This window comes from Elgaria multicarinata, chromosome 18 (genome assembly GCF_023053635.1).
Source record: "Elgaria multicarinata webbii isolate HBS135686 ecotype San Diego chromosome 18, rElgMul1.1.pri, whole genome shotgun sequence".
Lineage (NCBI taxonomy): Eukaryota > Metazoa > Chordata > Lepidosauria > Squamata > Anguidae > Elgaria > Elgaria multicarinata.
In genome coordinates this window covers 2,374,358-2,490,674 of record NC_086188.1, presented here as the reverse complement: position 1 = coordinate 2,490,674, position 116,317 = coordinate 2,374,358, and the positions used below count along the sequence as shown (strand labels likewise).

Here is a 116,317-nt window from a genome sequence, read left to right as displayed (position 1 = left end):
AGAATATCTGAAGTGGGAAAGGGAAGCTGGATTAGATGAATCAAGTAGGGTCTCTGCTCCTTATTCTTACAGTGAGTTGAATTCATGGCTGATGATGGGTCTATTGGCAGCTATTTACAGTAATAGCCAAAGACATCACCTCCATAGATGCAGACTGGCATAGCTTAAGTGCATTTGCTACTGAGACCCTCCGACACGGCTTTAACTCACCCGTTCCTCTGTGGTGAAGATAGATGGAACATGGATAATGAGGGGAATAAACAGAGCCGTTCACTTCTAGGTCAGGGGTTCAAGCTCAGCTCTGGGTGGTGGTGACAAGAAGTCACTACAGTTGATGGCTGACACCATCGAAGGATTGGGGTGAGGTGGGGGGGGAGCGTCCATCAGCGAGGCCTTGTGGGCAAGGGGTTCCTCATTGTACATCTTGTGGCCACTAATTGGCTCTCTCCTTGGCAGCTTTTGGTGAGAGGCCAATGAGGACCCGGGAGAACGAGCGTTGACTGCAATGCTCCCCAGTCACAGAGAGAGGAGGATAGCTTTATGGTTAGCTGCCATTTGAGAAATCCCCCCTACCCTGCTCTGTTGAGTTAGAGCTGTCAGAATGGGGACCACCAATCGAATAATTAAAACAATGAACCCCAGAGAGGCTCACTTGGCACCCATATTGTGGTGTTTTCGGCATCAGGTGAAGACCTTTTTTAATTTCCCCAGGCTTTTTAGCACTTCGGTTTTAAAAATTGTGTTTGTTGTTGTTTATTCGTTCAGTCGTTTCCGACTCTTCGTGACTTCATGGACCAGCCCACGCCAGAGCTTTCTGTCGGCTGTCGCCACCCCCAGCTCCCCCAAGGTCAAGTCTGTCTCCTCCAGAATATCATCCCTCCATCTTGCCCTTGGTCGGCCCCTCTTCCTTTTGCCTTCCACTTTCCCTAGCATCAGCCTCTTCTCCATGGTGTCCTGTCTTCTCATTATGTGGCCAAAGTACTTCAGTTTTGCCTTTAATACCATTCCCTCAAGTGAGCAGTCTGGCTTGATTTCCTGGAGTATGGACTGGTTTGATCTTCTTGCAGTCCACGGCACTCTCAGGATTTTCCTCCAACACCACAGTTCAAAAGCATCTATCTTCCTTTACTCAGCTTTCCTTATGGTCCAGCTCTCGCAGCCATAGGTTACTACGGGGAATACCATTGCTTTAACTATGCGGACCTTTGTTGCCAGTGTGGTGTCTCTGCTCTTAACTATTTTATCAAGATTTGCCATTGCTCTCCTCCCAAGAAGTAAACGTCTTCTGATTTCCTGGCTGCAGTCAGCGTCTGCAGTCATCTTCGCGCCCAGAAATACAAAGTCTGTCACTGCCTCCACGTTTTCTCCCTCTATTTGCCAGTTATCAATCAAGCTAGTTGCCATAATCTTGGTTAGTGGGGTTTTAGATCTTTGGTCTGCTGCTGGCTTTTATCTTGGTTACGACTTTTTAAAACTATGTTTTAAACTTTGGGTTTTATAGTATGTTTTATTATGCTATTGTATTTTATGATTTTAAGCTTTGTTTTGCAAACTGCACAGAGCTTTGGCTAATGGGTGATATAGAAACTTAATAAATAAATAAAACCCCAGGCAGTGACACTGCAAATCTTTTGGTGGCAGCAGTAGTGGGGTGGGTGGAAGTGTCTGGCAGGCCACCAGAGAGAGTTTGGCAGGTCACCTGCAGACCAGGAGCCATACTGTGTGCACCCAGAGAGGTCTCATAATAGAGCAAAGGAAAAGGGACACCTTCTCCTTTCCTTCTCTCCAGCAAAGAACCCTCCGCTATCACTCCTACCTGGTCGTTTTAGCACTCTATTGCACAGCAGGCGAAGTCTTTGGAGAGGTGCAAGAGAAAACGTGTCCTTTGAGCCCCACTGAAAAACAGAGGTGTTGGGATTGGGGAGGCAAGAGTGGCACTGGACTCAAGAGATGATGCTGGCCGGAGGTCAGGGAACCAGCCCTGCTTCCTCTGGCAATGGCCAGACCTCTCGCCGCCCCCACTGAGGCTCGCTGGCAACCAGTGTTTTTTTGTTATATTCCTACAAGGGAGTCTTGGAAGGGAGGTTAGGAGGGAAGCCTCACACCTCACAAGCCATAAAAGGCAAGGAGCGAAGGAAGGCCTTTGGGATGGGATCTGGACAGAGGCAGTTTCTCCCTGTTTAGCCGAAAATGTCAAGCAGCCTGGGCTGCGTAGAAGCCGATTTTTGGATCTTTAATCAAAATCACTCCTCATTTAGGGGAGATTCATAAGGGCTTATTAATACTAGGGCCTTGATCCAAAGGGGGGATGGACACTCTTTAAACTAACATTTACAAATGCTCAGCATTTAAACAGAAGTTTGAATAAGTGTGGTGTCTGTTAGGAATCTTATTCCCAAAGCTCTCTGTTTACCTGCTGAATGTTTCTGATGCCGCAGCCGTTCACTTAACAATAACATATTTCTGCAAAGTATCTCCAGCCGAAATCTCTCTCTCCCTCCTCCACTGCTTTACCCTAGATGCCTCCCCCCCCCCTGCCCCCATGCACACTGGGAACCAGCCCAAGGTCCCAAAATTAGGCTGTGCGCCACACAGTGTCTAAGGAAGGAGTGTTTGGGTAAAAGGGGTTTGTGATTGGGGAAATCATCTTTAAAAGCAAAGCAAAACAAAACCCCACTGGAAGGGGAGGACACTGACTCTCTTTCTTTCTTTCCAAAGAGCCACAGAAGAAGGTCTACTCTCCAATGAGCAGAGGTACAACAATCTTGACCATAAATGACTGCAAAAGGAAGGCTGTGAATCATCCTTGCCAGGCTGGCCTCAAAAGGCAAATCACTGGAAATTGCCAGAAAAGATTCTTGCAACCTGTTCCTGGGAACGAGAAAAGAACTAGAGGAGGGGGTGGTGGAAAACGTGTTAGAATGTAATACGTCCTTCCAGCGAAGAGGTTTGCGGTTACAAAACTGGGATTCGTTGGACTTTTGGATGTGGTTACTTCTGCTCAGGTGGGGAAAATCTGTGTAGTGCATTTCCTTTTAAAATATTTATGTATCCTGTTCTGATATTGAGATGGATGATGTGACTCTCGTAGGGGCTTGTCCAGCCTTGATTTTTGTAATGTTTATAGTAGCACTGCTCGTAAGCCCGTGATAAGAGGTGTCCAGGCTATTGCGTTTTTGGTGTACACGCCCCCCCCCTCTCCCCACAATACCAATTATAAAAAGGAAAGCTGGTGTGGAAGGTACTGAACTGACTGGCATTTGGGGAACCGATTTTGTTGGGGATTTGTTGTTGTTGTCTGCACAGGACTTAGCCTAAGCGATTCAGGCACTGTGCAGCTGATCATGGAAGCCGCCACGTGGCACCACTCGGGGGTTTCTCTCAACAGCGAAAGCATGACAAAAAGGAAAGACTCTCCTCACCCCAGAAAGACTTCCAAGATGAAATGTGATGACTATTTTTTGTCATCAGAAAAGCAGACGGAGCACGAAGCTGCAGAGAGAAGCAAGTCTCTGGATGGAGGCTGTGGTGTTCACGTCTCCACAAGGAACTTACAAATGAGAGGAGGAACAGGTGAGAAAGGCACAGCAGGGCCTTTGGTGAGGTCAAACTCCGAACAGGGCCTGGGAAGCCAAATAACTTTGCAGGTGTTCCAAAGGCAGCGCTCGGAAGAAGCGGAAGGCAGGAAGGTGAGTGCTCTTTTGTACAGACTGGAGGAAACCAAACTCAGCATCACGACCCGAGAGGGAGAATTCCACCCATTTGACTTTCCAGAATCTGAGAGGAAAAGGGAAATGACCGAGCAGAGTTGGCCAGTGGTTCAAATAAATAACTTCAGCCGTCAGGAAAGTTTCGAAAGGGAGGCTGCAGGTGGGAGTGCAGATATGATCAACACTTTCCAGGGGACGCTGAAGAGACAGATGATGCGTTCGGACTCTGAGAGCAGCGTGGAGAACAGGCAAATAAACAAGCTGATGTTGAACTCCCCCGGCGATGAAAACAAGGCTAGCATCCTGAGCTGGCTGGATGCTTCCGAGGAGACGAGAAATGGAGAGATGGAGAGCCCCCCAGTGCAAAGCCGTCGAGAAGAGGGAGAACAACTGGTTACACTTCCCAACAGTCCAAGTGGAGACTTCAGGCAGCTTGCTGACTGTGCCTCTTGGCCTGCCAGGCCTCCAAACGGTTGTCACGTCGCTCAGGCCGGTGGAGAGGAAACAACGGAGGCAGCTGATAAGGCGGCTGAGGGCCTTGAGATAAAGGTGTCTACTGCTTTGAATCTTGCTTTGGCTTCTGGAGAGGCTGAAAAGAGCGACAGCCAATCCCCCGAGAGCGGGGAAGACCTTGGTGTCTGTGATGAGCCGGGATTTGATTCAAACGGCCAGGCAGGTTGCTTGCAAAGCCCTTGCACGGAAGCGCAAACAGCAGAGAGCACCAAGCCCACAGCAGTCATGGTGGTGACACTGCTCTCTCCTCTGCATGATCCCAAAGGTGGTAGCCCAAATGAAACTACTGGACAGGCAGCTCCGGGAGAAGCGGAACAGACGCTGCGAGAGCAAAGAAAGAGGGCAAAAAAGCAAGAGGAAGAAAAGGCACTTAAAGTGGCAGATGTAAAGAAGACGTTTGAAAAACGTAAGCCTGCGTCGGAGACGGCTGCTCCACCTGCTAGAAAAGGTGAGACAGGAATGCTGTGACTGGTTGAAGATTGGCTGAGTTTGTAGTGGTTACTGAGAATGTTTAAAGTTCTTAGCAGCTGCCTTGATCCCAGAACACATGAACACTGAGCAGGTAAGACAGTATCTTGTCTTTAGATCAGCTAATTTCAAAATGCTGGATGCCAGCTATTGAGTTACACAGAGCAGTATCAAAGGGGTGGGGGTGGGGGGAAGGATGCTGTTGTGTTAAACTTTCTGTGCAAAGATGACCATGAAAAAATGTTTTAAAATAATCACTGTAGGTTAAGTATTAAGTAAATGAGAAAATAAATATGCCAGTTCCAGTATAGCCTCAGTACTAGTGGATATTACTAGTACTAATGCCTACAGGTCTAGTTACGCTGTGGAACTTTCAATTGTGTTGAAATGTATGTGTGAAACTTTGCTCCCCTGCTCCCCACAATCCCAGCCCACCCCATCAGCCCATCATAACTGCTGTGTCTATGGACCCAGATGAATACTTCAGTCAATTTTATTTTATTCCTTTTGGCATGTAACCGGGACTCTCTGAGCCTCATGTATGCACAAAATATTTGTCCTACTTTCCTGCTGTCTTGTGTTGCTTGCAGAATGATGAATCTAGCAAGCTAGGCATTTTTACTTGCCTCAGGTGAGTGACTAATTCCATAGCTGCATCAGATTCTTGGTGTGACTTTCGCATTGTAATTCTGGAAAGAGGTGGGTTAATTGTCTGCTTTCAACCTGGATTTTTCTTTTTAAAGTGATTGGCAAGTTTTTGTTATTGCAGCAGTCTCCAGAAGTGTAAACTCATATTCAACATCACATAATGAAGACAGGGAGATATATTTATAGATGGGATGCTACAGATGATTTTGTTTGCAGATGTGTTGCATAAAACATGCTGTTGTGATCATCCACACCCTCCCATCATGACGACTGGTATTTTACTAGAATATGATATAAATATTATGACTAATGGTCATTAATCATAAATGGATCTAAGGTCTGCGAGGATTTTGAAGAACTAGATCCAAACGCTTCAGTGGTTTTTCTTCATTTTCTAATTCTATAGCTCCTCTTCCTGGCCAAAAGCTGAATGTAACAGGAGGTCGAGCAAAATATATTTCTTTCTTGTTATCTATTTCCTGTAACATAAGGAGAGAAGTTCTGGATCGAACAAAGATCTATCTAGTCCAGCACCCACAGACAGGACATGTACGCAACAGCACCCTCCCACCCTTTATCCGGATTAACTGGGGCGCATAGGATTACTGCCTCTGATGTTGGAAGTAGCATAGGGTCATCAGGACTAGTAGCCATGGATAGCCTTATCCTATACAAATTTGTCTAAATCCCTTTTTAGAGCCATTCAAGTTGGTGGCTACCACTAGATTTTGTGGTGGTGAATTCCATAGTTTAACTATGCCATGTGTGAAAAAGTACTTTAAACTATCCTGAATCTCCCACCATTCAGCTTCATGGGATGATCCCGGGTTCTGGTATAATGGGAGAGGAAGAAAAATCTCACTGTCCACTTTCTCCATACCATGCATAATTTGAAACACCTCTATCATGCCCCCTTATTCATCTTTTTTTTAAAAGCTTAACAGCCCCAAACATTGTAACCTGTCCTCAGAAGAAGTTGCTCCAGCCCCTTGCTTATTTTGGCAGCCCTTTTCTTTAACTTTCCCAGCCAGAACAGTACACAGTAGTATTCCAAATGTGGTTGCAACAACGTATATCAAAAGTTGGTGAAGTCTATGTCAGAGTTGGATCCCTTTTAGGCACAAGTTGTGTTCATTCCTGTCATCCTTGGGTCACACAAGCAGTGTGGGATAAATGTGGCAGTCACATAAAATCACAATTAAATTGCCCATTCTGGGGTTAGACAAAAATGGCTCTTTGCTAGAATAAGATGTCAGCATTTGGCCTCCTGCTAAGAATTCAGAAGTGCATTGTGGCAAGGGACCACGATGGTGTTATCCAAAACACACCTGTTTTCACCTGGCTGCAAAATCTAGGGCCTGTTTTTTGAGATTCAGTGTTATTTGTAATAAATACAATGCTCCATCCCTTTCAATACTGTGTGTGTCCAAATGGCTCCCTGCTAAATGAGCAGACTTTTACTTACAATTATAAAACTGCATCTCTAGCACTGGACTCCCCCCACCCCGTATTAGAATGTATAGGATTGTGCTCTAAACTGCTGATCTCACCAAAACAACTGAAAACCGGTCCCCATCCTACTATTTAGAACATATTTAGTAGTGAGAAAAATCAAGGCAAATCTTCCACTCTCCTGCCAACTGATTCGTTTAAGTGAAATTCATCCTTGATGTTGGTGTGTTGATATTTTGTTGGATTGCTGGGCAGCAAACCCTTGCAAGAGTAATACGTACCTGCCTTTGACTCAAGTACAAAAGGATTAAAACTATACCAAAAGGAAATCTCACCCAGAACGGATCCGACTCTCATATCCTACTTGTGGGATTCCTGTTGGCCACCGTGCGAATAGCTTGCTGAGGCCATGGGTCTGATCCAGCTTCCTCTTCATATGTCCCTTGTGCATGTTGAAGGGTCTATGCCCAAACTCCAACATCCCTAGTTTTTTTAAAAGGATCTTTGGTAGTAGGGCTGGCTTGGAGCATTGTCCCAGATTTTGGAGAGCTGATGCTAGTCAGTTATACCTGGCTGGGAATGATGGGTGTTGTAGTCCAAAACATCTGGAGGTCACCAGGTTGGAGAAGGCTGTAGTAGACCATACTGGGCTGCTCTGACTTTGTATAAAATAACTCCATATATGCCATAGGTTTACATTACCTCCCTTTTCGAAACCAGGCCGCTGATAAAACACTCTTATTCAAATCAAGGGACTATGGGATAGCCACAAATAGTCGCTCTCTTGTCAGACTGCAAATAGCAATGAGAAACCTGGAGGAAATAATGATGTGAAGGAGCCAGTGATATGATGCAACCTATAGCAGTTCAATATGCATGTGGATGGCAGTTGCTTACTGTACCCTAAAGTGCCATCAGTACAGAAACAAGGTGGTCCGAGCCCAACGTCTTCAAAGGATCACTTTCTCTTCTACAAAGATGGCCATATAATAAAAACACCGTCTCACAACTTGCTTTGAGTCCCTCTGCCTTCGGAGGTGAGGGGCTGCCTGACCTGCCAGAGCTGTTTTTGTGGTTGTGCTCCCACAGCGGAATGTCGTCCTCAACGTTTTTGTTTGATTTATTATTAGGGTTACACTAAGTGCAACAAAGTTGTTGTTGTTGTTGCAGTGCAGCTAAGACTAACAAGTTACGCAAATTGGGTGGTTTCCTGAATGCCGTGCGTGGTGACGAATTAAGGGCTTTCTTTAATTATTTGGTGATATTTAGGCTCAGCAAGATGGTAGTCCACAACAATTGGGATGCACTTTTCTTTCAAAGATTTAGCCTTTGCTTCATAAAAAACGGTATGCCTGGATATTACTGATATTGCTGCATTGATGCTTTACTCCTCTCTTTATAAAAATATGTATTACCCTATTTCTTCGGTTCTAAGATGCACTTTCCCCCCCATATAAACATCTCTAAAAATGGGGCGCGTCTTAGAATCGCGGGTGTGTCTTAGGGTGTTTTTTTTTTCTGTTGGTGGTACTGAAGTTAGTGTGCGTCTTACAATCGATGGCGTCTTACAATCAAAGAAATACAGTATGCACACACATTGCTTTATACTACTTATTTAGTAGTATAAAGAGGCAGCTGGACAACCATCTGTCAGGGATGCTTTAGGGTGGGTTCCTGCATTGAGCAGGGGGTTGGACTAGATGGCCTTGCAGGCCCCTTCCAGCTCTGCTATTCTATGATTCTAAGAACGAAGAATGGAAATGGAAGGGAGAGAGAAAGGCCCCGTTCAGAAGACACCTTAAAACATGGCTTTAACCATGGTAAATAAAGAAAAAGGCCCTATGAGAGCCCTATGTAGAGTAGATCCAGTGACCTAGGGAGGTTGTGGGCTCTCCCACACTAGAGGCCTTCAAGAGGCAGCTGGACAAGCATCTGTCAGGGATGCTTTAGGGTGGATTCCTGCATTGAGCAGGGGGTTGGACTGGATGGCCTTGTAGGCCCCTTCTAACTCTGCTATTCTATGATTCCATAGAGGTCCACCTGGCACCACCACTGCCCTCTTTTCAGTGCCAGGTTAGGACTGTCCTCTGCTCCCAGGCATTTATGGCAGCTGTTGAACAGGTCTGGTACTTTACTGAAGTTTTTGTTTGTTTGTTTTGAGCGGTTTAAATTGTTTTTACATTTTGCATATGTCAATAGTTACGATGCATTTTATCTTGTGAATGGTTGTGACTCGCCACTTCAGCTACTGGGCGGTACAGAAATGGAATAAATAAAAATAAATAGAATACTGAAGTGAACGTGGGAATAAACGACTCGGGTGGCTGCGCGTGTCAAGGGGGAACAGGTGGCGCCCGCGCGCTCCCTCAGAATTGCCTCACGCAGGTGCAGCGAGAGAGAGAGAGAGAGAGAAGAAAAGGCTCCTGAGGGAAACGGGCGCGCCCCGCCCCGCCGCCGCCTGCAAGCCTATCGCCTCGCGCGCCGCTGTGGGGCCCCTCCCATTTCCCTTCCCTTCGGAGAGCGGGTTGGCTACCTTCAGTCCCGCGCTGGGATGCGATTGGCTGTTTACTCCCCCCTCCGCTTCCCATCACTCCTCTTTCAATCACTCTGTCTCGAGGGGGGGAGAGGGGATGGGGTGGGGCGACGAGGACGAAACAACAAGAGAGCATTGGGCGCGGTCCCCCCGGGTGGGCGGGGCTTGGGCCTTCCCGGCTCCGCCCCCCGCCCCCTGGCGGCCGGTCGGCGCGCGTGTCAGCCAGTCAGTCAGAGTCGGGCGGTGACGGTGGCAGGAGGAGCGGCGGCTCCGCGGGGCTGAGGGGAAAGCAGAGGCGCGCGGGGCGGCGGCGGCGGGTGAGCTGAGGTAACGTGCTGATGACTTCCGTGTGAGCGCGCCTGGGAGAGGGGGCCGCGCGGCCGAGGCTGGGGTGGGGGGGGAAGGGGGCGCCTAAGGGTTTGGCCATGTAGGGTGCTGGCTGTGTGGCTTTTCCATATTCCCTTTTCACCCTCCTATTTATTTATTTATTTATTTTTACGCGTTTCCGTTCCGTTAGCATCGTGCTGAGCTTTCATCCCACCTTCCTGCTCAAAGGGGAGCAGGGAGGATTATACACGCGCTTGCAAAATAATAATAATAATAATAATAATAATAATAATAATAATAATAAAAAAAAATATCCCAAAGTATGTTATTTTTGAAATGCAAGCAGATGCATTAACCCCCCCAAAACACACCCACCCACACCCCTCCCCCCACACAACCCCCCCCCCCCCCCCAGACGACTGAGGTAATTAATATCCAGGATGCCAGCCTCGCTCCCCTTCGGATGGCATTTTAGGAACACCCTCTCGTCACTTTCTCTCTCTGTAATGCAGGTGAGAGGTGAGAGGGTGAGGTGGGCAGGCCAGGTTTTAAAATCTGGGTGGGGGAAATGGGTGCCCTGTAAGTGGTCATTTTCAATTCTGCATTTCGTCTCTGCAGGGGGAAAAAAAAAGCTCTCAAAGCAGGCCGTGCAAAAGCATTATGGAATAATAGCTGAGAAGAGGAAGGTGTATTTTTTTAAGGGTGTGTGTGTGTGTGTGTGTGTGTGTAGAATTGGGGTGGAGGGGAGATGTGGGGGGTGTAGGATGAGCGGTTTAATACAAGTTGGTCAAGAGGGCATGTGAAGTTTGGGGGAAATTGGGAAGGGTAGGATGGGGTGACCATGGGGCAGTGGGAGAGGGGTGCAAAGGGGACGGCCTGTGATGAATTGAGTTGGGGGGCTGATGATGATAGAGGAAATGGATGTGGCAAACCATATATGTTACCTCCAGGGGGTTCAGAAATGGATAGCTGGTTGTGGGGAGCATGCCAGCTTGTGGGGAGGAATTGGCATGGTGTGGGGTGCTGTCGTCCCCGATAATAGATAAAAGAGGGGGAATTATGTGCTTTGTCGGGAGGGCTATTTGTCAGCAGGGTGGAGTCTGGAATGGGATGTTGATGAGAGAGGAGGGATGTGGGTGCGCTGCTCATTGGGTGCAGGTAATGGAGGAAGGCTGGGTGTGGCGAGAGCCATGTACAGTGTATGACAGGCTGGCTCTCGGGTTGAGTGCAGGTGCTTGGGTGAAAATTGGAGGGAGGGGAAGGAGGGCGGCAGCGGTACATGTGGGGCTGCAGGAGTGGGTCATGTGTCTCGCAGTGATGTGAGAGAGAGATGGCAGATGTTGCATACGGGAAAATGAATGCTCAAGGGAAATTGGCTGTCTGGTTGGGGAAGCCGTGTATGTGTGTGTGAGAGATTTTTATAGCTTTTTAATTAGCGAAGAGCTGGACACAGGGAAATGACGGCGGCAGAAGGGAAGTGAAAACAGATTTTAGGAAAAGGAGCACTGGAAGTGACTCGATGGGGCTTGTTTCCTGTTGGTCTCAGAGCCCTGCTAAAAAGGAGACGGGTCACATATGGCTGAGTGGTTCTGAAGAGGTTTGCGATAGGGGAGGACTTTTTTTCCTTTTCTTTTTTTTAAAGATCTCTTTCAAACGTTTAATTGAACAGAACAGCAGAACCTTTTCCCCATGGGCGGGGGACGAGGGAGGAGCATGTTGTTACAGCGCCCTCAGTGATGTGCAACACATCCTGTTGCGGAGGTGGACTGGGCAGCTGACTGTTCCTCACAAAAGAGGAAGGAAAGAAGGGATCTTTTGGAGGGAGGACGCAGGGCTGCGAGATGCGGACTGGGGCCCTTCCTCTTCCCTCCCTTCACCCTCCCCGCTGGAAGCAACCTGGCCTCTTTCCTCTGCCTGTTACTTAGATGCTTCTTGCGTGTCACAGGTGGTTTAGGGGTCATCCACTGCACATTTCACATCTAAGGAATAATACGGGCAGTTCTGCGTGGGATCGAATACAGTCCTTTTGTTCTTCAGATTGTGTACAGGGAGGGAGCCATTAGTCAGTTCCATACAGAGTGTGTGTGTGTGTCATCCAAGCATAATGCCTCTCTTGGGGATGATGTGCATATGGGGGGCGGGCGGAGCAGAAGGATGACTAAGGCTAGATTTACTAGGATGTAATCCCTGTGGATTTCAGTGGGACTTACTTCTGAGTAATCATGCATATGGTCATGTTGGAAAGCCTCAGTGTGTTACGTTTGGGCATATCCTTCCCTTGTGAGATTCATTGATTTCATTACTCACATTTATATACTGCTTTCGACAGAGGTGTCACAGCGATGCCTCAGTCTTTCTTCCTTTTCCTCCCCTCTCTTCTTCCTGTTTCCCATCTGCCAGCATTTCGTTTGAAAGGTCCTCGGAGTAGGAGAACCTGCCTTGCTTTTCTGTATAAAATGGTGCAAAATAAATAATAACGAATGCTAACAAGCTTCTCTTACAAATCTTAAGACAATAAATGCCAAAGTAGTACATTGTTGTGGCAAAGCTGGAGAAAATGATAACAAAATTAGCTACAAGCTGGCTAGAAATAAAAATAAAACTGACTAATGTAGTTTAGCTGCTTATCATAATTAGTTATTTTTCAAACATGGCGGCAAGGCTGCTGTGCATATATAAACAATGCTAAAGGCAACACGAGTTCGCTTTGTGTGCATATTTTTATTTATTTATTACATTTTTATTCCGCCCAATAGCCAAAGATCCTTGGGTGGTTCCCTTATGTCTCTAATTGGCCCAGAAATACTGTGGTAGCCTTATGATGATGTGTTTTTGAAGATCCCTTCCACGTGAAGAGTGTTCTTCGTGGAAGGGCACCTGTGGACTGCATAGTCTTGGTTCCCCTAACCATTTATGTGGCAGCTGTGCGATGTCCAAGCTTTATGGGCCATTGCATGCCCCACTAATGGTGGCACGAGAAACCCCATGAAACATCGTACCTTATTTTCCTTATCTGCTTTCCCAACTTTTGGCTGCCCATTAAGGCATTATCATTCTGCTCTGTGTGTATTTATGAAAAATACATTGGTCAGGTGAGATTTTGCAGACAGAGTGCAAACAAAAGGGTTAGAGGTGAAATTTGGGGCTGTTGGAAACTGACCAAGTAAAGGCCACTGGTAATAAGCATGTCAGTGTTCTAGATGTTACTTGACTTGAAAGAAAAAACAGTAAATAAATTATATGGACATAGATGGCATGAGTTTCTTTTCATTTGTGATGTAAAACACAGGTTGCTATAATTTGTTGAAGTTAATTTGCAACTCTTGATGCTCTTGTGTACTAAAGGTGGTGTTTACAGTAGTAAAAGATTAGGGCAGTCCTTTGACAATAAGGGTCAAGACCTTCCCCCCTCTCTCATACACAAATGGCTTGTTTGTTTTCCTGCCATCCTAACGTTTTAACAGCAGTCCGCAGACTTGCAGTCAGATAGCTATAATCAGCATTCGTTTTTCTTTGTATGTACCGCATTGGGGGTTGTTCTGTCTTCTGATGAACTGCATTTTCAAACATCATTGGATTTTTCAAGTTGAATCTTCATGCTTATTGCATCTGTCAGGTCTGGGATGTGCTCCAAGCACGAGGCGGAGAGCGGATGTAGCTCTGATGAATAGCAAAGGCCTGGAAAGCTAATATTGTATCTTAGTGATGCCGTCTGGAAGAGAAGGAGGGGACAAATGATGCTTGATAATTGCATATTTATTGCATGCATCTCAAAATTGAACGTATTAATAATCACTTCATTAAATGGCTCATTTGAGCATCGCATGTCAATATCCCCCACTACAGTTGTTTGAGGTTTTGTTATAAGATATGCTTTAAATTATCTTGTGTGTCTGTTGGCTTAAAAATAAACCCATTTAACCTTTGATTTGTTTGGGACGCCCAACTCTGTACTGCTTCTTAAAGAGGCCGCATATATATATATATATATATATATATATATATACGTACCAGATGCTGAACCTATGGCAGCCTTGTTTTTGGACTTCTACTCCCATCAACCCCAGCCAACATAACCAGTGGTCACGAATCTTGGTAATTGTAGTCCAGAATATCTGGAGGGCACCAGTTTGAGGAAGAATAGCGTAGGGAGTTGCACCCAGAATTCCCATTCCATTCTAGAATGCTCAGTTGTAAGGCCCATGTGTCCACCGGAAATGTAAACCAACAGAAAACCATATTACATGTCATGATTCCCCCCAAAGAATCCTAGGAATTCTAGATTTTATGAAGGCGCAAGAAATCTTTGTTAGAAAACCTAGGTCTCCTTCACGAAACTACAGTTCACTGGGTGAACAGAACAGGAATAGCTTTGAAACCCATCCCGTTTGATCTTATTTACATGTGTCGTCATCAGATGGTAGGGTTATCTTATTACTATTTTCTTGGGGAAGATTGAGTTGGGTTGAGATCTCTTGGTGCAGTTAAATTTCCTTCTCAAAACAAGCCTATTTGAGTATACAATATACAGCAGATCCAAAGCAAATGCTAGGTCATATGCAGTAGAGATGAAGAGGAATATATTTTTGTGTGCTGGATAAACAGACGATAAGCAGGAAGAGACACTCCTGTATTTGAAGCTTGCCTCAGAAAGAGCTAATCTTGAGTTCAGCAAGATCAATAGCTTGCTGAACCAAGGGGCAACCAAGGAGGACAAATGAGAATTTCATCATTCTTCGCAGATTTTAAAAGCAGTCACATGAAAGAGGGAGAAAAAAAATGTCCAAATTAAGATTTGAAATGGTGTTAACTTTGCCATATGAGTGTTTCATGAATGAAAACGTGAGTATTCAATTTGAGAATCGCTGGGCACTGTCTTAATCTCTTGTAATGTAATTAGCTTTCCCTTTCCCTCATTGCCTCAACCCCCCACCCCATAATTCCATTTAAAAAGCAATGGCAATGAAATTAAAATAATGCTACCAGAAGCCTTAAACCGATTAAAATGGGAGTATAATCAGGTGTGTAAAAGAGGGAATTATGAGCCCTCAGATGGAATCTTCTGCTGCTTGAGAAGCATTAGATGCTTAGCGTGCATGGTTGTGCTAAAAACAACAACAGCCAAACACCACCACGCTGTTCAGATATCACTACTGAGCACCAAGACTTCCAGAGTAATATTTTGGAAGAAACTGATGCGTGTTCTTTTAAACAGTGCCACAGTGTCAAGCTGAGCTGCAGGCAGTGCCCTGGGATGAGCATTTCTTAACTAGGCTGTAAAAAGCATTAAGTGATCCATTCCCCCATCCACCAAAGCTCACATTCATGTATTGGCACCCTTAGTTGTTATGTAGCATCTTGAATCTTGCAGGAAATTGGAAATGGGCCTTGCACGAGTTCCTGTTCCTGACATTGATAAACTCAACAGATTGTAGTGAATGTAATTAATACTACTAGAGATTAGCAGGAGATAAGTGGTTCAGAGCACAGAGAACGAGAGAGGGAGAGTGTTTTCCGTCCCAAGGGTGTCAAGATGGACTGTCAGTTTATTCACTAGCCTTGGACATAGAAGCATTTTGAACTGAAGAATTGGTTGTGGTGTTCACAGTAGCATGATTAGCTTAATGTTCTGCTGTTCACTTGATAGAAAGAAATACTTTTAATAATAGTAATGGCAATAATCATGATAATAAAGATGTAGTGATGGCCGCCAATTTGGATGGCTTTAAAAGGGAGTTGGATAAATTCTTTGAGGAGAAGGCTATCAATGGCTACTAGCCCTGATGGTTATGTGCTACCTCTAGTATTCGAGGCAGTTAGCCTATGTGCACCAGTTGCTGGGGAACATGGGTGGGAGGATGTTATTGAACTTGTGTCTTGCTTGTTGGTCCCTGGTTGGCCACTGTGTGAACAAGGTGCTGGGCTAGATGGACACTTGGTCCGATCCAGCAGGGCTCTTCTGATGTTCTTAAGAAAAACAAATAATTCATGCTGCAATGGCTTTAATTGAAAAAGGTCAACAGCATTGGCCTTTTTCAGTCAAAGCCGTTCCAGCATGAATTATAAATTGTGAATTTATAGCTTTTGATGGCATTTATAGCCATTATGTTTCATCGGAGTTTTTTAGTTTTCATTTACAAATAGCTCTCAAAATATCTATATTTTGCATTTATATTTAGGCTAATGGAAGTAGAATACTGTATACAATATTTGGCTGCAGCGTTATTTGAGAGGGGTAGGAATATTTCATTTTTAAACAATTCTATCCCAGCTTCAAAGCAACTTATGAACAGTTAAAATCATATAAAAACACCAGCAATAATTAAAGAAATGAATGATCCAGATATTAAGGTTTCAAATTAAATTATTTAAGGGAACAGCACCATTATAGGCTAAAAAACAGCTACTAAAATTCAGTTGATATTAAAATTTTTGGTGAACAAGCTAGGCTTTGGTGCCCCATTGAAGAAGGAGCCAAATAAATTTGTTTGGGGAGGGAATTCTACAGCTGGGACACTATGATAGAAGAGATCTTCTCTCCGGTAGCCACCAACATGACCTCTGTTGATGGAGGCATTTGTAAAGTGACTAGGATTATGATCTTAATTGACTGGCAGATTTGTATGGGAGAAGGTGGTCCTTCAGATACCCTGCTTCTAGTAACGTTTGTGCACGGCAGAATTTTGTTGTGCTCAAAAGGAAGGGACAACTTAGCCCATCTCTAAAATATTGACCATATATGTACTTAACACAAAATGTACTTAACACATATATGTACTTAACACATATATGTACACCACAAAATGGTGTTTTTTATTTTTCGGCTTTTTTGGCTATATACAATGAATGTACTATGGATAACCTACCATAATTTTGCTGCCTCTTGTGGCTGATGGCATTATAAATCACAATGCTTAGAGGTGGACATGTGGACTGGAGTGATCTGGTAGGCATTGTTGACTTGGACTTCCAAAAAGCTTTTGACAGAATCCTTCACCAAAGACTCCTGAGTAGAATTAGCAGTCAAGGAATAAGAGAAGGTGAATTCCTGCATTGAGCAGGGGGTTGGACTCGATAGCCTTATAGGCCCCTTCCAACTCTATTATTCTGTGATACAGTGTCCTCTTACAGATCAGTAATTGATTAAAGAACTGAAAGCAGAGAGTAGGAGTCAATGGTAAATCCTCCCAGTTAGAGGGGTGTAAAATGTGGGGAGTGGCAAGGATCCATAGGACCAATACTTTTCAACTTGTACATAAATGATCTGGAATTAGGAGAGGGCAGTGAGTTTTCCAAGTTTGCTGATGACCCCAAATTATTTGGGGTGGTTAAAAGGACCTCTTCAGTCTAGGATAATGGGCATAAAAATGACAAATGCAGTTTAATGTAAACAAAAGTGGTGTGTTGAGACAAAACCCCCAATTTCACATATAAGCTGATTGGTTCTGAGGTAATGGTGACTGAAAAAATGTGATCTTGTCATTGTGGTAGACAGTTCGCTGAAAATCTTGACCCACTGTGTGGCTGCTGTAAAAAATGGTAAATTCAATGTTAGGGATAATTAGGAGAGGGATCAAAAATAAAAGTGCCAATATCATACCCCTCTTTTACAAATCTATGGTCAGATCACACCTGGAATGCTGTGTACAGTTGTGGTCACCACACCTAAAAAAGGATATCGTAGAACTGGGAAAAGTGCAGAAAAAGGCAACTAAAATGATCAAGAAGGTGGAGCAACTCCCCTATGAGGAAAGGTTACAATGTCTATGGCTGTTTAGCTTAGGAGAAAGAATAAGGAGAGATTTGAGAGCCAGTATGTTGCTGGCAAACTCAACTGGGAAGGTGCTATTGCACTGATTGTGAGTTTCCCGCAGGAAGCTGGTTGGACGTTGTGTGAACGGAATATCTGACTAGATGGACCTTTGGTCAGATCTAGCGTGGCTCTTGTGTTTTTAGATGATAATTCAGTTGGGAAGGAAGGAAAAGGGGAAGATATTTGTCTTTGCAGTTTGGACTGGTAAGAAGTACGTGTTTATGGTGAAGAGATTATGACTTCACAACTGTATGTTTATTTCTCCAGGGTCAAAGTGCTTGTTGCAGATTTTATCTTTGTTGAAGAAAGTTGGGCCATACAATTAATTGCTCATGTGTTTTCTTTAACCAGTCAGGTATGCTTAATATTAGCAACACTGATCATTTTTCAAACAAAGCACTATTAACAGTTTGAGAGTTACTTATCCAAATGTGTACTTCCAGTATTACTAGTAAACTAAATGATGCATTAAGAAATGTACGTGACCATTTAAGATGACTTACTTGTACTGTTAACAATCTGCCAGGATTCTGAGCCCAACTCTATTCCTTTTATTGAGTTTAGGTTGGCAGAAGGATCTTCTGGGGATTTTTCTGTAATATTTTACCTTGGGAATTTAGGCTCAGTTCCTTTTGTTTGCCATAGTTCCTGATCTCAGGAGACTCCTGTCATTTCATGCCACAGCACCATGGTAGAGTAATTTAGTGTGACGTTTGTATCTAGCTGTGGCTCAGTTCAGATGTCATGCTAAACCAAGGTTTGCACTAACCACAGTTGTCAGTCAAACCAGGATTTTTAATCAGGAAACCAGCTTCTTGTCTGCTTTTGTCTTCCATCAGCTTAAGAGACTGTTCTTGATGTCTGCATTGAGTCCGTTTTGCTGCTGACTTTTGCTGGAGACGCTCATGGAGAGACATCTGACTCCTTCTTCTTGCCCAGTCACTTCATAGACCTGTTCAGACAACATGCTAAGTCACGGTGGTTAAGTGTTTTTGAGCTAAACATTATGGCTTAGCATATTGTGTGAACTATTCCTAACCATGGTATTCACATAACCACAGTTTAAACATGCTTACTAACTATTTACTGCAAAAGGGTTACTTACTGCTTACAAACTCCCCCCACCCTTTGTGTATAATATACCCAGAATTAAGGATAATGCTTTTATGCATCTGATGAAGTCTATGGATGCTTCTGCCATAATAAATTTATTATCTTTAAGATGCCACAAGGCTATTTGTTTTTGCTGTAACACATACTAACACAGCTACCCCTCTTGAAATAGATCACTTTTGTTCTGTGTTTCTTTTACGAAAAAATGTCCTGAAATTTGAGGGGCCCTGAATTAAAAAGCGATGCTACCTGCTTTCCCACCCATGTTTGTGAAATTACTGTCATCATATATCAGCTCTTTTTCTACTTGTAGAACTAATTCAGCTTTGCTTTCTGAAATGTGTAGAGGAGCCTTCATAATCAAAGCAAAAGTATCTCAAATGAGTGAGGTCCCTCTCCCTTGGCTTCACATCTTGTAAATGTACTTATTCTTACACTAATCAATGCTCAAGTTGCATGGGCAACAGGCACTTTAGGTTAACTATAGAGCTCTTCAGTAGCTCAGAGTAGTGACTCTGGGATGAAAAGGGATAAAGCTTGAAGATAAAGAACATCTGTACAAGAGAGGAAGTTTGGTTGATCTTTAAAGCATTTGTTAAAACAGATGTTGGAGAGGCTGTAATTGGTACCACAAGTGAGGGATTTGAAGTAAAATTAACAGATTGAAATATCTAGATGTCAGTTTTTGTTTCTCCATTACTTGTTGAATATTATGGCAGCAGGGCGGAAAGTGATGCTTCTGTTCGAAACTGTGTGCCAGTTTGCAGTGGCAAGACTGGAGACTTGTATATTGTGAGAGAGTTGTCTAAACTCATTTACTAACTTTGTGCAATTATCTTGCGCCATTGCCATCTATGGGGAGGGTGTAGCTCTGTGGCAAGGCACCCTGCTTTGCATATAGACTATATTATAGAGGGTCCCAGGTTAAATCCTTGGCATCTTTGGAGGTGATAGCAAAGACCCTCTCCCTCATATATTCCATTGCAAGTCGTCAGTAAGTCACCCTTCATAGCTTCTGAATTTTAAGGATTGTTGCTGTTTCTTTTGAGTTGAGTCTTCAGTAGACTGAAGATTGTAGAGCTGAATTTTCTCTGAAACATAATAAGCACATGTTAAGAAATGTTATGCCATTTCAACTCAACCTCTAGTTGCTCTTCATTACTTTGTTTTTGAATAAACTCAGTTTTCAGGGCTGGAAAAATCCAGGCAACTGTAAGCAGCCCTCATGCTAGTGTTTAAAAATGTTTATTTGTATCCCAACGTGTGTGAATTTTTCCATGCTTATAATGTTGGCATCAAATTCTGCATATAGTTCTCCACCTGGCCTCGGGCTTAATTCCCTATCATATTGACTAGATCACATTCAGTAGCAATAGAAACTGATGTTGATGGGTGCTGAGCCCAGAGGTTGATACATGCTCATTTTAGTACACATATCTTGGCACATGAAGAGCCAATATTTCATATTTGTTTTCTGGGGAGCATATGTTTACTGCAATATGTTGCAGGTGGGGAATGGCTGTTTATCCTGCTCCACTGCTATGGTTACTGATGATTAATGTGGAAATGATGAAACGTTAAAGCTTTGGCTTAATAAGCTGGTCTCATATCAAACTAGATCTGCTAGAGTAAGAAACCTTTTCCCCATACCTGCTGTCTTCTGAAATGTTTCTAATGCTTCTCATCAGGCGAACATATGAGAGCTTAATGCACTGCAGAATGATATAAAATAATAGTATGACATGGTAGTTAAAAATGAATTTAGAAGAGGCTTGCTAATGGCACTGAAAGAGCAAAATCAAGCCAGTAAGAGATCTTTCTGCTTTATTAACCTTGTTACACTGATAAGAAAACTAGGTCACTAGAAATGAAATGCAGAAAAAGGCATTTTATCTGCATACCTGTCTCTTGCTTTGAATTCTGGGATTGATTTTTGTTTTGTTTTATCTTGGCAGGATTGCTGGGGTTGGGTTGTATGTGAGGAGGGAGAACTGGATCCTGACCTTTCTTGTGTGAGAGATCCTGTCACAGAAGACAGGGGACCAGAGTTACAACCCTGAGTCTTTCTGCTTAATGTATTGGGGGTGACGGCTGCTGTTTAGGAAGCAACAAGCCATTAAGCACTTAACTTTTTCTCCAGCAACCTCTGCTGCTAAAACTAAAAGCTGCCTGGGCTTTTAAATATAAAACATAAGGGCTGTCCTCTTTGCCTTATTTTTAGGAAGGAGTCGGTGTTTTGATTCCTCTGAATAGGCACCATAGTTTCACCTTTATTGGAAAAAAAAGTAACTTCCATTGTCGCGTTACCCATCCATCAGAAAAGCGCCACTTGCAAACACCGAAAGTGTGAAGCATGGCATATGCCTGAGCAATGTGCAATTCATCTGTAGGGCTCTCATCTCCGCTTTCCATATTGTTTGCATAATCCTAAAATGGTTTGTGTTTACTCTGATTGTAAAGCTTGCAGTTTTCTGTTTTTCAATGTCAGCAGACGAAAGCAAGCACACAAAAAATCCTGCATTATTGTTTCACATTTGTGTCCAACTTGGGACCAAGGTTTTTTGCAGAAATGTGGTAGCTATTTTCAGTTCATGCTTTTAAGCTACCCATTTAACAATACGTTTCAGAAGATGGGACTTATTTTTTGTTCATTGTTGTCTTCTTTATGGTTTAGGCAAACAAGACAATTGTTTTAAACCAGTTACCCTGTCTTCTCTAGGTAGTCATTTTAAAGCAATCGAATCTTCAAGAATTCATATCAGGCTGTAAGTGGGACATGTGGTTGACTAAAAACGAACAACTCAGCCCAAACTCAAGGTTGTGGGAGCCTACCAAGAAAATGAAATTCCATTGGGAATCTCTTTTGGAAAATCTGGTCCTCCAACATGATTTAGCAAATTGGAAATGCTTCAAGGTTTAGCCTTTGGGCTATAAGACAGCTTCTGTTGGCCAGTTTGCATACCTATATATTGGGGTTCAGTATTTTTGCATGACACTTTTTAGCATAAGCCAGTAGCAATCTTAATGGCATCATGTGAATACACTTCATGTTGAGCCTATTTCTCATGATATGACGTCTTTGAGATTGATTATGGGAGATAAAACACCAGTTTTGCTGCTAGCTGATGTAGGCGAGGTCTTCTGCGTGTAATATATTTATGCAAGTAGCTGTTGACAGTGAAACTTTCTGTTCTTAAGCTTGCAGACCTGCTCTACACATAAAAGGAACTAAATTTTGAAGGGGTGTGTGTGATCCTTCTCAATCTCTAAATTCTCATAGCAAGGCAAATCCTTGTTAGTTCTCAAATGTCTGCATGCAATAATATTCAGCAAACAGTTAAATGCTTGTTCTAAAACAGAAAGCTCTCTGAATGTTGAGGTGTGCGTGAAGGATTTTTTTTGTTGAGATCACTCTTGCTGGGTGCATTAACAATGAAATGGTTTGCTGTTGGAACTTTAAATTGCAGGAAGTAGGAAGGTTTTGTTTTACCAGCCAGAAAGGTCTGGATTTTGTTCTGTTGCATAACTCTTGTGTAATTCCAAGATGCTCACTTCCTCTTTGACAATTGCATAATTTGAGAGACTTGGTGAGATGGAGTGTGGCTTTAACCCAGTGGATAAAGGCAGATGATATTAAAATAATATTTTAAATCAGATTTCTTGATATGTCAGAATATTCTCTTAAAGATTGACTAGGCTAACATTAAATAATATGAATATAAACAATTAGTCTCTGAATTGAATCAATGCCTCTACCAAATACATTGAGTTAAAGAGGGCTTTTAAAAATGTAAATAAATAAATGAATGAAGAACAGTTTGATTGTTTTTTTAAGAGTAGAGCTGGGCCAAATCAAAGTGAGAAACACTGGTCAGAAGAGAAGAGAAGACAAAAGTGTAATGTGTGCAGATTTCCATGACTTCCATCCATAAGAAAGACCCTACATGGGAATATTTTAAAGACATCCCTTCTGTGGGTAAAAAAAGAAAGCATGCAAAACATATACAGTGCAACAAGGAGATGCAAGGCCTCATTATAAGAATGATACAACAATGTAAATAATATTCTATTTTGTTTATTTATTTATTACATTTATATACCGCCCCATAGCTGAAGCTCTCTGGGGGGTTTACAACAGCTAAAAATGGTAAACATTAAAAAGTATATAATTTTTTTTAAAAAAAACCAGAAACATAAAAACAACAGTATCCAACAGTTGTAAATTAATATGATTTAGTGGTCAGATTTGCATCATTGTTTAGAAAATATGTAAAGAAGTATTGATGGGAAACTTGAGTTAAATCAGTTATTTGAATCAGCTTTTTTCCTTGCTGATTAATGATTTAAATCGCCTTGAGTTAAATTAGTCCTCTCTAATGAGAGCCCTTACCACATCAGCTTGTTCACTGAGGAACCACTGCTTGTTACAGAGGACTCTGGGGCATGTTATGTGACACACCACTCAGTTCTTGAGGGGCCTGATTCAGGTCTGTTGGGTCTCCCCATTATTCTGTGTAAACTTTGTACGTCTTTGTACATTGCATGTTAAAATACTGCAGGTAAGGTGTCCTTCAGGAAATTCTGACCACGATTGCTGATCATATTGTTGAGAAACCCAGGGTTCTCTGGAACACAGTTCACAAATTATTATCTTAGCTCAGCTTTCCTGACCATGGCCATGCTGGCTGGGGGCTGATGGGAGTTGAAATCCAAAATGTCTGGAGGGCACCAGTTTGGGAAGGTTGGCTTAACCCATCTATGCACTTTGCAGTGTTTTGCGGGTTCTGTCAGCTTGTTTTATGCTGATGACATGAGTTACCATAGCAAATGAACTAGAAACTGTCTGTACTTGTATATATCTGGAAGTGCCCTGTTGGGATGTTGCAGCATCAGAACCTCCCAGACTTCCCCTTTTGGGGAATTTGGTGGGTTTTTGAAGTGTTGCATCATCCTAGCCTGCAACACTTTAGTCTGACAATAACAGACACTCCAGTTAACCCGCCAGATGAAATAAGTAACCCATAATGTGGTATTGAGTGAGTAAGATTCTCCCTGGGAGTTCAGTTCACACCCTTGGAGAATCTGAAATAATAATATTTTCAAACACCTTGACATTTAGGGGGTGCTAAAGCATCACATAGGTCTATAGCATGCAAGACTGAGAGGGCCCGGCTGCACTGCGGAAGATGTTGCTGCAAATTATTATTTTACTGTGTCAACTTGATTTGTAATTTGGATTGTTTAAGAAATTACTGAAGGTGCAACACACATTTTGAACTAGCTATTTATTTTTGCTGTCTGGCTCTGTGTAAGGATCTCATCTCCATGAGCTAAGCAGGATTGTCGCTTTTATGGCAGCTTTTCCTGTAAGTGTTCTCCTAGCAGGATGTGTTTCCTCTTGCATAAACAGGTTGAAAACCCTTCAAGCTACAAAAGTACATCTGCTGGCCTCTATATATAGTCATAAGCAGGAAAGTGGGCCAATTCTGAATACTTTTATTTTTTTGGTGACAGATTAGAAACCCCAGTACTTCCGTAAATATTCAATTAAGACAACCCTCCCAATATAATTTGGTGGGCTGGGAATATTCTGTGGATTGGAATAATCTCTCCTTACCTATGAACTGTTGCTTTCTTCTTAGGTTACTCCAGACATAGTTTGCCGAATTGGTCAAACCACGTTTGGCTCTAACTTCCAAACAATTATTTTCAAACTCACTTCAAATAATGGCATGGGGGTTTAGCGGCAGCCGTAGTCCTCCCAATTTGGCTATCAATGGAGAAAACTGGTTAGAACAATCCAGAAATGTTTAGTATATGTCAATGTTCCTGATTCTCCAAATCAGACCTTCTGCCGGTGATGCTGAAACTGGAGTTGAGCTGGTGGAAGTAGCCATTCAACGAATGACACTGGAGAGCTTTTTCACTCGCGCACACACTAGTTTATTTGAATTTGGGATGGGAATGTAAAATTTGTATTGGTCAGAGAACTGCTTTTCTTGATAATAGGTATAAGCATTGCCTCCTCCAGTCAGGGCTGGTTTCTAGAAGCATTTACTGCCTGTATCCTTCACCACCTTACATTATTAAACCTCCACTACAGCACAAGCTGTAATGATGTTCTATATTAAAAATGTAGAAATACTCTGACATTCACTTTCTTGTTTTTAAGTATTTAAGATTAAAGATGGTCTGGTTGCAGCACTCCTGTTATTAAAGTAGACCTGGACAACTTGTGACTCAAGACACCAAACCCAGCCCACCAGATGTGTACGCTTCATGGTAACACAACCCCTCACCGCCATTTTTGCAGTCTTAGGCAGCAAAAGAAGGAGGGTTATTGGGAGCGCAGTGTGTGTGACACATGTTGTGTGGGCCAGCTTGAGAGCGTTCTCCATTCTGCCTGGTGAAAAAACCTTTTCTCCTATTGCTTGCTTCATCAGTAGTGCAGTTGGTGCAACAAAAATTGTGTCTATCTATTGTTAGTTTAAGCTGCTTAAACAAAGGGCACTTGGGTTTCCTTTTATCTTTAATCATTATCTTTAATCATTAGCCACCTTGTTAGATTAATGAGGCTGCAGGGCAGTTCTTATTTGCCAAGGATCCAAACCACTTGTCCCAAATAGGAAGGGCCTTAAGCTATGCCATTCCCCCCTCCCACCCATGACTTCCTTCTCCTAAATAAGATCTCTCTAGCACAGGTAACCCCTTCAGGTTCCTTCTGTCCTCAGCCTGCTGATCTCCCTAACAGTGAGCAAACCTTGGTGAAAGATTGCCAGTGGCACATTGGAGTCAGCTGGCTCCTCCACCCCCCTTCTTTACCATAATGGGGGAGGGTATGTCTTCTTGCAACATGAAAAACCTAATTAGGCTAGAAAATTGTCTTCAGGGCTTTAAATGGAGGCAGAAATGCCTCTCACATTCAGGCACGAGGTAACCCTTGTTTAATTTTTCAGCTGAACGCTTTATTGGATGTGTTTCAGGGGATCCATCACTCCTGCTTTTCATAACTAGAGCCTGCATGCTTCTTCTGTCTGCTCTCTTACCTCCCCCACACCTCTTTTGTTTTGAAAGGGAGCCAAATCAAAATGGCTCTGATCCAAAGCCAAGAATCACTCCCTTGGCTATGGAAATGAAGGCTTAGAGAGACTGTTGAGCATGTGTGTGTTCATCTTGCCTAGTTTCTGTTGAGGATGATTCAGCGTCATAGCAGGGCAGCCCAGCGAGGTAGGGGTGTGTGTGTGTGTGTATAGTGGAGGGTCACAGGGAGAAAGAGAGAGCACAAAAAATAATTACACAGCTTGGGACCACGATACCTGATGGAACACCTCTCCTGACATGAACCTACCCGTACACTGCACTCAACATCTAAGGTCCTCCTCCGAGTGCCTACTCCGAGGGAAGCTCGGAGGATGGCAACAAGGGAGAGGGCCTTTTCAGTGGTGGCCCCCTAATTATGGAATGATCTCCCCAACGAGGCTCGCCTGGCGCCAACATTGTTATCTTTTCGGCGCCAGATCAAGACTTTTCTCTTCTCCCAGGCATTTTTGTGAACCGCCCAGAGAACTTTGGTTATTGGGCGGTATAAAAATGTAATTAATTAAGTAATTAATTAAATTAAATTAATAGCATTTAATAACATATGCTGAGTTTGCTTGTTTTTAACAGACTCCAGAACTGTTGTTTTTAAATGGATATTGTTGTTTTTATGCTTTTGATGGTTTTAAATTTTGTATACTTTTAATGTTTACTGTTTTTAACTTTTGTAAACCGCCCAGAGAGCTTTGGCTATGGGGCAGTATATAAATGTAATAAATAAATTGGAATTTTACTAGTATTTCTCCCCCCCCCCAATTATTAGAAATGACACTTGCTTAACTATCCCACCTTATGACTGCTTAGTTTATAAGGGAATCAGGTTAGAGAAGAGTATTAAGAAGTTCACTGTAATTCTTTCATTTGTTGAGATTAGTGATGCTGGTCAAGAGCAGTTGGGGTCCCCCTGACCTCTTTTTTCCTTTTCTTTCCCTCGCCCCCTCCTTCTGCATTGAATTTAGATAACGTTTCAGTATGAAGATTTAAGCTCGCTATCGTGGGACGATTTCATTTCAGGCTTGCTCGTTGTAAAACGTCAGATTTATATAACTTTTGGCTAACCTTGTGGGCGGGGAATCTAACCAGTGGATGTTCTTGCAAAGCTGCTGTGAAAACCCATTGGCCCCAGTACAGGCCCTGCCTTGCCTATCTTATCATGATGACAAAACAAATACATGGGTGACTCACCACAGACAAGGCTGCCAGAACCAGAAGGGTGGTGGAGTTGCTGCTGAGAACAGTACCTGTCAAGTGGGTGTGTGACTGAGTGGGAAGTAGTTGAATTGAATGGGTACAGTTCCCCAACCTGCATCTTCCAACTGCTGGGCATGATGGGAGTTGCAGTTCGACACATCTGGGAGGCACCAGGTTGGGGGAGGCTGCTGCAGTGCTTTGCTGTTGCAACACCGTGGAGTTATTGGGTAGCACCATTTCACCCTTCCCTGTGCTGGTTGAGTAATTTGAAGAACATAGACTAGGGTTCTCACTGTATGTGGATTGACCTATGGCTGAGAAACCTGTTATTTTGAAGTGTTTGTTAACTGTTTAAAAATACCTGGAGGAGAAATTAACAAAAAGACAGCAAGTAATCCTATACACACTTACCTGCTAGGCCCATTGAAAACAATGAGACCTGAGTAGACATGTTTATGGTTAATCCGCCTGCGTATCTTGAAATATGTTCCTCTGAGAATCTCAAGTAAATGACTGGGGATGAAAGATCCTTAATCCAAGACCACGGATCGGATATGATCAGGCCGTATCTACAGTACAAATGTTAGTTTAACTGTCATGTCCCCCTCCCTTCTTTAGAACATAAGAGCCATTCTGGATCAGGCCAAAGACCTACCTTGTCCAACATTCTGTTCCCACAGTGGCCAGCCAAATGCCCATGGGAAGCCCACAAGCAGGACATGAGTTGCAAGAGGACTTGGGAATTGTAGGTGTGGTCAGGATGGCAAGTTTCCTGCATTCTCTCACAGAACTTCCATTCCTAACATTTCACAAGGGCAGGGAATAGCTGTTATTTCTTCAAATTCCTCCTCAAAACCCGGTTTTTCCAATAAACTTTTGGAACAATTCTTTGGTCTCCACACCCTACTTCAGGGATGGGCAACCTGGTGCTCTCCAGATGTTTTGGGCTACAACTCCCATCAGCCCCAGCTTTTATTTATTTATTTATATAGCACCAACGATGTACTTGGTGCTGTACAAAATATACAAATAAAACAGCGATACCCTGCCTAGAGGCTTACAATCTAAAATCACATTAAAACATGAAGAGGGGAAAGGGCTACAGTGGCCAATGGTAAGGGATTATGGGAGTTGTAATTAAAACAGCTGCAGGACACCAAGTTGCCTACTTCTGTTTGTGTAGCTGAAATAAATGCCCCTGTCTAGCCTTGCCTCCTCCTTCCTCTCCATCCCCTATGTTGAATTTCTAGAGTGTAAATTCCTCAGGACAGTCAACCTGTCCTCTTTGTGAGTCACCATGCACGTTGATGGTACTAGTTAAATAATAAAGTAAACCATCGTCACCTCTCTTTGATTCCTGGCCTTGAAATAGTATACCCTGTATCTCAAGCACCCATCCCTTACAGATTTTGAAGATTTTGTCATTATGAAAACCTCCAAAGAAGGCTACAGTCCATAGTCAGCTTATTCAACTCCTGAACAGTAACATTGTGCACAGATTAGTAATCAGGTAGCCCTGTTTTGAAGCAAAGTATGGTTTGCTAGATTTTACTAGGTTTGCAGTTGATAAAGGCTTTCTTGTGTGTAGTACTAACGAGCCATCTGCTCTGCTGCTTGTAAAAATATAAAAATCCCACTAATGCAATTTAGAAAAACCACGTCACCACTGGATTGCTTAAGACTCTTGGAATAAGATAGATGGAGTCTTTCACCTCTGGATCATTGTCTTGAACTCTGTTAAGGTCACTGCTAAATGAATGTCATTACCATTTGACAGCTGTTTGGCTTTTCCAGAAGCAGCTGGTGGTCTATTCCCAGGTGAACAGATGTCTGTACCATAGACACCCCATCTCTGTGATTTGCACCCTTGCTATCAGTGTCTTCAAAAAGGCAAGAGTCTGGCAGTCCTTATCTTCTCTGCAGGGCATGGTTTTTGCATGTTTAGTAAGTTTTTGCTGAGGAGGCTTTTTCTGTGGATTGAAAGCTGTCTCCATTGTTATTAGCTTAATAGCTTTAACAACCTTTTCCTATTTCATGTTAATGTTCTGATCTCTCTGTCTGTCTATGTAATGCAGCCTTCCCTTGATGCTCTCCAGATGTGTTTGACTACAACTCCTATAATTCCAAGCCAGCATGGCAAACAGATCTGGAGGGCACCAGGCTGGGGAAGGTGCAATATCTGTAGCTTTCAAAGTTTGAATCAAAGCTAGCTACTAGTCTTTAGAAGCCTGGGTTGTTCACCTCTGCATCACTGCCAAGAATGTTGAGATTTTGTTGGAAGCTGGCAAAACTATAACATTTTGAAAGCATTTTCGTTATTTATAATACAACGGGCATGAAAGATGACCTTTGTGATCCAACATTTCCATGGATCTGTCCTCTTTCTGTCTTGAACAAAATGTTTGTTTAGTTGATTAACGTTTTTAACTGTAGCTGTGCAGGCCATTAACTTTTCAAAACGGGTAACCTTAAAGGTTATCTTTGTTTGGGTACGTGCGCATGATGCAATAGAAATTGAAAAATGGGATCTGCGTATTAAGCATATTTTCCTCCTCCTTGTTTGCAAGCGGATTTGTGTGCAATGATGCACACCTGAGAGAATGAGCGATCTAGCATTTGATTTTGTCCCCACCCCACCCCCACACTAGACATTGCCAGTTTATGGACTTGTGCTCAACCTTTTGTTTGTTTGTTGCTTGGAATTTGGTAAAATCTTAGTAGACAATCAGAAGAAAGGTGTTCAAGTAGTTAAGGCCTTCAATAGAATGGATATGCTGGTCCATTTACTGGTCAAATATTGTTTAGTCAATTGATTGCCTGTGGCAGTCTTTCCCCACATCTGGGTACTCTTCAGATGTGTTAGACTACAAATCCCATTATTCTCAGCCAGCATGGAGAGCAACAGATTGGGGAAAGGTGAACTACAGTCAATTAGTCCATGGACCTATGATGCCGGTGATACTTGAGCACAACTGCCTTTCAAAAAACAGCATTTAAAAAATAAATAAATGAATCATAGAATCATAGAATAGCAGAGTTGGAAGGGGCCTACAAGGCCATCAAATGCAGGAATCCACCCTAAAGCATCCCCGACAGATGCTTGTCCAGCTGCCTCTTGAAGGCCTCTAGTGTGGGGGAGCCCACAACCTCCCTAGGTAACTGATTCCACTGTCGCACTGCTCTAACAGTCAGGAAGTTTTTTAAGTATTTGAAGAGTGCTCTCATGTCTCTTCATTGAAGCAAAGTAAATGCTGTTACTTTGCTTCAATGTCACTTTAAAATAAAATAACTGTAGGATGACCTTAGATGTTCCAGAATCAAACCAAAGAGAAGAACTGTTTAGTGGACTACTTGGACTTATAACACCCTTAGGTAATAATTCCATACAATGTTTTACTTTCACTATTTCATAATAGGTTAACTAATTTCTTGTAATTAGCATAGGCATCAGACCTGCTGGTGATTAGGTTATCTGTTCATATTGACAAAGCCAAATAAAGCTTTACAAATACTTGATCATTATTTGACAAGATTTATTTTTATTTATTTGTACCCTGCCTTTCCACCAAGCAAATAGAACAGTCATACTAAAACATTTTTAAAACAAAAACTTGATTAAAACTATAATAAAACAAATACATTAAAAAGACACCAATATTTGGTGAGACAATTAACCAGTCAAACGCCCAGTCTTGCTGCTTGATGGTTATTTTTGACAGCGCAGTTTTTGGAAATTTTTCTGTTCCCGATGAGACTTTAGACAATCATATGGCTGGATTTGGGCCTCTTGGATAATACGTCTTTCCTTCTCAGTTTGGAGAGAACCTATTCAGTTGATTGCAATGTTAGAGGAATGGGTTTTGGATTTGTTACTAGCATTCTTCCAACTGCAAAGGGCCCAACATTAGGCATTTAGAAACACATTGGTAAAAATAGATTTTCTCTTGGCACTGTAGCAAAAGACGAGTTCTCCGGGCTGTGTAAGTAGGGGGACCTGTGGAACAGTGAGCCGTGCTGGTGTCCTGAATTTCCTATTCTCTTCTCCTGCAGAAACAATGAGACGAGTAGTACGACAGAGCAAGTTCCGGCACGTCTTTGGTCAGGCGGTGAAAAACGACCAGTGCTACGATGACATTAGAGTTTCCCGTGTTACCTGGGATAGTTCTTTTTGTGCGGTCAATCCCAAATTTGTTGCACTAATAATAGAGGCAAGTGGTGGTGGTGCATTCCTGGTTCTGCCATTACACAAGGTAAGCGTGTTTTCCAAATCATAGTTTAACATTGTCCTTTGGCATTACTCTGTCCAATTCCAATGTTGTTTTCGTTCCTACAGATTTTTTTTTTTAATCCAGTAAGTAGAAACTTGGGTCATTTGACTACTTGAATTCTGTTGCGTTGGCCTTCCATTAAGAAGGAACATAGGAATCAGCCCTAAACTGAGCCAGGCCATTGGTCCATCTACCACAGTATTGTCGACACTGACTGGCAGCAGCAGCTTCCCAGGCTTTCAGGCAGTTTTTCCAGCTGTACCAGGAGATGTTGGGGATCAAACCTGTGACCTTCTGCATGCAAAGCAGGTTCTCTTTCACTGAGCCATTCTTGACATTCATTTTGTATCTAACTACCGTCAGCCTGGATTCTGATTGCAGGAAAACAGTAAACGCCTCCAGACGTTTTTGAAAGAGAGATCTCTTGGTTTTCTAAGTGGGCAGCTCTCATCCTTCTCTTGTTGAATTTGAGGTTGTGTTATCTTTCTGCATTGTCCTAAACTACAGCTCCCATAATCCCTGACCATTGGCCATGCTGGTTGGCCTTATGGGAGTTGTAGTCCAAGACACCTGCAGGGCAGTGGGTTGCCTGTATTATTTCCCTTTCCTTCAGACAACTGAGAATAGTCTTGTTCATGCAACCATCTGTGTATGGGAAACACGTGTGTGGAGAAATGGAATCAGGGTGGCAGGCCATGCCCCTGTCTTACGCAAGTTCAGCTATTTGTGTGAACAGAATGTGCATGCATTGCCTTATCTGTCTGCGCAATTAGCAGACCTGCTTCTCACGTATGCTTTTTGTGCGGAATCAGAATTCAGAAGCAGGACAGAAATGAATTATAATCTTATTGTAAGGGAAGAGGAAGCCAAAGGCGCTGACTTAATTAATTTTGAAGCTTTGTTTCTTGTAAGTCTGTGAACTGTGTTTTGTGCTTCCACAAACCGGAGTCGTTCCCCCCCCCCCATTCATGTGATGTCTGCCTCTTGTGCATGGGCAGTGTGATGAACATTGAGGTTATGGGTTAGATAACTTGAGTATTTTATACCAAAAGCCTTTCAAGATGGTATCTCTCTAGCCCTGATCCAGCACCGTGTTGGTTGTAGTAGTGATTTGTAGTACGTGCTAAGCAAAAAGGTCAAGCAGTGCTAGAAGCTTCACCTCCTGCCACAACAGACCACGTTGTGCAACTGTGGATCCTCAGGAAAGACAAAAAGGATTTCACGTAGTCCTAGTCTTTCCAAATTGACCAGTTCAGATCCCAGCCTAGCAGGCTCACTTCCTTTGGTGTGGGTCATCTTAAATCATGGGCGCTTTATGCTGAAGCCCCAGTGGTCTTTGCCAGGAATCTCTTCTTGCTTTAGTTGGCGGTGGCTACCTCAAGCAGATGTGGCACATTTCAGTGGCTCTGCGCGTAGCTGCCTAAAACAGCTCTTGAGGTTGAAAGGAGCTGTCAGGGCCAAATAAATACAATGGATTTTTTGGAAACGTCTTTGCACAGCACCTGTCTTGAAATAGGCTGCTGCTGCGAAGGCTTCTGTAATGCCTCTTGTTTTGAACCCGGAGAGAGCCGGGAGCAAGATACATCAGGTGCAGGAGCAATGGCCGGCCAGACATCTTGACCGCCTCCGTTCGTACAGCTTGGCTCTTTCGTTTTCTGTCCATGAATGTTTTTAACGGATCCTATCCCTTGTATCAAAAACCGTAATAATCAGCACAACCCTGCATGGAAGCCCATGTAGTATACCTGGTGGCCTTGGCAGATGGAGGCCTATTTACCACCTTCTACATGCCCATTTATTATTATTTATATGAGCTGCTTTGTGTGTGTGTGTGTCCCCGTGTGTCCCTGTCCCTTCATCCCTGCTTCCACAGCGGCTGCTGCAGCATTTTCACTGAGACGTCTAACAGCAGCCCTCACTGCAGGGCTCCTACAGTGGTTTTTACCATATATGGCCATTACAGCTCTTTGGGTTGGGAGCCGTCCTGAATAATTTCCACCCTTCGCTTTGATTGGCCACTTTGAGCCTGGAGAATGGTGGGATAGGCGCTCTGCTGTAAAAAGGGAGATGCCGGCTTTGAGTCAAGTGGAAAAGGACGCTTAACTCTTTGCTCCCTGGATTGCATCAGCCATGCCTGTGCCAGCTGACGCTCTCTTGGTTTCTTGTGTCTGCGAGCGACTGGGAGGTTTAAATAATTCTCCTCTGGTTATCTTCGGAGGCATCCCATGCCAAATCTCTTGGCAGCACTGGCTGAAGTATACTATGTATGGAATTAAAAAAAAAACACAGTGGAAAAACCAGTGCTGCAAAAGCATCTCTGCTTGATTCTTGGCAGGGAGGGAGGGAGGGAGGGAGCGCCTCGGATGGCAGAAATCTCAGATTAGTAAATTGCTTTGCATTTTAATTTTTTCTTTTATTGCACTGAACAATATTTTTAGAAGTCCCCCTCCCCTGAACCCCAAAATTGCAGCAGTGCTGAGAACTCCCCCTCCTCACCCCCCTAAGAGTCAGAATTCCACAGGAACAAAGTATTTGTGGAGACTTACAGTCACTTACAGTGAGTACCACCAAAAGTACCACAGTGAGTAGAACTGTGGGCATAGGAGGGCTCCCCTGTTTTTTCTATGCCTCCCTCTCTTCCCCATAGCAGAGTGAAGGTTTGCCAAGTCCTTCTGGAATCAAGGCATGTGGTGGGGGTCGTGGGTGCTCTGGGCTTTCTGTAGGGTAGAGGTTCTTCAGAATCTTAATGTTGACCATGATCTTGCATGAACAAAATGGAACTTGGGCTGGGCTGGGCTTGGGGTACTGTTTAAGGCCCTTGGGAATATTTGGAAGCTTGAATTAGAGGCTTAAACTGCTTTTCCTGTTCAGCCAGATGTTGTGAATAAAACTGGAAAGTTCCTAGTGTTTTTCCTTTTAGCCACGCAGACTTTCATGCAGGGATCCCAAGTCCTTTTAGAGGCAACTTCCCCAGCCTACCAGATGCATTGGACTACCACTCCCATCAGCCATGCTGGCTAGAATTGATGGCACTTGCAGTCCAAAGTGTCCATGGGGTGCCAGGTTGGGGAAAACTGTTTTCGAGCATGCATGTGACTGCACTCATTTTGGACTCCCCTTGGGCAGTGCTGCAGGAATCGGTTAGAGGCATATTGAAAATGAAAACTCCAATATTCACTAGCTGCGAGGGATTTCAGGATGTCCTTATCATTGCTGTCCAAAGCATTTTCCGTCAAATGGAAAGAAAATGCATATTCATGCTTGGTTCTTCTTTAAGGCAACATTTGTTGTTCTGTAAAGAACACAGGGCATGCTTTGCTGCTTGTGGCTTTGGCCAAATGCTTCCTCTCTTGCATAAAGTATAATTAGGATTCTCTCCTGTTGTGGTTTATATTGCCCCCTTTCAGAAGGACCAGCTAGCATTCAAATTAGGAAGTGTATGCAAGCTATTGCATGCTACAGGGGTGAATATCAGAGTAGCTTTTTCCCATCCTTCAAGCATGCCTTCTGCACAAACTGCTATAAAGTTTCTAAAGCAACCTTCTCCAACCACATGCCCTCCAGATGGGTTGAACAGCCACTGCCATCATCCTCAGCCAGTATGGCCGTGCTGGCTGGGAATGATGGGAGTTGCAGTCCAACACATCTGGAGGGTTCCTGGATCAGAAAAGCTGTTATGTCTTGCCGCTCAACTGACAGATTGCCATATTACGTGGGGCTGCCTTTGAAAACGGTCCGGAAACTTCAACTGGTACAAAACAGGGCAGCACGGTTACTAGCAGGGACTGGTCGACGAGACCACATCACGCCAGTCCTTTTCCAGCTTCATTGGCTGCCAGTCCAGGTCCGGTCCCGATTCAAAGTGCTGGTATTGTCATTCTAAGCCCCAAACGGCTTGGGGCCAGGTTATCTGAAGGAACGCCTCCTCCCATATGTACCTGCCCGGACCTTAAGGTCATCCTCAGGGGTCCTTCTCCGCGAGCCCCTGCCAAAGGAAGTGAGGCAGGTGGCTACCAGGAGGAGGGCCTTCTCTGCTATGGCACCTCGGCTGTGGAATGAGCTTCCTAAGGAGGTTCACTTGGCACCTACATTATATGCTTTTAGACGCCAGGTGAAGACCTTTTTATTCTCCCAGCATTTTAACAGTCTATAAATAAATTTTAACTGGTGTTTTAAATTTGTAATTTTGCATTGCTGCTGTTTTTATCTGGTTGAGCTTTTATATTGTATTATATAATATGGTTTTATACTGTTGTTTTATACCTTGAATGTTTTTAATTTTTGTGAACTGCCCAGAGAGCTCCGGCTATTGGGCGGTGTAGAAATGTAATAAATAAATAAATAAATAAATAAGTGTCAGGGAAATTTCTGCAGTTGCATCAGTATAGTCTGCGAGAAGCCTCAGACTCTTCCCTTAAATCTCTCCTAATTCCTTAGGAAGATCCCTGTTTGGGCTTTGCTGTACGCATGTGTCTGCAAGCAGCCTTGACAGCGAATCTCTTGACGTTCTTCCCATGGTTTAGGTGGGGTTTTAACAGCAGTATTTTACTCACTTCTCTGCTTTTGAGGGGCTGTCAGCACTTCCGCTCATAAACCTTGCCTATGAAAATGTTGGTTTTAGCTTGAAACATTGCATGGAAATTTGACGCTTGGGAGCAAAAATGTCCCTCGTTTTTGGAAAGTGCAGTATTTGTTTTTCTGGGAAGGGACCAGAATTGGAAACTGGCTCTTTCGCTCTCTCCTGACAGTCGAAACTCCATTGGCCAAATATGTCATGTCTGTATTGAGAGCAGTGTGGAAGCAACTGTGCGTGTTGGGTTACTGCAGAGCGCTAGGTCTTAGGAGAGGAAAAAGAGGAACTGTTTCTGCCAATCTGTGGACACTTTGGCATGGAGTGAGGCTGTGATTAATTGGGTAGGCCCTGAGCCAGTCAACGGGAAACCTACCGACCTGGAATTATCACCAGAACATCACTTTTCTGGTTCAGTCCCTCTTGCATTCGTGGGGAATTTGGTGTGAAGCTGAAGCCTTGAAAAGCTAAGTCCTAGGAGCTGCTAGGTAGCCAATGTTGTGATGCAGAGTTAATTTAACAGAAATGATTAACATCTTCTGTTTTTGTGATCTTCCGACTGAGATTTATAAAAAATAGATAAGAATAAATCAAAATTTGGCTGGGAAGCAAATTTGGCCTCTCCCCCAGTTCTCAGTACCTCTGTACTAGTGGAGTACAGGTGGGTGGTCCGTTGGCCACCTTTGATGGCCTTGACTGCAGCTGCCCCCAGGTCCCTCCTGCAAGGCTGGGCCAGGGGAGAGCAGGATGATGATGGGAAGAGGCACGTGGGAATGACCCTTCCTGTGCACTCTTCTCCCCCATGTAAACTGCACTCTCCCCAGCAGGCTGGGAGGAGCCCAATTGCAATTGCTGTGTGGGTGAGAGGGGAAGGTTGCCTGTGTGTTTGAGAACGGGGTGCGGGCAAGGAGGAAGGCTAGTTGGAGAGTGAGGGAGTGGTTCGCCAAAAGGGGGGGGGGAAATCTTGTATGCCAACCAAGCGCTTGCAATCCCTACGCCTAGATCATCAGAGAGTCCCTGTCAGGAAAGGAATGACATTACAACCTACAGCTACACAAGGACGATCAGAAACTAGCTTCAGAGCCAGAAACTGGCTAAACTGGAATTTAGAAGGGATTTTGAGATAAACCTATTTTAGATATGTAGTGGTATATAAATGTTATAAATGAAATAAATAAGCTTGTGAGCAAGAGGATGTCTCAGACTAGTAAGAGATACAGGCTAACTACTCTTAAGTTAGATTTTGGCATCCACCCCCACCCTCCAAAAAAAAAAAAATCAGGACACAGTGGCTGTGCCAAGTACTAGATTTCTTACTCTGGCTAGCAGTTGGCTGTTAGTTTTGCTCTGTCTGTATCCTATAGTCACAGCTCTAATTTTGCGGTGGGTTTCTGTGCACGGCCACAGATTTTCCAGGGCAGATATTCCATGGAAACTTCTACCATTACAGAGCCTTTTGTGCTTGTACCCGCCACTTATCTCTCTCCAGCTGTAAGCACATGGCATGAAGCAATGAAGTCATCCAGCTGCTGCATTTCTGGTCTCCCGGTGGGAAGAGATACAAACCTTGCAAGCGGCACAGTCCTGTTAATGCTCCTTGTTGCTTTCCAAAGAACCTTGGAGCGCAGGTTATAGTTAATGCCGGGTCGCCGATCCAAAGCTCTGCCGCCACGTCTTCTCTTGTTACCTCAACCAGGCTGGGGTGCCTTGTTGGGTGGTTGACAAACCACCCCACAACCCTACAACCGTGCCTGTGTTCTGGGAAGTTCGTTAACCATCCCATTAAGCACTCCAACAAGCCCACTCACTGAGTCTGGGCAATGTGAAAAGCTGTGCCTGGCAAAGGTAATTATGCAAATCAGCTGGTACACAAAACGGCACATGCAGCGTGGTTAACAAACCGTTGTGATTTGACACAGTGGCCCCTGTGGTTGTGTGAACGGGGCCACTGTGTCATGGCCCTGCTCTGAGCAACACCACCTTTGCTATTAATTCATTTTTGCTACTCTATTCCTCCATTACCATGGAAATTGATATAAAACACACCATTTTATACATACATAAATACACACACTCCTCCTTCCCTCACACTCACACCTTTCTCTCTGTCTCTCTCTCTCTCTCTCTCTCTCAACATTTCCTCCTTAACCTGCCAGCCACCAGCCTTGCGAGGTAACATGCCTACAGTGTAAGTAAGACCTGCTTTGACCACCTTCTTGGTCAATAGCTGTTCACATTCCAGCTATTTGCTCTGATAGAACTTGATCTCTGCTACCTTTCCCATTATCGGGCGTATTCTGTGACTTCTGATGAAAGATGCAGGCTTTGTGTCTCCAGTACAACTTAAGTATGGCACAGGTTTTAGCAATCTTTTGGTGCTGCTGCTGCTATGATATATTTCTCCTTTGGGGAATAGCACTTATTTCCTTATCTTAACCAGAGTTAGTCACAGAGAGCCAGGCCAGTTTGCTAGATGACTAATGGCCATTTGTCATGGTCTGAATCGGCAGTGCAGTCTTCATTTAAGCCCAGCGCCTGGGGTATATACCATCTGGTGTTGGAAGATGTGGGTGCTCTGTAGATGCAGCAGTTCTTGTTGAATGATAAGCAGTGGGTGGGTGGGGGAATTTGAGCCTTGTGGGTGGAAGATGTCGTGCCCTCGAGGAGAAGCAGGACTTGTCGGAAAGACAGAGCTTAGTTTGCATTTCAAACCTCTTCTTTGTGATCTGGTTTCCCTCCTCCTAAAGATGCACATAGCGGAATGTGGAAGTTGATGCCGCTTCCTTATTTTCAGCTGAGGATAGCAAACATTCACGAGGAAGTGGTTTTCTGAGCTAAATTAATCCAAGAATTGCTTTATTGTAATCAACTGCCTCTTCCTAGCAGAGAGACAGGGTCAGTCATAGTAGAAAAGGGCATCAGTTTCTGTAGTCCATCGCATCAGGACTACCGAAATCTATTTTGGCCTGTATGACCGCATTGTTGCCTTATTTGGGAAACTTCAATCCCCCTGACTGGAATAGTGTATATAAAAAGCTTACTCTAGTCACCTTTTACAATTCACCTACCTGGACCAACTTGTGTGTGCGTGTGTGCGCGTGCGCGTTTGTCATAAATCTACATCTTGTTGCAATTTCCTTGTTTATTTCGGTGTTCATTGTTCATCCCTAAATGATAATGGATTTTTAACAAGGGGATTGAGTGCTGCCTCAGGGCGTCTACGAAGTTCATTTTAGTTATGCAGCAACACTTCATCTGAGCTACAACTATTCTCTTATGTTCAGATTTTGTGCCATTGCCTGATTCCAGTATATAATCATGGCCTTGCAGTTAAGGATAGTTTTAAATATAATATTCAGTACATCAAACTCTTAGTAGCTGTTCTTACAGATGTTGATTTTTTTTTCATTTTCACTGTTTATTGACCTCTACATTGATTGCATTAAAGTGCCCAGGCCACTTTGAGGTATTTAATATGTATATTTAATGTGGTTTATAGGTTCTACTCTGTATGTTAAAAAAAACCAACCAACCAAAAGCTTTACCACTTTGCCAGGATGCTAGTGCCATCTTGCTGCGTCATATTAGTCACAGTGAGCAGCAGAGCCAGGATTAGAATTTCGGATCTTTTCTGCCCCCATCCTGTGCACTTGGCCACATAGAATCTTCCTGTTCTTTTCTTTAGAATAGCTGTCCCCAACTTGGTGCCCTCCAGATGTTTTGCCGTTCTCCCCCCAGCAGTCCTGATCCTTCTTCATGCTGGCACCAGGTTGAGGATGGCTACTTTAGCGAAAGTCCACATTATAGACCAAGGGGTGGGCACGTTGTGGCTCTCCAGATGTTTTGGCCTACAACCCCGACCAGCTAAGGCGTAGCTGATGGGAGCTGTAGGCCAAAACATCTGGAGGGCCACCAGTTGCCCACCCTGTTGTAGTGCAATAGTCTTGGCCGAAGGGAGTGTGCGGCATCCTTCCGTTTAAATAAGGAGCAATGTAGCTCTTCCTCTCTTCCCTCTAGTGATAAACATGGTTTTATTTATTGATATCATTTCTTGGCTTCCTTTCAGGGCAGAAGCCTACTCCCAAGGTAGCCTACAGCAATATTTTTTTTAAAAAAAACCAGTTAAAATGTTAAAGTGATAAAACTATGGTGTCTATGATGCTTGAGCAACTTGTAACCATAGTTTGCTCACAAAGCATTTAAAGCCTGATCTAACCCTGGTTTCAGTCTCTGATTTGAGAGAAAGCTGTGGTTAGCAGTGGTTTGCTTTAGACGTCACACTAACCAAGAAAAGGAAGAGGGTTTTTGCATGGACAGAGCAAGGGGCATGCAAGCCGATGTGTGTGTGATATTGGTCTGTTGCACTCTGGGAAATGATGTCTAAACTGGACAACAGACCAGGAGTTGATTTCACATGGTCTCAAAAGGTTCTAAAAGGGCACATGGTGAAGGGTGGTTGTGAGGACGCTTCCTTGCACACACAAGTCCCAATTGCATTCACTGCAGGGTGACATTTTACTCTGGTGCTACTGACTCACTGTTGAAAGCATTTGTGATGGGTAACTTGGTAGCTGGCTTCTATTCTTTATATCTGTCATTCTGTTCTGATTAGCTTGTGAAGGTTTTAATTTGGTCAGTGACGAAAGGAAAGGGTTCAGGAACAGCTTCTGCCAGTCTGAGATTGGTGATGATAATGAAGCAGGCAAAACTTCATTTTAATTCTGAGGTTGTTTACCAACTACCAAGCTCGCAGCAAGTAGTCATTATATGTAAATAGGGCACACACTCTCTTGGGTGCATCCCAACCTGAGAGACAATTACTGCAAGAGCCCAGGTGGTTATCTTTGATTTTTCTTTTCCAGTACAAAAGGGTAGTGAGGTAATGATACCAAGAGAGAGATAATTGCAGGCCTTTTTCTTTGCTAATGAATTGCCATTTTAGGTAACTTAAACATATATTTCATTTCTATACCGCCCAGTAGCCAAAAGCTCTCTAGGTAGTTCACAAAAATTACCAGTCCCCAAAATACAACATAATATATTCCAGTCATTTCACACAAACTGTTGAGCGAGATTTAACACTCGGCTGTTTGTTTGCAAACTTGGAATTCAGCCTTTATCTTGATCATACGGATGGGAGATATTTGCAAGTTTAATAAGTATGTACCAGCTAATTTTTTTCTTCCCAGTCAAATGCTGATTGACATATTAAGGCATATCTTGGATTGCCCAATGTTGGCACTCCGAAGACAGCTGATCCATTGGGACTCAACTCTTAGGATATTTCTTTGAGCTGCTTTTAAAAATGGTCAGGTGTGTTCATTTTAGCGGTTGGTTGGTTTTTTTCATGAACACATTATGTTCATTTTAAACTGTTTAGATTTAAACTTTAGGTGTGATGGTAACACACACCCACACCCACCCACCCATGCATTCATTGCTTGAGGACATTACATTTTACTTCTGGCATAGGTAGAATGTACTCTATCCCCCTCCCTTAAAGATGTGCTCCTATCTTAGGTGAGTTATATGCAGTCTGACAGGCATAATGGTGTGAAGTCCTCTTCCTCAATCTGCACCCCACAGACTATCACATCAAGGCCCCTAAATCTTTTGTCTCTTGCCCTTTGGTTTTGCTCTTTTCCCATCTTCGTTGGTTGCAAAAGGGACCCTGAAGTTGGCCTGTTGGCTCTGGTAGCTAACGTAGCTCAGATCGAAGGTGGACCAGCACCTTGTCTTTAGGTTTTGTTACCTCATTTTATGGTGCTATCTGTCACTATCCTGTTTTTAATCTTTATTTTAATAAACGTCACTTAATTGGGCTAACAGTCTGGGTTCAGATTCGTGTTTGTGCCTTCTAGAGTCAGTTTGTTCCCGCCATGCAGCCTAAACCTAAGAGAGAATCAAGGGTGGAGCTGCCTGTCCAGTGAGATACCCTGGAAGGCTGGTGCTGGACTAGCTGTCCATCCTTGTGGGCTTATTCTGAGGTCAGAGGTTGTAGGTAACCACCTCTCCATCTGCTTGCAGCTGCCACATGATAGGCCTCTAAGTGGCTGCTGCTACATGTTTCCCAGCTACGAGGAAAAGACGTCTGTCTATTAAACTTCCGTGTCCTGTTGTTGCTGCATCTCATAGTCCTTTAGGACTTGCCTCTCTCCCTCTCTCCCCCAATTTTGACAAGCAGGTCTAAGGTCAGTCGGTCTGCAAGAGCTAATGGCTATCCCTGTTTCTAAAACCTGATGTACAGTGAACTTTGATTTGGAAAAACCAACCTCTCAGGAATTAGCAGTGTAATAATAGAATGCATGACCCAGGCTTCAAGCAGCAGAAGGAGCAAATTGTAGCTCTGGAAACCCAGTCATAGATAGATGTTTGTGTCTGGAAAAGACAGATGTGAGGGGTGTGCTTACAGTTCATTGCATGCGGTGTAACTGCATAAGCACGGTGAACTAGAAATTAATTACCTTTGGGGAAACTCTAGTTAAAGGTATTTCTAGCATCACACCTGGGCAGGCTTCTGAAAATTTTGCAGGGCCACCTTCGCTCAGTGAAGGAGCACCTGCTATTCTGCATGCAGGAATTCCCAGGTTCAAGCCTCAGTCACCATCTTCAGCTAAAAGGCTGCAGTAGCAGGTAATGTGAAATACATGTCTCTGACTGAGATGCTGGAAGGCTGCCCCCAGTCTGACTAGACAATACCGGTCTGGATGGATAAGCAATCAGATAGGCAGTTTCCTATGAAATAACGTAGCTGTAAGAGCCACAACACCATGGGAAAAGTTTTGCCAGAACTGAGGCGTGTTGCTGCCATTCAAGGTTGTAAGTAATCAGCTTAATGAGCCAGCCACCTTATCAACGTGAATATGAGCAAAATGACTTTGCCTTCGTTAACGCATTGCAGTCATCGTACACTTTGTATTTTGTGTGTGTGTTGTACAGTTCTGTCTTCGTCCTGTACATTACAGCGCTTTCTTCTCTGCCTCTTCAGACAGGTAGAATCGACAAATCCTACCCCACGGTATGTGGCCATACAGGACCAGTGCTCGACATCGATTGGTGTCCTCATAATGATCATGTCATCGCCAGTGGCTCGGAAGACTGCACTGTTATGGTGAGCTGATACATTAAGCATCTCCAAAAAGTTGTTCCTTGCTTTCAGCTTAAGGGAAGCAGTAAGCCTTGCTGTAGAGAACTTTTAAGTGGCAGCTAGAAGTACTTTTTCTGCCTTGAAATGAAATTTTTAAAAATGTGCCAAATTATAGTACACTGAAAGATGGAAAATACAGCTTGGGTTATTACAGCATGCTGGAGTGAGTAACTCTTACATTGGACAGAAAGTTTGACTTCACAACAGACTCTAAATATGCTTCTTTATTTCTTTTGTCTATAAATTGAATGAAAGCCGTGCTGACAAGGTGCATTTTCATTTTTAAATGCCTTTCTTACCTTAACTCACAGAATTAACACATTCCAACTTAAAAGGCATTCTTTGCATCACCTGTTGAATCAGGACACATATCCCATGTTAGTAGTAATGTCTGGGCTCTAAGTGGCTTACATTCTTGGATGACTTCAGGCTATTGAAGAACATAGCTTACTTAATGCTTGTTTCCTGCACCATCAAAGTGACCAAGACTACCAGCCAACTTCAGAAGGCTTTTCAGTGTTACTCCTTCAATGTTCTTGGTTCATGGCTTGCATTTTTCACTGTGACAGTGTGAGTTGATTAATGACAGATGACCTTGATTGGTGGGCCAAATTTGAGTCCTGTATGTACCTAAAAAAATATAATAGAGGAAATTGTCCCTAAGGGTGCAGTCCTATGGCCCTTATTTATTTATTTATTTATTTATTATTTATTGCATTTCTATACCGCCCAATAGCCGAAGCTCTCTGGGCGGTTCACAGCATCTGAGGGGCATAGGATTGTTCGTAGTCCCCCATCCAAGTTTGAGAAACATAACCTCGGAAGGCGAGGGGATCTGAAGAGGCCAGGAAACGAGTTATCCTGAGTCTCTGCCAGCCTCCTTACCTCTCATTCCAAAGCACCATTGCTAGATGGGCAAAAAAGCCTGTCTAGCAAAAAATGCCGGGCGGGAGGACAAGGAGGCAAAGACTGCCTCCACCATTCCTTCCACCCTGCATTGGACAATCGGAAGCCTCCAAGTTGGGAGGTTACAGTCATTGAGGCTGCAAGCGGAAGGATAATTAAAAACACTTTTTAATGAGGTACTTTTATATACTTCCAGAGCAACTACGTACCACGAGTTCCATTGTAGATTTTAAAACGCGTTTGAAAATTCACTTGTTTTCAATAGCTTTTGGTATTTTAGCTTGATTTACTGTTCTTATTACTATGATTATTCTCTTATTTCTGCTTTGTGAACCCCTTCCCCCCTTCATATGTTTTAATGTGATTTTAGAATGTTAAGCCTCTAGGCAGGGTATCGCTGTTTTATTTGTATATTTTGTACAGCACCAAGTACATTGTTGGTGCTATATAAATAATAATAATAATAATAATAATAATAATAATAATAATAATAATTTGCAATTTCAGTTTTATATCAAGTCAAATAAGTTCATTCTTGTGTGTTGCATCAGTGACTTTTAGATTTCTTTTCTGTCCCATGGGGGCCTTATCCTATCCCAGTCTTGGGAAGACATGAAAATGTTAACGAAATGTACTGCATTCCCACTTTATAAAAAAAAGAAGAAGAAACCATTTGGGTTTTCAGAGGCCACCACTAAACTGGTGTGCTAAAGGATGCTGGAATGTTCTGTAAGAAACCATAATTCAGCAGGCACGTGAAATGGAATGAATGCCGTCTGAAGCATAAACACCAGGAGGTTTGGCAGAGCTTAACTTGAGCTTCTTGACAGAGAGATGCCTTTGCCTTTAATCCAAGCTGCATGGAGAAACTTGCGTGGCCTTGGAGTGTGGGGGCCTTTTGAACGAAGATCCGCAGAGCTGAATCACAGTGCAATGGTAGCGATGACGGATGTTCTAATGAGTTTAGGAAAAAGTGTCTAAAGTAGGAATCTCTAACTGGCAGCTCCATGTCTGGCCCCCAGATGGGGATCACGTGTGCGTGTGAGCGCACGCACACACACACACCCTTGTTTGCCAGTTCAGAGAAAGAGGAAATGTGGGAGGTAGTGGTGGCCGTGGCCCTGGGACTTGTGGTTTGCTCACTTTGGAAAGAACTGGGTCGACCACTGGCTCAGGGTGGCCTCCAGTAAAACCAGTTACTGACCACAGGTGTAGAGTCATCGAGGCTGCGTAACCTGAGCGACGAGATAGGAAAGTGCAGCTGCCTTATTTTCTACACATTTATGCCCCCCCCCCCATATGATCGTGCTTTTCCCCATCGTGCTTTTTATATTGTATTTTGGATTTGTGTTTTAAAATTGTTGGTTGTTTTATTATACTCTTCATGGTTTTAATTTTTGTGAACCGCCCAGAGAACTTCGGCTATTGGGCGGTATAGAAATGAAATAAATAAATAAATAAATGATTGACCCCATGCGAAACCAGTTCTTCTGGTTGGCAGCAGAAATAGGCAGTGCAGAGGATTTCACTTCTCCCCACCCCTTCTAGGAGCCTTTTTTGTTTACATTAAAAAAGGTTGATTTTTTTTTTTAACCAAATAATTCTTATTTTGGCTAAATTATTCTTAACCAAGTTAAGATGCTGAATGAAGGTTTAAATCAGCCTTCCTCAAACTGGGGCGCTCCAGATGTGTTGGACTACAACTCCCAGAATGCCCCAGCCAGCTGGCTGGGGCATTCTGGGAGATGCAGTCCAACACATCTGGAGCGCCCCAGGTTGAGGAAGGCTGGTTTAAATGAATTTTAAGATTTTTTGTAAAAAGTGGACAGCACACGTGAAGCTGTTAGGTTTGGGTGGGGAGACAGATGCACAACTTGCTGATTTGGGTGTATGTTAAGTGGTTTGCCAGGCTCATCAAGCTGTGTGTGTGTGTGGAGAGTGGCAAGACCCCGTTTCAAACCTAGCGCATTTATTACATGTCCTTTTCTAATCTCTCTGGTCTAAACTATACATTGCAAAAAGCTGTGAGTTTCATTCCCTGACATGCTTTTCACTGGGAAGCAGCCCTTAAAGGCTGTGGTTAAAAATGCTAGAGTGTCATGGGGGGAACCTGTGGACCCCATAGGAAGTAATGCAGCTTGGGAAGGGCACCTTGAGCCGAAAAACAGCACAGAGAAAGGTTGAAGCAGCCCCCCCCTCCCGCTGCTCTCGAATGCCACCTTTGAGCTGCTTTTCAGAGTTTTAAACAACAACTCAAAACTGCCTGTGAAACAAGCACAGCTGCATGCAGTCAGTGGGTAAGGCTCTGCTCCATCGTGTAGGATGTCCATCGCTGGCAAATCCGGATTCGCCAGACTTCCATGCTGTTCTCGGCTCATCTTGCATTTGCGAGCCAAACTGTGGCATTCTTCCGGAAATCCGGGAACCTTTTCGATTTTTTTTTGCCAGTGTGGGGGACTAAGTAGCCATCCCTGAAATCCACAAACTGGCCTGAGTTGGGCCAAACTGTGGGGAAATGAGCCAAAGTCCGGGGGACCAAGCTGACAAAGGCTCAGGGAGCTCTCCCACTCCCCAACCTCAGACGGATTCCTTCAACTTCCCTCTTATCCCTGGAAGTGAGCACTCTTGACGGTACGGGGCTTTCTTGGTTGTGGCACCCGCCCTAAAGAATTCCTTATCCTGAGACATTCTCCAGGTCTCTCCGCTTTGTTCATTTTACTGCCAGGGCAAAGCATTTTTTTTAATTTTTTTTTTAAAAAAGCCTCCCTAAATATGCTGGTGGCAATTGGTTGTTGATGTTCCCAGTAGCCTCTTATCCAGGCTTCTAATCGACTCCATGCCTGCTTACCTTTGGCAGTGTTCCTAGGCCACTCGCTAGACTATGCTGCTGTTTGTTTTCAGGGTGTGTGTGTGTGTGGTGTTCAATGTGTTTTTAAATAGAGTAGGTCAGCCTTCCCCAACCTGGTGCCCTCCAGATGTTTGGGACTATAGTTCCCAGCATTCCTAACCATTGACCAAGCTGGCTGGGGCTGGTGGGAATTGAAGTCCAAAACATCTGGAGGGCACCACGTGGGGGAAGGCTGGAGTAGAGACGTGCAGGTTTTTAACAAGCAAAGTCCTTTTTTTTATATATTTTTGCAAGGCAGAGGTGAGCAGTCCACCCCGTTGGCTTCTTTCTCGCTTAACTTCTAGAGAGAAGCTTGCTCTAAAGTGCTGCCATGTGGCCTTCTAGTCCGGATGCTCACTTTGAAGAATGGTTTTCTCATGCCAGCAAATGAGGAACTGCTTAAAAATGTGGATTCTTCAGAACCTTTTGAATGACGGTAATGTACTGCAGGTTTCGTCTTGTTCGGCTGAAGAACGTTGGATTGTGTTAGGGTCTTGTAGAGGATGCCAAGCGGCCCTCCTCAAACGGGAGGAATTAATTTCAGCCCGAGTCAGTCTGTCTGAGTTTTGAAGAAGGTGATCTGCTGCTTTACTTGGACGTCCCGGCCCTGCAAATAGCCAAGAGTTGGATTGGCAAAGATGTCTATGATGCTGTTGGACATGGGTTGCTCAGCAAGCCCTTGAAGTTCCAGGCAGACACATGATGTTGATGATTGCTGGTGTTCCAAACAAGTCTTTGATGGCCCACAGCTTCACGGACGTCATGGTGATGGATAGGCGTTTTATGAGGCTCGGTTGGAGTAGAAAAGAGAACAACCTCTCCCCAAGACTGGGAATTATTTTCCATTAGGACCGGGTCCCATTGCGGAGGTGTATCCTTGAGCTGGTAAACTAATTCAGGGCTCTGGAACAAAACATCATGGATGCTCTTGAGATAATGTGAAAGCCAGGAGAGAGATGAAGGAAGCAGAGCTGAGGCAGGCGGGGTGGGGGGGGTGGATGCTTAAACAGGGCTGAGTTCTGAGGCTGGGCTCACCATAGCTCAGGCCTGCACTGTACATGTGCAGAGAGCGTTCCCCTTGCCACTGAATTAACTGCAGCCCTTTTCCTACACTGTTGGAATTGGGGACCAGCCTCCAAGATCAGAGGATGCGGCTTCTCTTCTGCTGCGGAACTTGTCTTTGTAGAAAATTAACCGTTGGAATGCTTCTCCCCATGTGGCTGCCTTTGTCTTTTTTTAGAGGCTGTTCTGCCAGATGTTGGTGCTTCTCCCCGTTTATTGTGAACACTCATCCGATACGTTGATTTAGGAAAGAAAGAGTGGGAAATATTTATTTATTTATTTATTTAATTACATTTATATACCGCCCCACAGCCGAAGCTCTCTTTATTGAAGTGCTGTCTTGGACTCAAACAGCTGCCTCTTGGTTTTACCCTCTCATCTCTCTCTCTGTTGGCCGTCCTCAACCTGGTGCCTTCCAGATGTGTTGGGCTGCATCATTTCCAGCCAGCCTGGCCAATGAAAAGCATTTACCAGGTCAACTCCTGCCTGCAAGTTGCAGCCTCCATAATTTGCTTCCTTCCTCTCTGATTTCATCCCACAGAGAAGAAATGTGATGCATTACCTTGTTAAGGAGTAAACTGGCTGGCTCAGTGGGAAGCAAACTCGAGCCTTTGTTTAATAAGGTAATTAGGGCTGATGTTGCTCTAATGAAGAGAGACTGAAACAATCTCTCTCTATGAAGAGAGACTGAAACAATTGGGCAGGTTTAGCCTGGAGAAGAGACGATTGAGGGGAGACATGATAGCACTCTTCAAATACTTAAAAGGTTGTCACACAGAGGAGGGCCAGGATCTCTTCTCGATCATCCCAGAGTCCAGGACACGGAATAACGGGCTCAAGTAACAGGAAGCCAGATTCCGGCTGGACATCAGGAAAAACTTCCTGACTATTAGAGCAGTACGACAATGGAATCAGTTGCCTGGTGAGGTTGTGGCCTCTCCCACACTAGAGGCCTTCAAGAGGCAGCTGGACAACCATCTGTCAGGGATGCTTCAGGGTGAATTCCTGCATTGAGCAGGGGGTTGGACTTGATGGCCTTGTAGGCCTTGTAGGCCCCTTCCAACTCTACTATTCTATGATTCTAATCTCCAAAGGGTTGCATGCACCAGCCAGTGCCTGCCTTCAGCATCAGTCATCTGTAGTTTGAACCTAGGGAAACCTGTCATACTCCAGCACACACACACACACACACCCAAATTTTCTTGACATCCCTACTGTCAGTAGAAACCCATGGCAGAGTAATGCTGCTTGGAATGAATATCTTTGGGGTTATGTAAATTCCTGGCACCTGGATTTTGAACTCCCTGCTTGCAAGGAACTTTTCTGTGAGCAGAGGACTTGGAGGGTTGGGCAGAGGTGCTTTCCATCTTACAAAAAGCAAAGCTAGTGGAGATAAGTTATGTGAGGACCAAATCTTGGTACTAATTTAGCTCCCTTACTTTGCACAATGTAGAGATGTTTGGTTGACCACGTGAACGCTCGGTTGCAAGGTTGCGTATCTGTTCTGAGTGCATGTGCCTGGAGAGGAACAGATGATTGCATGGGCATTTACCTCTTACGCAATGTTTATTCGTCTCGTTTCGCCAGTCAGCAGAACAGCAATGCCTGTTCTCCTGGAATACATTTGTGAGCTTCCCTGTGTCCATCAAAGTGCTAGATAATTCGTGTCGTCGTACAGCAGGAGGAGCTTGGCCTACGATTTGGCCTTTTTTTTTTTTTTTGGCACCAAAGCCAGATAGTTTTGAAGTCGGCGGTCCTTCCCAGTACAGGCATGGCCTTGTGCCAGAGAATCCTGGGACAGATAAGGGAGTTACAATCAGTAAGTGTTTACTGTAGTGCAGCAGTTAGAGCGGTCCGTAGGCTAAGCCTCCCAAGGGAATAAAGTGCTTCTCTGGGCCATACTTTGAGCACTCACACAATAAAGAATTTTATGTGACCTCCAGACCCGCCGTGACCTCTGCGTATGACAGCTCTCACTGCTATTCCCACGTCTGAGCCTTCTGCTATTCCTTCAATGTTTGTGGACGCACACAGCCCATTACTTGGAAAAAGCCTTTTTGTATTGGGCGCTCTCGCTTGCTTGTTCCAGTCCAATCCAATTAAACAGTTCTGTTCCTGTTAAAGGCTTGAAGTTTCTCCTTCTGTTGCAGGCCATATGGCTGCCTTAATGTAGTCAGTCTTGTGATGATTATGGCACAGAGTGGGGGGTGCTTTTCATATAGTGACTGGTGCAGAAATGGACTTTGTTTTATGTGAAGGGCTGTACCTGCTTCAGAGCTGTGTGGGTGCTCACATTTAATCCGGTGGCATTTTGTTATAGCTTCCTCACTTGCAAGAAAGTTTTACATCAGTGCTCTGTTACTCCAGCATAGGAAGGTCTGGCAGTGGTGACTTAAAGGAACCTTTGCACTAAGAATTAGGTATCAGATTGGGATTGAACTGGTTTAGTCCAGTTCTGGGCTCCACAATTCAAGAAGGATGCAGACAAGCTGGAGCGTGTTCAGAGGAGGATAACCAGGATGATCAGGGGTCTGGAAACAAAGCCCTATGAAGAGAGACTGAAAGAACTGGGCATGTTGAGCCTGGAGAAGAGAAGATTGAGGGGAGACATGATAGCACTCTTCAAATACTTGAAAGGTTGTCATACAGAGGAGGGCCAGGATCTCTTCTCGATCCTCCCAGAGTGCAGGACACGGAATAACGGGCTCAAGTTAAAGGAAGCCAGATTCCGGCTGGACATCAGGAAAAACGTCCTGACTGTTAGAGCAGTATGACAATGGAACCATTTACCTAGGAAGGTTGTGGGCTCTCCCACACTAGAGGCCTTCAAGAGGCAGCTGGACAACCATCTGTCAGGGATGCTTTCGGGTGGATTCCTGCGTTGAGCAGGGGGTTGGACTCGATGGCCTTGCTGCTAGTGCCCTCGGTGGCAGAATTAGGATTGCTTCCCTAATGTCATAGTATGGTGATGTTTTAAATAAGTTGGGGGAGCTGTCAAATTTCTAGTTGCCTGAGTTGCCAGAATCGCCCCGGCTCTGCTCCAAATATAGGGTGATTGCTTAGTGGTTCGTACTTGGCATATTCAACCTATATGAACTGCTGCTGTTTGGGGTTATTCTAAAATGACCTGCTTAGCTTTGAATGTTGTCTCAAGCTTTTCAGTGGCTGAGAGAGAAATTGAGATGGGTGTTAACATGAGTTGCCTCTAATGACCAGATCTCTGGAGGGTAATGCCAGGTTTTGCAGGTGAATTTGCCGGAGCCTGCAATATCCCTCCACCAGAAGCAGACAATAGTAGGATACTCCAGAAGCATGTCGTAACTTTGCTGCCCTCTGCCGGTAGATAAATATGCTTTCCCCCTGCGTTTGAACCCGCCCCACCCCACCCAGTATAGGTCAGCTCTGGTTCAGAAGCTATGATTGGCCACTGATGACTCATATGGAAGGTTCACAAGAGATACCTCCTTACTAGCTTAGCTCTCCTTGAAATTGCCATAAACCTGATACTGGGGTTAAAAGACTGCTTAGCGTGTGTTTGTAATAGTGTGTGGAACTGAAGGGTTTGTCTTCTAGGCTCATGGGAATATAAGGGAATGCATAGATGCTGGGGTGGTGGACAGGGGGAGGATTGAGGCTTTCTCTAGTCATTCCTGGGTGCACACTGCCCTTGCTGGTCTCTTCTGCATCCTGGAGCACCAAATGCACCCACCGGTGATAAAAACGAACAAACAAATGAGATCTTGCATTTGAACAAAATGTTACGCACTCCTGTCTTCAAGCATTGCAGCCACACCCTTGTCAGCTAAGAAAGAGAACCCTAGTATGAGTACTCAGCACATGACAGTCCTACACAGTCTGAGCTGTCCCCACCTGCTTCGTATTATGGCCTGCAAGGTGTTTGGCACCCCCCAGTACGAATGCAGAGCTAGGGCAGGAAGCAAAAACAGGGTGTTTGGAGCACAGCAGAGTCCGTTTGGTGGGTTGCAGACCCTGTGTAGGATGAGGATCGATGAGAAACAGACCAGTTTCGATTCTGTGTATGACAGGAGAGAATTCTCTGTTCACCTCATGGGGCAAAAATTAGATGTCTTTTCCTGTCACAGCCCAGCAGGTCTCAAACTACACCATCACAAGTTGAAAATGGCTGCTTTTGGCAATGTTTAGCTGACTTTATGTCGCCCCATTCAGATGCTTCACAGAGAACACATCAGTGGGATGCTGACCTTTAGTACAGAAGAACAAGCCCGTAATTGCATGTCTGGCCTATTTGCTGCTAGATAATTCTGGCTGAAATGGGGCTATATGTAGCAGTTGAAAGGGAGATAGCTGCTCAAGCAGTCAGCCAGGAGGCATGACATTCCGTAACAGATCACCTCTTCATCTGTATGTCACCTTGATGTGAGTTGACCATTATTTGGAAATTGACAGTATCTCAGTAACGCATGTGTCCCCCGTCCCCCCCGTTGAATTCTTTGCAGGTCTGGCAGATCCCAGAGAACGGACTCACGCTCTCCCTGACAGACCCCGTAGTCATCCTAGAAGGCCACTCTAAAAGAGTGGGCATCGTCGCCTGGCACCCCACTGCGCGCAACGTGCTGCTAAGTGCAGGTAGGCAGCGGGCTCCTGGGGAACGAACGTCGTTTGCTGGTTTGGTTCTTTGGTCTTTGCTTCTTGCATATCCCAAACTCCCACAAAGCAGCCACGAATGGAGACATTCTGTTGCATAAATTATAATCCGAGTGCACCAAGGTCCAATATCGAAACACTCGCGAAAGATCACAGACAAGGCGTCGGGCACGAAACGTTTATTCTCGAGAATAGGGTGATGACCTGGCGCTCATGTAGCAAAGGCAGGGTCACACGGGGCTGAGGCAAGACAATAGCTTATATACCTCCAGGTGTTACACGTCATCAGCCCACACCCCATTGGCTCGCATCACCTGTCATGTCACTCAAGCCTGTTCAAAACACCTCCCTACAATGGCCAGGGGGAGAGGTATTTGCAGCGGGACTCACGAAAGGAAAGTGTGAAGAGGAATGGATGTAGTGCTTGGCTGAGTGTCCTAGGGGTGTGTGAGTGTGTCTGGGCTTGGGTGCTTGCGTGTATACGTGTGCGGGCGCCTGTGTACACGTGTGTGTGAGTGCGTGTATACGTGTCAGGGGGAAATGGACATTCTAGATTTTACATCAATTCCTGCGATCCCAAAAGGTCTCAAACTGCACCATCACAAGTTGAAAAAACACACTGCAAGGAAAACAAACCCCTGTCTGCTTGTCTTTTGATATACCTAGTGCCACCTAATGAGTTGCTTTTCAAGTATATGTAAGAGGAAAGCAACCGGATAACAGAGAACAAAAGAAAGGCTTTTCTAATGATCAATATGTATATACTTGAAAAGCAGGAGTGGGCAACTTGTGGCCCTCCGGTTCTTTTGGCCTACAACTTCCATCAGCCCTAGCCAGCATAGTCAGTGGTGAGAAATGATGGGAGTTGCAGGTCCAAACATCTGGAGGGCCCTAGGTTGCTTACCCCTGTTTGTATTATTTATTTATTTAGAATATTTATATACCGCTCCCCATTGAAAAATTTCAGAGCGGTGTACAAGATAAAATGAAAATAAAAACAGAATAAAACAGTTAACACACAATTTAAAAGAAGCAGAAACAGAGATTCAAGGCTGCATATTAAAGAAAGGCTTCTTGGAATAAAGATGTTTTCAGGAGGTGCTGAAAGGAGTACAAGGTTGCTGCCTGCCTGACTTCCAGAGGCAGGGAATTCCACAGGAGGGGGGCCACCACACTGAAGGCTCTTTCCCTGGTGGATTCCAATTGGAGGATGGATCTATGTGGAACCACCAGGAGCAGGCCCTCGGATGACCTCAGTGACTGGGCAAGTTGGTAGGGGAGAAGGCACTCTCTCAGGTATCCTGGTCCCAAGTTGTTTAGGGCTTTGTACACAAGTACAAGAACCTTCAACCTGGCCTGGTAGCGAATAGGCAGCCAGTGCAGTTCCCTCAGCAGAGGAGTTCCATGCTGGAAAGGGGCAGCTCCAGACAACAGCCGAGCTGCCGCGTTCTGCACTAGCTCCAGCTTCCGGAGCAGCTTCAAGGGCAGCCCCACATAGAGCGCGTTGCAGTAATCCAATCTTGAGGTTACCAATGCCTGTACCACCATGGCCAAGAGATCCCTGTCCAGGAGATAGTATTGGCTAAGGGGGAGGTGGATTCAAATCTTGCCTTAGTCACGAACCCACTAGGAGACCTGAGGCAGGCCTCTGTGTGCCTATAATATTTATGATGCATTTTCACCACTCAAAAGTGCCACAAGTTGCTAAATATTACTGACACTGCCAGAGTTGTGCCTGAACATGCACGGCTCTGGAAAATGGTGACAACACGTCGCCAGTTAAATTGCACAGAAGTTGGGCAAAATTCAGTTTCTGGAAGGTTGTGTTTCTGTGTAATGTGGGAACCTCTCCTTGGAAAATGTATTACTGCCTTTTCAGTTGTCTCTCTTTTCCTTGGGCGGTCTGCTCATAATTTATGCTCTTTTTGTATCCCTTATTAAGCTTCTAATCTTCATTACGTTCTCCTAAAGCTGCTTATGCTTTTAAAATCTTCCTGTTTTATTCTTCTATCCTGAACTAGCACCTGTCAGAAGGCACAGTGATTTCCCTCCAGTTCTTTTAAATACCAGTAGTAGTTTCGTGGGAGGGAAGTTTTCCTAAACACACAAGTGTCTAGGTTGAACAAAATATGCCCGAGCAAAGATACCGGGAAGAGTAATAATTCCATCATTCGCTTTCTTTGTAAAGAACTTATTAACGTTCTGATTTATTAGGCAATGCCTGTCCACTTCATTATTGTCATAATGGTCTTTTATATTGGATCAGTTTAGGCTGATATTAGATTATGCAAGCTAGTAACGGCTTTGCTTGATGGAAGAAGTCTTTAAAACCTGAACCCTTTCATACTTCTATATTAACATATATTGACACAGTAAAGCAAGGATGGTATCTTGTAGCCCTCCAGATGTTTTGGACTAGCCAGCATAGGCAATGATGAGGGATATTGGAGTTGTAGGGCAAAACATCTGGAGGTCCACAAGTTGCCCACCCCTGCAGTAAAGGATGCCATTTTTACCTCTTTTGTATCGCAGACAGATGCGTAAGATGCTGACATTTTAATTTATTGTGTTTATGCCACCTTTCAGAACAGAACCCTCCCAATGCAGCTTAGAAAAGATGATTAAAAACGTAACGCAATGTTTAAAATACAAATAAACCACATCACTTAGGAAATAAAACACAAAGCAGTCGCTGTTTTGAACAGTTGTAAATTCAGAACTTTTAATAAAACACACTCTGAAGCAAATACATGCTTAAGGACTGTTTTAGAAACAAAACAAAACTAACAATGATGGAGCTACGCTCACTTTTCAGGGAGAGTTCCAAGGATATGGGGCCATTGTTGAAAAGGCCCTGTCTTAACTGCCACCCCCAATCTGACGGACATTAGGCTAAAATAAGGCCTCAGAAGCAAATTTTAAGTCCTGGACAGCTATGGATATAGGCAGCCCTTCAAATAACCTGGTCCCAAACTGTTTAGGGCTTTATTATAATATATATCTATACTTCCTTTATGTCCACAGATGCCCATCCCCAACACAGCTAACAATCAAGAGATAAAAACGAAAGCTAGAAAGTAACAATCAGAATAACAAGAGAAGAGCACAGCAAACGTAAAAGAGCAAAACAGAACACAGCCCCAAGTTATGTAAAAAGATAACTGTTGTTGATGACAAAAAGTACCACAGAATTAGTTTTCATTCGGCATCAGAACAGGGGTGGGATGGCAGATGAGCCTCCTGGGAAAAGAGTCCCATAATATCCTCCTGCGTTCTTTTGTTTCTGGGTGGCAAAGCTGGAGGCTTCTTGAAGCTTAACTAGAGTTGGAAAGTTTTGTATTCCATTATGCGCTGTCCGGCCAGAGAGGGCTGGCAGGAGGAATTTTGATGTCCCAGGCAAGCAAAAAATATTAGCAGGTGGACTTTACTGCAAACATAGGATGCTAAGTTTACTCTCCTTCAGGTTGTGACAATGCCATCATCATCTGGAATGTGGGAACAGGTGAACCCCTCATCAACCTGGACGACATGCATCAGGACATGATTTACAACGTGAGCTGGAATTGGAACGGCAGCCTCATCTGCACGGCTTCCAAAGACAAGAAAGTTCGAGTGATTGACCCCAGGAAGCAAGAAATCGTTGCCGTGAGTATAGGAGGCACCACAAAAAAAAATCAATGGGATCTCTTTATAGCTGAGGTTTCTTGAAAACCTGTGCCAAAGATTTTCTGCTGTTCCCTTTTCTCGCTCTTAAAAGCCAAGCTGGTTGTATACCAGGAAGCCGTGACGCAAAGCTGTGTCTTAAAATTTCATTTTATATTCATAACCCTCTTTCCTTCTTCAAAGAAGGAAAGAGGGTTGCAGGTCAGCTGTGATTTCATCAAGGTTTAGAGCCTAGATTTTATGTTCCGTTCTGTCCTGGTTTGTCTGCTGTAGCCACACACATGGTTTTGGGTGTAGGAGTTTGATGACAAAGCTCTGGGCAAACCCCTCAATATACATGTGCCATTGGGTACGCTGAAACATATTTTGCAGCTTAAAAAATGACCTCATGACTTGTTCTGGAAGTCACATCAGGGAAGCTCTTACTAGGTTTGTTAGTGTCAGGGTCCGGGGCGTGGGCGGCAAGGCCTCAGCGCAGGAACGCCGGGGCCGGGATGGACCGGCAAACAGAGTCCAGGCAGGGCCAGAGGCAAAAGGCAAGGTCCAGAGGCAAGCAAGGTTCGGAGTCCAGAGGCAAACAGAGTTCAGGCAGGGCCAGCGGCAAAAGGCGTAGTCAAGAGAAACAGAAGGTCAGGCAAGTCAAGGCCCGGGATTCGCAAGTAGTCAGGTACGGGCTGCAGCAGGCACAGGAGACCGTGTTGCTGTGGCAAAGCTAGAGCGGAAATGCAGTTCTTATATAGCCCTTTCCTGGCTGCTCCCAGCTGGTCGGCATCAGCTCACCTGTGAGTGCTTAATGACGTGAGCCTGGATCCTGCAACTACTTTGCGGCCGACGGGGTGCACTGCGGCCGCCAGGTGGTGCTGCAGGACAGAACCTGACAATTAGCAGCTGGAGTTTGACCGCCTGCTTCCAATTCCCTTCCCTCTCCCGCAGGAGAAAGAGAAAGCCCACGAAGGAGCACGGCCGATGAGGGCCATCTTCCTCTCGGATGGGAATGTCTTCACCACCGGTTTTAGCCGCATGAGCGAAAGGCAGCTTGCGCTTTGGAATCCGGTGAGTGCCTGCGATTCCACGGCGTGCATTTGCCCTTGTTGAAGATGGGAAGCTATTCCAAAAACATGTCTTTGCGCTGTTTGGCTATGTCCACTTCTCACGCTTCTGAGAGGCTTCTTCCAGAAATGAATTCTACATAGTTTGGGTGTATTTAGTTCTTTACGAAATCCTCCATAGCTGCCTTTCTGAGCCTGGACCCTGAGCACTTCAGGTTGGAGACAGAGAATCATTCTTCAGAGAATTCAGAGTCATTTTAGAAGAGGCCTTGCAGCACCTGGCATGTACGCTCATCCTACTTCAATACTTCTCTGTACAGGTTTGGCAGGCTTTTGTATTGTCTCAAAAACCTCTACAACCCCTGTTTGACCAAAGGGGCAAAAATAAATGTTTGCGTGCCATGGAAAGCAATACCTCTTAAACTATTTTATTTTATTTATTTATTTTATTTTTAAAAAATTCTAACCCGCCTCTCCATCCTGATCGAGGTGGGGAACAACAGCAGCATAAAACACATAAAACATTAATCAAAACACAATATACATTGTTAAAACTTCCTAAAAACATCCTAAAAACATCTTAAAATTCCACTGGATAGGCCTGCCGGAAGAGATCAGTCTTTATAGCTTTCTTAAGTGCTAAAGGACTGTTAAGTTGACGAATCTCCTCTGGCAGGCGATTCCACAGTCTGGGAGCAGCAATGGAAAAAGTCCTCTGGGTAAAACCTGTCAGCCTAGTTTTGGCTGGCTGAAAGAAGTTCTTCCCAGAGGACCTGAGTGTGCGGGGCAGATTGTACGGAAGAAGGCGATCCCGCAGGTAGCCTGGACCCAAACCATGTAGGGCTTTAAAGGTGATAACCAACACTTTATACTTCGCCTGGAAACTAATCAGCAGCCAGTGAAGAGATTTTAAGACTGGTGTAATGTGGTCACCCCTAGGTGTACCGGTGACCAGCCTGGCTGCCATATTTTGAACTAGGTGAAGTTTCCGGACTAGGCACATGGGTAGCCCTATGTAGAGCGCATTGCAGAAGTCGAGCCTTGAAGTTACCAGTGCGTGCACTACCATCAGCTCCCATAAACATTTTCGTCTCTTTCCAGCCTTGGAGAGTTGCCTGCTTCCATGTGTCTCAACCATGACCCTGGAGAAATTCTGTGAAGCATTAAGAACACGTAGACATACAATTTTATTAGGATCCCTATGTTTCTGGTACTCCCTTCTCCAGAACTGGGATACACTCCCAGCCCCAACCTATCATAAGCAGCAAAATACTCTTCTGTAGGGAGTGGTGTATTTCATGGCCGACATTCAGCAGAAATGCATTATTTAATAAAACAAAATCTTGTTCTTAATAACCTGTTGAATGCATTGAGGACAGGGCAGGCTGTTGGTTCAAACACAGTGCTGCAGTGTTTCCCCTGAACCTTCGCCTTTGAGGCATAAATTCTTTTGGAAGGGATTTTGGATGCATTCAGTAAGATTCCCATTATTTTTAGTTGTCTTGCTTTAGAAAATAAGCTATTGGGTTATTTTGTTTGGTTTGAGAGAAGAATCTTCCCTTTCTTCAGCAGAACAAACAGGAGCTTTGTGGTAATGGAGTCACATTATCCATCTCTTTAAAATGTAAGATGCTGTTTTTCCTTTGCAGAAAAGTATGGAAGAACCCATCGCCCTTCATGAAATGGACACCAGCAATGGTGTGTTGCTGCCCTTCTACGATCCAGACACCAACATCATTTACTTGTGCGGAAAGGTGGGTAGCCGCTGCTGTACTGATCGGAATGATTTCACGCCAGCCTTTCATGAAAATGCCGCCAGTAAAACGTGTTGCTATGGCCAATGTTCCATCTCTTCGTTTCCGGGGAATTTAAACAAAAGCAAAACACCAAGCGGGCGCGTCCCTTCCACCCCAGAAAATAAATAGAGAATTCAGTGGTCCACATCAGAAGCGATGCGTGATAAATGCAGGAAGAGATACAAAAATCAATTTATTTATTATTTTTATTTATTAATTACATTTCTATACCGTCCAATAGCCGGAGCTCTCTGGGCGGTTCACAAAAAATAAAAACATTCAAAGTATAAAACAACAGTATAAACCCATAATATAAAATACAATATAAAAGCTCCACCAGATAAAAACAGCAGCAATGCAAAATTACAAATTTAAAACACCGAGTTAAAATTTATTTATAGACTGTTAAAATGCTGGGAGAATAAAAAGGTCTTCACCTGGCATCTAAAAGCATATAATGTACCTAAGTGCCAAGCGAACCTCCTTAGGGAGCTCATTCCACAGCCGGGGTGCCACAGCAGAGAAGGCCCTGCTCCTCCTGGTAGCCACCTGCCTCACTTCCTTTGGCAGGGGCTCGCGGAGAAGGACCCCTGAGGATGACCTTAGGGTCCGGGCAGGTACATACTGGAGGAGGCGTTCCTTCAGATAGCCTGGCCCCAAGCCATTTAGGGCTTTAAAGGTATTGCAAAAAGGAATCATTCCCCACTAAAAATTTCCATCTCAGGTCACCTGACCCGTCTTGCCTCAGATGGTGATGGGACCTAAAGAAAGGACTTCAGAGACCACATTCAGACGACTGTAATCCAGTACACTGAACATGCTTGGCATAAAATTAATGTTAAGTTTACAGAACAAGTAATGAAAGTGTGAAATATTGCAGAACTGCCAAAACTAACAGAGGCTATAAGACGGAGAGACGGCAAACAACAAAAAAAGGAAATCTTTAATATTAGCTTGGTCTCCTGCCATTTCTTTTATGAAATTAAGGGTCAATTTTGAAATTAAGTGTTTTCCCATATTGTAATATTTTATATGATAAGTTACTTAGATTTATTCAATTTTTTTAGTACTGTATTTCTTCGATTCTAAGACACCATTGATTGTAAGATGCACACTAATTTCAGCACCACCAACAGAAAAAAAGCTTTGATTCTAAGAAATAATAGACGCACCTGCGATTCTAAGATGCACCCCGTTTTTAGAGATGTTTATACGGGGGGAAAAGTGTGTCTTAGAATCGAAGAAATACAGTATGTGTATTATATATATTGTTAACTTTATCTTCCTGGTTGTATACAACTCACCTTGATTTATAAAATGTAATTTTTATAAATAATAAAATGATTAAAACAAAAATATTATGCTTAAGCAGGAGAAATATTTTTAAGTTGCCTTTTAAGGTTTGCTTTTGAAGTTGGATGGACAAGAGGCGGAATTAAGCTACCTGATGTTAGAGCTGCACGTGAGCACTGAAATACGGAACCATTCCAGATGATGGATTTATTAATGACTTAACACCTAAGTAGCAGCTGGTTCCTCCTCTCCAAAGGGTTGGTCCAGCTGAGTCCGGCCTCAGCACCGCGCCCACAGTCGCTCCCTTTCGCAGCCTCCAATCCTTCTCTCTTCCATCTCCCTCTCTTTACTTGTGAATGGTAGCCAAAAAACCCACGAGTGCCTGTCACTTAGTAATGTGTAAGCTGAACAACACAGCAGCACCGTGAAGCCAAGGTTCCCCAGACATAGAAGCTGCCAAACCGGCAACCCATTCCATGGCCTCCTGATAAAAGCCCATATTTACATATAAAAGGAATATTAAAATTATAGTTTAACAAGGAACCTATTAAAGATCAGAGAAGCCAGCAATTGACCGTGTTTTTCTTCCTTTCTTTGAGTTTGTTTCGCTGTCCCTATCATGCAGGGGCTTAAAGAAATAATAGTTGAGTGAAACAGTGTCTTTGGATCCTTTGTTTTAAAAGAAAGTTTTAATGGATGGAAGCAAATGAAAGATGAGACTCATACCAGATGGGGCAGAATAAGCAAGTAAAACTGAACTGGGGTTCCCATATTTACCCCCTAACGTGCTTTATGTTCAGCTCCCCACTTCTTTCCCCCGGTTTGGCTTCCACAGGCGCTTCTAGTGGGCTTGTGCCCCTGCTGAGGCTGTTTCCCCGGCCTCTTTGGATGCAAGAAATGCTGGTGTTCCGATGCTGAATGGCCTAAATCCATATCTGGAAATGCACCAGGGCTGAGGCTGTCTGGGCCCTGAAAGAAGTGCTGCTTAGCACCCGGGAATTTCCTAGCTCCCTCTCAATCCAGGATTAAAACAATAAACAAACAGTGTCACTGCTAAGATTCACCCACTGTTTGTGAATAATCCTTTTTTATTTATTTGTTTTCAGTGGGGCTGGGTTGCATCCCCACATCACTTTGACACCCCCCAAATAATCTGGCCGGAGTGCTTGTCGTAAGGCTTTCGATATGTTCTAGACACAGACTGATCAATGGGAGGACTTCTGTCAGGGGAAATTACCTATAAAACCTGCTGTCACCCGCGGGGGCTGTGATTCTTGATGCTTCAGTCCTTTTTATGGGATGCCTACTAAAGGTCAATCTTCTAATAGGAGAAAGTAACTTGCTGCCCTTCCTGGGTTGGGACTATGTGAAGGAGCCCCTGGCTTGTAGCTGGCGGGCAGGTTTTCATGGATAATGTGAGGTTTTTCTCCCTCTCCTCTCCTTCTAGACCTGTGGGTCATCTAATGAAACTAGGCCATAGATTCAGGACAGGCAAAAGAAAGGATTGCCTCACACAGCATCTAATTAAATTAGCCGCCCGAGGGATGGTTGGTGATGGCCGCTGACTTGAGATGGCTTTCAGAGGTGTTTAGACACATCAAAGGTCTTCTGACTGTATGGGACCTCAGCGTGCAGAGGCAGTTTGGAGCTAGTTGGGCAGGGGTGATGGGGGCGGGGGGGCCTCTTGCCCTCATGCCTTGTTATTTATTTATTTTTATTTATTTAAGTATTTTTATGCCGCCATTCAGCCAAAAAAGGCTCTCATGGCGGCTTACAAAAGTATTTCTTGACAGTCCCTGCCCACAGGCTTACAATCTAAAAGACATGACACAAAAGGAAAGGGGATTGGGAGGGAGGAGGAGGAGGGAAAGTGGTTCCTAAACGTGGCAGAGATACCAGACCACCATAGGGGACCGCTTTGCACCAAGAGCGGATTCAGAGAAAACTGTTCTTCCAATTCATGTTGTTTGTTTATTTAATATTTTTGGATTTGCTCCTCCGTTCGATGAGCGCTCGAGGTGATTTACAATAAAGCCGTTAAAAACAAATTATATCAGAACTGATTAAAGAACAGAAAGCAAACAGGGACTAGGCAATCAGGGTATAGAATACTGAGCCTGTACCAACGGTGCTGGCCATCAGCTTTACGGCCCTAAATAGGTTGGGACCAGTTTATTTAAAGAACAACCTGCAGCTATATGAACCTACCCAAGACCTAAGTACAGCCACAGAAGCCCTACTCATGTGCCCACCAGGAAGTTCTGTTAGGCTGGTGGGCACAAGCGACAGGGCCTTTTCTGTGGTGGCCCTACCATGGGATATGTTTGTGTGTATCCCTCCCTGACCGTTTTTGATGGGCCTTAAAGTCTAGGATGTTCTAGTTTGCTTTTAAAGGAATGGATACTCATTTTTATTTTATTGGAGTTTTTACTGTTCTGCTTATTTGTACATTGTTGTTGTTACTTGTATATTATTATTGTTATTTTTTTTAATGCCTTCTAAACTGCCTTGAAAAGGATTTGCCTTGAAAGGTAATATAAACATATAAACATATACAAAATTTTAAAACAACCAAACCAAACCAAAATGCAGTCGTTCCAAATGGAAGCGAAACTGCTGAAATATATACATTGCAAGAAAACAGGAGCCTTTCAGAATCAAAGAGGAGCAGCATTAATTAGCAAAAGCTTGGCAGAACAGGCCAGTTTTTGTCCACCATGTTTTGCCCTGCCTCCTCCGCACGTGCATCTCCTAAATGAGGGAGGCTGCCCATGTGTGATGAGCCAGCAGGACGTCTGTCTCAGAGTCGTTGGCCTTCCTCCATCCCTCGTCTCCTCCAGGGCGATAGCAGCATTCGCTACTTTGAGATCACGGACGAGTCCCCCTACGTGCACTACCTCAACACCTTCAGCAGCAAAGAGCCGCAGAGAGGGATGGGATTCATGCCAAAGAGGGGCTTGGATGTGAACAAGTGTGAGATCGCCAGGTAAGGAGGGGGACCAGGAATGTCCGAGCCTCCCTCAGGAACGCAAACCGCCCAGGGTGCAGTCGCGGGGGCTGCTGCGATTCCCCGTTGGCTGCAAAACTGTGCCGTAGAATCTATCCCGCTTCCCTTCTAAACCAGGGATGGGGAACATCTGGACCATGTTGTTGCTCTGGAACTCCCATCATCCCTCACTGTTGGCTGTGTGGCAAGGGCTGATGGGAGATGTAGGCCAACGACCTCCGGAGGCCCAGGACGACAGCAGGCTTCCGCATCACCAAGCAAAACTGTTACAAATAACGTGGGGACAGGAAAAGAGCCAGTGTGGTGTAGCGGTTAGAGTGCCGACCTGGGACTGGGACAATCCGGGTTCTAGTTCCTGCTTGGCCATTAAGGTCACCGGGGGGGGGGGGGGGGGCTTTGAGCCAGTCACTGGCTCTCAGCTAACCCACCTCACAGGGTTGTCGTGAGGATAAAACGGGGAGGAGGAGGAGGATCTCATAAAAGGAATAATAAGATTTTGAAAAGGAATCTGAGTGTCTCAAGGCTTCGCTGGACATAAAAAGTAACTTTATTGGATCAGAACAGTCATTTGCTTTCTTTCTCTCCATATCCTTTCTCTGCCAAAGATATTCTGCTGATATTTCTCTTCCTCTTCCTCTTCCTCTTCCTCCCCCTCCCCCTCCCCCTCCCCTCCCTTTTTTATACTGGGTTTCATCGTCCTGTTCCACTTGCCAACTGTGCATTCCTTGTGGAAAATATCCTGGTTTTGTTCATTTTTAAAGTTGCACTTTAGTTTCACCAGGTGCCCCCTCCTCTAGTCCTGGCCTTGTGTGTCATAATGCGCATGTCCTTTCTGCTATTTCTTACCTAGTCTGGCCTTTCATCTCCCCACATAGACATCTCTTTTTGTTTTCTCTTTAAACTGCCCCGCCCCCACCCCCTGTCTCTCCTGCACTACCTCTTTGCGAAGGCATCTGTACTTGTGCCAGTCTCGTGGGGCGTGAAAATATACATGCAAGATTTAAACGAACGCTCCCTGTCTTCAAGGGAGGCAATCACAGGAGAATGATAAATGGCGGGCGGCATGAGAGTGAAGCAAAGCAATCCTTGAGGTCATATAGGGCAGGCCAGAGTGGTCTATTTCCTTTGTCTTAGGCCCCCACGGGCTGACACTTTCAATAACTCATCTGTCATGAATGAAATACTTGTGTGCAGAGGTAATGCGACGAAGACCAAGGCTTCCAAGTTACTCCTTTGGGAGGGAAAAACCTTTCCAGGCTCCGGCCTCTCTGACTCTGTCCTTTTGGCTTTAGCGGTGGCTCTCTGTGCCCCGTGGCAATAAGTAGTTTTGAGGCCTGCCTAGGAGGGAATGAAGCCAAGTCTCAATTTTGAGCTGAGCATGCTTAAGTTCTTCCTATATTTGTTTCCATTTGAAGGTTCTTCAAACTTCACGAGCGGAAGTGCGAGCCCATTATCATGACTGTCCCTCGGAAGGTGAGTCTGGGTGCCGCCCCTTGAGTGACGTGTGACTGGGCACTTTGGGGTAGGGATTTCCACTGCAGAGCACGCTTACCCATTTGGGTGTTGTATTTCCTTGCCGCCCCTTTGCAGTCTGACCTTTTCCAAGACGACCTGTATCCGGATACAGCCGGGCCAGAAGCGTCTTTGGAAGCCGAGGAGTGGTTTGATGGGAAAAACGCCGACCCCATCCTCATCTCCTTGAAGCACGGATATATTCCAGGCAAAAACAGGGATCTCAAGGTGGTCAAGAAGAACATATTGGACAGCAAGCCAGCAGCAAACAAGAAAAGCGATCTCATCAGTGCCCCAAAGAAAGCAGCGGACGCCTCAAACACTGTGAGCCAAACTTAAGTTACTAGACCTCGGTGTTCAGGGGTCTGAAATTTACTCACACAACACGCTAACCCACCCGGTGTGGGTTGTTGAACCGTGGGTTATTGTGTTGTCTGAACGCAGCATGTTTTCCTTGGGGTTGCTCATCAACCATGCTGTGTGGCTTGCTAACCACCCTGAACAACCCAACAGCAAGCCATGGGTTTTCAAGGCGGCTTGTTCGAGAAAAGTAAATCGCAGCGCTTGCTTAACAAGCCGCCCTGCAGAAATGTGCCGCATTCAGACAAGGCGATAAGCCATGGTGGGTAGCGAACATGATTGTTGGACAAAAACAACTCCCTCCCTCTTCTGTCCCATTGAAGGAGACAGTAGCTCAGCCGCAGAGCGCACACTATGCACGGGGTGGTGGTGGTGATCATGGATTCAACCCACGAGGTGCCTCCACCTAACAGCCTTCCTCAACCTGGGGCGCTCCAGATGTGTTGGACTACAACTCCCAGAATGCCCCAGCCAGGGGCATTCTGGGAGATGCAGTCCAGCACATCTGGAGCGCCCCAGGTTGAGGAAGGCTGATCTAGAAGGACCAGGTAGCAGGTGAGGATTCTGAGGCCCTGGAGAGACCCTGACCGCCAGGGTTGACCAGCCTTCCCTAGCTGCTTTGTATGCAGAAGGTCCCGGGTTCAATCCCTGGCATCACCAGGTAGAGCTGGAACAAACCCAGGGAGCCGTTGCTGTCAATCTGTGGCCAGCAATACTGGGCTTAGATGGATCTGTGGAAGGCAGGTTCCTAACTTGGCACCATCCAGATGTGTTGGGCTACAGCTCACAGCCTTTGCTGGGCTAAATGAACCAAGAGTCTGCCCTGGTCTTATGCCACTTCCTCTGTCCCATGTTGGAATCGCAGCCCCTTCCTACGAGGCTCGATGGATTCTTTGCCACCCGACGCCACGTTGGCGAGGGCATGCAAGTGGCAACGTGGTGGTGGTGGGGTAACTGCTTCCCATTCTCACTTTGATATTCATGGCTTTCCCTTTCTCTTCCTTCCAGCAAAACGAAGCCAAATTGGATGAAATTTTGAAAGAGCTCAAATCTCTAAAAGACACAATCACCCATCAAGACGAGCGCATTGCCAAGTTAGAACAGCAGATGGCGAAGATTGCAGTCTGAGAGCCAAGCGGGGGTGGTGGTGGTGGGGGGGGTGGGAGGAAAGGGAGGGAGCAGAACCCTAGCTGTGAGCCGCTGGCGGGGGGAAGGCACTGTCCTTTGGGAGGACATTTCCATCTTCCAGCGCTGGTCCGGCACGTGGCCACCTCAGGCGCTGCGCCGGCCGGAGCCTTCTCCTAAATTCACAGAGTGCCGGCAGAAGCCGCGGACGATTCAAAGCCAAGCCTTTTTAGTGAGAAATCTTATTTCCTGAAGTTTTAGTGACCACGTGGCCGTTTCAAAACTGCTGCTGTTACAACCGGTTTCTGCTCGTTTATTAATTGATTTCAAAGCCAATCATTCCGCCTCTCCAAGGAGGAGCCAGGATAATCTAATGAACTTCCTAGGATGTGGGACCAAAATTACATGGTTTTTAAATATACCTTTTCTTTTTCTCTTCTGTTTTTTACTTTGAAGTTGCCAAAATCCAAAAGTAACCGCCAGCCCCCCTTCCCCTTTTACCATTTTGCAGTATTTTGTGTTTTTAATCTAAAGGAACATCGCTCTGTGTGTATTTCGTGCCATTCAGAGATCAAAAGAGTTTTGCGCAATCCTTTTTTTTTTTTAATATATCTTTGAACAGTTGGAGCTGGAGTCTCACTGCCATGTCTCAAAGACCCAACCTAAAAATCGTTTCCGCTCTCTGACTTCTTACAGACACATCCTGATTCCATCAGCTCCGTCGGTTCCCTCTTCACCCCACCTCCGCCCCAGTTCTACAATCATACAGATTGAGTTCTGTTTCCAAAGCTGCGTATTGAAGTCCGTGTTGCCATTATTCAAACCTATGTGGTGCTTTGTTTTAATCTTGCTAGTGTCGAAAACTGGCATATTGTGGTTGCTGATTTCTGAGTCTTATGTTTTTCTGCAGACGTTAGTTCCAGTGATCATTCTGATGCAAGGTTTTAAGAAGGGCGGGGGGGGGGGGGGGATTGGGATATTAAGGACAAATTATCAGCCACTAAATTTTGCAAGCTGTTGGGAAGTTCTTTGCTATTAGTCTCTGCCTCCTCACCCCCATCCTCTGTGTTTATAGCTCCCATAGCTGTGTTTGTATCAGAGTCTGGAGTTGCTCATACTGGTCACTAAGGATTTCTTTGGGGTGTGTGTGTGTGTGTTTAAAGATCTCTTCTGCTGCATAAGAAATTCCAGGTACAGTTTTATTATCCAAATGGCAAGATCAGCAGCTGGACATCTGCTTGATCTCAGCCGTGTAGACAAAAAGCCCTTCTTGATTGTCAAGGATTGTCACACCAGGACTTGGCCCTATGAGCATCTTGAGGAGAGCGTGCTTGGACTTGAGGGGCCACACCTGCTGGCTTCTTCAATCACCTAAGCACACCAGCAATCTTCAGTAAGTGCTGCACGCAGCCTGGTAAATAAGTCCACAAAAGTTAGTAGCCTGCAAAAAATCATCATCATCTTACTAGCCCACCTGAGGCTGGAAGAGGAAAGACTTGGAGCTACTTCCCTCCTCCAGCAGCCTGTGCTGGCCACGGAAGAGGGGGCTTCTCCGCTGGGCGCAAAGGAGGGACGGAGTCCTCCAACACCCTTGCTCACTTGCCTGCATGGGTTCCCTTGTTGCCTCCAGCTGTCAGGCGAGTGCTGAACTGCAAGGCTGTGATGGAGTGCAGCAGATCTCAGGGGCCCTGGTGTGAGACACGCCCCCCTCCGCCACCTTCCATTGATTGAGACCTGTCATCATTGCTCTTGTAACAGCCGCTACGATCACATTCCATCTTGAGCGGACGAAACCCCTTAACTCCCCCCCCTGCTTCCAAGCCTGCAAGTTTCTCCTTTGCCTCTCAAAGGCATCCCTTAGTATTTGAACAAAACTACCCCCCCCCCGGGGGGCCTCATCATACCCATTTGCCAAAGGTTAAAGGTGGCCTTTCATCTCCAGACCAGTTCGCCAGCTGATTTCTCCTATGAGAGAACTCAGGAGGGGTCCTTCTGGTACGGTGGGTTGACATCTTCCGGTCCTTCCTTTTTCTTCCTTGCTGCGTTGTTCTGTGACGCCCGGCACACGCGAGGGTTCTTCACGCCAGACAGGCATGATCCGGTGCCAGAGGCAAAGCTGGGGTGCTCTTGCCAAAACTTACTTCCGGGGGCTCCTGCCTGCCTGGCCATGCAATCTGGGTGCTTGCAGTGCAGGAAGCCACGTCATTTAGCAAGGAGAGAGGCTCAATAAGGAAAAGTGGAAGGGCAGGACCCAACCCAACAGAGGCAAAATGTCAGAATGGAACTGGGCGTTTTAACTTCTATGAAATCGTAAAATGCCTGGCGTGTTTCAGTAAAGACCTTATTCACGAGAATGCAGGGTCCCCCCCCCCTTTAAGGTGATATTCTGCCACTGTGATAATTAATGTGCTTTATTGAAACAAGTCAGGCATTGTATAAGGGCCAGTTTGCTCTTTTATGTAAACTTAACCTTTTCCAGTACATTTTAAGGTTTTGCCTCTCTTTTTTTGTTTCTGGACCTAGTCTGAGCAATAGCGATGAGAACAGTTTCCTCCTGCCCCACCTGGAAACTCTGCTCCCCATGGCTTCAAAGGGTTGCAGGTGGAGTGAATCACCTTGCCAGTGGAGCAGTTGGGAGGGTGCTTCGTTATAAGAAATGAACAACACACACACACACACACAGACTGCTACACTGCTTCATCTGGGATAAAAAAGTGCTACTGTCTTCAGTATTTTAGCTAGACTTTTTAAGGGGGTCGATTTTAGTTTCGTGTTTCTTCTCTTTTTCTTTTTTTAATTGCATGTTCAGACCTTATCAATAAGGATTCCGTGCTCTGGGGAGAACAGGGACGTGCCTGTGTGGGAAATCATTCTGTGTTGCCAGCGAAGTGGATTCTTGCTAGGAATGTGCTGACAGGCCAGTGTATGTTGCACCGTGTAATGGGATTAGAGATTCATGAAACGGTAATTTCTGTAAGCTGTGCGTGGAAAAGCACCAGGGCAACTTGGGTGCTTCATGTGGATTTGAAGGGAAGCGTGTCGTCGTGTTGGTTCCGGAGTAGCTGGAGGTGGGTTTGGGATGTGTGAGGTGGCAAGTGAGGGTGTGGAATCTCCAAAAGGATCAAGGGAGCTCAGTCCCTATCTTCCCCAAAGGCGTTGCCTTGTCAATCTGTACATGTTGCTTCAGTGTTAATGTTCTTGGTGGGGTGAAGAGGGCTTCATGCATTTAATCAGCAAGGAGGTGGGGTGGTGGAGCAGGGGGTATTTTCCTTCCCAAATGCCAGAGTCAATAACTCTCCCTAGTTTTTCCTCTTTTCCTCTGCCCCAACAGCACTGGCTTTTCCTTAGGGTGTTTTTTGTTTGCTTTCGAAGGTGAGGAACGAGAGGGAAAAGGCCCTTCTGGGATGTTTAGTTTGTAGCTTGTGTTTTATTTAAAAGAACTGGTGATGCCTAGCCAGGCTCGGATGGAGTCAGTGCCTGAAGCTTCTCGCTAGCCGTGACGTCCCACGTCCCCCCCCCCACCCACGCCACGAGATCCAACAACGAATATTCGAGAGGTGCACTCTTATAGAGCGCCCATAGTGTTCTGTCCAAATACTTGCTTCCAGTTTCAGAGATTAAAAAGAAAATCATTGATTACAAAAAACCCCACAATTTTCCAAAGCTTGTTCTTTTCTGTGGTGGTCTCTTATTTTCTTATAAACACACACACACACACACACACACACACACACACGGCAAATCCCATGGGCTGAGGGAATGTGGGGAGTCCTGCAAGAGTCGCTTTGAAATAGATGAGACTGTTGCAAGAACACAGGGTCCTTCATTCCCACAACCAAGGTGGGAACTAGGCAGTGTGGCACGTGCATGGTTAAGAACATAAGGAGAATTGCGTCGAAACACGGCCAAGGCCCCGTCTGACTAGCATTCCTGTTCACTCTTGCTTTATTATGAACAGCACCTACGTGGTTGGACTCAATGGCCTTATAGGCCCCTTCGAACTCTACTATTCTATGATTCTATGATACATAATCCATCCGATACTTAAATCTGCTTTCTCAGTGTCGTTCTCTTGTCAATGGCAGTGCCATTGGTCAAGGCTGGTGGCCCAGAGACATAAGTCACTGTGCATAGCTTTAGCCAGCTACGGAGAGAGTAGCGTCTTTGCCCCAGCAATGACCACCGATTAGAATCCTATTGGCTCCTTGTATCGTTTGGTCCTCCTTGGAACAGAAACTGCAGTCCTGCCTGCTACCATCTCCAGTGGTGGAGCTGTGGAGTAGCTGACGTCAGGGCAAGGTGGCCGCTGGCACAAGGAATAAGGTGCCTGAACTCAGTTTGCACCCTTGGACATTCAGAACTTTTGCTTAGAGAGTGATCTGGTTACTTATTTCTTTGATGAAATAATTTCTCTTATTAGTTGATTCTCCCCGCTTCTCTCTCTCTCCCCCCCCCCACACACTTGCCCTGAGGGGGCTCTGTCACATTACCTGAACTCCTGCTCCAGTAAATCCACTTAAGGTGAATGCCTTCCTCTCAAACAACGCTTAGCCCAAGTAAAGGGAGATGCTCTTGCCAAATCATTGAACTCCCCTCCTAAGCTCAACAGAGCAGACGAAGACCACCCTCGTGTTTGGGAGATGAGATTTGAGGTTCTTTTCTTGGAAGACCAGTTCCCATGCGTTCCCACACACTGGTTCTGGAACAGCTGTCCACCAGACCCGGGACTTGAAAGTCCTAGCACAGCCTTCCTCAACCTGGGGCGCTCCAGATGTGTTGGACTACACCTCCCAGAATGGGGCAGTCCAACACATCTGGGGCGCCCCAGGTTGAGGAAGGCTGTGACCTAGCAGAAACCCCAAGATGGTGTTTTTTTATTTTGATCTTTCGAACGTCATTTCCCCCAATACCAAGGATTCCCCACGTTCACTTTCCCCAACCTGGTGTCCTGCAGATGTTTTGGACAGCAATTCTCAGCATTTGCACAAGCAAGTGAGAACGGAAGTGACATCGAAGGAGTTGTGAAATATATTCCTGTAAGGCCTCCGGTCCAGAAGTTGGTTCTCTTGCAAATAATGCCTGTAGACTTGACAAACAAATCAGGGTGGGGTAGTTTTGCTGCTGAGCAATGCTGCACATTGCATGCAGACCTGGGTATGTGTGTATACAGTATGTCTCCAATCTGTGAAGTCTGCTGGAGAGGATTTTCCCTTATCGGGGACATCACAGATTCGCAGAAGTCTTCTGTGCCAAGGCCCTCATTGGGAAATGCTCCTGTGCTTGCCATGGAGCTGGTCCTCATTGTGCTTGAACATAGATTTTTTAAATTTCTTTCGAAGCTCAACTCCCACAGCAATTAAGGGCCACTTTTTGAATTTACATATAGTTTCAACTTAATGGCCTGAGTCTTGACGGGTCCCCTTCCCTTCTTTTGTGGAGGAGACAAGCTCAGAACTTCTTTAAAACAGTAACAACCACAAGAATCGCAAAACGCCAGTCTGAGGGCTGGCTTGTTGAGATATCCTGTGCAAACTATCTTAGGGCCTCCTAGCCCCACCTCTTCTCATCTGTATGTGCTCACGCACACAGCCTCTCCTGCAAGAGGAAGCTGCATCATGAGTGTTCTCCAAAACCGCCTCAACTCTTCCGATTTTGCTTTTTCGTCTCATGCCGCCCAGCTGTAGGTTTCCTGTTTTGTCCAGTACCAGGTAAGACAAACTTGGGTGGGTGTGTCTAGGGGTCCGAGAGGCATTTGCTAAGCACCACATCTCCGCATTCTGTGCCACTGTGAACAAATGCCACCCCGTGCCCTCATTTAGCTGTTCTGCAACTTGGGCGTGTAGCTTTTAGGATGGGAAGGAAGCTGTGCTGTTGAGCCGGGGTCTGCTCCTTCTCACCCACGCTTTGACTAACCCATGGGCTGTATTAGGTCTTTAAATTGTGTGTGTATTGTTATTTTAAAGACATCCCTCCTGCCCCCCTGGGCAGGGGTCCTGTGCATTTAAACAGTAGTTGGGCCTGTAGGAAATAATCCAACAGGACCACCTTCAGTGCCTCCCTTTTTGGGGGGACAGAAAGGTGGGGTCCTAATAAAATAAACATGCATTTTCAGAGGCAAAAGTCCTTCCAGTTGCAGTTTGAAGCAGGTCTGATTCTTAGCGGTTTTTCTTTTGGCTTTGTGGTGCTGGACAGTTCAAGAGCCTGCAAAGCGCTCAGCTGGGGGTTGAAGTCTAAACACATCTGGAGTCTAAGCACATCTGGGTTGATCTGGAAAAAAATGGGTCAGGCTGCTCCAAGAATTTGAACCTCTAAAGTTTTCCCTCCTTCACTTTTTACAGCTTTCGCTCTTCTTCAGCGTCTGGCTCTCTCTGACGACCAAAAGGTTTATTTCTCCCTAACATGACTCCACCCTCACTGACCCCTAAGTCTACAACTCTGTCCCCAAACATCTACCTGGTTCTCTCTGGCTTCCAACGCCTAAGCTTTGGCTTCCAACTCTTAAACTTGCCTTCCCACGAGAATTTGCTCACACCCATTCTTATCTTTCGCCTTCCTTTCCTTATGGTATCATTGTTAATCAGAGAATGTAGGCTTATTGCAGGCAGAGACCTAGCAACCAGTTTTGCTCATGAAAATAAATATGTAAGCTGTACACTGACAATGTTTTATGAAATTTAACTTATTTCCTTCTTGGCTTCCCATATCCTTTTCTTTCTTGGTTTTTTTTAAAGAAACCACCTAAAATCTCTTTCTGTGTGGCTGGGCTCAGTGACGTGAGAAAGATAAGTGTCTGTGGTTTTCACTCTGCCCATCCTGCTCTGTGCTTTTGATCTACACAGGAAATAGCTCAGAAAAGGCTGTCCTGTCCAGTTCCAGGCAAGCTTGCATTCACGCTTTGGAAATCACAAACTTCAAACTTAAGCAACACAAAGCCTTGCTTTGAGGTGTCTTGAAATCTAACAGATTTGCCGCGACTCAAAACTCATGATGATAAACCTGCTAGTCTTTGAAGTGCCACAAGACTCTGGTTTTGGGCGTGGCTGGAATGACCCCTGGAAAATAATTCAAGATTGCATTACAGAGAAACAAATCTGTGTTCTATCGAGTCACACCACTGGCACACCTAGCCCAGTATTTATTAAATTTAATTTATATACCGCTGAATTGACAAATTCCCTTGGGGTTGTTTGCAATCATAAAAGCCCCAAACAAGAAAAAAACCACCATTCCAATAGTACAGCAGCATTAAAAATATCAAAAAGCCAGCAATGAAGTTAGCAACCAAGAGCAAGAGATGAAAGATTCCATTCCTGCTGGAAGAGGAAAGTGATAGGCTGGCGCCTAAATGTCCACAGGGAAGAAGCCAGGCAGATCTCCCTGGGAAGGGCGTTCCACAGATCCGGGGGCCTTGGTAGCCACCCGTTGCACCATTGTGGTCAGCGGTGGCCAGAGAAGCGACTCAGAAGTAGATCTTAACAATATCATCAGAAGTTTAGGCTCTGAACCAGTCTTTCCCAGGCCAGTGGCGGCTGGTGGCACCAGTGAATGTGCTCCGGGTTTCAGTCAGAACCAAGGCGCTCTCCGACGTGCTTCTGCAGGGTTTCATGTGGGCTTCTTTCCCAGACATTGGCCAAGCAGAGATTCGTCCACTAAACGATTGTCCTTCCCTATTGATACCAGTAATGTGAACTTGGTAGGGCAGCTCCATTTTGTGTGGTAAAACTCTTCTTCAAACGAACCCCCTCTTGAACCAAAGTTTATCCAAAATCCTGCCCAGAAAAATGCTAGAGAAGTCAAGGTCCAGTGCTAGCATTTAATCTGACAGGCTTAGAACTTAAACAAAGCTGGTAATCAAGGGAAGACAACCCCTGAGCCTGTACAGAATGCATTTTACTTAACACTGAGTATCCCCCACCAGCCCACATCCATCTGGGATTGGGGAGAATGAGAACCGGGCCAAGAGGACACAGCTTCCAGAAAGTAACTCTTTCAAAATGTCTTGGGTAGAACATGCTGCTAGACCTCATGGAAATGGGTTCTCTGCCATGCTTGGTTTAATAATAATAGTAGAGGCCTGGTCCCTGCCTTACAGAGCTTACGGACTACACAGGACGTAACATAAGGGAAGGAAAATGGAGGCAGGGATTTAAATAGGGAAGCAAAATGTAGTGGTTTCATTTGCATGTGGTTAGATTTAATGAAAGGCTGAATTGCAGGTGGACCTGGGGAACTAGCAGGTTATGCCCAAGGCTTCATGGAAACGGTGTTTTTGAGGTGAACTTTGAAAGACGCACCAGATGGCATCATACAGATGTTTTAATAGTTGGAACTGTGGGGCGGGATATTCGAAACAATGGATTAATTAGTTAAAAGTAAGCCAGGTTATTGGGGAGGGGTCAGGGGAGGCACAGCCCCCCCCTGTTTCTGTCCTAAATGTGCTTCCCCATCTCCCTCATCATACTGAACCACTCAGCAGCCATTTTGGGAGCACAAGGGAGGGAAGATGTGGGGTGAGACCTGTGGAGAAATATTAATGTGTGTACTTGGCTCTAGGTAAAAATGGCTTTGCTCTGGCTGTTGACAGTTCTCTCAAGCGTCTTCCTCGCTGGCAGTTACAAGCTCCCGGCCCGAAAACGCCTTGGTCAAGATGGTGCCAGTCGGGAGGATGTGGGGGCCAGTGCTGCATCTACCACGCAATGGCTGTGGCTGGACAATGAATCCTCTCCGTCCCCTGAAACGCTGGACAGCGCCAATGTTTCTACGGCAAACCTCGCTGGTGAGGAGGACATGGAGGCAAACAGGCTCCCTGCCGAAACGGACTCTCCGTCGGCTGCCCCACCAAGGTGGGAGTGGAAGGCGACGGGAGGTGGAGGCCACGAATCGCCTCAGTTACCCCGCAGGAAGAGGCAGGCTGGTGTAGCTGCTAAAGGGAAAGCCACGCCTGTTTCCAAAGGCAAAACCGCTGGAGCTTCTCATGCAACAGCAACTTCTGACACCCTCGGGACGACCGCCTCAGGCGTCGCTGCCACAGCAGTTGTCTTCTTAAATACCACAGGCATTACGAGCCCAACTCAAGCGCCTCCACTGACCTCCAGTGAAGCAATGGATGCCAAAGGCAGACGCCGTCACGTTGACAAAGCCGGCACAACGGTGCCTCGAGTCTCTTCAGAAACGGGGACCGTTCCATCGACCACTGAATTTTGGTCATGGTTGGATGATGAATCCACGGCATCACCTGAGACTTTTGTGTCCACAGTGACTCTGATGCCTGGCTTTCACACCACCAGGCCTGGCATCAGAGCAAAGGGGAAAGATGTTTTTCCTCTCAGGACAGCCACGGCTGCTTCTACCACAGAATGGCTGTGGCCGGATGATGAATCCACTCCATCCTCTGAGACTCTGGCCAGCTCAAATGTTTCCACAACGACCCCGAGCCAGGGCTTAGGGGCTGCCCCCAGAGCAAGGGGAAAGTCTGGTTTTCCTCATGCAACGGCCACGGCTGCTTCTACCACAGAATGGCTGTGGTCGGATGATGAATCCACTCCATCCTCTGAGACTCTGGCCAGCTCAAATGTTTCCACAATGACCCCGAGCCAGGGCTTAGGGGCTGCCCCCAGAGCAAGGGGAAAGTCTGGTTCTCCTCATGCAACGGCCACGGCTGCTTCCACCACAGAATGGCCGTGGCTGGATGATGAATCCACTTCATCGTCTGAGACTGTGGACAGGGCCAATGTTTCCACAGCGACCCCGAGCCAGGGCCTAGGCCCGCCTAGATTTGTCCTCAGCGGAAAAGGAAAGACTGCTCTTCCTCCCAAAAGAACCACGGCTGGCACCACTCCTGCCCGGGCGGATCCTCCCGCAGCAGGGCCCCTCGGTGGCACGGGCCCCTTGGTTGGGAAGTGTCTGCTGGCCATCTTCCTCTTGGCCCTGGTCGCCGGCATTTTCATTGTGATCACGGGCGTCTTGGCCACCATGCTCTGGCGCCAGAAGCGGGCCTACAAAATGAACCAGCAGCACCACACAGAGATGGTGTGCATTTCATCCCTGCTGGCCACGGAAGAGGCGGAGGAGGCCGCCAGGAGGGCGCCCCGAGTTAAAAGGGTGAAGATGCTGGGGGAGAATGGGTCGGAGGCCGAGATGGACAACTTGACTCTGAACAGCTTCTTGCCGGAGCATTGACTCTGTCTCTGTCTCTCTCTTCCTACACCCCAGGCTTCTCTCCGGTCCGCTCAGATGGTCTCTTTCTCGAACCTCCAAAAGTGTGTCTAATTCAAAGCACCTTTGTTTAGCACCTGCTCAGTTCCAAAGTTATGTTTAAAATACGTGCGCATCGTAGATAATCGGCAGCGCGGCTGCACAGAGAAAAGTGCGGTTCTGTAACCTGTCTAAATTAACGCCCGTTGAACAGCTTGACATCTTTTCTATCCTTTTGCATCATTGGGCTTGATTTTCTCGTCAGAGGGAAGGAGCTGTGTAGAACGCCTGGGTCCCCTCCCTATCTCCAGCCACTGGAAACCTTATACGACCACCACTCTGGCTCCTGAAGTTTTCAGCAGTCATAGCTCAAAGCCCTTTCAAGTCTCTTTTTTCAAACCATCATGCCTAGAAACTTGCCTTTAAAACAACAATGACAAAAGGTTGGATTCCCCCCCACACACAAGAGCAGAACACACCCAAATAAGTTTAGCATGACCAAAAACATTAGATGTGTAAGCAAGTACAAATAACACAGGATTGCAGACAAGGAAAGAGACAGGCCTGGTGTTGTGAAAGCCAGGCACCTTGGAGAGCTCGGAGCGGATTCACCAGACTCCACTTTATATATGTCAGGTATTTGATTTGAAAGTGTTCATATCTAAGTGGAAGTTTTTCTGGAACTGAAGAACAAAAGTAACAACCTCTGAGATAGCCATCTCAAGGTCTTTGAGAGCAGCCAGGATGTGCAGCAAGGCCTCTCTGACCAAGGCCATTTGGCCATGGTTTTTTCCCCTTTTTCTTGAGGCATCGCAACACAATCCCGGTGATGCAATCCGGTGTTCATATTGCATGTGGACACTATGATTGGCTCACAAGGCTATTAATATGTGACATGTGATTGAAGAGTGTGGAGAGTTTGTGTGAAGAGTTATTGTTCCTCAACTATGTTATGCTCTATGTAGTCCAAAACGCTGTGTCTGAGTATTCCTTCACTTCGTGAACATCTGCCTGCTGCCAGTGACCTCTGTCTCTGCTGACGTGTGCTTGCACTCTGTGCATGCTCTGAGAGAGTGCAATACGTCAGACTCCTAACAATATATGCCTGTCCTAGTTGATATAGTCAGCAGGTGGGGTATATCTTATGGGGGTGCAGGAGATCCATAACAGAAAGCAGTTGTATGAGTCCAAATCAAAAGTCTTTCTGCCTTCCTGGAAGAAGGTGCAATGTGGAATCCCGGAAACAGAATCTTTTGTCATTCCAGTTGATGATCCCTTATCAAAGGACTTTTGGTGCTTTCAGACGCAGCAATCCTAGCACTAATTAGTCACACAGTGTTGTGGAGGTATTTTTTGTTCTTCCTTCTTGAGCAGATCTTTAGCAGTGAGAAGAAAGCTAAGAGAAGCAATGGAAAAATACAGGAGGGTTACAAGTGGGAGATGGTGACGTTGTGACCGCGCACACACACACACACAATTCTGATAATGACGCAGGGTGATTGCACAATGAAACCCTCATCTGGAAGTAAAGTACTCCAAATTGTCTCTGTTTAGGAAGGAACTTGCCTGCAAAGCTTGACCCCACATGGCAAAATTTGCTTTAGGGTTTAGAATCTAGAGTTGTGCAATTTTCTGGTGAGAAACAACGATCAACCAGTGTGGTGTAGTGGTTAAAGTGTTGGACTGGGAGTCGGGAGATTTGGGTTCTAGGCCCCACTCGGCCATGGAAACCTACTGGGTGACTTTGGGCCAGTCACAGACTCTCAGCCCAACCCACCTCACAGGGATGTTGTTGTGAGGATAAATTGGAGAGGAGGAGGATTATGTATGTGCCTTGGGTTCCTTAAGGAGGAAAAAAAGCCAGGATATGTATGTAATAATTAAACCAATAGTAGTAATGCACACTTTTATCTCTTGACGGACAAATCGAGGGAGGCTGCATCACTTGGATACAGACACAGAGATTATGTATATCATCTTTTCCTATTTAATCTAATGTATCTTTGTGATACCTATGAAATAAGGACTGGAAACATGATCATTTTTAAAGAAATTAAAGCCAAACTTCCCAAGAAGCTGCTCTGTGGCATATTTTGCATGTTTTCTGCACTCCAGTGTCATCGCAGTGAATTCATACAGATCCAGTTAATACAGAACAATTCATACAGACTAGATCCAGTTAAGACAGAACTATCCCTGAATGCCCACATTAGGAGCCCATTTCATGTGAATGAACCAGCAAGCAATATTTTGCAGAGAGGGGCCGTCGGAGGGGGTGGGGGAATAAAACGTGTTCGCTAAATCCTGCTCCCATTTCGCTGTTGCCCCCAAATCTGTTCTGTTGAAATTTCAGAAATAAATCTGACAGTTAAGCCCAGGCAACAGTGAAATCAACAGTGCCGGCCCTACCGTAAGGCAGAGTTGCGGCAGCTGCTTTGGCAGCAGCAGACGGTAAGAGCCAGCCCTAGAAATCTATGGAAAGTTGGGCCAATTTGACATCTCTGTGTGTGTTGTGTGTGTGTGTGTGTGTGTATTTACAACCTCATATTTCTTTGGATGGCTAAAATATAATCCTCAGGTGTGTGCGAGAGGAGCTTTCTTGGGATAGTTTGGGGCGGAGTTCCCAAAAGTCATTCAGATTTAACACGATTAAATATCTCGAAATATAAAATTGGTTGGGCGCAGTCATTAGCCATCTGGCTGACCGCTGTTGGAAGCAGGATACTAGACTGGGCTGAGTTGAGGCAGCTCTTACGCACCACCACCCCTCAAGGCCCTCCTTCCCCATTCCCTGCCGGTCAGACGGGATGGGCTCCTCGTGGGTGGCTACGAGATTGCTCACATCTCTGTTCTGGGCTTTCTGTTCTCTGTCCAGTTCTTGGAACAGGACTGGAAGGGGGAACAAGGAGGTGAGCGACGAAGAAGCCACGACCGCAGTGGAACTTGGGGGCAGAAATGAAACCGGTGCCTCGCTTTGGTGAAACCGAGGCACGACAGAGAGGCTCGTGCCCTCTGCTGCCAGGTGCTCGTGGAGTAAAACGAATTGACGGCTTTCTCCATCGGGCCATCGCGTTTTCTCCTTCCCTTTGTCTGTCACACCTTTTCTTTTATCCTCTGCTGCTGGTCTTTTCCTCGTCTCCTGTCCACAAGAAGGTGCCTGCTACCAGTTTGGTTTATTTGCCCATCTAGTGCGGTATTGATTCTGCCAGCTTTCCCCAACTTGGTGTCCTCGAGAGGTGTTGGACTGAAACTTCCAGAATCTCCCAGCCAGCTGGCTGGGGGATTCTGGGAGTTTCAGTCCAACACGTCTTGAGGGCGCCATGTTGGCGAAGGACTGGTCTCCTCTGGTCTAGTCTAACTGGCAGGGTTTTGAGACCGAATTCCTCCTCCTCCACGTTCTTCTGTCCCCCCTTGTCTTCCCTCCTATGTTTCTTATCTTTTCCTTTTCCTTCCTCCTGGGGTTTTAGCCTCGTCACATGTTCTTTCTGCTCACAGCAATGCCAGCTACGAAACCCTCCACGTTGCTTCCTCGAACCCTCTCTGCAAAGGTTCCCCAAACCTCCCGTGCATAGCCAGGGTTACTTACTTGTCTGATTGACTTATTTATTTATGTATTTATTTTTTGATTGACTGTAATTTTAAACTGCCCGGCAAGTTCAATGCATTAAAAGCATACAGTACAAACATGAAAACAAATATAATAATAATAATAATAATAATAATAATAATAATAATAATAATAATAGCTTGATGTGCACAGATCATCTGTGCACTTGTAATTTATTGTTCAGTATCATACTTTTCTGCAAGCGCCTGGAGAAATCAGGCATGAAGCTGACCATGAGTCCATTGGACTCCCAACCGTCCCAGTCACTCCCCCCCACTCGCCGACCAACGGGACTTAACTCTCTAGGTTTCCCCCCCTCCCAGCCAACCCCCACTACTTCCCAGCCACTCATCCCCCTGCTCCCAACTGTGTTTATATATCCTATTGCTTAGCCACACCAAAGTTCTTCTCATAGCTCGGAACCTCCAGCGTTCAAAGTTCTTCTCACAGCTCGCAACCTCCAGCATGTCATAGCTCAGAACCTCCATGCCACGCATTGCAATGCATCGCCTTAGCATTTCATATATAGATAGATAGATAATAAAAACAGTGCAAAATAGAAAGGGAGATCAAACCGGCAGCAAACATTAAAACTGTTACAACATCCTCAAATTGAATTAAAACCACCAGCAGAACAGAGTACAAAGGGAATTAAAAACGTTTCTTAAAAGGTGATTTTATTAGCTTCAGTTATGGATGGAAGAAGGGGAAAATATGAAGAACTCTGGGGGATCAGAGTAAAGGCCCTGTTTGCTGCACACAGACGCCTCTGGGAAACCCACAAGCCAAAAGGGAGCAGCAATCTCCCACAGTGGTACCCGAGATCAGCGTCAAAGGGTAGCCATGGTGGGGCACCTACTGAGACCCCAAACCCCTGCAGGGCCCATTGACTAGAGAGCCGCCCCTCCTTCTCCCACATTGCAACCTGTTGCCCTTTCATCTCCAAGTGTCTTCCTGAACGGCCCTCAGAAACCTGGAGCCGGTATTTGCAGCAACCCTGACCTTAAAGCCACGATTAATTTCTCCAAAAGCAGCATTATCTCTCTCTCTCTCTCTCTCTCTCTCTCTCTCTCTCTCTCTCTCTCTCTCTCTCTCTCTCACACACACACACACACACACACACACACACACACACACACACACACACACACAGAGGCCGGCTGGGGCAAAAGATATTATTATGGGCCATCCGTCAACACAAGTATAAAGAAACACAACACTCTAGAAAACAGGATTACTACTTTGGGAACACTGTTGCGGGACCTAATAACTGTCAGCCACAATCTTAGGGGTTTGTTTACTTGCTCATCTTCCAATGTGGTGCATACTCAAGACCACTGCAAAACCAGGAGCTGGCAGTAGTTGTACCCTTCCAGTAACTGGTATTATTCAGAGGTAGACTTCCTCTGAAGTTGGAGGTTCTAATTAGCTATCATGCTCATTCTCCAGGAGAGAGAAGGAGGAGAGATAGCAGACAGTGGTTGGTGTCCACATATCTTTCAAAGCCCTTCAGGAAGCTCTCCTTAGCTTCTTGGGAGGTGGGTTTTTTTTTTTAAATGACCACATTACTCAGGTGCGAGTCCATTTTTCTCATCGCTCTTTTCTTTCCTGCTTGTGATCTTGGCAGAATCAACCCAGGAAGAGCCGTCTTTCGACAGCTTGCGGCAGAAGCGAGCTGAGTCACAGGGACCTTTATCTGATGAGAAACTGGAAAGGAAATAAATAGCTCTCAAACCCACACACAGGAACATCTCCCTGGCTTGTGGTTGAACAGCCGGGGCCCTGATTCTGCTTCTACTAAACCTCCACCCCATAGCAGCAGTGTGGAGAAGCTAGCTAGAGTCATGACTAATTTAAGTCCCGTTCAATTCAATGGGTCCTACTCTAGACGGGACTTTATTTAGATTCTACCTTGAATCACCATTGCTTGTTATCAGCAGGCAAAAGGCACCAACGGATTCTGTGGTGGTTGTTTTTTGAACCCACTAAAACACCCACATCTCATCCTGTTCCTTTGGTCGCCAAGTACGCAGGCTTTATGTACAAACTAGTGCTACTTCTGAGCTCAGGAAATTCTGCAATCGGAATGCATCATAAGGCCAGCAAATTTGCAATACGGAAGCTTGTTCTTCACGCTTTTAGGTTTCTTGAAGAGTTCAGAATGCTATTTTGGGTGAGGACCTAGAGGCTGTGGAAAAGTTTGACAATAAAAGGAGGTTTAAACGCAAGAATCCCAATACCATCAGAGGTACAAAAAAAAGGGGGCAGTTTTTAAGATTCCACAGCACTCTGGTTTTTAACTAAAGCAATAAGCCAGCCTTAAGTCCTATTCACTGCAGCTCTTAGTAGGATCATAGAATCATAGAATAGCAGAGTTGGAAGGGGCCTACAAGGCCATCGGGTCCAACCCCCTGCTCAATGCAGGAACCCACCCTAAAGCATCCCTGACAGAAAGTTGTCCAGCTGCTTCTTGAATGACGCTAGTGTGGGAGAGCCCACAACCTACAACTTACGTTGGATTTTACCCAGAGATGCAAGTATAGAAATAGTTATTTTAATTTAAATAGAAATACACGGGGCTGTCTTGATAAGTCCCTGCACTTGCAAATTTCCATCTCTCGGTAGGAAACCACCTACTTTTTATGCACAAGCCCCCCGGTTTGATCCCTGGCTTTGTCGTTGGGGTCGGGAAAGACGCCGGTCTGAAACCCGGGACAGTTAAGCCCAGTCAGTGCAGTTAGTAAGTAGATGGTTTGGTGCAAAGCAGCTTCTTACGTTCTTTCGAAGCCCCTCACCTTAGAAATAAATGGCACCCGGTTCCTCTGTGTGGCACCCTTCGCCTTCATAAACCATGTCAACACAATGACCATTTCATGCTCGCCTTTAAATAGTGATGCTGCCCATGGCCCACAAGAGGGCGCTCCGAAACCAGGAGCATTAAGGGCACCGTTGCAACGGGACGGCTGGCAGGCGGCGCTAAAGGATATACATTCTGCAAATTTGTGCCAGCGGTGCAGTGTGACTCTGGAACCTTTCCTGTGGCATTGAGTTTTGAATCTGCAAAATCAAAACCGCTGTGTGTACATGGCTGCCTAGCTATCAACCTTCTCCGTTTTGGCTTTTGGTGACGGATAGAAACCAGGCTAAACGCTTCATTATTGTTGTCCGATTATGGTGTTTGTTTTTAAAAGACTTATTTTCATTGTTGTTTCATGATTGTATTTCAGTGGGTTCTATAGGATATACTTCTCGTTCACTGCCCTGTGCCCTGGCATCTTTTCTTGAAGGGCAGTTTGTAAAGATCCCAATACATGCATAAAGAATGGCTCTTGGAAGGAATTAAACCTGGAAGTTTCTCTGTGCAAAGCAGGTGGTCTTACACTCAACAAGGACCTGGTCTTGGTTTTCTGTCCTCCCACATCCTGGGAAGTTTCTGAGATGGCCTAGAGCAGCCTTTGCCAACTTGGTACGCTCCGGATATGTTTTGGACTTCAACTCCCATCAGCCCCAGTTAGCATGGCCAATGGTCAAGAATGCTAGGAGCTGACATCCAAAACATCTAGGCTTGGAAAAGCTGGCACATATCCCTCACTTTGAGTGCTTTGAGGCGTGGTTTTTATCGTGCCGTCACCCTGCTTCGGTCACAGAATTTTATGAGGGTCTGGATGTCGTCACTGCTGTCCGTTTATAACCTTCCACTGCATCTTCCATCTTACCAGAAAAAGAAATCTGTTATGGAAGCAAAGACAGAATAGCTGCACCATGTTGGTTCACACTAGGGAGCTCTCTGTCTGGAAGTGGACACGGCGTTGTCTCTTTCCTAATTCCAAGCATTGTTGCCTCATTCCTAATTCCAAGCATTGTTGCCTCTTTCCTAATTCCAAGTTCAAAGTTTATTGTACTAGCCAAAGGCCATGACAAATGCACCCAAAGAAAATATTTATACATATATACAGTAATATAAATATTTTGAGCAGTAGAAAATTATACAGATAACTTAGAATTTACCATAACAAAAACTCAGCTTTCGCTCTGCAGTCTGAATCTCCATGGCAGTTTGGCAAATTTTGTCTAGTTCTCTCTTCCTGATCTTTTTTTGATGCCAGAGAAAACAAAGCCACTTTATCACTGTTGGTATCACTCAGAAGAAAAAGAACTGATTCTGCCAGAGCGTGCCTTTATCCATGTGTTAACAGAGGGCGAATTAACATGTAGTGAACGATGTCTTCCACTTGATGTTGGCCACAGACGCAGAGTCTGCATTCAAATGGCACCTTGCGGTAGGAAAGCATGAAAGTTTAGCAAAAGTTTCCTCCATCCAGAACTGCACTTGGCATCACTTGGAATCTCCGCACGCCGTGTGAGAAGTCCTGCACGATCCCCTTTCAGGCTTCTGCTCCTGGCGTCCTGGGCATCAGCTGAGTCCTTCTACAACTTCATTGGCTGCCAGTCCAGGTCCAGGCCCGTTTCAAAGTGCTGGTATTAACATTCAAAGCCCTAAACGGTTTGAAGGAACGCCTCCTCCCATATGTGCCTGCCTGGACCTTAAGATCATCCACAGGGGCCCTTCTCCGTGAGCCCCTGCCGAAGGAAGTGAGGCTGGTGGCAACTAGGAGGAGGGCTTTCTCTGCTGCGGCACCCTGGTTGTGGAACGAGCTCTCCAGAGAGGTTCGCTTGGCACCTACATTGTTTTCTTTACGTCGCCAGCGGAAGATTTTTTTATTTTCTCAGTATTTTAACACCTAATTTCACTTAAATTTAAACTTTGCTGTTTTAATCTCATATTTTAACCTATATTAATTTTTGCTGTGTGGTTTTATTCTGGCTGTGCTTTTTATATTGTATTTCATATGTGTGATTTAAATTTGTTGGTTGTTTTTATGTTCTTCATGGTTTTTAATTTTTGTGAACCACCCAGAGAGCTTCAGCTATTGGGCAGTATAAAAATGTAATAAATAAATAACTAAAATGTTATGAACATTTTAAATTTTAGATGAACATGGCTATGGGAAGCTTGCATGGTCATTGTAGGGTGGCCAGCTGCCCTCTTTTAAAAGTTTGCCCATTCCAATTCTGGTTTAAAGACAACTACCAGAACTGCGGTCCATCTGGTACGCAGACAGGCACACATGATACTTGGTCACAGTCTACGGTGAGTTGTACTGCATATAAATTCTAATTGTTATTTCTAAATTTGCATCTATACCTGTAAGTTAGCGCATGCATACCTTATGCATATCAGTATTGGTCGTCTTCTTGGGTGACATTTTTCCTCTTATTGGCGATTCATAATGGTGGCGGGACCCCAGCAAGGCTGGGAAAGGCTTCAAGAAAGATCAGAAATGAACAGTTATGTGACGTTTCTGAGAGCTTTTCTATATAAGGCTTTTACTGTATAGTAAAAGATTGCTCACTCATGGTAGTTTGTGGGTCCTTTACGTGACATCATCTTCCTCCAGGGCCTGTCCCATGTTTTGCAACCATTATTATGGGGTGTTTTTGTTGTTGGTGTTCCTAATGAGGAAAGTCTGGTATTATTTAGAAATGGCAGAATGAGAGTCTCCTGTAATTGTGCAATCCTGCTATACCACAGCACCATCTAGTGGTTGTATGATGAAAGGAAGTCATCCCCCCCCCCCCCCTGGAAAAAAGCATGTATAAAGAGCCAGCCGTAAGACGTTTCAGTAAAGGTGCAGGATAAAAGCCTCATATGCCCTGAAAATCTCTGAGGTCAGAAGGGTAGAGAAAAGACCCAACTTACCCTTTGGCTAAATATTTATCATCATTACAAGACTGAGATTTGAGTTTGGAGCCTGGTCTCCGCCTCTTTGCAAAAGAGGTCTTTTCCAGCCACGTCTCCTGTGCGTTTACTTGGCCTAAACTGAAGTGCTTATATCGCCTTACATTTTCTGTTGCTGATTTATCCCAGGGCTGTGATTCAAACCAGATGTTCTTCCTTTTAGCTGGAACCCAAACTAAGCCTCCATCAGCAGCACAGAGTTAACTTTCCTTCTTTTCTTTTTTAAAGGGGATAGTAGAAGTTTGAGATTTTGTCTCGTGAGTCGACGTTGTCTCTGGCAAGGGGCCAGGGTGCCCCCTTTAAGGAACCGCTGGGGCTACGGGTGGTGGGAAAGCATGAAAGTTTAGCAAAAGTTTCCTCCACCGCACAGAGGCCGTGTAAATTCAAAACAATGATAGAAGGTCACTGCAGATTGAGATCCTTTAAAAAGAAAACAACAACATTTGTTTAACATTTGTATGTTGAGTTTTCTCTTGTATGTAACAGTACAAACACACATTTTTTTTAAAAAAAAAAGTAATACATGCCGAGCATTTTCCTTGACATTTCTTTGAGCAACTAAGAAAGTGTCCGAAACCCAAAGTATTGAGGTGTAGAACTAGAAAAAGACATTATTAGAGCAGAAAACATGTGTTACCAAGGCATACAGACCGGAAGCAGCTGATGGAAACAAAACGTGGCAAAGCAAATACCCTGATACCATCAGAGGGGAAAAAGTTAGATTTTAAGATCGCACAGCACTCTGGTTTTTAGCTAAAGCGCTAAACCAGACTTCTGGAGCGGGGTGTGCGTGTGTGGCATTTGTAAATTGCCAAACAGGAGGACAAAAGAGGACAGCAATTTACATAAAATTTGTCTCTGCTAATTTATATGTATACAGTACAGTCCAACAGAAGCCCTACTTAAAGTAGACTTGCTGACATGAAGGAGACTTAAGGTAGTCATGACTTAAGTTCCACTCATTGCAATGGGTCTACTCTTAGTAGAAATAATTATTTTAATTTAAATAGAAATACATCTCACCTAGGTGCTTGGGGCTGATGATGACGAACTCCAAGGCATTTAGCTCTTCTTCGGGATCGTTCTTTATCTTTAAAATGGGCTTGGGCTGGACAGACTTTTAAATAGACCCCCCCCCCTCAAAATAGAGGACAGCCCTCTGGCAGCCTTCAAACAGAAGACTGGCCTATGTAAAGTACGACACATGGCTACCCTACAGCTTTCTCCAAATCTGCTGCCCTCCAGATGTGCTGGACTGCGGGATAAAAAACCTCGTGTAGAAATGCCCCGAGGAAAGCCCTGTGGCTTCAGCCCACCACAGATCAGTAGTGGGAACGTAGAAAGACAGGTTGATGGGAGTTGCAGTCGAATCTTTCAGCTTGTGATCTACAATTCCAAGATCCTTCTTGGGGGAGAAGGGTCTTGAAATTGTCGTAGATCACAGGCTGTATATGAGCCAACAGTGTGATGTGGCTGCAAAAAAAGCAAATGCTATTTTGGGCTGCATTAATAGAAGTATAGGTTCCAAATCACAAGAGGGCACTGGTTAGGCCTCAACTCAAGTATTGTGTCCAGTTTTGGGAACCACACTTCAAGAAGGACGCAGACAAGCTGGAGGGAGTTCAGAGGAGGGCAACCAGGAGGATCAGGGGTCTGGAAACAAAGCCCTATGAAGAGAGACTGAAAGAACTGGGCAGGTTTAGCCTGGAGAAGAGGAGACTGAGTGGAGATATGAGAGCACTCTTCAAAGACTTGAAAGGTTGTCACACAGAGGAGGGCCAGGATCTCTTCTCCATCATCCCAAAGTGCAGGACACAAAATAACGGGCTCAAGTTACAGGAAGTTAGATTCCAGCTGGACATCAGGAAAAACTTCCTGTCTGTTAGAGCAGTATGACAATGGAACCCATGACCTAGGGAGGTTGTGGGCTCTCCCACACTAGAGGCCTTCAAGAGGCAGCTGGACAGCCATCTGTCGGGGATGCTTGAAGGTGGATTCCTGCATTGAGCAGGGGGTTGGACTTGATGGCCTTAGATAGGGTGACCAACTGTCAGGATTTCCCCGGATTTGTCCTGTTTTTTGTTCTTTTCATGGTGTCAGGGGGGATTTTCTATAATTTTCAATAATGTCCTGGAATGACACACCTTCCTCTTTAAGGCTGCCATTAGCATGGCAGGAGGGAATGACATGCTTTCTTGAGGCACATCATTCCCCCACCCTGAGCTCCAATTGAGGTCTTAAAGGGGAAAGTGGGTCATTCGTGGACATTATAGAAAAGGCCCCAATTGGAGTGGATGGTGGTGGTGCAGAATGAAATCCTTTCCCCTCCTCCACTCCAATCGGGTTCTTTAAGGTGGCGGGGGAATAACGTACTTTCTGTAGGACTCAGAAGGCTGCTTCCCCACACACACACTAGGTGTCCTCTTTTTTGGTTTTCCAAATATGGTCACCCTACCTTAGAGGTCCCTTCCAGGTCAGCTATTCTGGTTCTATGAACCCTAAACCTTTGCACATCCAGAGAACTTGCCTAGCAAAGTGGCCCCTTCCTATGTCAACTTTGCACTGTGCTGTACAATTGCAGGATGTCTCTGTTTGCAGGCTTAGGACAGGAGGTCGAATTAGGGTTCCTCTGAAAGAGGTCTTGGTGAGAGATTTTGCTCCCCCCGCCCCCAAACACGAAGGAACATCTGAGCCATTTTCCTCCCACCCAAGCCGAATTGCCACGGTTTGGCCGTGGCCCTCGCTGTGTTTTCGCATTCTTCTTGCGCTTGACATTTTTTCCGTCTGAGGTTAATATGCTCCCGCCTGTCCCCCACGGACGAATGTAAACGTTGAGCATCAAAATGAATCAGCATCGGCACAGCGTTTGCAGCTGCAAGCGACGGTTTAGCTCCTTAACCAGAGAGATCTGGGTGAGGGCAGGGGCTCTGCCCACGGCAGTCCTCTTCAACGGCAGGATCTGGCCCGTTTCCTAATTTTTGCAAATTAAAAATCAAAGTGGAGAAACTCCAGATGTTTGCTGCAGCGGCTTGGCCTCCTGCTGGTTGGTGGTGGTGGCAGAAGGGAGGAACTTCACTTAATTTGCACATAATTTTTATGTTGGGGATGGAAACTTCAAAGCCAGAGGCCTGGTTGCCACATGTGGACTTGGTAGCTTGGGGCACAGACCCTGCCAAGAGGAGTTCATGTGATTTTGCTTTCGTCTCCCCTCAACCTGCTTTAAACTTTCGAGTTTTGCTTAATTGCAGAGGTCTGGGAGCACAAGCCTGCCCGGTACTTGTCTGTCTTGAAAGTGCTTTGTACATTCTCAGAGACAATCTCTTATAGTGTCACACTTAAAAAAATTAATTTCAGGAGCCTCCCAGGGTACATGAGTAGTGACGAAGTTGGTCTTTGAGAAGGCAGACCTGGGTTTTAATCCCGGTGCCTCCTGATCCGGTTAATTTCTCAGAGAGCTTTTTCTACATGAGACGTTTATGATGTGTTCATCATTCCCTACTTACAGTTTACAGATTCTTTAGACACTGTAACCATCCAGGCTGGCTTCTGTTTTTAAAACAGTACTTTCAACAAGTTTTTTTTAGAGCAGGGAAAATGAGGTATTATTTGTGGAAGAGATATAAAATACATTTTCCACTTGTGTATTTGTACTGTTCTGCTATACCACACTGCCACCTAGAGGTTATGTAGTGGAAAGGCAGGAAAAGAAACCAAAAGTACATACAGCGGATTAACTTGCCTTGTATAGAAAAGCTCCATGATTTTCTGTCCAGCATTGACTTGGGTTCAAATGTTACCATGTGGCTCTTTACCAAGTCATGTCACTCATAGAATAGCAGAGTTGGAAGGGGCCTCTAAGGCCATCGAGTCCAACCCCCTGCTCAACGCAGGAATCCACCCTAAAGCATCCCTGACAGAGGGTTGTCCAGCTGCCTCTTGAAGGCCTCTAGTGTGGGAGAGCCCACAACCTCCCTAGGTAACTGGTTCCATTGTCGTACTGCTCTAACAGTCAGGATGTTTTTCCTGATGTCTAGCTGGAATCTGGCTTCCTTTAACTTGAGCCTGTTATTCCGTGTCCTGCACTCTGGGAGGATCGAGAAGAGATCCTGGCCCTCCTCTGTGGGACAACCTTTCAAGTATTTGAAGAGTGCTATCCTGTCTCCCCTCAATCTTCTCTTCTCCAGGCTAAACCTGCCCATTCTTTCAGTCTCTCCTCATAGGGCTTTGTTTCCAGACCCCTGATCATCCTCCTGGTTGCCCTCCTCTGAACACGCTCCAGCTTGTCTGAGTCTTTCTTGAATTGTGGAGCCCAGAACTGGACTGATCCAATTTGAACCGGACTGTCTACTCTGATGAGGAGGGGCTCCCCAGGGTCTCGGGTGGGGGTCTTTAATCCCTGTTTGCCTCAGACCCTATTTAAACTGGAGAGGTCTGGCATTGACCAGTGGAGGCTGGTGGCTCCGATGTCAATGGGGCAGTGAATCCGCTCCGGGTTTCAGTCCGAACCCCGAAGGAGCTATTCAAATAATGTTGTCCAACAGAGAACAGGACTCAGTCGTAAGATCTAAAGTTTCGATTTGGTTGTTCCCCTGTCCGACTTTGCTTTCATTTTCACAGAGGTGTTATTTCAAAGCCAGGGGGTTGAACGCTTTTTAGCCTGAGGGTCAATGTCAATATTGAAGAAGCTCCTGCCCCCCCCCCACATTCCAGAGGTGGGCGTGGCCAAAGGCAAAGTGGGTGTGGCCAAGTCACCAGCACACTTTAGCTTTCTCCCTCGGGGGAGGCATTTCCGCCGTTTAGAATGGGGGGGGGGAAACGGCACAAAAACTGCGGAGTCTCCAAATGACCGGTGGTCTGGGGAAAGGGGGCGGAGCCAGCAGAGGGGGCGTGGCCACATGAGGAATTCAGTAGGGCCGTTTTCTTTTACAGCAGTGCCCTGGCATTCTCTCCACCAGCTTTTCTTTACAAGAATCATTTTTTTTAACCCCCTACAGGCCGATCCCTGTTTCTTTCCACATTAAAAGCTCGTTTGTGGCTCCGTAATGACAGCCCCTGCTGACGACGGCTGTTCTGGGGGACAGGAATACACCCTCACGCGGCGACGGCTTTTTCTTTCTCGTTTTCCTTTTGCGGCCTACGTGTTTCCACAATTAAAGTGTCCCCAGCCAAAACACACAGACATCAGAGGCATTCCTGCCGCTCCGGAGGCCAAGAGCTGCCTCCCTGGGCCACGTCTCTTTTTAGACTCCATCGAAATAGCCATCCCCACTGATGGCGAAAACTCAGCTTCCAAAGATAGAAGCGGGGCCGGGATAGCACAGCGGCTTCGTGCAAACGGTGTTTTTTGATTACTTGGCTGTCCACAAGAAAGTCTCTCGCTGCCTTTGGGGTTCGTTTGAACTCTCCCATGTTCTGGAGGGTGAAGGGCGTGTGCGTGTGCGTGTAAGGGGGGGGGGAATGATTCTTTGCTTACAAGGAAGAACTGCCAGTATCCTACTGCCTTTATACAAATCTACGGCGCGACCACACTTAGAATACTGTGGACAGTTCTGGTCACCGCACCTAAAAAAAGACATTATAGAGCTGGAAAAAGTGCAGAAAGGGGCAACTCAAATGATGAAAAAGCATCTCCTCTACGAGGGAAGGTTACAACAGCTGGGATTGTTTGGCTAGGAAAAAAGGAGGCTCAGGGGAGACATGACAGAGGTGTACAAAATGATGCCTGGTGTGGAGAATGTGGACAGAGAGACATTTTCCTCCCTCTCTCAAAATACTAGAACCCAAGGGGGTCACCCCATGAAGCTGATGCATGTTTGGACAGAAAAAAGTCCAACAACTCCGTGCTAAACATGCATAGGATTGCACCCTAATCGTGTGTGGGCTTTTTTAGAAGCAGCAACAATAATTCAAAAACAGTTTTAAAAGAAGATACAAATAGCGCAGCAGGTAAAGAAACAAAACAAAAGGTTGGAAAAAGGCGACACACATCACTAAAAATAAAATGAGCAGCCGCTAAAACATTCTTTTAAAAGGCCTGGGTAACTGTTTGCTGTTGCCTCTTCCCTGCCTTACTCTGCCTTACGGCAGGGCCGGCCCTCTCTGCTCCAACACCTTCCTGCCGCCGCCCCTGGCGGCTGCCGCTTGACGCAGCTACTTCACTCTGCCTTATGGTAGGACGGGCCCTGAGTGCAGAATTCAAATTCTTCCTCCGCCATGAAAACACACCCTGGGTGATCTTGGCCTCCTTTTTCTCTCTGTCTCTCGCTCTCAGGCAAACTTACTTCATAAGGGCTGTTGTGAGGGGAAAATGCGATTACTCCTGTGTGTACTCCACCCTGGTCTACTCAGAGGAAGGGTGGGATAAAACGTAATAGATACAAAAAACCAGATACGTCTCAAACTCGGCCTGGTCCCTGCTGAATCGCCCCTCATTTCTATCCTTCTCTCCCTCCGTTGCCCTGCCGCCCGAAGTTAACGCTGACGGCTGGATCAGTTGTCAGAGCCGGGGCCTCGTATTCACACATTAATAAACCAGATGCTGGCACCAGGCAGGCCGTAACTTCTTGGAAATTAAAAAAAAAAAGATTGGGAAAAGAGTTCATGTTTCAGTCTTGACCGTTTTCCTTTTCATGAGGGCATTTTTTAACATTTTTATTTTTTTAATGGGTAGGCAATTTGCAACGCTCCAGATGTTGTTGGGCTGTAACTGCCACGCAGGCTGCTTGCCAGCATAGTCAGTAGTGAAGGATGATGGGGGTTGTAGTCCGATGGCATCTGCAGGGCCGTAGCTGCCCGCCCTGTATTTTTTGAAAAACCACCATGTGTGAACGGTGCCAGGGGCTGAGAGAGAGAGAGACGGCACCCGTTGCGGTGTCGCAAAAGGCCTTGTGAGTTACAGCATGTGCCGACGTCTGCTTGGCAGTGCGCCTGGAGGTGGTGGGTTGCAGAAGAGCCTGCTAGAAAGATCTGGAAAATCAGGTCCAGATCCGTGGGGTCTCAGCCCCAGCCTATGTCCTGGGGCCCCAAATCCATTCCCTGAAACGCCTTCTTCCGCTGAGCTCTCCTCGCCGACCGGCGAGGTGGGTGGCGGCGGTGGCGGCAAGGACGCCTCTTCCTCATCTCGTTTACAGGCAAGCTACACGATTGTTTTCGGGGTGCACTCAGTACGACGGGTGGATTCCCCCAATTGCCACCCAGATGTGGGCTGCCTTTTTTTTTTACTTGTTAGAGACCACACGTCCTTCTGACATTTGGTGGATCCGGTTCCTCACCAGTCTGGGAGGCTCACATGTCAGCCGCGCAGGGCCAGGTCTTTCCCTGCCATTTACCTCCACCATCTGGTACCCAGAGTATACTGTCTCCGAGACCGGGAGTTCCGTTCGCAGCTCACCCGGCTATATAAACCTCATCCTGGTTTTGGAGGCACCGGGAGGTTATTCAATCCTTTCGTAGGAAGGTCGGACTTGCCTGGATCAGGTCCAGGGGGAGAGGACCCCTGCCTCCTCTGGAGAAACTTGCGAGCAGAGCAGGGCAGCCCGAGGCTTCCTCTCCAATCTGTCCCAGCTGGTGCCTGGTACTTGGCAAGAGAGACTGGTACGGAGCACGGCGGATCAAGTCCAGTTATCACGTCAAGCTGAATTGCTGGTTGACATCTCCACAAATTGGTCTAATCTTTTAAAAACAACAACACCTAGCTGCTCCCCCCCCCCAATTCTCTTGCGGCAAGAGAAGCTATGAGTTCATTATGTGTGGCCTGACGGAGCGCTTCCTTTTGCTTTTCAAAGCAACATCCCTGAGTTGTAGTGTCGGGGGAAAAAGCTTCTCTGTCTCTCTCTGTCTGTCTCTGTCTCTCTCTCTCTACACACACGCACGCACGCACTTAACCGTTTTAGGCACCTTTCCTCTCTAGGGGCTATCACTTAAATCAAGGGTGGGCAACGTGCGGCACGTGGGCCACATACGGCCCACCAGGGATTTTTTTTTCCGGTTGGGGAGCGCCCCCTGCTGGGTCCTCTACCACTGCTACCCGCCACAGCCGCTGCAGCCCAAGGCTTCTGAAGAGCACCACTTCGCAAACCCTGAATTGCAAGACGCAGCTACGCCCGTAAAGTTCGCTCTGGCGTTTTGCCCCCTTGAGAGGGAGGCAGGGACAGAAACGTCATTCTCTTGGGGTTGTTTTTGGCCGGAGGAGCCGAGTTATTGTAAGGGTGGGGGGGCTTTTGCAGCCGGTGCTGCGGATTGCCAGATAAGCGTCCTTCTCTCGAAGACAAAGCAAGTCAAGGCTACCTTGCAGCCCGGGCAGTCCTTCTCCGACTTTTGGCGGCAGAGAGATTTGATCGTAGTCCCTTCTGCAGGAGAGCTGGACCCATGGGGTTTGCATATCCTGGCTTTTTGAGGGCCCTTGGACAAGCCACCTTCTGTGGGGCCCCTCCTTCCTCAGGGAGTCCGCCTTCTTTTCGCCATTGCCAGCAGCTCCTCCTCCTCCTCCTCCTCCCCACTTGCTTGCTTGACAGGCAGCTGAGAGCTAGTGAGCCGGTAGGCCGTGGCGTCTCCTGCTCCTCCTCACCAACACCGTTGTCTGGGCCAGAGCGAGAAGCAGGCGCCAATAATGAAGGCGAGGAGCAGCTCCCGGGAGCCCTTATGCGTGGGCTCCTCCTGGAACGTGGGCCCTTGACGGATGCCCCACCATACCAGACCTTCAGGCCGGCTCTGTGCATAAGAACATCAGAAGGGCCCTGATGCTGGCTCAGACCGAGGGTCCGTCTAGTCCAGCACTCTGTTCACACAGGGGCCAACCAGCCATCGGCCAGGGATGAACAAGCAGGACATAGTGCAACAGCACCCTCCCACCCATGTTCCCCAGGAACTGGTGCACACAGGCTTACTGCCTCGAATACTGGAGATAGCACACAACCATCAGGGCTAGTAGCCATGGATAGCCATCGCCTCCAGGAATTTATCCAACCTCCTTTTGAAGCCATCCAGATTGGTGGCCATCACTACATCTTGTGGTAGTGAGTTCCATCATTTAACTCTGTGCTGTGTGAAGACGTCCTTCCTCTTATTTGTCCTGGATCTCCCACCCATCAGCTTCATGGGATGACCTCGGGTTCTAGTATTTTGAGAGAGGGAGAAGAATGTCTCCCTGTCCACATTCTCCATACCTGGCATCTCCTCCAATGTCTCAGAGATGGAATTAGGGGCGTTTGTGTCCAGGATTATTGTTGGGCCCAGGTCAGGCGCATCAACCAGCATCATTGCCCGTTGGTAGAGGGTCTTCTCCGCTTGGTGGGTTGATTCCTTCTGCCATCTGTCCTCCGGATGCTTAAACAAAACAAACACCTTAAGGACATTTCGTAGATGGCTGCAATCTTATGCACTCTTACGCCAGAGTAGGTCCTGGAGAATTCAGCTGATGTTCTTCTCATTCAGTAACAGCTGTTCATTTAGAAGCAGCTTTGGGGTGGAGGAGATTAATCCAGGCAAGATGGAGATGCTGAGGGCAAGGAAGCTGGGTTTAGAACTGGTCTTAGATGACGGAACGAGTGCTCAGCTTGAGAGATCTGGAGGTATCACTAGCTGGGGAAGCTCAGGTGGTCCTACCAACTGTGGCCCTCTCTGGAGACATCTGACCTTGCCGCCGTTATCTGTGCACTTGCGATGCCCAGACTAGACTACTGTAACACGCTCCACATGGGGCTGCCCTTGAAGATGGTTCAGAAACTTCACCCGGTACAGAATGCGGCCACCTGACCCAACTATTCATGGGGGCTGGGTGGTTGGTCCACATTAATATATTTATTTATAAATGCATAAACTGCTTAAGGGATCCCAGTGTATGAAACAGCTGCCATTGGTGCTATTTCCCATCCCAATTGAAACCTATAGGTCACCATCCTACGCATGTTTAGACTGGCTGCTGATGCATCTGGAGGACTCTGGGCAGGGGAATGCTGCTTTAAAACGCCGGAAAGGGTTCTTTTCCTCGCTCCCCCCCCCCCCCGGCCACTCACTGTCGTGCGCCTCCGACGGAGAGATCATAAGAATAATATGTACTTTTCTCCTCCGCCGTCGGCCCTGTGCCTTTGGTTACCCTTGGCTGGGCTGGGAGATGTGCTAAGAAGCCGCGTCGTTTCTCTCCAGTGAGTTTATTAATTTAATCCGCCCGGCTCGCTCCCCAAAGCTGGCTGCAGCCTTTTCACGGCAAGCAGCGTCACAGCTGCCGCTACGGAGCCCCTGGCCATGTTCCACAAACAGGCAGCCTGCTGGGTCTCCCTGTATCACATTCTATAGCAACCGTGATTTCTTTTTAAAGGAATGCTACCGAGAGTTCTCTGCCACCGTAGGAAAATGCTCGCTTGCCTGGAGCCGTGGGCGAAGCCGCCTAGATCAAGGCACAGTGTGGAAATCTGTGTCAGGGCTGGCGCCAAGAGTCAGCACGGCCGGGCGCATGTCGAGAGCCCGCACCTTAGCAGGGGCCCGCTGATAAGATTCCCTTGTGCTTGTTCCTCGTCTTCCCCCCTTGCAACCTGGTAGAGGGCCTTCTCGGTGGCTGCTCCAGTGCTTTGAAACTCTCTTCCTGGGGAAGCTAGGCTGGCTCCCTCCTTGATGTGCTTTGGAAGCAGGCAAAAACATTTTTGTTCCAGCAGGAGAATAATCTGGTCCTCTATCTATGTTAATGACTTATAATTTTGTTGTGTATTTTAAACTTTTTTTCCCCAATGTATGTTTTAGGTATTGGCAATACTTTTGCCAGTATTGGGCAAAAGGTGGGATCCAAATAAATGTAATAATAATAATTAATAATAATAATAACCTGCTTGCTCACTGCCTCTCGCTCTGGTCTAGGCCACGGAGGTGGTGAGAAGGCCACGGAGGAGATGCCACGGACCCCTTGGCTTCCCGGATTTCTGCCTGCCAAGCAAGCAAGCGGTAGCAATGGCGGAGGAGGAGCAAGGTGAACGGCCGCAGGTACAGCGTAACTGCTGGGATCTGTCTAACACCGGCACAGAAGCCCAGCTCCCTGCTAACCTTGGCTTCCATTTTGTTTTTTGTTTTTAAAAAGCAAGCGTCTGGCCTTCGTGGGCCGAAGGACGGTCGTCCTTGAAAGCAGTTTGGCGATGCCAGCTGAAGTCTTAGAAGGGCAGCGGACGGCTGAATAATCCGCCCGACGTTTCTGGGAGGGACCTTGGAACACCGAGGAGCAATCTGGCCCTTTCTGAGAACCGTTAAAAGAACTGGAGATGGTAAAAAATAAAAATCAACAACAGCAGATCAATTGACTAAAGGATGCAAAAGATGGCATAGATACCCCAAATGACCACAGGTTGCAGAATCCCCCCCTTTTTTTTGTTGCTCGGGTGCCATTTAATTTCTTTTCTTTCTTTTTTTAAAGGACCGTAGAACGGGCCCCTGGCTATGGAAGGAGCAGCGTTCTTGGCTTGGCAAATTCCCTCCCCCCCCCCCAAGCAGTCTGGGACAATCTCCATAAATCTTTGCAGAAGTCAGGAATTGGCTGACTCCTGCTGCATACTTGCTGACCCAGCAAAACACACACACACAAAACTCCATTCGGGGAAGAAGTGGGGGAAGGCGGGGGGAACCCAAATTACAAGCCACGCCAGGCCGGCGTTTTGTCAAATTGCAAGTTAGCGTTGTACCGAAGCGTCCTCCTCGCAGCGTTGCCGGCCGCGGCCCCCTGTGCTCCGATGGAGCAAAATTACAGAGCGACGGCGAGCTTTGCCTAGCCCAAGCATAGGCGAAACTGTCGCCGTGATTCCTAGCCCCGGGAGGCACACGTGTGTGGGCTGGCACCATCCCTCGGGAGGTGATGGACGATGCAGTTTGCACGCTTGGGCAGGCAGTGAAACGGAAAGACCCTCTCCCCACTTTTTTCCAGCCAGCTGCAGATGTGGCCACCGTGACTACTGCGTGGCTGTTTTTAGTTTTAGAAAAGCCCTTTGGGCTAGATGCTTTGTACTGGAGGAGGGCCAGTAGCTCAGTGGTTAGAGCTAGTGCTGTCTCCTGTTTTTGGGCCGCCCTTGGACAAGACACCCTCCAGGGAGGCCCCCCTCCCTCGGTGAGTCCATCTTCTCATCGGCATTTCCCCCAGCTGCTTTTGTGCCTCCTCCTCCTCCTCCTCCTCCTCCTCAGTGCTCCCACTTGCTTCCGTGGCAGGCAGTGAGCAAGGGGGCCGTGGCATCTCCTGTGCCTCCACTGCGTCTCCCTCCACTGTCTAGTCCAGAGCGAGAGGCAGGTAAACAACCAGGGGTCTCATTTCAGTGGACTCAACAGCGGCGTGGGCCCTCGGCAGGCACCCGACCACGCCGGCCGTTGACTCTGGCCCTATTTGGACTCCCTGTTTTACATGCCAAATGTCCCACTTCAATCGCTGGCATCGGCGGTCAAAAGAATCGTGTAGCAAAGGCCGGAAAATCCTTCCCTCTGCCGTGTTGCCAATCGGAGTAGCCAACCTTGGTTGAAATGGGCCACGTGTGAAGGTAGAAATCCGGCCACAGAGCCATAGCTTTGCCAGTATGGAAGGACTCCAGCATCACTCCCTAAAGCAGCCCTTCAAGAGCTGGTGGGTTTGAGCTTGTGGGACGCCAGCCCTGTAAGGCGGCCATGCGTGTGATTCGCACCCAACACGTGTGTGATTCGCACCAGTGACAGTGTGTGCGTGTGTGTGCACATGTGTGGCTTTATTTATTTTTTGTTTTAACCATCAGCGGAGTGTGCTGGTCTTGACTGACTGGGCTATGCAGAGGTATGAACGCATCTGTTGATTTTGGTTTCTCTCTGTTTCTCATTTTTCCAGGCTTATGTTCGATTTGCCCTGAACTTTGACTGTTTTCCCAGTCTTAAGTTTGGGTTTGTCCCAAGCTTTGAGATATTAAAAAAGAAAACAAAAAGATTCACACGTGAAAATTCATACGCACTTTGTCTGCATTTCTCCAAATACACGCCCCCAATATACAAGTTTTTTCCAAGCAATTTTCCTAATATAGTGCCTTTTGGAACATGATCCTCATGCATATACACACCATTTGGTGTGAGCCTTTCCCTAATATACACATTTGTGCACGCAGTTCCTGATTGGGGAACTCCGTTGCAAAATTCAGAAAAATGCAAATTTTGATAGAGAACTGAATTGTGATTCGCGTATTGGTTCGAAAGTGTGAAATCAGATGTTTGCATTGAAATGTGAGTGGAATGAATTCCTGGGCCATTGCTCCTCTGCAAGGCCTCCGTGACTGGCCAAAAGATCAGCCGGTCAGGTTGCTGCCAATCAGACAGAGAAAAATGGCGAAATAGAAAATGTTGGTCCATAACAGATGCCGCCCAGCCTCTGATCCATGAGCCAACGTGTTCTGCCCTGGGTCAAAGCACACAGCTCTGTCATCTAGTACCCAAGATGCACCAGTGCAGTGTATTTGTGACCACGTTGGGCAAGGTCTGTGTGACCCAGGAGCAAATGCGCGCCTGGCCTCAAACCTCACTGGGTGACCCTGGTCCAGTCATAGAGGGTGTGTGTGTGTGTGTGACCCTCCCACCCATGTTCCCCAGCAACCGAAGCCTCCTCCCACTCTGGCTTTCTCGCAGTGCTGACAAAGGTGCTTTCAGAACAGTGCCAGCCGTGGACTCCCCAGTTGGAATTTAGGTCTGACAAGGGCTGTGAATCATGTTTTCCTGCACCCCCAAATAACTTATTAGGCGCATTCGTCATCTTAATCTTTCTTAAGGCTCGGTGCTCTCGGGGTTATGCCAGTCTCCCCCAACCCTGTGCCTTCTAGAAGTGCCGGACTACAGTGCACCCCCTACACTTGATCGTAGCCAAAAGGCTGAGAACTACAACCCCCATCTTCACTGATTCTGTCCCTCTGCAGTTAAGCCGTACTTAGTCTGATATTCATCCTCCTCCATATAGTACTGCAGATTTGTTGAACTGTAACTCCCAGCAGCACTATTTATTTATTTATTTATTTATTACATTTATATCCCACCCCATAGCCGAAGCTCTCTGGGCGGTTTACAAAAGTTAAAAACAGTAAACATTTTTAAAAAGTATACAAAATGTAAAACCATCAAAACCATAAAAACAACAGTATCCATTTTAAAAACAACAGTTCTGGGCCCTAGCCAGCATAGCCCATGTTCAGGATGATGGGAGTTGTTGTCCACGATTTTTTTTTTTAAAAGGTTTGTCCACCCCTGTGTTAAGGTGTGTGTTTTGGGGCGTTGTGGTGGTTGTGGGAACAAGGTCTTTTTCCTTTTGAAAAACAGAAATGCAGAAATACGTGCAAAGACCTTTCTGATTTCCTCCTCCTCCCCATTTTATTTCTGCTTCTCATGGGAAAGGGCACATTTGTTGCTTTTTGCAGGATTGCGAGAACTTTTGTCGTGGCGTGACTGCAATATATTTATGAGGCCGATAAGGCGTTTGGGGAAATTTCCCCCCCCCTTTTCTTTCCCTTTAAAAAACCTTAACTCTTCCCTGCCCTTCTTCCATCAATCTACGCTCTGCCTTGTTCCCTGGTCCTTAAGGAACTCAGAGGAAAGCGGCGAGGTTTCAGATTTCACCTGCTTGGCCAAATGACGTTTCTTTCAAGGATCTGTAATAATAATAATAATAATAATAATAATAATAATAATAATAATAATAAGTGAGTGTGTATCTGTGTGTGTCTGTTGTCCGTTGGAACACTTCACTGGAGCTTCTGGAAACTCACTTGCGCAAATGTATTTATCTATTTATTATTTATTTATTTATTACATTTTTATACCGCCCAATAGCCGAAGCTCTCTGGGCGGTTCACAAAAATTAAAACCATCATAAAACAACCAACAGGTTAAAACACAAATACAAAATACAATATAAAAAACACAACCAGGATAAAACCACGCAGCAAAATTGATATAAGGTTAAAATACAGAGTTAAAACAGTATAATTTAAATTTAAGTTAAAATTAAGTGTTAAAATACTGAGTGAATAAAAAGGTCTTCAGCTGGCGACGAAAGGAGTACAGTGTAGGTGCCAGGCGGACCTCTCTGGGGAGCTCATTCCACAGCCGGGGTGCCACAGCGGAGAAAGCCCTCCTCCTAGTAGCCACCTGCCTCACTTCCTTTGGCAGGGGCTCATGGAGAAGGGCCCCTGTAGATGATCTTAAGGTCCGGGTAGGTACATATGGTACATACGTAGTTTACAAACGTAAAAGGGACCATTTTTAATTTTAGGGCCCAATCCTGTGCATCTTTAGACAGAAAAAAGTCTTTCAACTGCTGGGACTTGTAGGACTTTTTTTCTGCCTAAACATGTGTCTAATATCCTCTTATTTGCAGTAATCTCTTAGCCCCATTCAAATGAAGCCTAGGGATGCTTCTCGGCATTTGCTTGCCTTGTTTCTCAGGCTTCCCTCTTATTTTTGCTGCTTTCTCTCTGTGGGAAATTAACAACAACAACAACAATAACAACAGAGTTCTGCAAGGCAGGGACCTGTGCTATGCAGTTGCTAACTCTGCTGTTTCAAATCCGCTATTTCATTTTAAATCTCTGCACCGCTGCTAGGTTTTACTCTGCTTGCACTTTTATACCGCAGTTTTGAGCCAGTATATTTTATATTGCATTTTATGCTGCATTTTGTGGTTTTAATTTTTGCGAACCGACCAAAGAGCTTCGGCTATTGGGAGGGATGGAAATGCAATAAATACTATAAATAAATAAATAAATAAATAAGGAGAATTGACAGCTTTGCTCCCAAGTGCCAGATTACGGGGCTGTGCAGACTCATTGGCAAAGAGAGTAGAACTTTGTACATGCTCTGATGCACTCATGGGGGGGGGGCAGGAGAACTGGCAAGGGAAACCATTTCAGTTTCCTTAAACTATAAAGACTTCAACCCCCACAAATCTCTTCCCTTTCAGCCTCATCCATGACCTTTAATGCAATTTTAAGTTGAAGCCAGACTACGTACACCAGTTGCACTCATTGTCCTGTTTGTGGGGTAGCTGGCTGGCCCCTGTGTGAACAGAGTGCTGCACTGGGTGGACCCTTGCCCGATCCAGCATCTGGGTTCTTCTTCGGTTCTCGTGGCCTGGCCCGTAACATTGATCCATCTCCTAGGATTGTGTGGCTAGCGAAAGAGGGATTAAGGCACCCACGATATTAGCTGGGAGGAATTTAAAAATTCCTTTTTTTGTAAGGATACTGTTGTTTTTATGCTTTGTATGTTTTTAAACCTTGTATATTTGTTTTAATGTTTACTGTTGTAACTTTTGTAAACCACCCAGAGAGCTTTGGCTATGGGGCGGTATATAAATGCAATAAATAAATAAATAGAAAGGAAGAAACAACAGCACCCCCCCCCCAAAAAAAAACCTAAACCTTTTTTCCCCCACCCCCTCTCAAACACCCAGATTGCTTGTCTAAATAAATGTATGAAAATAAACCCTCTGGGTTGCTGCTTTGGTGGGAGCTTTCCTTTCTGACTGATGTGCCGGGGGGGGGGAGCAATCTCCCTCTCCCCCCTTTTCTTCCTTCCCCCCATGTGCTTTGCACACTGTTCTCCTCTCCCATCCATGCCTCTCAGCTTGGAGGAGGGCTGCTGCTGCTGCTGCTGCTCCCCCCTCTGGGAGAAAAAGGGGTGGGGGAGTTGAGAGGCACACGGCCTGGCCCTCCCTTTCGCGCCTTGCCCCCCACATGAAACCAGATTTAATGCAAACAAGCTGGCCATGCACAGAGCTGGCCAGGGAGGCTGCAGAGCACAGGACACACACACACACACACACACACACACACAGAGCAAGTGAGTGTGGGGCCGTACATGCAGGCACACTCACTCTGCACAAGTCTCTCTCCAAGGAGGCCAGGAGAAAAACTTAGCCGGAGGACCCAACAAAGTCTTTCTCCCATTCCTTTCCCACTCCAGATTCCACTGGTGAGTAAATGACATGTGTCCCCCTCTCTCTCCCCCCTCCCCCACTAACTTGGGGGTGCGTGCCCCCCCCCACTCTCCACATCTGCCACCCTCTTTTCTCAGCTCTTTCTAACGTCTTGCTCAGTCACAATAGCTGCCAAGGACTTTTTCTCCTGCCTCGCTCTTTAGCAAAGGAATCTCCTTTTGTATATCTTTTTTTGGGGTGGTGGTGGTTTTGAGCTAGGCCCCCCCCCCACATCCCTTAGGAATTTCAATCTTTCAGCTTCTTCTTCGGGAGGGAGCACGAGTGATTTGGAAATGTAATAATCCGTCCTTCCTTGGTAACCCTTAAATCTGTTGGACTACAACTCCCATTGTCCCCACTCAGCCCAACAGCCCATCCTGCAGTATATACGGGCTGGTTTTTATTCCCCCTTCGTTGCCTGGGAGGATGCAGCTTTTAGGATACATTCCCCCGCCCCCCGAGGGGGGGAATTATCATGCATGTTGAAACAAACCGTGGGCTTTGCACCCACAAGGCTCTTAACGACTAACCAAAGATCCCTGAACATATTAATTTCTGAAAGCAAGTGGTGCTGCAGCTCACGTCCTTCCTGGAAATCTCACTCTGGGATCTGGAAAGTCCCCTCTTTCTTTATTCCAGAGGTGGGGGGGACTTGGTGACTCACTGGCGATGGGGAATCTGCATTCTGCATATGCTCAGAGACGTTCGTGTATTCACACGTTTGAATCTCAGCACTGGATGTCCGCATGAAGAGCGCTGCAAGCATTTACACAACCGTTAGGTGTGTGAAAAAGCAGTGGGGCGTTATGTGCGGGTCCGGGGGCATGCCCAATTCGGGTCTGGGCAGGCCTCTGCCAACACGGCTGTCTTTCTCACCATTCTTCTCGCTTGGGAACTTGTGCCAGCGCTAGGAACTGATGCGTGGTCGTGCCGGCTTTGGGCAACGGAGCAGCCACACCTCCTCGGGCGCCCCCCTCCCCCCAATCTGGCTAGCTCTCTTAAGTATTTGGCTTATAGATCTTTAAAAATGGTAGATGCTCTCTCACGCGGAGAGAAAAGTTGCCAAATGTGTGACTGGCAGACAATGAGCATAGGAAAAAGTGGCTAATCTCCCTCCACCCCGGCCTAAACCCTGCCCCATTCATTGGCTTGGTACTGGTTGCTCTGGATGTCGCGAAATTTGGCTCGCCTATGGCGAACGAGGCCCGTTGATGGGCGACTTGTGCTTTTCCGATTCGGTCCCATTTCCCTCTGCCTCTGTGTTGTCATTGTCTGCTCCAACCAGTGCTCAAAGGACAGGGAGGCAGGGACCCCTCTAACCTTTTGTAATAATAGCCCCTTAGCTGCTGGTTTTACAAGGCTGGAGGACACGGAGAGGGGGGGACGCTGACAAATTGGCTAAAATTGGGTGGAGTCGGGGGAGGGCTCTCCTGGTCTTCCCTCAATCTGACCAGTGGCTTCATCTATGTACCTTGGTCCAAATTTGTGGTCACTTGAGTTGGTAGAGTTTGGGTGGTGCCAACGCACCATGACCCAAGACTTGCTTTTCTCTGTCTTTTACACAATGGCTTAAAATAAGAACTTAAAAAGACAGCAGTAAAATAACACAGATGATGATAAACCAGTGGAATGAAAAACAACCGCAACGCAGAGGCGGCGGCAGAGAAAACGATAAAAGCCGGCAGTCAACAAAACGAAATGAAACGGGAGCAGCAGAGACTACTCAAAGCCAGCAAAAAGCAGGCGAAGGCTGCGATCCGGCCAGGGCAGAGGTGGGCGGGGGGTCTCTTGTGCTGTGCCAGCCAACTTGTGGGCCCCAGCCTTGTCCAGGTTAATCCAGCAACCCCCCTGCTTTGAATTCCATAACTGAAGCATAGCTGCCCGTTGTATGTAGTGGAGGCTGGTGACTCTGATGTTGGGGGGGCATTGAATCTACTCAGGGTTTCGGTCAGACCCAGTCAAAACTCTAAAGGAGCTCTCCATGGTGGGAGCCCCACGGCCATCAGAGCCACCAGTCCTCATGGTTTGTGTATCTATTGTTTAGGGCTTTTTTTTTTTTAGAGCCCTCCAAGGAAAGGGATCCCACTCTTCCTCTCTCATCCTGTGAGATCCTTCAGCGCCGGGGCCCTTGGGCTCCCCCCCAGGCCCTTTCTCCACGGTGCCCAAAGGGACTGGGTGCATTTCGCTCCCATCCGACCCACCGCAACCGTGGCGAGTCAGGGGCCACGGCTCAGCAGTAGAGCCCTTGCATTGCGCCCACAAGCCCACCCCCCAGGTTGGGTCCCCGGCGTCTCCAGGTAGGACTCGGAAAACTCCTGCCTAAAACCCTGCAGATCCGCCGCCTGAGTCAACCATACTGGGGCAGATGGACTGAGGGTCTAACTCCGTACACGCCAACGTCCTATATTCCGATGAAATGCGCTCTGTGCATGCGCTGTTGCTCTTTCGCATGTGGTCAGGCTGTGCCTTGGCCTTGAAAAGGGATGCAGACGCTCACTTGCGCCTTGATGCTCTCGTCTTTCATTTGTAGTGTTCCCTCATTTCCCTGCTGCTGTTTTCATCTTCTTCCTCACCAGAAAAGAAATCTATTAAGGACGAAAACACAGAAATAGCTGCATGATGCTTTCGGATTGTAAGTGCTAGGAGTCCTCTATCTGGAAACACCCACCGTTGCTGGTCAATCTACATTGGGTTTTATTGCTGTTAGAGTTGGTTGGTTGACTCTCACACACAACCATCGCTCCTTTCCTTTCCTTTTTAAAAAGTTGCTGCTTTCAGAATTATTACTAATCATACATTTGGCTCCAACAAACTCCCGATATTCTTTGCCAGACCAGCCATTTCCTAAGCGTGGACCGAGGCGACACTTCTACAGACGCGTACGGTGCGTGTGAAAAGTATGACAGCGCTCAGATTAAACTAAAATGGAATTAAAGATTGTATTCGGTCCAGGTTCTGCAGCTGGTGATCTGGGAAGGTTTGTTCAGAGAGCAGAGCAAGCTCTGGGCTCTTGATTTAATTACCAGTTGATTTGTTCCTGCCCAGAAGAGATGGATACGTCTCGGGTTACACGCACAGCTTTTAAAACCAGAGCGGATTTAGGGAATATGTTATGCTTCCAGGGAAGAGGAAGAGGGCGGGGGAGTTGATGCGTTCTGAGTTTGGAGAATTTGGCGTGTGCACAAAAGCGTTGGCATAGGGGAGTGAGGCTACAGGTGGCACACGCAGACGATGGATTCGTTGACTGGGGGGTTTATCCCTTCGCTAAGAGCTCAAAGGAAGTTGCAAGCAACAGACCACTCCACAACCTGTCCATAAAACACCACAATAAAACCAGTATGGCCCAATTTAATGAAAGTCATCAGGCACCAAAAAGCTGTCCTTCCCTTTATTTCTGCACAGCAGAGGAGTGTTGAATCCGAGGAAGGGGAGACAAGGTAGAGGTGTACAAAATGAGGGCACGGCATGGAGAATGTGGATCGGGAGACATTTTTCCCCCTCTCTCAAAATACTAGAACCCGGCATTGTTCCATGAAGCTGAATGGTGGGAGATTCAGTACAGATAAAGGACTTTTTTACACAGCGCATCATCGAACGATGGAATTCGCCACCCCAAGATGTGGTGATGGCCACCAATTTGGATGGCTTTAAAAGAGGGTTGGATAAATGCCTGGAGGAGAAGGCTAGCCAGGGCTACTGGTTGTGATGGCCATGGGCTACCTCCAGTATTAGAGGCATTCAGCCGGTATACACCAGTTGCCAGGGGACATGGGCGGAAGGGTGCTGTTGCAGCCGTGTCCTGCTTGTGGGTCCCTGGTCGACAGCTGGTTGGCCCCAGTGTGGGCAGGGTGCTGGCCTGGATGGAGCCTTGGTCTGATCCAGCATCAGGGCTCTTCTGATGTTGTTAACACGGGCAGGAGGCTGCTGTTGAACTCATGTCCTACTTGCGGGTTTGGCATCAACAGCTGGTTGGCCACTGTGTGAACAGAATGCTGGACTAGATGGAGCCTCGGTCAGATCCTGCAGGCTGACCCGGATTAAAAATAAAAATACTCTGAGCGCGTGCAGCTTTGCATTTTACACTCCCTGAATTCATAGCACTGCCTTGGCAACAGGAAGGGGTGTGTGCGCTGCTCTCGTGCTGCTCCCTGGGTGGTCATTTGCACACACACCCTGGTCCGCAGGCCCCGGATGTCAGCCCCAAAGCCCACACAGGACCCCTGATCGCTCTTCCATTCTGTGTTCCCAAATCCCTTTCCCTTTGCAGGGAGGGGGTTTGCAATTCAGGTTTGCGTACATGAACTTGTGGCATCCAGTGACTTGATTAGAGCATTGCATTTGGGGGGCGCAGGGAGTGACCGAGGAGGGGGGCAATGCAATTTTGCAAGGCTGAAGTTCTCCCTGGGCACCACTTCGAGGACAAGTGCAGTTCCTCCCCAAGCGCGGATTGGCGCATCTCCTCCTGAGTCGAAGTTGTTCATTCGGAGCTAAATTACTGCTAGGAGTGGGACCAGGGGGAGGCGAAAGGAGAGAAATTCTTCTCTAAAATTATCATCTGCCGGCATGATGGCTGGAATGTTTGGGGATGTTAGTTTCCACTGGAAACATAAAGGCAGATCTCTCATTAAGAAAACACACCCGTATATAGACTTCAAAGTTCTGCATAAGTTTTATTATTATTATTATTTACATGAAAGGAAACTTCCTTTTTAAGCTCTTGCAGGAAATCTCCATGTGCAGAGGCCGTTCACCCCCTGAGTGCCAGATGCTGAATGCAACTGGTGTGTGTGTGTGTGTTGCCTTCATGCCTCACTAATGAGGTTCCCAGAGACATCTTGGCTGTCCTCTGTTGGAAACAGGATACTGGGCGGTAAGATGGACTCTTGGTCTGGTCCAGCAGGGCTGCTCTTCTGAATGTTTTATACGCTATCAGATGTTTTATCCAGATATTCCAGCTGCAGGGAAATCCAGATGGTCAAACCGCACCCGGGCTGGAGTTAGCAGTTTTACAGGAAGTCTGTGCATTTGGGCACATTGCATTTGGGCGGAGGAAGAAAAGCTGATCTCAAATGCAGCCCCTTTCAAGCAGGAACATCTGGATTTCAGGGAAAGACTGCTTAAAAGGCTTTGGAAAGAGCAGGGGACGTTCAGTGGAGACAATTCAGGAGGGAACTTGTTAGTCTCTGGGCATGCGCAGAGAGTGGCACTTCCTCCACGTTGGGCCACTGCTTGGGATTTTGGGTAAGGCTTTGGGGGCCCCTTTGGCTTCCAAATTAAGAAATGGATGCGTGCCGGGGGGAAGCCGGAACAGGGCAGCACCCTTTGAGCCTCTGTTTAGACAGACCAACAAATCTTGCAGCTGCTAAAGTAAACCTTGAGTTGGACCGGCCGGCCCTGCGTGCTTGAGCCTGCTGCGTTCAGCCTGTGTAACAGTTTCCGATGTAAACCTCAAATCTCAGGAATTTTATCCGGCAGCCAACTGCGCTTTGTTCCGGCCAGCATCTGCCTGATCAGTCCCAGGAGCTCAGGCGATGGACTCAAACTGCTAAACTAGCAAGTCCCAGACTCCGTGTCCTTGCTAAATGCATCAATCCCAATCCTCACAAGCTCTCAGTAGGTTGAAGCTCCGTCCATCCATTAGCGTCAGATGATCTCTCCTCCTGAGGAGCGGGGGTTTGATCTCATCTCTGCCTCAGGTTAAGAACAGAAGAGGCCTGATGCCGGATCAGACCAAGGGTCCATCTCGTCCACTGTAGCCAACCAGCTGCCCCAATGGGAAAACCACCAGCAGGACATGAATACAACAGCACCCTCCCGCCCATGCTCCCCAACAACTGGGGTACGTAGGCTTACTGCCTCTGCTCCTGGAAGGAGCACATAGCCATCAGGACTAGTAGCCGTTGATAGCCTTCTCCTCCAGGAATTTATCCAACCCCCTTTTAAAGCCATCCAGATTGGTGGCCAACACTGCATCTTGTGGTAGTGAGTTCCATAGTTTAACTATGCGCTGAATGAAGAAATCCTTGCTTTTATCTGTCCTGAATCTCCCGCCCATCAGCTTCAGCCTCTCCATTATTTTAAGCCTTCTTCAGGGGGCTGTAACATTAATAATAAAATCGAATACAATGAAACCGTATGTAGTATTAAAACGTATCCTTTCAGAAGAGCTCAATTAAATGCATTGCCTTCCGGTTCTTCCTGTGTTTTGCAGTGACCAAGGAAGCATCCAACGTCCATCATGGCCGCTGCTGCCACCAGCCTCTGCCTGCTTGTTGTCCTGATGGCTCCGTTGTGCCCCTCCCGGTCTCTTCACCATATGGCGCTGGATGACAACGGCGGCAGTGGAGATAGTGAGGGGGCTTCCTCCGTCCCACCCCCCGCGAGCGTGACGTTGGGCGCGAACCCCACCTCGGACGACATCCTCGTGACTTCGTCGAACGGGACTTTGACCCCCTTCAACATCTTGGACGGGATCATGGACTTCTTCCAGAAGTACATGCTGTTGATCATCGTGGTGGGCTCCCTGGTCTTCATCTTCCTGTTCATCGTGTGCACGGCCGTCATTGTCCGGCAGAAGCACAAGGCCTCGGCCTACTACCCGTCGTCTTTCCCCAAGAAGAAGTACGTGGATCAGAACGACAAGTCGGGCGGAGCCAAGGCCTTCAGCGAGGTCCCCGAGAAGCCCGCCGATACCAACCGGGAAGAACCGGTCGATTCCACCAAACAGCTGCAGGCCGACATCTTAGCTGCTGCCCAGAACCTGAAGTCCCCAACCAAGGCCGTCACGGCAAACGGGGAGAGCACCAAAATAGAGGACGGGCCGGCCAAAGGCGAGGAGGAGCAGGGAGCGAAAGAGACCAGTGATGAGAGCGAAAAAGAAGAGGAAGGTGCTTCCAAAGAACCGGACCGTCCCCAGGAGGAGGCCGAGCCGTCCCCGGAAACGTCAGCGCCGCACGACTCGGTAAACGCCGAGATAAAAGAAGACGCTCCGTCGACCGCGGAGGGACAGCAGGTGGAGGAAACCAGCCCCCCTCCTCCAGAAGAGCTCAAGGAATCGCCAGGGACTGATCCTTGCCCCACACAGATCTCAGGGAACGAGAAGGAAGAACCGTGCCCCCCACCGTCCCCCGAAGCTTGTGCCTCGGGGGACTAAAAAAATGAACTGGCTTTTTGTTTGGTTGGCTGCGGGTGCTGGAAGTTTAGGATATGAACTCTACGATGGACTTTTCTTTTCTTTTTTTTTAACGGAGTGGGCGATGCAAGGCCCACTCCGTTAAAAAATTATATAAGACAATTATATAAGACAAGGTGCCTCCCTCCGCTATAAAGAAGCTCTGTTAGGAGTAGCGAGCCCCGATTTGACCTTAATGGACTCTTCGGTTACTACGGTGTCATCACTCAGCTACCACTGTATAGTTTTGTTTGAATATATATGGTACAAACTCAGTCCGGCCCCATTTCTCTTTGGCACTTCTGTTCCTGTGAGCCAGGGTACCAGGAGCCGAATGGCTGCGTGCACACGTAGATCATTTTAGTGGGGAGGCCGCTGCGGAAGCCCATCAGCCATATTCTCTCCCTGATCAAGCTCAAGAGAACCCTGTTTTGAAGTTTGGCTGCACCGGAATTTGCACAGCACTGATTGGCTTGCACACCACCCTCCCACCACCACCACCATTTTGGAACAAGGCTGTGTACAGTGCTGATTGGTCAGCCTTTGGGTCAGTCAGAAAGACACCTCGCCCACCTTCGTTGGAGTATGGCTGGGCATAACGAGTTTGGTCAGCGCACGTGTCCAGCGCGAAACCCTTTCAGACATACTCAGAGCACTTTTCAATTAACAAAACCAAACCAAAAAGTAATCTTTAAAGTGCCAAACACATTTTCAATGAGAAAACTACCGAAGAGACGGTGGTGGACAGAACAGCCAGCATTCAGTGCAAAACTAAGTCTTCACGTCCTTTGAGGAGCAAAGAGGTGTGTGTGTGTGTGTGTGTAGCAGAGCTTAAAAGTCTGCCTCGTGCACAGCTATATCTGTACAAAGCTTGATATCCAAACAATTTTTACTAGTGCCTGATCAAACAATTCCATCATCCTTTTTCAGTTTACTCACAGCCTGTGGACACTGCCAGTGGCCCCCTCCCACATGGTTTCTGGCCTTTTCGTCTCGTCTTTTCTTCTGATTGGCTAAAACCCATTATATGCATATATAATGTTTTTAATATATATTAAAAATCTCCTCGATGAGGTCAAATGCCAGTTCTGACGTTTTAGTTGCTGACAGCGTTGCAGGACTGCCCCTCTGATCTCTCCTTGACTTTTCTGCTTTATGTTATGGTTTTAAATGCAGTTCCCACAAAACGTACCTAATGGCCAACTGGAATTTCTGGATCCCACCGCTGACACCACCTAGCTAATCTCCAAATTCCTTTGTGGTCTGGCTCCTGACAGACACCAGCTTTGAATCCTTGGATGTCTCAGTATTCCTCAAGGTCTGAGATAAACGAGCACATTGAAGCTCTGTGCCTGTGACTGGCCCGCTTGAAGATCCCTGAGCGCCCAGGCATTAATATTATCACAAGAAGTATGTGAGGGGTTAGGGTACGGATATGCCCCAGAACTTGGCTTTTCCATAGCTTCAATCCTGAACTATGTCTACCAATGAAGAATCTTCCTGTATCAAGATAATTCTGGATTTGGAATCCCTGCGGGGGAGAAAAAACACACCACAAATATTTCAGATGCTTGAACGTCATCCTAACGCATTGACAATGTTTCCTGGACTACTACTACTACTTCTTTTTTCTTACTCTGTGGGGGGTGGGGTGGGTAATTTTTAAAAACTCATTTTTTATACTTTGGTGAAGAACTTCTAAGTGGCCTTACAATTTCCAGGTGGGATTCTGAGACATTTCCTCCTCTGGACAGTTGGGCAAGAAAGAGGAATATTTTAGCAAGCATTACAGTTGGACCAAGGGGCTCTTTATCTTGTATGTGACAAGCCTTGAAGAAGTTGGGGAGGCGGAGGAATTGGGGGACACACATAGATCCTCCTTTGTTGTTTTGCTTGGCTTCTTCGTAAAGGTTCTGCTGATATTTATACCCGTGGCCTTCCTCATAACTATGACTAACTACAACTCCCATCACCCCCAGCCTACACAGGAGAGTCAAGTTGATTGCACTCTCTTCTTTGAGGACAGTTTTTAGATGGGCGCAAGTCGATTTCTCCTGGTCGGCAGGACACATTGGCAGCCTCATGGAACTAGTCCGTCTCAGAGGGATTCGATGCACAGAGGACTTCGTGGCCAGCTCTGCCTGGGCCAGCGGCAAACAGGGCTCTGGTCGCCAACCAGTATCCTTGGCCAACTGCTGGTGCTCCAAGGCTTGGCTCTTGGCCTGCTTTTTAATTCCGTCCCCCAGCGCAGCGCCAGGTGATTAGCCCTAGCCTCCATTTCAGTTTCCCACAATGCCGCTGACATAGCCTGTCGCTCCAGGGGATTGTGGGAAATGTAACGTGGCTTCCACCAAGTCCTGCCTGCCAATTTTGCTGTCAACAGCAGAGGGGACCCACCAGAAGGCATTCAAACATGGAGCCAGCCCTAACGGCAAACATCATGATGTTTCAACAAGCACCAGATGTGGGATAGCCTTCCGCCCCCTCATAAGTTTCCCCAAGCTGGGTCCCTCTAGATGCTTTGGACTACAGTTCTCATCAGCCACAGCCAGTATGGCCAGCAGTCAGGGGTGCTGGGACTTATATGCCAAAACATTCGGAGAGATCCAGGTTAGGGAACCCTGCCTTACCCGAGAGAGTTATCTGAGATAAAGGTTTCTCTGGAAAACGCCCTTAGGTAGCCATTTTCTTTGGTGGGAAAAAATCACCATGAGGTGAGTTTTCCATTCAACTGTCATGCGATAATATTGTCTTCCATGGAGGAGGTGGTCATCAATGGCTACTAGCCCTGATGGCTATGTGCTGCCTCCAGGAGCAGAGGCAGTCAGCCTATGTACACCACCAGTTCATAGAATCATAGAATAGTAGAGTTGGAAGGGGCCTACAAGGCCATCGAGTCCAACCCCCTGCTCAATGCAGGAATCCACCCTAAAGCATCCCTGACAGATGGCTGTCCAGCTGCCTCTTGAAGGCCTCTAGCGTGGGAGAGCCCACAGCCTCCCTAGGTAACTGGTTCCATTGTCGTACTGCTCTAACAGTCAGGAAGTTTTTCCTGATGTCCAGCCGGAATCTGGCTTCCTGTCACTTGAGCCCGTTATTCCGTGTCCTGCACTCTGGGACGATCGAGAAGAGATCCTGGCCCTCCTCTGTGTGACAACCTTTCAAGTATTTGAAGAGTGCTCTCATGTCTCCCCTCAATCTTCTCTCCTCCAGGCTAAACATGCCCAGTTCTTTCAGTCTCTCTTCATAGGACTTTGTTTCCAGACCCCTGATCATCCTGGTTGCCCTCCTCTGAACACGCTCCAGTTGCTGGGGAACATGGGCAGGAGGGTACTGTTGCACACATGTCCTGCTTGTGGATTCCTGATCAACAGTTGATCTGTGTGAAAAGTATGCCGGATGAGATGGACCTTTAGTCTGATCCAGCATCAGGGCTGTTTTTATTTTGTTCTGAGAACATCCCTCCCCATGTGGCTAAAACCACTTTTTTTATAAACGAAAGGATGAGACCAGTTACCTCATGGACTGAGGGCACTTTTGTAAGACAAGCAAACAGCTGCTTAAATGTGTCTGTTTGGAAGGGGGATGCCGAATTCAAATCCTAGCCATTCTCCTGGACTGTTCCATGGAAAATGTGGCTAGGCTTCCCCGAGCCATATTCAATCCCAAGACAACCGCCACAGAAGAGCTAACAACATCCAAATCCCGTTGGTCAGAGTCGCAGCAGCTGACTGGAGAGAAAGATGTAAAATGAGATTATCAAGCCCTGCAATTCTTATATGCTGAAATCTCGCCAATTACTTAAAAAATATATAGCCAGGATTTGAAAAATAAAATCAAATGGCAAACTGGAACATTCATTTCTTGTCCCTTTCACCAGCCCTTCAGATACTAATATTTTTTCCTCTCCCTTTGCAGGTGCACATTCTATTTCATGATCTGCATCTCCCAAGTGTGTATGTAGGTGTACTGAACTGCTTTTGAAATGTGGAAGAGTGTGTGTGTGTTTGCACAGCTATTCAAAGGGGCAAAAAAGTCAAAACTGGGCACTGGTAAATCTCCACCTAAATTAGCTCATCTATCTCCCACCTAAACCCCCGCCCGGCATCCCCAAGAGAATATTTATTTTATTTATCAATCAATCAATCAATCAATCAATCCTTTATTTACAGTCAATAGACCAGAAAAAGAAACGTACAGTCATTCTAAGCAAAAGGTCAATAAGATAACCTAAGCATATAAAACATATCATTAATAATACATTTTAATACATAAAAATCAAGGGTAAAAGGGAGTAAGATCAGAGCAAGAATGGGATATATGTTAACATTAGACCTTGAACAGAACATAGGAGGAAAATTCAAGCAATCATCCGTGGTCTGGTGAGAATTCAGAAACTTGGCAACCTGTATAGTGATTGATTTATTTCGGCGAGGCTAACCATCATTATGGTTAAATTATGGTTAAATAAATAATCACCATTATTTATTTATTGCATTTATATACTGCCCCATAGCCGAAGCTCTCTGGGTGGCTTACAAAAAATATAGAACCAGAAAAGGTGCAGAAAAAGCAACCATTCTGACTTAAACGGCACCCTGTTTCTGGTGACTGGGTTGGGTAGCCAGCACCGTATCACCGGATGGGCCCCCCTCCCTCTTCAGTTTGTGAGAAAAGATTCTGGAATTGTTTATACAGTTCTCTTTGTAAGAGGCAATTTGGGCCGTTCCCATGCAGACTCAGCCCCTTATTCACCATCTCGGCCAGCCTGTGGTCAGACATCCCGTTGGTTCGCAACTGCTTCCCCGTCACCACTGCTTTTGTGGGTCAGCTAGTGATTAAGCCTATGGGGTTTTTGGATACCACAACCCGTAAAGCTGTGCTTTGCAATTAGAAGAAGAAGTTGATTTTTTCTTATAGCCAAATTATGGCCTCCTAGCAGTCACGATGAAACCTCCACCTTCAGAAGCAGTATACCGCTGAATTCCAGCTGCTGTTTGCATCTGACGTCTTCCGCTCGTGCATTTGCCACTGTGCAACCTAACCATCAACCCCCACAATCCTTTTAAAGATTCACAATCATTTTTATTCCCTCCAGGTCCCCAAATAGCGGCAGCAAGTAGGATTGTTCTACCTCCTCTCTTTCCAGTGGGTTGCCTTTTCCAGCGTCGCCGTGTCTCAGTGCCACGTCTGGAGAAAAGCAAACGGCTGTCCTGAAATCTGTTTCCCTCTTGGGATTAAAAGAGGAAATAGCCAGCATACTTGCTCCAAACGGCAAATGCTTGGAGGCCCTAAAACTATTTTTTGGGGATGGCTTTTCCCCCACCCCCAGGCACTTTGGCCTTTTGCTCAAGGGCTAGAATGGCACGTTTGCTGGGTGGGATTTGTGAAATTCAGCTCAGAGCAGAAGGGCTTTCTGGCGGAGACAGACAGAGGCTTAAAATGCTCAGAAATTTTTATTTTGGACAGACATTACAGTGCTTCTAGAGCAAGCTCCAGGATTTTATTTATTTATTTATTTATTTATTACATTTCTATACTGCCCAATAACCAAAGCTTTCTGGGCGGATGACAGCAATTAAAACCGTAAAACACAAGACGATAAAATACAATGCCATTTTTTAAAAACGTTTAAACCTACACTATAAAAATATAATAACCAAAGAGAATTTAGCTGCGGTGCAAAGATTTAAAACACAATACTGGATTTAAAAGAGAAACTGAAGAACTAAAATGAGCTTCGCCAGGCGCCAAAAAGAGTGCAACGTAGGTGCCAGGTGAGCCTCTCTGGGAAGTTCATTCCATAATCGAGGTGCCACAGCAGAAAAGGCCCTCTTCTTAGTAGTCGCTTCCTTTGCAGGGGGCTCCCAGACAAGGACCCCTGAAGATGATCTTAGAGTTCGGGCAGGTATATATGGGAGGATTTTGAGGGCCTTTCCTATGGCATCCTCTGTGGTCCTCCTTCACTGGGAAGAATTGGGACATGCAATCTGAGACACTGCGAAGGAAAAAAATGATTCTGCAGCTAAGGAAAAAAATGCCCGACTTCGCTGGTCTTGGGCCCTCCCTTCAGTTTTCCGACCCTCAGGGACCTGTTCCCACATCAATTTGTCTCTGCCAAAAGGCCCCTGCATGTTGGTGGTGAGATCCCAGAATGCTGCAGAGGATTCTGGGAGGTGTTGCAGAGGATTCTGGGAGATACCTCCCAGGCTCCCAGTCATTTTTGTTGGGCCTCTTTGATGGGTTGTCCATCCTTGAAGATGCTTAACAATGCACTCCTGACACCATGCAGCGATGGAGACAGTAGATGGGGGAGAAATAACGAAGTGGAAGAGGGCAAAGACACATAAGCCCAAAAGCTGGGAGGCAGATGGGGTGGAAAGAGGTGGGCAACTGACGGGGCGAGCTAACCAAGGCAGAAGCCAGGTGGGGAAAAACTGACCCAGAGCCAAGGCTAGAGAGAGGAAGG

General features: G+C 46.1%; 3 protein-coding genes across 4 annotated transcripts; all 3 read left to right on the top strand.

Annotated features, from left to right (window-relative positions):
• Window positions 1-4,438: 4,438 nt before the first annotated feature.
• CORO1C (coronin 1C) lies at window positions 4,439-66,148 on the top strand. Of its 2 annotated transcripts, none has more exons than XM_063143811.1 (11): window positions 4,439-4,671; window positions 30,917-31,116; window positions 42,693-42,815; window positions 52,185-52,314; window positions 55,796-55,977; window positions 56,929-57,048; window positions 58,694-58,798; window positions 62,974-63,119; window positions 64,556-64,613; window positions 64,731-64,976; window positions 66,021-66,148. In XM_063143811.1, exons 1-11 carry the CDS (start codon window positions 4,449-4,451, stop codon window positions 66,138-66,140), a joined length of 1,653 nt encoding a protein of 550 aa, XP_062999881.1. In that variant the 5' UTR covers window positions 4,439-4,448; the 3' UTR covers window positions 66,141-66,148. The 2 variants fall into 2 exon arrangements, with proteins under 2 accessions (XP_062999881.1, XP_062999882.1); XM_063143812.1 differs by lacking the exon at window positions 4,439-4,671 and adding an exon at window positions 9,566-9,651.
• Window positions 66,149-71,691: 5,543 nt separating this feature from the next.
• On the top strand, window positions 71,692-76,550 carry SELPLG (selectin P ligand). Its single transcript, XM_063143858.1, has 2 exons — window positions 71,692-71,845; window positions 74,691-76,550. The coding sequence occupies exon 2, from the start codon at window positions 74,697-74,699 to the stop codon at window positions 76,314-76,316; it is 1,620 nt and encodes a 539-aa protein (XP_062999928.1). The 5' UTR covers window positions 71,692-71,845; window positions 74,691-74,696; the 3' UTR covers window positions 76,317-76,550.
• A 26,010-nt stretch (window positions 76,551-102,560) lies between these two features.
• TMEM119 (transmembrane protein 119) lies at window positions 102,561-109,898 on the top strand. Its single transcript, XM_063143931.1, has 2 exons — window positions 102,561-102,673; window positions 108,889-109,898. Exon 2 carries the CDS (start codon window positions 108,916-108,918, stop codon window positions 109,828-109,830), a length of 915 nt encoding a protein of 304 aa, XP_063000001.1. The 5' UTR covers window positions 102,561-102,673; window positions 108,889-108,915; the 3' UTR covers window positions 109,831-109,898.
• The last annotated feature ends 6,419 nt before the right edge of the window (window positions 109,899-116,317 follow it).

Bases quoted from the DNA above. Each gene is read 5' to 3' on its own strand.
- CORO1C (XM_063143811.1), top strand. From the start codon at position 4,449: ATGGTGGTGACACTGCTCTCTCCTCTGCATGATCCCAAAGGTGGTAGC. The intron at 52,315-55,795 runs GTAGGCAGCGGG...ACTCTCCTTCAG, and splicing joins CAACGTGCTGCTAAGTGCAG to GTTGTGACAATGCCATCATC. The intron at 63,120-64,555 runs GTAAGGAGGGGG...TTCCATTTGAAG, and splicing joins AACAAGTGTGAGATCGCCAG to GTTCTTCAAACTTCACGAGC.
- SELPLG (XM_063143858.1), top strand. From the start codon at position 74,697: ATGGCTTTGCTCTGGCTGTTGACAGTTCTCTCAAGCGTCTTCCTCGCT.
- TMEM119 (XM_063143931.1), top strand. From the start codon at position 108,916: ATGGCCGCTGCTGCCACCAGCCTCTGCCTGCTTGTTGTCCTGATGGCT.